This window comes from Chenopodium album, chromosome 9, assembly GCF_948465745.1.
Source record: "Chenopodium album chromosome 9, dcCheAlbu1.1, whole genome shotgun sequence".
NCBI lineage: Eukaryota > Viridiplantae > Streptophyta > Magnoliopsida > Caryophyllales > Amaranthaceae > Chenopodium > Chenopodium album.
The window spans coordinates 69999523-70141307 of record NC_137842.1 but is presented as its reverse complement, the minus strand read 5'-3'; the positions used below and the strand labels follow the sequence as shown (position 1 = coordinate 70141307).

Genomic DNA, 141785 nt, shown 5'->3' with positions numbered 1-141785 from the left:
ATTTTATACGTAATTTTCTTTCATATTTCACTAAACACTTAGGTCAAAAGTATGATATTATATTCGAAGTACATTGAATAATAAAAAAGGTAATGCCTCTTATTAGGCACGAATCTATCAATGGAATATGGCCAATGGTTTGGGAAATTATTAGTATATTTGCAGACGAGGTAACTTACTCTTTGAGTTAACATACTTTAATTTATACTTCACCAAGCTAGCTTGGTTTAGTGGGAAAGATTGCACCTTTCAACTTTGAAATTGGGAGTTCAATCCCACTAGAAACACTTTGAGGATGGGGATCCTTTACCCTCCCCCCTCCCCCTCCCCCCCCCCCCCCCAACTCTCTTAAAGTGTCTGACCCGTAAATATCGGATAAAAAAAAAAACTTAAAGAGTTAAAGTATGGTTAGAGTCCTTCTCCTTACCTATTATTAAAAAAAATAATAATAATAAAATAAAATTGCGTATATAAAAGTTCAAGCTTTATGCTTTTTTTTTTTTAATTGTAGATTTTAATAAAAGACTATATTCGCAAACTCTGAATTAGATTATGTGTTCATGTACAGTATTTGAATTGTATGAGCTTTATGTTAATTATTTATGAATTATCCCCTCAAAAAAAAAAAAAAAATTATTTATGAATTAAATTTCATTATTCTAAACATGTTCATATCATCATATGACACCAATTAAGATGAGCATGCGAGCATCCTGATTTAGAGTACGAGTGCAAGTTACTTTGTACAATTTTCAGTTGGGGTGAGCAAAATTGTATATATATATATTATTAAGTCCTTCATCAAATTGAAATTGTGTTGTGCAATCCATTGCCCTAAGTTGAAATGAATCAAGCCCCAAAATGGTTAGATTCTATTTAATCTTCGAACGTGGATATCGGATATATCAATTTGAACATTAAAATAATTAAATTTTAATGACTTAGGTACTTTAAAGCTTGGGTCAATGACTCAATATAGGTATAAGTCATGCAACGTTTACTCGGAAAACTTTGTAGCTATTAGTATGGCAATAACAATGATTGTAGAATGGATTAAAATTCAATTCTTGAAACTCAAAACTTAAAACTATACATATCTAATAATCGGTCAGATTTAGGTCAAAACCTTAGGGAAATTGAAACAAAGCCAATGTCAATTGATTCCATCAATCTATTGAATAACTTCTAATCAATTCCTTATATTTTATTTGCGGTTTAATTGAAAAGACCAGCGAGTTGGTCTAAACTAGCTTAATTTGGGTTCAAAACCAGATTTCTGTCATAATTATCATCTATCTATACTACGAAATATATACTAAAGTAATCACCGAATGGGACACTTGGCATAAGAATTTAAAGGATAGACATTAATAAATTAAAAAAAATTTAAAAAAATGTTACATAAGTTATTTAAGTTAATTATCTATATATCGATTGACTATTATTATTATTAAATTATACTATATAAATTCGTGTATTGCATGGGACCAAAACTAGTTTTACCATCACATATACTCCGTACAAATAATTATAAGATTTTAGGAATTTAGATTAAACAGAAAAAATCATGTAATATCTCAGTCACATTGAATCCTTAACATGGAATTTTAAAGAAAAAAATACCGTACATAACCTTTTACTATTTGCATTAGCATATGACCAAATTTTCATCTATGTGGAATATATGGTCAAGTTTTAGATGTGTTATGCACTTTACACCATTATGTATACACATAAATGTCAATTATTAACTAATTTAATATAATTTTAAGATTTTTTTCGAATGATTTACCATCTCCAAAATAAACATTAAAATAAAATCTTTACCTTTCACTAAAATTGTCTTCATCATCAAATATGACATTTAATTTTATACCTTTATATCATAAACTACAAATATTTTTTGTTCTTATTTTTAAGGTTTTTTTTATGAGTAGGTGCTAAAGGAGCTAGCGCACGAGATCGGATTAAAATAAAAAACTTTAAGTCGGCAAATGATATCTCTAATCATTAAAGGTTCTTTATTCTTTAAGGTTAATAGTTATTGTTTGTCGTTTCAGTGCGTATTTTTTCTATACTTTTTTCACAGAATTTCCTAGATATAAGAAAGGGTAAAGGAATATATGTATAAAGAATATATGGTAGCAATAATATAATAGCATCTTATCCTTTAAATTGTGTTCTTAAACCATAAAATATCATGCTATCCATTTATTCTTCATTTTTTTTTTTCATTTCTATCAAGATTAATCAACCTTTCAATTTGTAATTTGCTTTGTTTTTTCAAATTTTTTCACCTTCAAGATTAATTTGAGAATTTGTAAGAACAAAGTCTAAGTTAAAAGTTATATAATTTCAATAACTTCGAAGTTATTTTATTGTACTAGTATAATTGTCACTAATAAAAAACGACAAAATTGTTACTCGTACGTAAGACTTCGTAATAGTAAACGTGAAGGAGAACAAAGATTTTGGATTTTGTTCTCAAATGGCCTCACATTACTGGTTGAGTAGGAAAATGACAAGTGGAGCAATTTAAGCCAAGAAGAAGAATGAAAACTTGAGGCTCCAATTTCTCGTTCTCCTCTTTACTTTTCTTCTTCTAATTTTTGGGTGATTTTCTTCTCTGTGGCCAAAATTTAACCAAACTTTTTAAAAAATTGGGTGTATAATAATTATATAACAAATTTTTTTTTTTTTTTTTTTTTTTCTTTTCCAGAGAACAAAGATAAATTAGTGGCTATCAACGAATCGTATAGCAAAAAGGGACAAAAGGTATTAAAGAAAAGAGGATATCATTTTACATTTAATTTTTTTTTTTCTTTTTTCTTTCCTTTTTATTTTTTTTTTTGGAAATTTGGCATGGAAAATATCTTCAAACCTTTTTTTAATTTTGAGGTGAAATATCTACTTGGTTCATCCTTCTATGCCAACTAGATTTCGTAGGTAACTTCAAGTTTTCACTTTCTAAGATTCAATTTTACCGACATTTATCTAAAATGACACCAGGCCAACACCGATGCTAATGTAAGATTCACTCTCAATCTCGCTACACCACCAATTTTTTATATTGAGTATTCATATTTTTGTAGTACGCCTTTTGTATTATTTTTACAACCATTCATAAATTTTCAATAATCATAAGATATAATTTTGTATTATGAAGTATAACTATATGGTGTAATATCCTTTCAGATTTTGTAATAGATATGGGGATTTCATAAAATGTCATCAAGTCCAACCTTATACTTCCAACTAAACTTAAGGAATAGTGTGATCCTAGTATTTGCAAAAAATCCTTCTAGGAATGCTTTATTTGTTTTAAGGAGTGCCATAAATAAACTCATCAAAAGTTAGGTTAACCTGGCCTAGATAGCAAGAAGCAACAAAACGACTTGAATTACGTGTTTATAACAAATATATCCACATGCAAGGTGGAGATCAAGGAAACCAAGAATAATATAAGAATGATGGTGCTAATATGAGAATTTTCTTTTGACTATAAAATTTTAAGATAAGGTGAATGTATCACAAGTTAATGTTTTCATGATTGAAGTTAAACTCACAATTCAGTTAAAATATACTTCGATTTGTATAATAATTCTTTTCTCCATAAGGTCGGCATGCATTCTATTTGTAACACTCAAGTTAGTATCTTGTAATATTTTCCTATATTGCATGGAGATCAGAGAAAGTATAATCATGATAAAAGAGCACTTGTATTAAAGAGGGCTATATATTAATTAAAAGAATAAGGTAACTTTTAATTAAGGCAAAAAAGAAGGATTAAGGTCACTTTATATATTCTAATTCCTCTTGTCATCCTCTAATTTAAAACGACAATCAAAACAAGGGGTTTGCATAGCCCTCCAATTTACCAAACTTATTAGAAAAGTACACAAATTGCTAATTTCAATCAAAAATACTCGACAAGAAGCCAAGCTAGGGAAATTATTGATAGAGTATTAAATATATTTTTGGCCTCAACCATCAGCTTATTAAAGTATAAAACATATTCCTGAGCCTCAACCATCAGCTTAAACTTTTGGTTGAGTTGGTCCTCTAATATGGTATCGGGGCCAGCGTGACACAAAGGTTACTGGTTCGAATCTCATCCGCCCCTCCTTCGAAATGGAATTAATTGTTACATTTGAAGCCTGAATGGTCTTTCATGTGAGGAGAGGCTCTATTTTGAGTAAGTTGTAAAAACAAGGGATTCAAACATTCAACATGTTTTTGGTCAAGTTGGGTCATGCATGCCTCATTGGTTCAATTTACTTGTAAAAATTTGAGTTTTATATTTGTGGACAATCAATATAGGAAGTACTATATATTTAGATAATTTATTAATTAAAGTTATATATAAAAAAAATATTTTGAAAAAATGAATTGAAAATTATGTACCTTTTTATTTTATTTTATATTTCATAAGAATGATCAAACTAAACATATAAATTGTGCAAAAATTGTGCATATAATAAATGATCACAACAATTATTCAATTCATTACACACTTGCCAAATGTAGGACATGCAACAATTCGTATCATCTCCAAACCTACCAATTATTCATCACTAGTATTTATCGTAAACAATATGTCAATTTTGATATTGGTTTTGGCCATTCCCTCCGTACCTTGGTATGTATGAAGGGATACTTAGCTTCTTATTAATTGAGTTTCGAAACTTCATGTATTATCGAGTAATTAGCCAATACCCATGTGATTAAAAAAAACGTTTCATGCTTAAAATCAGTCAATAGCATTAGACAGTGATATAAACATACTTCTAGTTTATTCAATATTAGTCGGCAAAATAATAGCTAATAGATATTAGTTTGTAATTTTAATGTCCAATTAAATCATCATGTTGACTATGAACAAGCTCTAGAACTAAAGTAATTAAGCACTATAGTTTTAATTTAGATACGTTTCTTTAAAGTTTCTTCATTAAATTTTTCCTCTGACATGTTCCTTGAAGTTTCTTTTGCTAAAGCTAAATTTGGAGCAAATAAACTCGGATGCATGTTATATCACTGTCTAAATCTTTTTTAATCTAATTTATTATTCTATATTTAACATATAATATAATTTCATTATTCTTCTCTCTCTAAACTCTATGTATGTATATATAAAAAGCTACTTAGGAACCTCAATTTACTCAAAATCAAACAATTGTTAAGAAATTTAAGTTAGAATACCTCTTGATCAATGGATACTTCCAAAGGGTGAGGTTTTTTTTGTTCTAATTTATTTGTTTTTATTTTGGTATTGTTTGCACCCTTAGGTTGAGACTTCAATTCATTTTGCATATTGCAGGCCTTCAGAAGAAGCTAAGAGTGTTGATGTTTACACAGCCAAAGGTCTCCTTAGTACCGGATATCGGTATCTAGATGTAAGGTATGGTAACAAATTAGGAGTTTTAATCTTGAATTTTCGCGGTTTTAGGATAACAAAAGGCTTGCATCATGATCTGTAGGACAAAGGAGGAATTTGAAAAAGGACATGTTGAAGGTGCTCTTAACATCCCTTACATGTTCATAACTGAAGAAGGTATGTACATATATAAACCTGAAATTAAAACGTGAACACAACTTGCTCAAAATGGTAATGTACTAATGTAGGCACGACAAATTACGAATAGAATGAATATTTGAAACTGTACAACTGATGTGTGCATCGTGATGTATTTTGTACGACAGGGCGAGTGAAGAATCCTAATTTCATTTCACAAGTTCTAGAAGTTTGCAACAAGGATGATCACTTGGTTGCGGTAAGACATTCTATTTGCAACTAGGCCTACAATAGACTGAAAGATACGTTAAGTATACTCCATAACATTGGGAATTTTGTGACAAAAAGTACTCAAGTCAATTTTGGACCATACATTAATTTTATCTCAGTGATTTAGAATATGCCATAGTTTTACAGCTTCGTATTTTAGATCAAAATTAAAGTTTTTTTCTTGAATTATTGTTTAAGTTATAAAATAGTGTGTTAATGATGATCACGGTTTTGGCTCAGGCTTGCAACAGTGGTGGTAGAGGCAAGAAAGCAACAATTGATCTGCAGCATGAAGTACGTAAATTATTCTGGGCATAAAAAGTTTGCACAAGTAATTAATAAGTAGTAGTCTATTAGTTTGTTAATCAGAAAATACTAATTTACTTAAATGATGATTATGTGTAATAGGGATTTGAGCATGTTGCCAATATCGAAGGGGGATACTCAGCCTGGGTAGACGCCGGATTTGCTGGTGATAATGCAGCAAAATTAGCTTGCAAGTACCGTCCTTGAAATTTATTTATTGCTTTATTTTGTATCAAGCCAAGTTTAACTATTGATTCTGCTGTGTACCGCGATTCAATTTATAAATCATTTGTGTATGTATTAACTTAATCTTGATGTAAGTTCCCCTGAACACACTTACCATGTAAGTTTTAACAATTGCTTTTGTATGAGCAAGCATTTTGTGTTCTGCTGTTTACATCCATAGTCAATTGTGGTTTAATTTTACATCATACTCCCACTGTAAGCTGTGTATTTTCCACAGTCACAATCGTAGATGCTCAAGCTATCGATTGTGGAGATGGATAGATAAGACTACTACTTGTTTGATAACGATGCTGTTTCCAGACATCATCCTGTTATAAAAGTCATAAAACCAAATAGAAAGTAATTGTAGCTACAAAAATATATAGGTAACCTTCAATCAATTTAAAACTTACATGGTAGACAGCAAAATATAGAGGCACGAGTGTTGACTTAGTGAGATTTTTATATCATGACTCATCCACTCATTTATGCCAATTTCGATAAATGAATTCAACATGTATCATTTACAAGCCTATATTACAGGGTTCTACAAGCTAACAACATAAATAGAACTAGAATTTGCCTAATGATCAAGAAACTCTTCCGGGATCAGAAGCAGACATGTAAAGCCAACCTAGGTTTCAGCTTGCTTTCCTCTCACCGTGACATGTATGAACAACATACAACATAAGATCTTATGCTTAGCCAACTAATAACTGAACCTTCTACACTAAGGAAATAAGCAAATTCTTAATTAAAGTTTAGACATTTCCTCATCCCATTTGCTCTTGGGTATCTCTCCAGAGTCAGCTATGACCACCTTCTTCCTAGGTTTTCCACTATAAGTTCCAGCTCCTCCTTCAATGGCATATACAGTATCCATGCCTTGTAAAACCTTCCCAAAGACAACATGCTCGCCATCCAACCTGAGCATTTTGAAATAGGCATAAATAACAAAATATTTCAGAAAGTATGGAAGATTCTATTCAGAATCACAATATAGCTCTGTATCCCAAGACTCTTCATGCAAAATCTTAGAGAAATTTGAAAGAGATAACGAAGGCTTTTGGTGTTTCATTTCCAAGTTCCCTATTTGAACCAGCTTTCCTTAAAAAAGGAGCAAAATCTCCATATTCCCCCAGAACGTAAATTGGAAAGAGGGAAGTCCTTTTACAAATTTTGTTCTAGCAGACTGTTGATTGAGAAGTTCACTTGCCACAAATTTGTATATATTTTTTTTAGCAAGGGGAATAAATTAGAAGATCCTCCTCCTAAGTCTATTACCTAAAATGATAGATCTCTAAAACGAATTTCCTTATTTCCTTCACAGCCCTCTAGCAAGATAGTTTGCTACCTTGTTGCAATTACACAAAAAACAGACAGAAATAGAAAAAAAGCAACTACAAACAACTCACACATTCCTAATATAAACAAGATGATACAAGCAAAAATCATTTAAAACTCTATAAAATCATCTCAGTTTAAATTTAATGATAGTATGGTTATGTGTCCTCGATTTTACTAGATAATATGATCTGAAAAATTTGATACTCCTTTTCAGTAATCATAGCTTATGTTTTTTGTTGGGGCCGGGGGTATATTTTTCAGCAAGTAGGGGAGTAGATGTGACATACCAGCTTGCCTTCACTGTGGTAATAAAGAATTGTGAGCCATTGGAATTAGGTCCAGAATTCACCATAGACACAATACCTATTAAAAAAAAGGTAAAAACAGAGGAAAAGATCAGTTGGTAACAAGTATCAGGACAAAAGTTTGAAAATAAGAGTGCAAAGTAATTTAATAATACAACTACAATGAATCAATTAGATCAAGTACCTGCATGCCAATGTTTAAGTTTGAAATTCTCATCAGGGAAGGTACTGCCATAAATTGATTCTCCACCCTTCCCATCACCATGAACAATATCACCACCTTGAATCATAAACCCAGGAATAATACGATGGAATGGTGTTTTCTTATAATGTAGAGGTTTACCACTTGTGCCCATCCCCTTCTCTCCTGCAATCAGAAGCAGAATATTAGACCCCAAAAGGACAAATTAACAATTATTCAAAACCAATAGTTTTAAGGAGAAATCAGTTCAAATTCTCAGAGGTGAGAGAGAAAATTTGTACCAGTGCAAAGAGCTCTGAAATTTTCTGGAATAAAACAACCCAAAAAAATAGAGTAAGATTTGATGCATAGAGTGGTGAAAGGATTCATTTTCAATGAAAAAAGCAATATGGTGAAAACTGGAAATGAATGCAGTAAGTGTAGTCATATGGTGATAGAAGTGAGTTGAGTCATAATAAGACCATAATATTCACTAAAGCAAAAGCAACTGCCTGCCTGAACTTGTGTAGAAAACCAATACAAAAAAAGAGTAGAAAACCATGAAGAAGAAATTACCAACCAGATGTTTTTGGAACAACAGTACCAAATAATCCAATCACGATTCTACCTGTCAAAATTGTGAGTTAATAAGCTTGAGAGACCAAAATAACAAACCCTACGTACTTATTATTTTAAAATATTAGAAATAAATAGACATCTTCCAGTATCAGATATACAAGAAAAGCTTTGAGTTCACCAGGAGTCACGAGATAGCAGTTGACTTGGAAAGAATACATGTAACTGTTAGGAGTGCACTATAAACAAATTTTCAGAGATTAAACCAAGTAATTACACTAACACGAAGCAAGAGACATCAAAGTTGGTGTGGCAAGGGTAAAAAGAAAGTGAAGCACATTTTAAGATATTACTGAAAAGGAGAAGAACATGGGATGCATAAGAATGGCACTAGATAGGAGCAAGAGATTGCTTTGACATGTGGTCAATCCGGGTCATGTTATGTACCAAAATCAAATATGTTACTGCAAAAACTCATAACTCACTCAAAAACCTCAACTAAAGGGCCAGTTGATAAAGGACAGCAATGGGCCTATTTAAGAAGCAAGCTGGAGAAAAAATAGAAATGAAGCAGAAACCCTAAATCATCCATAGAATCTTTGGTACAGTTTATTTGAGTAGCAAAACAGTGAAACACTGTTTTTTGAACATAATAACTACTCTTCGGCAAAGAGGGATAACATACCAGTATAGAAGTGAATTCTCTTCACTTTATGCCAAGTAAACCTAGTGAAGAAGCACCAGAGACATCAAAAGTTCCCCGAATTTTATGAACAATTCCTTAAATGATCAAACACTGGTGCATTCCCTAGCTCATTGCTTCATTTTAAGGATTATGTCGCACATTTGAAATAAAGAAAGTACTGTCTTACCACTTGACAACTACCCACTAACCAATAACCATGACCTACAGCCAAAGAAACCTACATTATGATCCCTCTAGAAGAAGCAATTCAAACCATATTCTTAGCAAGTTCTGACTTCTTTTCTCAAATCTCCACCTTATTTTATTTTACTTTTATTGCAGAATTGCCTTGAATTCATAAAGCCCTCACGAAGCCTTAGATGCACTCAGAAAACAAAGCAATATCCTCTCAAATAAATATCTCCTTCTCTAAAAAGAAATAAGCATTTTTAATGAAACTGACGAATATCGGTCTAGGTACACATTCCACACCCCACCCCACCCCACCCGGCACCCTCCCTCTCTCCAAAACTAAGCAACCCTAAAAAGGAAGTAAAGGAAGAAAACAAAGAAGGGAAATAACAAACTAAATCATCTAGCCATGACCATGGTCAAATTCACAATGATAGTGGTAGTAGTAGTAGTAGTAGTATAGATATGCATTACGGAGTACATACCTAATCGTTGATCATCCATGTCAACATCCAAAAACACTCTGTGAGTAATTTCAAGATCCTCCTCAACTATGCCCTGCACATTAAAAGGACAGGATGATCTTTCTCAATGCAAACAACAAAGTACATCCAGCCTCTAAGATAATAACCCACATTCCTGGACACATTATTTAACGAAGGAAAAAAACGTCTTAACTACTCCATATAAACTTATTGCAACTCAAATTGCGAGAAGACACTAAGCCTCTCTAATTCTCTTTTTTTCTAGCACAGCACAACAGCATATAACAAAGATCTAATTCTGCGTCATTCAGACCACAAATATCATACAGTTAATCAGAGAAAGGTTACAATGTTCAGCACTATCAGGTATCAACAGCAATATGCCAATATTAAGGTAACATCGCCTTCATTAAGGCCGAGAAACAGCGACTTCTTTTCCAAAAGGTTCAACTGACTCAAATCGCCAAACATTTACTTTGCCCCGCCATCCATCACACGAATTAAACCCTTCGTTCCGCATTTTTCAAACTCAATTCTCCCACATCAACACAATTACATTTCATAGACTCCTCATCTGATCACGACTTACAGTCAAGATCCTAAATCACTATCACTAATTTGATTTTTGTGAGCATGAATTTAGGATCGCCCAAATGTTAATCATATTTGCAATTGTAGCCTCAATTTCGCCCAACAATAAACAGTTCCTCAATCGTACCAATCAAACATTCAATCGAAAATTAAAAATAAAAACCCTAACAGATTTACATTACGAAACGCCAATGAAACAAATAACACAGATTCTACATTAAAACACGAAATCAGCAGTCAGTAGCAAATTCATACAAAACAAACTGAAAATCTAAAAACTGCAGATAATATGAACCAATACAAATCGGAAATGAATGCTGAAATAGCACATATAGCAGCAAAAGGAGAGAGAAAAAAACCTGGAAACTGAAGGAAATGGTGAAGACGAGGAGAAAAGCAGCAACGATGCAAATGTAAAGCCATCGATGTTGAGCAAATGCAAAGATCTCTCTTCGCATCATCACTGTATTAATTTCTCTCTAAATAAATCTTGTTGTTAATTTTTGGGGAATTAATGATCAATAATTCATCACAAATTCAGGATATAAAATTCAATCCCTCACTCTCTTTCTCTCTCCTGACGAAAGAATTGATAGAGTGTCAGAGACTGAGAAGTAGTGATTCATCAAATTTCTCTCTGTACTGTTTTTTTCTGGGAAATAACTTACGAAACTTTTTTTTTTTTTTTTTCTTGACAAGTGGGTCTTGGACACATTGGGCCGGCCCAAATGAAAGTTGGCCAAAAATTTGCATTTGTACACTCTCTATTTCTTTTCCTTGTGCAACCTCTTGTCTTGTCCCTCAGCTCGTTAAGTTTATTTTTAACTGTTGGAGTTTTCCTCACTAGTAATGCAAATCGGAGTTTCATCAAGTGAGTGTGCAAACAGTTAGAGAGGGAATGATGGAGAATGCAAGTCTAGGGGATTGATCAAGGCCGAGTTAGCAAGAGAGCTAGAGCTCGGATGCTGGGAATGCCTACGGCATGGTCGAGCTAGAGCTCGTTGCCATCAGTAGTGTCCAGCAGATCCGAGCTATAGCTCTCCTACGCGTGAGCTACTAGCTCTCTTCTTCTTTGGCTAGCTGGAGACCCGAGCTATAGCTCTCCTACGGGAGAGCTACTAGCTCGCCCCCTGTTTTCACTTGCGGCAGTCCGAGCGAGAGCTCCTTGCGAGTGAGCTATAGCTCTCTACTCGCAAGCCCAACCGAGTATATGGGCCTTGCGTGAGGCTCAAGCTGCTTGTCTCTTTTCCTTATTACTCCTATAAATACAACTCATTGGCCTTTATTAAAAAACCAAGTTAATTTCATTATTGAAATAACCTAAACACAAAAAAAAAACCTACCCTATGAGATCTGAACAGTTCTTGAGCAATTCCACTCTTCGAGTTCGGGTGCACGGATTACGGAGAGAGTTGCGTTAAACTTGGGGGGCGTGCGTCACTAGGAAACTTGTACCGGTGGTGGCGTATTTCGTTTCTAAGGCAGTGGATTTTGTTCCACGGCGCGACTGTGAGTTTGAGATCTTTAATCAAGTATTTTCCCTTTCATCTTCTCTATTTTGTTATTGGAATCAACAGGTATTTTACCAACAATAACTCCCTCCGGCTTCCATTGGTTTAATTGGCAAATGAATATACGAGTATGATTCTTGAAAGGTGAGTTGAATGAGGTAAAATATTGTGTAAGGGTTAGTTTATTCCCCGAAGTTCAAATTGTGCTATATTAGATTTTCACTAACATATTTTTGGACTAATATTAAAAAAAATAGATAAAAATTAATCAATAAAAGCTGGACACTTGGCAGGGGTGAGTCTTGAGTTTTTATCTCAATCAAGTGCCAAATAAGAAAGTGATGTACTCCTGTACATAATATTTAAGATAAAATGGCCAATTTAGAAAATTAATGCATTTGGGAGTTGCTTGTTTCATGAGTGATTTTTTTGCTCCTTATAATCTTTTCAAATGAGCAAAATTGTATGTTGACTGATCAATTATTATCATAGAATTATCGTGTCATAGATATTTCCATTTAGTTCAATTGTTCAACCAATATAGTATATCTATTAAAAAAAAACCAATATAGTATATTATTAGTATATATATGCTCATATTTACTACCGAATAGTAGGTAAGATTAGTATAGAACTATAGATGGAAAATTGGGAGGTAGCATGCAAGTAGGTAAGAGTTAAGATGCAAGAGAGGTAGGCACGTACAACCATAAAAAGACAAGAATTCTACATACTTACAAATGAATCAAGTTATAAAAAGCTACATTACATGTTTAATTCACCTTATATTTGCTTTCTAATATGGTTTTTTTTTTTTTTTTTTTTAATTAGAACTTTTTTTTGTCTGAACAAATTTATTTGTCTAATCAATTGACTAAACTTTATTCTATATATATACACTTATCAGTAAAGAAAAGAATATATCAAAAAGGGTTTTATAAGATTTGTATGAATTCAATTTGTAGTTTCCAAATACAAAGTATGTATTTTTCACGGGAGTAATTTTTTTCATTGCCAAATTAAATTATTTAGCAATATATAATAACTCATAGGAAGTACATAAAAAGATAAAATATGATCTAAACTGATCAGTGTATAATGATTTGATTTGAAATAAATAATAAAAAGGTATGGAATACTATATTGAAATGGATAATCTTATCCAAATGAAGGGTTAATACATACTCCAAACTCAAGAGTAAAGAGTAATTAAGAAGATAAAGCATTAGTGTACTTATCAACCTCCGTACGTTATCACTAAGATGATAGCAACATGTTTGAGTATCTTATCAGTTATCACATCTTTCACAAAAGCTTATCAGACTCCGCGTCGGCTTCCTTCAATTCAATTCTTTCACTTCTTTAGTGGTTTAACTACTATTGCACATTACATACATTACTTGAATTGATCATAGATATGGTCCGTCTATTTTGATAACAAGTACTGTATAAGTCTATCAACTTGTTTATTTGTATTATTAAAATGTAACGCAAAAAGGAAGTCAAAAATTGCCAACTTCAGCCAAGAAAATGTAGGTGTATTTGTCTGAATGCATAGAAAATAAAGGGAATGATTCATGATTGATTGAGAAGGATAGTTTGATCAATCTCTTTTACCTTATGGGTGCACCCATGACCCATCACTCATGACCCATGACCCATCCAGTTGTAGTCAGCTTGGTTGTGCGCTTCATAATGATATCATAGACGTAAACTTGTACTGCCCATCTCGTTTAAGCCGTCAATATCTTATCGTCTTTAATTACTCCAATGTGGCCTGGATTAAATTTGGCTACATTGACACTCACTGGAAATTTACTACATGTATATGTACGGAATATAAAGGAAAATGAGTAACCATTCCTTTAATTTGTTATTTTCATATATGCAGGGGCGGAGCCAAGGGGGGCTGGCGGGGGCCTTGGCCTCCCCCTTGGCTCAAGATATTAATTAAATTTGCTCTTAATTGCCATTAATTTTGGTGTAGATGAGTTGGTTTTTCCGGTGTGATAGTATGCAAGTTGTCAAGAGATCAAACCTTGTAGCTAACCATTTTTTTTATATATATTTTATTTTATTATTATTATTATGAAGTACATGTAATACGTAGGTATAATCTTGGCCCCTCACTTAGAAATTCTGGCTCCGCCACTGCATATATATGAATATAAATTTGCTCAATGTTCATCTAGCGTTACTAGATGTAGACGACGTTTCAATCATTCTATATTTTGGATGTTACTTGAAACTTTATTTGAATATATATTACTTGAAACTTATATAAGCTCATTGAGTTAATATTGCTCTCACATAGTCACACTTATATTAATTAAAAGAAAAATTATTATTATTACTTCAGTATGTACTTTGTATAACAAATAAAAATGATGGAGGAAATATGTTGAAAGTTGATCTGAATTGTTTGATTTGAATCATTCATTTGATTTTGGCTCCCCTTTTTTTTTTTTGAACGGGTTGTTTAATTTGATATTGACATATCTTTGCGCGATAAGAGCATCGAAAAAGTGTGATATCAAATGAGTGTACTTTGTATAACAAATAAAAATGATGGAGGAAATACGTGGAAAGTTGAATTGTTTGATTTGAATCATTCATTTGATTTTGGCTCCCCTTTGTTTAATTTGATATTGACATACCTTTGTGTGATAAGAGCATCGAAAAAGTGTGATATCAAATGAGTGTGCTAAAATCATTTTTCTCATAATTATCACAATTATAAACTATGTGTAAATCATAAATCAATGCCATATAGCTATAACTACACTATGTAGATAACAATAATGAAGGGGTAAAATGACAAGGGAAGGGATAAGGTGACCCTCCATTTTCCTGCTTTCAATTAAATGTTGGAGAGATTTGGTTTATTATAAGGGGAATTGAAGGAAATTTATTTGATCGATCATTCCATTCCCTCTAATGATCTTTAATTATAGGGTAATGTTATACATAGTCCTTAGGGCTATCTTAGCATTAAAAACACTCTTGAAAATTTTATAAAATTAGAAATTTACGACAAAAACATGCGTAGATCAGTGTAATTAGTGTGAATTTGTTTGATTTTCCAAATTTAAACCGTTTTCAAGATTATTTTTAATGCTTATATATAGCCCTTAAGGGCTTTGTATAGTATTTTCCTTAATTATATTGTATATTCAAATAAATAAATAAAAAATGCATCCCTTCTTTTCTCTTATCTCCCTTTTCCTTCATTTCTCTCTGTTCAAATTAAACACATAGTGTTGTGTAAACACATGAGTAATATTTCTTTTTTACTTGATCAATAGAGTCAATAGGATTTTAAAAGCATCCAAGAAATCAGCAATACACATGCACCAAATTGTGGGGCAAGTTATTAAATAATTTTACTGATTTGATAATTGATTGTAAGTGAAAGTATTTGATATATAGTTGATAAGTTCTCAAATGACTAGCTATTACAAGTTGCACCACTAGCACCACATAAACTATATGGCTTATCAAATATATATATCAATGATATTTTTAGTACTTTTTGGAGAGATATTTTTTTTTTTGTTGGGATCCAAATTTAAAACCCTGTTTATCCAAGCTTTGTTAGTTGTTGGCTCTATAATAGAAGTTTAGATCTAAGTAATAAACTGAATAAGATATATGATAGGTGGAGAAAATATGATTTGAATCAAAAGAACAAATTAAATGATACATGAAAGTTGCAATATTTATTTTTGAGATTTTTACTAGCTCACTCTTTGCATTCATTCAATTTTTATATAATTATATTCTCATTTACTTCATATCTACGAGTATATGACACCATATTTATCGTTTGTTATCATCTTAAACATAATCTTGCATTAGTTGCATGTGTGATTACAATTTTTTGTTTGGAAGAATATCCTCTTCAACAAGTATCTTAATTTCTCCCTATACTTTGTATATAAAAACAAAGTACTCTGCGTGCAGTCCCTTTATTGAGTTCTCATTTTCCTTTTCAACTAATATTGAGAAGAGAAAATTGTGAAAAAAGACTTTTTAAGTGGTTAACTTTTTGAAAAATGACCTTTTAAGCGAAAAATTATGAAAAAAGACCTGTTAAGTTGCATTTTGTTTGTATGGGGCACTTGGGTGAGCTTGCGTGGTGGTCAACACCGAGCCCCGACGTTGACTATCACATGACTTTTTTTTTTTTTAAAAAAAAAACCCAAATTTCCCTCCAGCTCACTCAAGTATTTCATACAAACAAAAGGCAGCTTAAAAGGTCTTTTTTCACAAGTTTTTCACTTAAATTAAAAGGTCTTTTTAAAAAAAGTCAACTATTTAAAAGGCCCGTTTTTACAATTTTCTCTATTAAGAATGCTCAAATTTTTTCAACTAATTAACCAACCAATTAATTAAAAAAAGCATCGCGACAATAACTTAGGGCTTGTTCTCATCGACTGAACTGAACTGAGCTAAACTGAACTGAATATTTTATAAGAGAAGGAAATTAGGAGTTGAACTGAACTGAACTGAATTTCAACATAAAAGAACAAACCCTTAAAAATAATACTTGTATAAAATATAATTTGTACTCCGTATATTGTTTCTACTTGTACTTTAGTAAATCTTATTAGACTTATACCACGTATGTAGTCAAAAGTCAATGAAAAAACAAGTAGTTGTACACATTCACACACTATATCTCTATATTAACACAGTTACATTACCCCCTATTAAAATAATAGTCTAAAAAATTACTGCGTATCATCTCAAACAAATTATTCCGTAACATAAATTGGAAAATGAATTTGGTTTCGTTTTTGTTTATGGACAAAATTGATGACGCTTGATTGTGTAAGTACCACGGCCTACGTACACCATACGAGTAATAATTATAAACAAAAAAACAAAAAATATAAAGTTTGATAATGATATACCTTTTTATCATTATTATTATTGTTGTTCTTAATAAAGGATCAACAAAAACACCATGAAATGAAACGAAGCGAAAACGAATATGGAAACAATATATATGATTAAAATATGGAGACTTAAAGTAAAGTCACACAAAACAGCTAAGCCAGCTAATAGTGGCGTCTAATTAAAGTATCTTAACCCTATGTTTTTATCTTCCTTAACAGGGTTAACAATATCAAGTTGCAAAATTAGAAAGCTACAACGTGGGAAGCTGCCTCGGCTTGGCTTTGATCGACCGCGTTGGCTCCTTGCTCATTCAATCTACAAGAAAGCTACAATGTGGGAAGCTAGGAAGCTGCCTCGGCTTGGCTTTGATCGATCGATCGCGTTGGCTCCTAGCTTATTTAATCCGTGGCTCGCAGCCGATGCCCTTCAACTTGCTAAAAGTGTTCAATTAAGTATCATGCATCACGCCACCCTACTATATAAAACGTGTGCTAGTTAATTAATTAAATAAATAAAAGAGTGCTCATTGCTTTAAAGTTTTTTGTATTTCTTGCTTGTTGATTTTGTGATGTAACAATAATAAGTCCAAATCTATGTCCCCATCAAAAAATATAAAAATAATAATAATAAAATATAAATCTATGTCCCCATGGTTGATTCAGTACTTTGCAGGCAACATGACAACATCCCTGTGGTGCAAAATTTATTTGTAATCGAGTAATACGGAGTAATTCATATGGAGTAGTTACTATCAATATTTACCAAACAAATTTTAAAATCATTTCAATTTGGTTGATAATTGATCAGAATTCGTATATCACAATATAACAATATGAACGTGTTTGTTCCGTGTCATATTGTTTCTCCAATTAGCACAACTCAATGCAATGTCATATTGTTTTGCCAGAGTTATATACTCCTATTGTTCTTGTTTGAATTATTTGAAAAAGACATGATCTTATTAGTAGAGAGACAATGTAAATTGTTATAGTGACATGCATAAAGTATGTATGTAGTTTATGTGCGAGTAAAAGAGGTTGAATTGATGTCAAAAAATAAACATTGGTTAAAACTTTAACTGTGAGTAGATCGACTAATAAAACACTTAAAAAATCTTAAATCTTATCACTAACATAATGCATTGCATTTGCATATTTCTATCATCACATTAAAACTATAAAATCAGACCTTGACAAAAAAAATTCTTATATTATACAAAATATAGTCATGTAGATAATTTTTGTGTTACAAAAAATACAAGAAAACAAATAAAATTAAAAATACACGCACAAAATTTACAAGGTTTACCAACACTATGTTAACTACATTCACACGGAGCCACCCGCCTTTCTTAATGCAAAGCAATAGCTTATTGATACTGAAGAAAACAAATTACAAAGTACAGAATAAATTAAGAATAATCAACGGAAACATAATTATAATCTTATATCTCTGATCTTAGATTTGTCAAGCAAATGTTCTCTATTTAAGAACTCAAATAGTCTAATAACCTTACACATCTGATATCTCTCTTTTTATGGCGTCTTGGAATAATCCTATAGGATTATACTTCATATATAAACACTCCCAAAAACTAAAACAAAATAATGGAAATCGAAAAGCGACTTATTAGAGACATGTGCTTTTGTTCGCTTAGGTAGATCGGTTGAACTCACCATAATTGGTACTGTAGTGTTTTGGCTACGTACTACGCAATTCAGGATGCTCAGTGCACTTAAGCCATGTTTAAGGGTGTTGCGGCCAATTTTGCCTTTTTATGATTATTGCATAAATGCATTTGAAGGAATATGTATTCATGTGTTTTTGAACCTAAATTAAATAGTCATAAATTGCGGAAGTACATCTTACTATTTCATACACTATATTTTTTTTTTTTTTGAAGGGATTTCATACACTACTTACAATAGTTCTTAATATGTCAAAATTAAAAACTTTCAGATACATTGTACCTATCTACATTGACATTTAACAACAACAAAAGATTGAATACCAATTATACCATTACATAGCTTCATTACTCCATAATCCGTATCCATATTGAATTCATATTGAATTTGACTCTTATATCAACACAATAATACTTCATCCGATTCTTTTCAGTTGATACGTTTTTTTAATCACGTTTGTCAATGCATAATTTCAACTATTTATATCTTTAATTACCGATAAGCAAAAATTATGAAAACTTAATATTTTGAAAATATATATTATGACGAATCTAATAAGATCCCACATGATTATATTTTTCATTATGTATAAAACACAAAATACGGTCGAATAAGTGTGTATAAATAGTGCTAAATTAAAAAGTGTCAATTATAGTATTATAAAATACTCCCTATAAAAAAAAACCCTAGCCTCCTCTCTCTCTTCTCTCTCCTAAACTTTAGTCTCCATTGTCAATTTTGAAGGGGCTTCCATCGGATTTCACCGGTGGAAAGCCCCAAATTTTATTTCCTTTCAAGTTTTTAAATTTGTTCTAGGTTACAATAATGTCTCCCTCGAAAGAAAGGGTTTATCTCCTTCGAAAGACAAGGTTTTTTCGATCTCCTTCGAAAGACAAGGTTTTTCAGACTCCTTCGAAAAACAAGGTTTTAATTGTGTTTAATTTGGTCTCTGGTTGTGCGGGGCTACTATTGATTATGGCTCGGATTCGGGTTACGGATTCAACACAAGAATTTTTTTTCTCACAAAATTGCGAAGCGGCGACGGATCCACTCAAAAAGTTGTATGAGACAACGAAGCGAGAATGTGCCGAATTGTTATATTTATGTATTTGGATTCTTAGCCCTTCCCCGATTAATTCTTATTTGATTTTGCTAAATTCGTTTTCATTATCGTTAATTGTCAATTGTAGATGTCGTATGACTATTATTAATGAAATTTAATGTCCTTTAGGACTTCTTTCAAAAAAAAAAAAAAAAAAAAAAAAAAATTATCAATTATATAAAACAGAGGTAGTATTCAAGTTTTTAATTTTCTCCGTAAAAATTAGAAAGTACAGTACAATTCAAAATTTATAAATCTCTTGTCCTTCAATGTCAAAATCAATTGGACACACTTTTCAAAAAAAAAAAAAAAAAAACTTTTATAAAAAAAAGTTGGGGCCCAACAAATCTCTCTACAATACTTGGTGAGTATTATAAAATGAGACACCAATTGCAAATTTTGCAATAACAAAGCGTCAACCTTACCACTACCGCTTGAGTAAATCACCTCAATCTCTCTCTTCAAATCAAAGTTATAATTTATTATTTTTTATAAATAAAAACTGTGACTTTTATCCTTATTCAACTCCATTAACAATGGGGTTACCTTCTGAACGTCCATCAATGGCGACCGCCTTAAAATGGTTAGGTTTTGTAACGGCCGTTTGGGTGCAAGCCATTTCTGGCAACAATTACACCTTTTCTAACTACTCTGACGCCGTTAAAACTTTGATGAATTTGACCCAACTTCAATTAAACAATTTATCTGTTGCTAAAGATGTTGGTAAAGCTTTTGGGCTTGTTGCTGGGCTTGCCTCTGATACTTTCCCTACTTGGCTTCTTCTTCTCATTGGTTCTCTTGAGGGTGTTCTTGGTTATGGCGCTCAATGGCTTGTTGTTAGCAAGACCATTTCACCCCTTCCTTATTGGGCTGTATGTTCTTCTTCTTGTTTTATTTGAGATTAGTTTTGGATCATGTTGATTTTGGTAATTTTTGTGTCTTTTCTTGTAATGTTATGTAATTTGTCATTGTTTCTTAATTTGTTTGTTTAGTTTTGTAATACTAGTACTTGTTTGTTATTTTTTGGTGATGCATGAGAGTTTAAATACATTGGAGTGTATTGATTTGATGTTGATAGTGTATATAAACCGATCTTGTGCTTAAACCATCAACTTAAGTTTTTGATTGGACGGGTCCTTTTGATAGACGTATTTAACTTATTGTGGAGAGAGTTGTAAAGGGTATAAGGTACTGGTGTAGATGAGATTTGATAGTTATATGTTGTAGTTTTTACTTTTGTAACTTTTTATATACATTGAGATATAATTAGTATCTTTTTACTACCTTGGCTCTTTTTTGGATTGTAGGGAAGGGTTTTGACTCAAATTAACAGAGAAAAAAGATATTTGTGGGATGTGAATTGATTTTGGATTTGGAAATGTATTAATTTTGGTATTATAAAGTTTTTACTAGTGGGATACTTGCAAATTTAGTTGATATTGATGTAGAATTAGTTTTGTGTGGTGTGATGGCTAATGAGATCTAAGTTGATTGATTTTTGAAATGCTGCAGATGTGTATATTTATGTGTATGGGAGGAAACAGCACAACATGGATGAACACAGCCATATTAGTTACATGTATCCGAAATTTCAGGAAAAATAGGGGACCTGTTTCTGGGATCCTAAAGGGTTATGTGGGTTTAAGCACTGCTATATTCACTGATGTCTGTAGTGCACTCTTTGCTGATAGTCCTGCTAAGTTCCTCATGATGCTTACGGTTATTCCTCTTGTGGTTTGTTTAACCGCGATGGTCTTCCTCCGGGAGGTTCCTCCATCGACCACTGAGTCGGACATATCAGAAGAATCTAAGTATTTCAATATGTTCAATATTGTGGCTGTTACTGTTGCAGTTTACCTCTTAGCTCATGATTTTGTTGGTTCACAAGGGCATATTTTCGATGTAACCTTTTCTGTCGTTCTAGTAGCATTGCTTGCTTTTCCGTTGGTAATACCAGCTTATATTGCACTTAAAATCTGGCTGGATTCAAAAGCTAAGGATGATGTTGAGGACCCGAGTACAGAGCCCTTACTAGCCCCGGATGCTGTGCCTGTATCACAGCCAATTCAAGGAGGGGATGTTGTGGCCGAGGAAGTAAATGGGGAGGCTAAGCAATTACAGCCTGTCCTAGGTGAAGAGCACACTATTGTTGAGGCACTGAAGACGGTTGATTTTTGGGTTTTGTTTGTATCCTTCTTGTGTGGAGTTGGACCTGGTATGGCTGTGATGAACAATATGGGCCAAATGGGTTCTTCTCTTGGCTACTCGGATGTGTCAATCTTTGTGTCTCTACTTAGCATTATGGGATTTTTTGGTAGGATCATCTCCGGAACAGTTTCCGAATACTGTATCAAGTAAGTATTCTCCTGTTTTTTTTAACTGTCATTAACTTTTGTTCATAATTACTGTCATTAACATTTGTTCATAATCATAATTATGACTGTGGGTAGGTTAGGTTAGTGGGGAAAGTCGAATAGATCCGCGTTTTTCATGCTTGATTATTATATATAATTAAATATTGATTCTGTTGTCCTGTAAAATCTTTGCTGAATATGCTGTCCTGTTCTTTTAGAAATGTGTAATTTTTTCAAAGAGTTGTATAGCTAGCAATTTGGTTTGAACAGAGTTTTTTAAGTATTGGTGATACAAAGTGCATGATAGTTCTTATTAGAAATGAAAATTTTCTGTAGGTGCAATGAAACTTTTTTTTTTTTAATGAAGTAGACTTGACCTAGAAGAATATCCTTGTAAGTTGCAACTATATTCAATTTGTTTACGGACATGTTGCCTACTAGTCTGCCAAGTTCATCTTGGTTTGTTCAACTAAAAAAGAAAATCTTTTAAAATGCCTGTAGTCGGGGAGGATCAAGTAGCATGGAGTATATAAGTAATAAAACTATAAAATTCAAAGCTCTGTTTGCTGAAAGTACTTTTTATATCGAAATTTACCATGCGAGAACCCGCGTTGTTTTTTATATTAATCTGTCTAGTAGAGGTAGCATTTCTAAGTTCGGTTGCATACTTTTCCCCCGGGTTAGAGTGTTAGACACAGCTGTAAGGGGATATTTATTTATGTCATCGTCAAAGTGGTCTAATTCGACATTATGGACCACATTTAAATACGAATAGTAATTTGCAGTTCCGTAGTCACCGTAGCTGATTTATGACAATGGAGTTTCAGATTTGGTCATGTAGGGTTTTCTTTGGACCATGGCATTAATCTTCAATTAGAAACTTTCGATGGGACAGAATACAGAAATTTCTCACTGTACTCGTTTTTTGTTTTTCTTTTTTATTGGCATGTCTCAATGAAAGTCAAGTTCAAACCATTTTTGATAAGCTCTAATAAGGATGCAAATTTAGTTTTCAATGAAACCAGTATAGTATATAAGTTCCTAGAAGTCCAAATAATGGTTTTTAGCCTAAGAGGTGACATACATTAACTAAGCGAGCTGTACAACTTCAAGAATAAAATTGATCTTATGTATGCAATCATGGCTTTGCAGGAAAGCCGCTACTCCTAGACCGCTTTTCAATGCAGCCTCTCAAATCTTGCTAGCCGTTGGATATGTGATTATGGCAATGGCAGTCCCCGGGAGCCTATACTTTGGAGCAGTCATAGTAGGTTTGTGTTATGGTGTCCGTCTTGCAATCACCGTCCCAACTGCCTCAGAACTATTCGGCCTCAAATACTATGGTCTCATATACAACATTCTTATATTGAACTTGCCACTTGGCTCATTCCTTTTCTCGGGACTTCTTGCTGGTTTGCTCTATGATGCGGAGGCTACCATCACTCCTAGTGGAGGGAACGAGTGCTACGGGGCCCACTGTTATAGACTTTGCTACTTGGTCATGGGTGTTGCTTGCCTTATTGGTTGTGCCTTGGATGTGTTGATGGCTTCTAGAACCAAGGTCCTTTACAAAACGATTGCTGCTAGCAAAAGATCGAAATCTGTGGTGAAAGGAAAATGAGCTGAGCTCTTAATTGTTGGAAGGGCAATGGAACAACATGTGGTTCTGATTCTGGGGTTGTCATCTGTGAAGCGGATGTTCAGTGTTACTTGTCGAAAAATAAATCAGTACATTCTACGTCCCAAAACACAGTTTTGACAACTTCATATTGCGTTAGCAAAGAGGGAATTAAGAGGGTTGGGAACTTGGGATCTGTAACAATTATCTTTTCTCCCATCACCCTCAGAGGAAAAACAAAGGTAGGAGTATTTTAATCTGGTGTATGCTTAGAAGCAGCAGTTTTTCATTCTTGGCTAGTTTGAACCTTAGTTAAGATTATTTTACGTCACGTGTTATATGTTGTAAGTTGGGTGCTTCCTCTACTTGTACAAACCTTATTTATTCTTGTAACACTGAACTCAATTATAATAGCATATAAGAGTTCTTTTGATAATTAAATTCTATGATAGTCTTACTCCATTTGTTCGGAACAGGTCGCCACACTGTAATTCAGATTATGCTACCAAGAGTATGAACGCGAGTACGTGACTATTAACTTCGGATCAAGGGAGTAAGTTTTCGAATTCGAACTCACTTGTTTAGCTGTAAAACTTTACAATTATATGAGGGCCTGAGGGGGTGATCGTTGTGTCTGACTGACCATCAAATGGACTAATGACAAATACACGTATAACTGGTTTTTTCTAATGTGAATTAACAAATAGCGTGGTATGCTTTTGCAGCATGCAAAAACATGCTTGCCGTTGCAGGAAAGATTTGGAAAAAGAGGGCCTGTGGCCTGTCACTGATGGTCTGATAACCGTAGTTTAAAATTTTGTTTTCTAATGGGCCGTTCCTATTGCTATAAGCATATACTGAGTATCTGAACGTGCCCATAAACCTTTCCCAGTCCTATACTAATGAATGATTTAACAAATAATATCAGTGTCACTTTTATGATAATATTTTACTACAGTATTTTTTTTGGTTTTTAGAGAGGCGAGGTTGAGAATCGATTCAGAATCTTCTGAAACCGGGTGAGAAGCTCTAATTACTTTAATTATTCCTCAGTGTCAAGTATACAAATAAACCATGACATCTAATATTGTATTGATAGTATTGGATGATTTTTATATTTATCAGTTAACTTGAAGTGTATAACAATGCAGTCAGCCAGTCAGTAATACTTAAGAATTTTTATGTGATTGCATTGGTGTTTAAAAATTGTCAGAAACCTATATGGCTTTGAAGTTGATTTTTAGAGATGAAACAAACTACGCTAGGCAGTAGGTTCTAAAGGATATAGTGTATGAGTACTCCCGCCCCTCCTTTTTGTTCTTCTCATTTAGAATCTTTGTAGTGTGACAAAAAAAGTGAAAGTAAGAAGAACAATAAAATTGAGGAGATTAGTTTCTATAAATTAAATCATAAAATCAAGTGATTAGATAATACTTCGTATGAATCAGAATGAGTAATACGTATTACTCCGTACGAAGTATATAGGATCAATACAACATTATACTCACGACTCATCATATTGTAATATCTTAATTACGGAGTAATAACTTTTTTTTTTAGTAGCATCTTAATTAATCACTTGAATTGGCACTTGTTTTTGTTTTTATGGGTGCTCTGAGCCTCTGACTGCTCTCTGATTGTCAGTCTCTAAGGCAGTGGCTAGAATTAAGGTTAATATGCACTAAGATCTCTAAGATACTTAACACAATTATTAATTACCAGTATAAATACGTGATAATAATAATAATAACAATAGGTTGACAGGCAGAATCCGCAGAAAGGGTAAAGTTCTTAATTTTTAGAGACAAGTAGTAATTTGTGAGGAGTTATGGGCAAAATATCAATAAATTCTTAATAAGTTAACAATAGACAAAACCAAGATAATGGAATGCATTTGTATTAAATTAGAATTGGCCGTTATTGGTTCATTGGTTTGTAGTAGTTTGTACCAAGTTTCATCAAAGCTGGTTGATGAAGGAAAATAGAAAATACAACAATTTGCATTGGTACTTTAAAGGATCCAACAACTTTCAAACTCTTTCTAGAGACAAACAAATCCATGGGAAAGGAAAAGATAGAAAGGTTTGGGTAATAAGTTCCACTTTCAAGTGTTCACGAACCCCCTCTAAGGCCTCTATTCAACTCCATAATCATATATGTGTCACAAGAATCCAACTCGACCAATTGATCATTTCCTCTAATAAAGATAATCTAGGTCCTGTTTATATTAATACACCATACAAATCATAGAAAACCTCAAAATATGTACCGTGTTAGATTTGTTTTGATACAGAGTATTGTACGAGTACGAGTATATATTTTTGGAAACAGTAAAAGTCAAACGTGACCGTTATTTTGGGACAACAGAAGAAAAAAAGCTAATAAAATTCACTAGCAATTTTTTAAAAAGCCAATGTTGTGAAATGGTCTTGCACTCTTACCTTAATTAAACTAAGTTGTACTCCATCCATACGCTCTAGACATGGGGGGTACTTTACTCACTATATTCACATGTGAATAAGCACACGGGCTTGGTTTACATTATAAAGGACATTGCCTCTCTTTTAACCAATCTCCACTATTCTCTTGTGAACTCCCCCACTCCCTAAACTTTGGCTCCATTATTTTTACTTACAAATAAAGTTTTTTTGAATCAAACATGAAAGAAAGGATGCTGAAGATGCATTTCACCTTGATTTTCCCATGTACTCTAGCCTTATTTTTCTTGGCTAATAGTTATGGTAATCATATTCTATTTACTTGTTGTATAGTTTTTTTAAATTTACATTTTCTTACCATTGAGCTTCTTTTAACATTGTTGATATTTTGTGGCAGATGGGCCTCTTTATGATTCTTCTGCTTATACTGAGGTACATTGCAAATTTCTAGTAGAACTTATGAATCTAAATCACTCATTTATACAACTTCGATCTATACTATGGTAATTGCCACGTATATAGTGTATAATTTGAACTAGCAATATAACTACTAATTCCGGATGAAGGTAGTTTGTGCTTGATATAGTTTTCATATGTTTTTTTCCTTACATGAAGTGCAAAGAACATCCTGAGGACCCACTATACAATGGAGGAAACCTACAAGACTATAGAAATTGCTGCATCAGTGATCCATCAATACCTTCATTCATGATCAACAATCTCTCCACTGCTTTCTACACTTTATCTGGTAAATTTCTCTCCTTCCAATTTGTCATTTTCTAGTTTGTATTTATGAACTATGAACAAGTCCTCATTTTATGAGCATTGAACGTTTTGGGTCATATGACTCATAAATGACATCTTAAGTTTGTATGTCACGTGACGTACTATACTATATTATTTCGTTCTAGTGCCTTTTTCAATATTCGTGAAAAGTCAATTAGGACAAGCACTAAAAAATGAAGATAGTAAATTTGTAGTCGTAATAATTTATGGATCTATGACGGTTTTCTGTCCAACATTCTGAATTTGTTACTATCATAATATTATGACAGCTTGGGTAATGATAGAGGGAGTTGATTCATCTCTAATAAGAGCAAGCTTAAAAACAGAACATGCAACAATTAGTTGTATTGGAACTGTAATAGCTAAGCAAGGATGCTGGTCTTTTCTTAAAGGAGGATTTGTACTGGATTCACCTTCAAAATCTTCAATTCTATATTTTAAGGTATTTGGATGTTACTTAATTCAAATTTAATCATGTAATTGTAAAAAAAATCTTCCTTTAACTTGTGCCTTCTAATTTATGTATTACAGGACAATGGAAAATCCACCAATGTATCAGTTGCTAGTGCATCCTTGCAGCCATTTAGTGAAGAACAGTGGAGATTGAATCAACAAGCCATAATTAACAGAGTAATTTTATTCTGTGCTTATTAATTACCTACTCAAGTTTGATAAAAGTTTTTTTAACATTTTTTTAAACAAGCTGACTAACATGGATCAACAATATTTGCCTTAATAATTGAAGGAACGCAAGCGTTTTGTGACAGTTCATGTGTCGAATTTGCATGGAGAAAGGCTAGTAGGAGCTTCAATAACCATTCAGCAAATCTATAAAGACTTCCCTATTGGATCTGCCATTGCTGCTACCATTATAGGAAATCTTCCCTACCAGGTTATACTCGTACCTTAATTAGGCCCTATTCTCTTCGACTTTTAAAGATTAATTCAAGCTAGTGAAAATTGGTTTCAATCAATCAATAACTATCTGTTCTGTTTCTTGAAATTCAGTTAAAGACGGTAAAGATTATCCCTTGATACTTGATTTATCATATACATTTACTCTAGCAGAGTTGGTTCTTGAAGAGGTTTAATGCAGCAGTGTTCGAAAATGAGCTAAAGTGGTATGCAACAGAACCAGAACCAGGAAAAATCAACTACACCTTAGCTGATCAAATGCTGGAATTTGTCAGAGCAAACCAGATTACTACAAGAGGCCACAACATATTCTGGGAAGATATGGACTACACTCCAGCATGGGTGAAAAAACTCGAGGGGCCGGACCTTCAACAGGCTGTTAATTCTCGAATAACAAGCCTGATGAACAGATTTAGAGAAGAGTTCATTCACTGGGATGTCAGCAATGAGATGCTCCACTTCAATTTCTATGAGCAGCGGCTTGGACCTAATGCCACCTTAGATTTCTTCAAGACGGCTCATCAGGCTGATCCGTTGGCTACCTTGTTCATGAATGAGTTCAATGTGGTTGAGACTTGTAATGATGGTAATTCAACTGTTGATGATTATGTTAGAAGGTTAAGGGAGCTTAAAGCAGGAGGAGTTACAATGGATGGAATTGGCCTAGAAGGGCACTTTAGTGTTCCTAATCCTCCCTTAATTAGAGCTATCCTAGATAAGTTGGGCACCCTTGGACTTCCCATTTGGCTCACTGAAGTTGATATATCTCATACTATTGACAAACAAACACAGGTAAAACCAAGCATTGTTGTTGCATTAAGAAGTGTTCTTAAGGAAGTTAACTGAATGATGCATTTTAAAGTCAATCTTATTCATTTTGCAGGGTGTATACTTGGAGCAAGTATTGCGAGAAGGATACTCACACCAATCCGTAAAAGGTTTAATGCTTTGGACAGCCCTGCATCCTGAGGGAAAATGTTACCAAATGTGCCTCACAGACAACAATTTTCAGAATCTCCCAGCAGGAGAAATCGTCGATAAGCTGTTAAAAGAATGGCAGACCGGAATAGTAGAGGGAGTTACTGATCAACTTGGCTCATTTAACTTTCATGGATTTTTAGGGGAGTATACAATAATAGCTACATATGAAAATAGAACTACAAAATCGTCATTCTCATTAACAGGAGGACACGAAACTAGGTATATAAACGTTCAACTCTAACCATATACTAGCATACATGTAATATTATCATTCTACTTGCTATACCTGCTACATCAGATCAAATCTCATTGTTTTCAAATTGTTAGTTCTAATAAGAATTTATTTTTTCTCCCCTGTAGACAACTATCTGTAAAGTCACGCTACCTTTTAAACCACATAACCGCTCATAAATAGATGCACTTGAACCTTACAAGGCACTGTTAAAATATAACCTCATATAATGGCTGAATAAGTGAGAAACTCTCGCGTAATCATTAGCCACTCACGGTGTTAAAATGTACCTTACAGTAAACCCAAGTGCCATCAACATAGTCAATTATTTTCTGTAGTACATCACTCTGAGTTCATGATGGAAGTAAACTTAAGACATAAGGTAAAATATGCTGCATGCCATAATATTTATTTTCAATCAGAAGCTTTTATTATACGACACTCTTACTCAACATGGTCCAATGGCCTTGTAACATTGCACCTCTTGAGATATAAAGAGGCAACTTTAAAGAGTAGTGATAGACCACTACCAGGTATGGGCTCGTTGGGCCCATACCAGGGGCAAAAATGTAATATTGCGTAAAACTTACCCATGTTGTAAAAATGTAGTCTCTCTCCGCTCAATAACAGTATACAAATTAAGAATAACAGTATACAACCCAAGAATAACAGTACACAAACTAATAATAACAGTACAGAAATCAGTAATAACTGAGCATCGACAAACAGGTACCATCGTCAAATTCGACCGAACTCAACGATTTCCAGCATAGAGCTCATTGATTTTAATGGCTACCATCGTCAATTGCGACAGAACTCAACGATTTTCGGCATAAAACTCACCGATTTTAATGGCTAGAGCTATAAGTTTGTGTCTCTCGTTTTTTGTTTATGTTTTTTTGGGTGATTTCCGTTGATTTTTAACGGAGGTAGTTGCGAGGTAGTAGCTGTTGGAGTGGGTTTCTTGCTGTAGGAGGTGAAGGTGTGATGGGCGGAGGTTTGACCGGTAATGGGAACTATCCATGGAGGTGGGTAAAGGATTTAAGGGAGGAAGAAGATGAAGAAGAAATGGAAAAAAAGAAAAAAAAATAAAATTATATTGTGGTATTGGGTAGTATTACCCATACCTGGTAGTGGGTAATACTTCCTCAACTTTAAAAGTATCACTTTCTGGCTCATGTCACATACTCCCACATGTAAAATTAAGGCATTTCAACAATCGACCTTAATAACTCTGATTGACACGTGATTTTGTTATGCTTTTCAATAAAAAAATACGAGTGCCATTTTAGAAAAAGGAATTTAATACTTATATGTGTCTCTTAGGAAGTATGAAGTATATATCATAACCGATAATAGTATATTTGCACAACTGTACTCACTTTCATATAAACAATGCATGTTCCCTAAGTAACGGCATTTCACCTGAATAATAGTCTAGTACTGCATTGTTTATGGCCAACCTACTAGAGAAATCAAAATCGAGGAACTAAACAAAATCCTTCTGCTATTTTCTCTGACTATTATTTGGCACAAACTTCCCATATTCAAATTCAAATTACAGTGTTACAGCATAATGCAGCTATAAACAACTATATGCCAAAAAAATGGCAAATAAATTATTAGTCGTAAACTCATAATACATGGTTGGGCGTTGTGCATGGCCGGTTGATTAACTGAACATGGTAAAATATTATAGGACTAAAAATCCCAGTTGTTTAAAGAGGACAAAATCTCCATTCACAGAATGCAAGGAGAAAAGGATGATTTCAAGATGTCTTTAAATGATTCAAAATTTATAAGGCAACATAACTTATCTCTTATCTTCATTTCCCTTACCAACTCTCATTTGTTAGTCTCGGGTTGAGACATTGCAAATCATATACTGATATTAGCAGATTTTGGCCTAGGAAAATAGCATGAAAGAATGTCGCTGTATAATTTTGATGCTGTTCTGTTTCCTCCTAGGAGCTGCTGTAATACCAACTTATGGTTTGCTCTCACTAATGTCACAAATTCACTCTTTATTATTCTTGCTTAATTAATTACTTGTGCATTTTGTTGCTGATCATGTTTTTTTTTTTTTTTTCTTTGTTTTCTTGTAATGAATACTTTGTCATAAGGTGGTCTTTGGTATGATCACACGGCTTATTCTGAGGTAATTATCCAGATTTTGATCATGCTCATAACTTGTGTGAGAATATGACTCAAATGTATGTGGCTGAATGATTACGACGTTTTCCCCCTGTAGTGCATAAATATTTCCTGCATCATGTAGACTAATGAATGAATGATTTCAATTTGTGGCTTATTGCAGTGCAAGGAAAACCCTGAGAAAGCTCTGTACAAAGGAGGAATCCTTAAAGATAATGTTCTGCAAGAGGTCCCAAGAGGATCATTTGAGCATTCCCCTGCTTTTCTCCTACATAATCTTCCTGGTGCCACAATCTACTCCTTTTCCAGTTGAGTTTTCATATCTCTACCCTAAAAATATGTAAATTATAATATGATTAATATGATCACCTATGTAAAGTAAATGTACAATCATATCCAAGTGAAAAATGTCATTGTTCAAAGCAATTTAAGGAATGAATTATTTGATGATTTGTATAGTAGATGCTAAACAACAATTTTCAGATGTACGGAGTAACATTTAACATTCGAAGCATTATCTACCTTACATAGTTACATGACATGTTTTGTGATAAAAAACAGTTTGGGTTAAGATAAAGGGAGCAGATTCTACACTTATAAGGGCAAGCTTAACATCGGAAAATGAAAATTACAGCTGCATAGGCAGTGTCATTGCTAGCAGTGGATGCTGGTCATTTTTGAAGGGTGGTTTTACACTACTTTCACCTTCTAAACTGTCAACACTTTATTTTCAGGTATACTTTGTTTCCTTCTCATCCTTCTATTCAATTCTACAACAAACTTTTATATTATACGTGTACAAGTTTTTAATAACTTCGTACGTACACTTTACTATGTTTTCTGCTATAGAATTCAAGAGGAAATGTTGATATTGAACTCTCAAGTGCTTCGCTACAACCATTTACAAATGATGAATGGAAAACAGATCAGCAAAGTAAGATAAAATCTGTAAGGACTTCCTCTGCCATTCCATTCTGCTTTGCTATCCAAAGAGTATGGAGCATCACAAACTTGAAAAGTCTTAGATTACTTAGCAACAAATTACTTAATTCCTAGTCTTCTATTATATGGAGCTACTGTTAGATTATATGAGTATTATTTATCATCTCATGTATTCAGCTTAGAAAACGTGCTGCAACAATCCATGTGTCCGATGAATATGGAAATCGGCTGCAAGGAGCAGAAATTACCTTGCAACAAGTTTCTAAGGACTTTCCCTTGGGTTCAGCTATATCAAAAAACATCCTAGGAAATTTGCCTTACCAGGTACATATCTTATACTGCATACCAAATTTGTGATTGTTGTACTGCACAATTTCTTGTATGTCATTGAGTTGAGGTTAATGAGGAAAATACAATGCAGGAATGGTTTGTAAAGAGATTCAATGCAGCTGTATTTGAGAATGAGCTAAAGTGGAGTGCAACAGAACCTAAACCAGGGCAACTAAACTACACTATCCCAGACAAACTGCTAGATTTTGTTAGGTCCAACAAGCTAATTGCAAGAGGCCACAACATTTTTTGGGAAGCTCCAAGCTACACCCCATCATGGGTACTAAATCTAACAGGCTCAGACCTCGAGCAGGCCGTAAACTCCCGAATAGCAAGCCTGATGGACAAGTACAAGGGAGAGTTCATACACTGGGATGTCAGCAATGAGATGCTCCACTATGGGTTCTATGAAAACAAGCTCGGGCCTAATGCAACATTGAGCTTTTTCGAGACAGCCCATCAGGCTGACCCGTTAGCAACCCTTTTCATGAATGAGTTCAATGTGGTGGAGACTTGTAATGATGTGAATTCAAGTGTTGATTCTTACATTGCAAAGTTGAGAGGGCTCCAACTAGGTGGAATTGTAATGGATGGTATTGGGTTGGAGGGTCATTTCACAGTTCCAAATCCGTCGCTTATCAGGGCTACCTTAGATAAGTTGGCCACACTCGGGCTTCCCATTTGGCTTACTGAGATTGATATTAGCAATACCCTAGACAAACAAACACAGGTATATATACAACTTAACAAAATGCCGATTTTATCTAGCTTAGTTGGTCAAAGTCTTGAGAGAATAATGTAAATTAAACTTGACGTGTTGTTTTTTTTTGCAGGCTACATATTTAGAAGTGGTATTGAGAGAAGGTTTCTCCCATCCATCAGTAAAAGGAATAATTTTGTGGACAGCCTTAAACCCTTATGGATGCTATAGAATGTGCTTGACAGACGACAATTTCCAAAATCTCCCTGCTGGAGATGTCGTGGACCGCCTTCTTAAGGAATGGCAAACAGAGGAAATTCAAGGAGATACTGATAAATATGGCTCCTATAGCTTCTCTGGTTTCTTAGGAGAATACAATGTTCATGTTGTATTTAAAAACAAAACCACAAATTCCACATTCTCACTCAGCCAAAGTGATGAAACCAAGCATATTAACATCAAATTGTGACTTCACCACTAGTTTACTAAGCTAAGTTTTAGCTTTTAAACATACAACAAATTAAAGTTGCAATAAAGTATGCTTCACATTATGTTTGAGTTTACATTAAACATATCATTTTCAATTTTGTACTACTTGTACAAATTTTGCATCTTGTAAATGACAAATTCTAGTATGAGACAGTTTCATGCCGACAAGAGGTCTAGTATTAAACATTGAGTCAATCAAGAATCAAATTACGAAACCACCACACATATATAACGTTCTCAAATTAGAGTATCTTACGATATAATAATATAGTACATACACAAGCTTAAAACAGACAACAACTTTAGAGTATCTCAATTGAACAACAATAATACTAAGAATTAGACATTGTTGTCAATAAGGTCACCATTGAGCAACTCTCTGTAAGCAGCAACAGGCCAACTGAAACCCCTAAAAAGAAGTCTTGAAGCCAAAGGAACATCAATAATAATCTCCTTCTGAGTAGGCTTCTTCTCATCACGAATTGCAATCAAATAACTCCGTCCGACCCACCCGATCCACCCGGCAATATACAAGAACAATATACCGGGAGTAATAAACTCACCCCAATGTCTCTGATCACCACTCACTATCAAATGAGGAAGGCCGTCTGATCCACACAATAATCCGTACTTTCCGTAGTTATCGAACCTTCTCTTGGTCTTCTCCATCGTAGCCTGGATCGCCAAAGCGGGTGCACTATCAGGGGCGTAAAGCTTTAGGGATGATTGAAGCTTCTTTAAGGCTTGCTTCTCACGTTTTGCGAATTGTTTTGATTCTTTGCATGGTGTTAGTCCAGCAATGTCGGCCATTGCGGCATCGGGTGCTACTGTCCATGAGGAGAGTAGCACCGAGGATAGAGCCAACGCTGCGGCTGCGTTGGCTCCAACCTTGGTTAGCTCAAGTTTGTTTGGTTGATGATGATCATTTTCTTGTTGCTGGCATACTATCTTTGATGAGCGAGGTGTGAAAGATGTGGAGAAGTTTCTAGGTTTAGCGGTTGCGAGTGGTTTGTAGAGGTTAGTGGGGATTGTCAAAGACATGGTGGGAGAGTGAGGAGAGAGAAAATGGGGGTGGGAGGAGTTGAGTGATATGGAGGAGGATTGGAAGAATTGAAGAAGAAGAAGAAAGGAGAGGTGGGATTTAGATTTTGTGAGGATAAGATAGGAAATGACAAAGGGAGGTGACTTGTATGGTTTCTATTGGTTTCTTCATATTTTGGGTGTTGGTTTTTTAGATTTGTTTAGCTGTTGTATGTTTGAGGGTGTGATTTGGGTAGATTTGAATGTAGAGGTGGAGTGTGTGGATAACACAAGCTTGTGACTTGGACAAGCTTACCTTGCAGATTGGTGCCATGGTGGCATGATTATTGATGAGTAATGACTTGTTCTATTTTGGATCTTTGGTACCAATATGTGGGTTGGGTTGGTTTGTACTCTGTTTAAATTATTTGAGAGAACAATCCCTATATAAGATTACAAGTAATTCGTGTAATTCTCTACAATATACAGTATTTATTGTATGGAGTACACGATATATTAGGAGTGCGCTCTATTAATTTGATTATCACTCATCTGAACTAATTAGCATTCAAATTTGGAATTTTTAGCCTTTTTTTCACCCGAAAAATAAAATTTGTCGAAATGTTTACCATGTTCCCTAATACCCTCTTGGAGTCCAATTGGGTGGGTGGAACCATCCAATTTACCTTTAAACGACCAATTTACCGGTTTACAACTTGCACCGATTTCATTAATTCAAGTCTACCACGAACATTTATGCCAACAAATAATGATCATATATGGTTCCAAACGACATTATATGACACCGAAATGTATTCCCTAGAATTTCAACACTTTTCGACACCGGGCCCCGAGTACTCCAAAAATTCTTAAAAATCATGGATATTAGCCTTCAATTTTGGAATTTTTTTACTTTTTTTGCCCGAAAATAAAAATTGCCGAAATGTTTACTATGGTCCCTAATACCCTTTATGAGTCCAATTGGGTGGGTGAAACCATTCTGTTTGCCTTTAAACGGCCAATTTATCGGTTTACAACTTGAAGCGATTTAATTAACTCAAGCCTACTACGAACATTTACGACAACATATAAAGATCATATATGGTTCTAAACGGCATTATATGACCCCGAGATACATCCCCTAAAATCTCAAGGATTTTCGACAACGTGCCCCGAAACCTCCAAAATTTATTAAAAAGCATGGATATTAGCCTTCAATTTTGGAATTTTTTGACTTTTTTTTTACCGGAAAATAAAAATTGACAAAATATTTACCATGGTTCCAAAAACCCTCCGTAAGTCCAATTGGATGAGTAGAACCATCCAATTTGCCTTTAAACAACCAATTTACAAGTTTACAACTTGCACGATTTCATTAAATAAAGCCTACCACGAACATTTATGAGAACAAATAATGATAATATATGGTTCCAAACAGCATTATATGACCTCGAGATATATCCCCTATAATTTAAATACTTTTCGATACCGGGCCCCGAAACCTCCAAAATTACTCAAAAAGTGTGGATATTAGCCTTCAATTTTGGAATTTTTTTTACTATTTTCCCCCGAAAATAAAAATTGTCAAAATGTTTACCATGGTTCCTAATACCCTTTGTAAGTCCAATTGGGTGGGTGAAACCATGCAATTTGCCTTTAAACAGCCAATTTAACGATTTACAACTTACATCGGTTTCATTAATTCAAGCCTATCACGAACATTTATGACAACATATAATGATCATTTATGGTTCAAAAAGACATTATATGACCCTGAGATGTGTCCCCTAAAATCTCAAACTTTTTCGACACCGGGCCCCGAAACCTCAAAAATTTCTCAAAATCGTGGATATTAACCTTTAATTTTGAAATTTTTTGACTTTTTTTTTCGCCCGGAAATAAAAATTTCCAAAATATTTAACATGGTCCCTAATACCCTCCGGGAGTCCAATTGGGTGGGTGGAACCATCGAATTTGCCTTTAAACGGCCAATTTATCGGTTTACAACTTGCACCGATTTCATTAACTCAAGTCTACCACAAACAATTATGACATCATATAATGATCATAAATGGTTCTAAACGGAATTATATGCCCCCGAGATGTATCTTCTAAACTTTCAAGGCTTTTCGACACCGGGCCATGAAGACTCCAAAATTTCTCAAAAAGCGTGGATATTAGCTTTCAATTTTTGAATTTTTCGACTTTTTTTCGCCTGGAAATAAAAATTTCCGAAATGTTTACAATGGTTCCTAATGCCCTCCGGGAGTCCAATTGGGTGGGTGGAACTATCCAATTTGCCTTTAAACGGTCAAGTTACCGGTTTACAACTTGCACTGATTTCATTAAATCAAGCCTACCACGAACATATATGACAACATATAATGATCATAAATGGTTATACATGGTATTATATGACCTCGAGTTGTATCCTCTATAATTTCAATACTTTTTGACATCGAGCCCCGAAACCTCCAAAAATTCGCAAAATGTATGGATATTAAACTTTAATTTTGCAATTTTTTGACTTTTTTCGCCCGTAAAAAAAATTGTCGTATTGTTTGCAATGATCTCTAATACCCTCCGGGAGTCCACCTAGATGGGTGCAACCATCTAATTTGCCTTTAAACAACCGATTTACCGGTTTACAACTTGCACCGATTTCATTAACTCAAGCCTACCACGAACATTTATAACACCAAATAATGATCATATTTGGTTCTAAACGACATTATATGACTCTGAAATCTATTCCATAAAAATACAAGACTTTTCGACACCGGGCCCCCGAAACCTCCAAAATTTCTCAAAAAACGTGGATATTATACTTCAATTTTGGAATTTTTTTAAACTTTTTTTCCCCCAGAAATAAAAATTGCCGAAATGTTTACCATGGTCACTAATACCCTCCAGGAGTTCAATTGGGTGGTTGGAAACATCCAATATGCCTTTAAACGACCAATTTACTGATCACAACTTTCACTGATTTCATTAACTCAAGCCTACCATGAACATTTATGACAACATATAATGATCAATTATGGTTCCAAACGGCATTATATGATCCCGAGATATATTACCTAAAATCTCAAGGCTTTTCGACACCGTGACCCAAAACCTCCAAAATCTTTCAAAAAGCGTGGATATAAGCCTTCAATTTTGGATTTTTTTCACTTTTTTCGCCCGAAAATAAAATTGCCGAAATTTTTACCATGGTCACTAACACCCTCCGAGAGTTCAATTAAGTGGGTGGAACCATCCAATTTGCCTTTAAACGACCAATTTACCGATTTACAACTTGCACCGATTTCATTAAATCAAGCCTACCACGAACATTTATGACATCATACAATGATCATAAATGGTTCCAAACGGCATTATATGACCCCGAGATGTATCCCCTAAAATTTCAAGGCTTTTCGACACCAGGCCTCGAAACCTCCAAAATTTCTCAAAAAGCGTGGAACTTAGCCTTTAATTTTGGTATTTTTTGACTTTTTATTGCCCGAAAATAAAAATTGCCGAAATATTTACCATGGTTCCAAAAACCCTCCGGGAGTCCAATTGGGTGGGTGGAACCATCCAATTTTCTTTTAAACGGCCAATTTACCGGTTTACAACTTGCACCGATTTACCGGTTTACAACGGCCAATTTAAGTAACTTGCACCAAACCTGACTTAAACCGAAATTGACCCAAACCCGTTTTAACTCTTCAAAACTCGTATTTAATCCGACTTGTTACTAATCTGACCTGAATTCAACTCGACCCGTTCCCAAGCCGACTCGATTTTAACCCAACCTGTTACAAATCCGACCCGAAATCAACCGGCTTGTTATTGACCTAACCCAAATTAAACTTGACTTTTTATTGACCCGACCTGAATTTTACCAGACCTATTACTTACCCGACCCAAAAATTCAACCTGATATGTTACTAACTCGACTCGCAATTAACACGACTTATTATTGACCTAACCTAAATTCAACCCAAATTATTCCTGACCCGATTTCAAATCACCTTAAATGCAATTTAGACCACCTCATTATTGTTGATCAAAGCATTTTGTCTAGGGAGACCAATTCGGTCCAGGCCAACAAAAGAAAGGAGTATCATCCTCAAATTTAAGAGTTAAATATAGTATATATTTGTTGTATGGTCAAAGGAGATAATTATCTTCCTAAATTATAGACTATACTTCCTTAGTATATTGCCATATATATTATAGTCAAAGGAAATGATTAGCTTGATAAAAATGATAATTATCTATTTATAGTTAGTTGAATCCGAATATGACCCGACTTGGAAATGACCCGACCTGATTGTAACTTGCAAACTATTGACTTGAACATAACTTGACTTGAATCCGAGAAGGATCTGACTTGAAAATGACCCAACCTGATTATAACCCGCAAATTATTGACTTGAATCAAATCCGATTTGAACCCGAGAATGACCCGACTTGAAAATGACCCGACCTGATTATAATCCGCAAATTAATGACTTGAACCGAACCCGACTCAAATCCAAGAATGACCCGACCTGATTCTAACCCGCAAATTATTGACTTGAACTGAACCCGACTCGAACCCGAGAATAACCCTAACCTGTTTTAACGCGTGAAAACGCGAATTAAACACGACCTATTGTTCACCTGATCCGAATGTTACCGACCTGTTATTAACCCGACCCAAACCCGATAAGAAGTATAACTCGACGTGACCCGACTCAAGCATGACCCAACTCAAACCCGACCCGCATAGGTTATGGAATTGATCCGACCCAAACCCGACCCATTTACCGAATTGACAACTCTAGGCCCAAGTGTGACAAAGCTCGTTAATTATAGCCAACCCATTGCTACTAAATTTAAATGAGTATACTATGCGCTATAAACCATGTTATGGTCGCCGGAAACATACACATTAGATAGTTGGTGTGTCCGTGCTTTATAGAAGAATACTACTCCGTGTTAAAATCATGGACCACCATTATAAGCTTATAGCTTATTGGACTATTTACTACGAAGTTCAAAGTATTCAATATTGTTCACATTAAATCATTGCTAACTAGTAACCCTACTGAATAAGGATTAAAAATGATGCCAATCCACTCACAACGATCAAATCTCTTTAATTTTCTTTGTAACCACAAAATATAGGGAAAGTGTACACCTTTATGGAGCACTAGGAGTCGTCTAGGACGAAGCAACTAGCCAGCTATGTGGATGCGGTCCAGTAAATATGCTCATTGTTTGCTCAAGAAAGGCCTAATAATCAGGCAGTTATTGGAAGTTCTATCATTACTGATGAACTAATACTAGTACTATTTAAAATTATCCCAAATGAATGATTACAGTTATTGGTCTTTTTGTTTCTTTTGTAATCTTTGCATATAATCTATAATTTCTTTTTTGACAAACAAGATCCTTTCCTTTCAATTTGGTGTTCATACGTACGACTACTTGTATATTATAATATGAACCTGAATTAAAATGTGATTTATTGGATCCACCAGTAGAGGAACTGCGGTAGGTAGCTACGTAGGAGAAGAATTTGGCGGTCTAAAGTTGCTGTTTTGTTGGCCATTGGCTTAAACGTAAACGCTGTTGGCAAGATCACTGGCTATTATTATGGATATATTGGATAAAATAATGTAGAGATCAGTATATTGATCAAGGATTGAGTGGTTAGGGAGGCTGAGGGTAGTACTTTTTACTACTAAGAGCAAGTTTAGCCCCAAGTCTTAAGACTTGGATGTGACATCATTTTTGGTGGTCACCATTGAAAATGATGTCATCAAATTCTTGTTAAGACTCACTAAGACTTACACAAATTTATCATTTTAGCCCTAAGACTTAAATATTTGACATATTATATGTAGAAAAGTGTAATAAAAAAAAAAGGATAATAAAAATAAAAATGAAGTGGGTGAAGTGGGTCCCAATCTTGAAGAAAAATGGGTGAAGTGCTTGAGATTTTTGAAGAAAAATGGGAAAAGTCTTAAGTATAAATCTTAAGACTCAAAATGATGATGTCACCCCAAGTCTTAAGACTTGAGGCTAAACTTGCTCTAAATAGACTTATTCTCTTAACCTACAATAAAGCGTTTTGATATAATTTGATATGGTTTGAATTTTACTGGTCCGATCTAATATGATTTGATGCAATGATTTGATTGAACTTTTATCTTATAAATTAATGAAAATCTTGTAAGATCGATCCATCAATGAAATAAGTTAAGGTTGTGTTTGGGAAGATAGATTTCATTTCAAATACATCATTTGAATTATTGAATTTGAGTATTTCAAATGACATGGTTTACCTTGTCATTTGAACATGTCATTTGAAATCCTTACCTTCATGGGTTATTACTTGGTAGTTGTATAATTTGGGCAAATTCCTCATTTGAAATTCTTGGACATCCAAACACTATAATTGTCCCAATTCCGGAATTTCAAATGAAATTCTAGAATCCAAACACACCATAAAGGTAATACGTCCTAGCTTAAATCATTCAAATGTTATTGAATATCTATAATGATTAAGTTGTTTCATATTGTAAATAAAATCAAACGCTTAAAATATTACTCTATACTCCGTATGAAAAGTGGATTCATAATTAATCATCGAGGTGTTTTTGATTGTGACAATGTTAGGGCTAGGGTTTAGGATTAAGTAAGGGGTTAACCATACATGTATAATTTAACAAGGAAATTATTTTCACACTTGTAAATATTGTAAGTATTTATATGCGTCGATATGTGCGACAGTATAGTTGTATTGCACTACTGCTTGTACATAAAGTTTGATGCATATGAAGTAAATAAAAATATGTCAAACTGCGTTACCCAAGTCAAAAACAACATAGAGATTCTGCAATTTTTGTTAGTATAGAGAAAACAATGTTACCCCCACACCATGTCGGCAGCAATGTAAAAACTGTATTGGAGGCTTTGGAGCACAATTTTTTTTTTAAAATTAATAATTATTTACTCCATATTTCACACTATAGAGTTTGAGGGCAAAACACAAAAATCGTTTGATACAATGCTAATCACATTTTCAAGACAATAAAGACATCTCATCCACCTAAACGGCTTAATCCGGATTAAAATCAATGCCTAAATGGCGACACAAAATAATTTATGTCAATACTTTGATTGAATACAAAACACAATTCATTAGTTAGACAGCCTCAAATCAAGCCACCAATAAAGACTAATGACACCGAATTAACCCAATACGGAGTAATTATCTTTACAATGATGATTAATATCAACTTTACAAGACCATAAGTCAAAAGAAGTATGACGCACAACTTTTTCCTCTCAAATTCTAAGACAAGATTTATTCAAAAGATCTTTAATAAGATATTCATTCATTATTCAATTCCATGTTCATTTATTTAAAATTACCACACCTTTATTTTTAAGATGACTTCATCATTAGAAATGGTACCAAAATCCATAGATATGAATCATGACATTACTACTAAAACAGATCCATTTGCAGTACTGCTGACACAAAATAACTGCAATCTTGCTACACCCGCAATCCCCTTCTTTTTCTGTACAAGTTCACACTAATACGGAGTAACTCATATTAAAACCCTAATCCCAAATAAATACCAATATTTAAGTATACATCTTTCATAGTTGATTGGGTTGATCTGATGATATATTTGGGCGATCTTCAGCCTTTTTCTTGATGAATTCTGGACAACAAGAACACCCCTTTTTGGCTTTGCCTGTTCGATGAAATGCTAGATTGAATAATACTAATAACATTACACATGAATATATCCCCTATTTTCACTGCAAAGAGAGACATGTGAGGATAAGAGAAAAAAGTGCACAAACAAGGGGTAATAATAATGTGGGTTTTAATAAAGTTGAGTGTCCCATGGCTAAGCCAGCTAACCATGACCCATCTGCTAGCATAGCTGAGGTTGTAGTACCGGTTCCAGTTCCGGGTCCAGTTACCATTCCAGGTACACCACCGGAAGCTGATCCATATGCCATATCTCCTCCTGCGGGTTCAGTTGGTGTTGAGACCATTGGATCCGACCCTGACCCGGTAAAAACTGGAGGTGTCGTCATCATTGGAGTTGGGTTCATTGGAGTAGGAGTAACTGGCGTAGGAGCAGTTTCTCCTGCTGATTTTTGACTGTTGACAAATACAAACATCAATTCAATTACACTTTACACATTACACATTGCATTGATTGAATGTTGTCAGAAATTAAACAAAATTTGTAGTGAAGAGTTTTCTTCATGTCCGTTAGCCTGTTACAAAAAATAGCTAATACGGGTAGAGTATAAATTAATGACCCACATCCGACCCAAACCCAGTACAAATCACTGGAAAGAAACCTGAATCCAGCAAGACCATAATTATTGTTTTGATACGACAACACGACTCAAACCCGAAACACTTAGACTGTATTTAAACACGGATTCAACCCATTTGTCCTATTGTTAATAATTCTACTTCCAACAATTATTGGTGAATGCATCATTTTGTGCCAACTTTAGACTTACAAGCACATATAGTGTAGTCATCTTATAATAGGGAGTAACACTCGACTTTGCAACAACTTGACTACGGAGTATTACACTTTCTATATTAAAAATAAATTTTCATACTCTATACTTCATACTTGTACTTCTTATGAAATATTGTATGATTCGCAATACTCTTATCAATTTTTTTTCACTTCATATTAATACTTCTACTACATACGTGAATAATTGCTTATATTTATAATCAAACTCGTGAATTGGTATACTAATCAAACTATTGCAATTATATTGAAACGTAATGAACATAATAACCAACATAATTGTAACAAAACAGCATTCACATTTTGCACAAAGATAGGTAGTGAGTATCATATCATACCTTGGAGTAGAGGGGCAAAATGTAATGGTATAATCAGCTCCGCTACAAGTGAAAGTACTAGTAGGATCATCATAAGCATAACTATAAGACCTCGGACACGCCAACTTAAACATCTTCGAGTAAACCGTAGGCTTACACGTGGAAGGTGAACCATACGCGCCACTACAACAATACTCGGGACTCTTAAACGCCTCACACGCGCTCTTACACGCGCCGCCATTCCCTGCCTTAAGCTCAGTTGGACAAAATTGGTTCAAATCAACCACGCACCCAGTGTCGGCGCATTGACCCGACCCGCCACTAACCTCAACCAATATGGGTAAATTATACCCGTCAACCAAGCTGACGTCATAGAAATCTTGACTACCTGTTCCTAAGGTGAACTCAGCTAGGGTTGCCGGAGGTTCGGCGCCGGCGCCGTCGCACTCGACGCCACCGGAGCCGCAGTCTCCGGTTTCGCAGTAGCCTAGACCGGAGCCGGCGAAATTACAGCCTGTTCGACCCCAGAACCGACCGGACCAACCGGTTGGAGCTTGGAATGACCGGGAAGTGCCGGTTGGGAGTTCGAAACCGGTTGATTCAAGCTTAGGGGTACCTGCATTGGCTAGGATTCCGGGCCATACTGTGTTTTCACAACTGTTGACGAATGTGAATGTTGCTCCTGAAACTCCTGTCAAATCCAAAGTTTGCAAATCGTTAAAAAGCTGGTAGAATGAGACACTGCAAAATCCGTTATACACCCGGGTGTACCATACTCAATTGAGCTTCGAAAGATAAGTTATAGTATTATAGGTACACTCGAGTGTATAATGGACACTATCGCAATATGTTGAATGGGAAAAAGTTAGCATTTTTAGTTCATTTGAAGATAAACAACTCGAAGTAATAAATCTAAGTGTAGTTAGAACTCTTAGAAGATGAAATAGGGTTAAAGTTGGTGTTTTTAGGAAGTAAATGGAAGAAATTAAAGATGACATTTTTGGTTCACTTAAACTGAGAAAATGAAAATGTACCTGTAAGATAAAGTGGTGAGATAGCAACATTGAGAATGAAGAATAACTTGAAGTATTTTAGTGGATCCATGTGTAAATCTTTGAAATGGCTCTGTTTTCCCCTGTTTTTCCTCTGTTTTTTTCTCTGTTCAAGAAAGAGAAATGGAGGAAGAAATAGAGTGGGAAAGGGGGGAGTGAGGAAGTGGCTAATTGGGCAGAAAAATGGGGTGTTGAACACCCATAAAACAAACAAATTTACACCTCGAGTAGAGAGAGAGAGAGAAAGAGGGAGTGTCAGAGAAGAGAGTAGGGCACACTTGAGAAAATCTTATAAAATTTCATCTGCCTCTCACTCTCTCACTTTATTCCTTTTAATCAGATTTCTAATTTCATATTAATGTTTGTTTATACGAACTCATAATCATGCTACTTTAGTAGTAGAGTATAATTAATTAATAGTTAATACTTGATTTAGTTGCATCTGCCAAGAAGGTAGGGTTATATAGTGGCTTTTTTGCTCTGTCACTGTTCAGATGGGTTGGGTCATTTGTTTATTGGTTTAACCTTAACGCATTATCCCAACCCATATGGGCACCTTGTTTAACTGACTACAAGTCATACTACATAAAGAGTCCATTTGTATTGTGACTTGTAATTTTGTTGTTGGTGACCTAAAATATTTACATGACTCCAAAACATACATCCATACTTTGGGTCTTTGGGATGCATCTTTTTAGGGGGGCAAATTTACTCAAACTTCACAATTTGACCAATGCCTAGATCTAAGCTTGTTTCTTCATGTTTTATAAGCTAATACTCCATAGACCGTAGCAACTTAGAGTTAACTCTTGCTCCTTTTTTGTAACACTTTTTTTGGTGTGCTTGCCTTATATCTTAAGTGAATGAGTGTCACATGTTCAAGGATGTTAATTCCTACATCATTGAGGTGGAAGCCAAAATTTTGTGGATTTTGTAGTTGGTTGTTGTGAGTACATGTACGCGTACAAGGTAAATTCATATGCAGGGTATTTGTAAAACTTTTACGCCACAACGGCACAACTTCATTAATTACAAGCCTGTTTTAACTACTTTATACTCTGTATTAATTGTATCTAATTATCTTCTACTACAATTTCATATAACATGCTCCAACAACTTTAGTAATTTCATAGCTAATTTGGTGTAAGACGCTAGAGGGAGTGGTCCTTGTCGACGAATAAATAAAACAAGAGAAGAGAGAGTCGTATAAATGACCAGATTATTGCACTACTGCAGGCTTTCAGCCTACAACTTGCGAAGAAAAGAGCTAGGGTGAATAAAGGGAGTGGCAATTTGGATCTTAAATCTCTCTATCTCAACAGGAAAAAGGTTGAGCTGTGCAAATTACTTTGATTTCAAATCCAACCAAAAATATACACCATTATTCTAAATCTCAAAGTAATTAATCATACTCAGTAGTATTTAAGGAATCAATAATGTGCTAATCAATGTCTATGACATGTAGTTCTAGATAGTGAGCTAATAATACTGTTAGTTTATGGATTACTCGGGAGTAGGTCACCGTTATAAGTTTTATCTAGTAATATAATGTACTACAAATTGGTGTTTAGTGTATAAAGTTTGATAATTATGAAACTTCCACCCTTCATGATATTGGGAAGTCGTTGCGTTTCATGCAATTATATACATCCACAAGTTATTATTATTAGATCATATGAGATTAAATTAATACAATATAGTTTAATTAAGTGGTGCCAAGATATACATGCATGTGACCTCAACTTCGCATGTATAATACTGTCAATTTCTTATTATTGTTTGTCCTCTCACCTCATTTCACGTGAACGAACAAGCACAGCTAGAACAATTTTTATTTGGAATTGGGGCAACTCCATCACTTCTTCTACGTAGGCTAATTTATGGGTAGATGTAACAATATCCAATTCAACTTAGCAAATGTGCACTGAGTTGAACATTGTTTGAATACTAAAGCCATCATGTTGGCATGATCTCAAATACTCGTAGTACACTACAAGTCTTCAAAATTCCAATCTTTTGTATAAACGTTATTATATTTTATGTCTGAATTCTTATAACAACTCGCATTATAACTCATATGTAATACAATTACATTATTATTTGACTAGCTATCAATTATTAGTTCATTAATTAGTGAGTGTGACATGAGATATAAAATTATGGTTTAAGAAATTGTAGAAAATGAATCCAAGAACTGTTAGGTTTTGTTTAACTAGGTGATCAGGAATACTATGTGCTTAAAAAAGTGAAGAAGAGTAACTTGATTGGATCCGACCGTTGCTATGAGCCCTTTGCTAATAATGTTGTGAATATTTGACCGTTGTCTGACTTTTTTTCACATTTTTGGGGCTTATTATATCAACTCATCAATATAGTGTCAACTCTGTCAAGTATTCGATCAAGTGTCAATTGTTATTCTAGAAAAACGGAATTCTAGCAGTGACAAGATGTATACGAGCACTTCATACATAATTAATGCATAATTGCAAGTATAAACAATTAGTGACTTAGGAAGTATAAATACTTGTATATTTGTTCGAAAGCAATAGGCCAATAGCACATCATCCTTTGTGATGTAAATATTCTTAGGGCCTGTTTTGAATTACAAAACTGAATTGATTGGAGCTGAACTGAACTGAATTAAACTGCATTGAATATTTTATGAGAAAAGAAAATTAAAAACTTAACTGAATTGATTGGGTTGAAATGAAGAGAACAGACCTTTAATAAATACTCATGTATGTAGCTCTATGCGCCATGCAAAGTGGAGTGGTAGTTTTATTAGGCTTGTTCAATGTGATGAAAAGTGGAGTGGTAGTTTTATTAGGCTTGTTCAATGTGATGTGATACCATAATAAGTTTTATCAGGCATTGGATTCTCTGTCTGCTGTATTCCCTTCATTTCCCAAATTTGAAGTGATCTATTTGAGAGATATTGAGCTAGTAAATTAGAAATTCTCAATTAAAAAAAAAATAAATAAATAAAAAAATAATAATAATAATAATAATAAAATAGACTTTGACCTTCTCACTAGTTCATATCTCTGGTCTACAGCTCCTACTGAAACAATTGAAGGCAGGAAAAAAGCTTATTACGGGGTATAATGTGTTATAGAGGAGTAATTTTAAAAAGTTAACCCTAAAAGAAAACGGATTGTTAAGTACTATATAGTGAAGCATCTTAGTCTCAAAATGTTTTCATTTAATGAAGTAAGTTAATTATTGTGACCTTTTCAATCAAAAATCTCCTCAATTTAATCCAAAATTTACACAGGTAGTTCAAATTACAACTTGTATTTTAAAATGCAGGTTGCCTAATATAGTACATACTTCGTATACTACTCCGTATATGATTAATTAGCTACATATGCATGGGAAATGACATGATCATATATTGTAAAAAAAAGCTTTTGCATGTGATAGAATTCCTCAAAATCTATATCTAGAAGAGGAGAAAAAGATCATTAATAATCAACTATAATTTCAAGAATATTTTGATAAACTCATTAGATTAGAATAATTTAATCATATCATAGATTTAATTAGTAAAGTATATATGTAGCTAAATATCTTTCTACACCACTTTAGAAGGAGGACCAAACAAAATTTAATACCAAAACTTTGTTCAACAAAGAAGTTCAGCTTTTCCAGTGATAAAGGAAAGAGATAAAGATGTTAGTACAACACATTGATCGACAGATTCCCTCCCGCATTAAAGCAATGCTAATTTTTGCAATACAAGATGAATGTCAAACATCAATTTAGGAAAAGTATGTTAAATTATTTTGCAACCAACACTTTCGCTAATCTGAGCTAGATAATATTATATGCTTTCCTTCGTAAATTTCATACAACCAATGTAAGATTTTTCTTAATCGATAAAAACGTAATTTCAGCCCGTACAAATTCGACATAACATGTTAGTATCACATTCATTTATTAAGGAGTACATATATGCAAACGTTTAAATGGACTGTTAAAGTTTTTTTTTTTTTTTCCTTTATGCAAAGTTTGTATAAAGTAAAGCTAATAATTAGTTTTTACTGTGTAATTGTATATAGTGTAACATGCATAATGGTAAATTTAAAAGTATAGATTGAGCAATAATAATGGTGAAGCTAGGGTGTCCCATGCAGAATTCCAAATGTGTGGAATGCAGAATGCTTGACGATCAACTCAAGCACACAACCTGTAACGTATTGGACCCATTCACATTATAATGTTACTACGGTGGCTTAACTTTATTTTCATGGATTAAACTCTCATAAACCACATAACAAAAAAAGGAGGAAAGAAAAATTAACTTTAGAAGATCCTTATTCCTTCCCACGTGAACATGCATACATGTTGGATTTAGTTTATGTTTACAGAACACACCACTAGAACCAATAATGATGCAAATAGTTAAGGAATAACTTTCATTTTGATGTCATAAACCAAGTATAGATTTTAGTTTATTTAACTTTCTTGTAATGTGTTCTCAAAAAAAAAAAAAAAAAAAAAAAAAAAAAACTTTCTTGTAATGTCTATGTTAACCTTTTTCTCACTTGCTTTGAAATTATTTGAATTTAGAACAAATAAATTAAGACGGACGAAGTAGTTATACAAAGTGCTCCATAGGTAATAGGTTTAAAATTAGGGATCTCAATTTCATTTTCCTCCATTTGTTTTCAATTTCAAATACTCTATTAACCATTAAAAAAAAATTAGGAAAAATAAAGAGAAGGAAAAAAATTGTCTTGGAGGAAGCGCTCCACTTTGTTGAATTTGCAGTATTGCTTTTGCTACATCTTAAAACCAGCCTTTTACGCAATAAATCATGTTATTTTATGGGCATCTTTTCCTCTAAGGTAGGGTCACATTATCTTTCTTTTCTACATTTGGGTCCAGTTTATTCTTGCTTCTTTTACAAATTGGGGCCATATGTTCTTAAGTTTGTCATCAACTATGTTAAACTACCCCTAAAATGGCTTTGGTTACAACTCTTACAGGTAGCATTTGGGCCATTGGCATCACGCACACTCAATTTGGGCCACGCCGGTTATAAACCGAGAAAAACAGATTATATTTTCATTTTTACAGTTAAGATGCTACCATGAGTATATATATTTTTTTTCCTTAAGTAGGAAGAAGTTGTTTTGGTTGCTTATCAGAAAATTGTCCATAGAAATGGAATTCGCGGTCACAGGCTCATAGCAAATCAACCAAATGGAATCATGTTTTAAGCGTACAACCAACGACAAATCACAGCTCAAGTGTTCGATTTTGAGTCATAACCGAAGCTCCATTGCTAGTTTATCTGGAAGTAAAGCATCAAGTTATCTGGCCAAAATTCAACTTGTAATAAGATTTTAGTACAATCACAAGCTTTGACAGCATTTAAGATCAGCTGGGGAAGAACCCCAACAGTAAAAGTTCTTCGAGGAATGGATATCTTTGCTGACATTGTTGAGCACAACATGGAATTACATTCTGTCAAAAACTAAAATATGCTCCTTAAATGAGCCGCCTATGGCAAGGGGGAAAAATGATATATACAGTTTCATTTGAGCAGTATTTCAGATTATACATGACATTGAATTGTTCATCTTTTCCAAGCATGTTTGAGCCAGGAACTCGGAGAGGAGGGCATTGAAGAGGGATGGTAAAAGGTGAAAGGAAATGGGTAAAACAATGGGGTCGAAAGACGACACCCACTTCTCTTCACTACCGGCCTGGAAAAATCCCATCAGTGTTAGTAAACAAGAATGAGATTCCAGAAAACAAAACGTACAACTACTATCAAGGTGCCAGCAATAAGTAGAGGAATAGTCGGACCTGAGGATACTTTGCTGCCTCTTGAATGCAAGTACATCATTGTTTTGTTCACCAATGGTAGTTCACCTACCATTACTCTTCGTTTACCCAGCAATTTTAAGCTACAAAAATTTGTCACAGTTTTATTGTGAGAAGCAGCCATTACCAAATGCATCAGATCTTCACAGATATATTGTGTTGGGGGGAAAGCACAGTTAGCATGCAATCACAAAATATAGGTGTATTAGTTAAAAAAATTCCGAAGCTGTGCGTAGTTTAACTAATGAACTACCCTAACTGCAGTGTAACAATCTAGATCAATTGGTATGCGCATCATACAATAAATATATTGGAAAGGCAGAAGTAAATTAGTAAAATATTAGGGGAAACAATAATATGTAACATATCAGAGTTGACAAAGATGATCTGTTTCCCAAACAAACAAAGATAATTTAAGAGTGACAATAGGATGCAGATCAAAGTGGTCGTATGCTGCAAGTACTTTAATTTAGACTTCAACAGATTCATTAAGTTGTATAAAGTATAAACAAGTGAAATTCCTAAGGTCTCAAAGGTGGACCAATTAATTAAAAGACTAATCAAGCACTTCACCCAGTAAACTTCAGCATTCTCTGAGCTGTTTAATGCCAAATCAAATCCAAAATTTAACTGATGCAATCTAACATCCAAATTAGATGACACATACTGTTGGCTAAAGCCTTTTCACAAGTCATAATTCGAACACAAAATTTACAGATATCAGCCTATCATATCTTTGAATATTACTCCTCCATCCCATGATATATTTCACAGTTGGAATTAGAATGGAGACTCAGAAAGATTGTCAAGTGTTAAAGCTCCATGGTAAAGTGGCCAAGCTGTCAATGTAACACATTAAATCCTCTGATCAAGAGAGAAAATTTCCACTGATTGCTTGACCATTGGCATATAATGTGTATACCTATCCTAAGAAAAGCTGGTGGCCTAAGAATTAGATTGGATTGTAGCAGAGGTATCTACGCGTATGAGGAGCCCTCTTTCTACTTGAAGAAATGACCTATTACTTCCCATCCTGTTTCTGCTCATATCAGCAACTTAGAATTAGATTAATTTAGTAGCGAAGCAGCAGTTTCATGGCTGATGACTCAGGAAGATATTGCCATCACTCAGATGAATGGGAATATGTGATACAGTTTCTAAGGGTCATAGAATTCTAAAAGATGAGCAATCAAAGGAAATTTTCATATGTTTGCAATTGAAATCAGCTTCTTTTGCTCTAGTGCATGAAGGATTGATATCATATTAATTTCAACTTCACCTTCTCTTCGTGAGTTGCAACAGGAGATGCATATTGCAGGGGTTGGAAAAACACTATCCTAATCAGTTTGTAAGTGTCAAGATAAAGAAAGGGGTTTGAGTGTTTTATTATAATTTCAGACTTTCAGTAAAAGCAAAAAATGTATAGATTCCCCCCCCCCCCCCCCCCTTTTTGGTCGCCTAGGTGAGATCTCGATTTTGTTCTTTCTGCTGCAAGATCAAATATGTTCATCTGCATCCTTTTCAGAAGCTGTTAGTTTTAGCATCCAGATTTTACCTAGGCCCTAAAGTAAGTTGGAGAGACTACTTTAGAGCTTTTTAAGAGCAATAATACTCTATTGAATCCCTCTCACCTGATAAAAAAGAAAAAGACCATATTTGTGGAGATTTTGAATAACATGTGAAGCATAACAGTGATACTATCACTTAAGGAATTTCATGAAGACTATCAAAAGTGGTGAAAATATCTCAGGTTAAACCAATAGGAATAATTACAGAGCACTAAGAATTCAGCCTCAATGACAAGTTTGGCCTTAAAGAAGGCAGTGACAAATACTGAAATACTTGCATATGCTATCTAACGAGATAATTTTAGTGATATGGGGAAGGCTTATACGCTTAGTGCCTAAAAGTGATGATCAAAATAATATTTCAGCAAGGTTTTTTCATTAGTACAGGACTACAGGCTCTATCTGATATCAGCAATCATGCAGCTCTCTGTCGTAACAAAATAACACTGCTAGTGTAAGCAAGCATCCACCGGCCACCCACTATCTGTCTATCTTTACTACCTTTCCTCCTTTAGTTTACCAACCCATTATTCTTATTTCTATCTTCTTTATGAGTCAAAAGCTCATTCATCATTAGACTACAAATACTAATAGCAAATGGAGGCTTCACAAAAAACAACTAAATATTCTAAACTTGATTAGAAAGCAAATGTAATCTAGAAAATTAACATTCATTTTAAGGCAAGAGGACCACTACGGTGATGTAACTGATGATCAGTGGAGTCTTCTTCCTCTACTACTGAGACTGACCGACCTGGTAAGTTTGAACATTCTCTCCTCTTAACGTGTTAATGTTATTACCTTGCCGCCATTACATCATTTTACTTCTTCGTAATATAAGTTACACGGCCTAACTCCGGTTAACATCAAGGATCTACTTGAATTCACCCAGGAGAAGTCTATATTGTTGTCCAAGCGACAGGGGGGTTCGATTCTCATTGGGAAGGTTATGTACTTACAGACAGATTGCATTCTAGGGCGCTGTAGGAAGTCGCTATACACTACACACACATATAAGCCACTTCATACTTGGTACCAACGTCCACATTGATATGCCAACTCACAAATATGGTTCAGCAAACCCAAGTGGACTGCCACCACACTTACTAACTATCCTAAACTGACCCCAACAAGCAACCACATGAATTATTAGCACATTTTCAATCACTAATATCTTTCCCTTCACAAATCATAATTGTCATCATTTTAAATCAATTACAAGCAGCTCACATCAACTTAATAATACACATCAAACCAACTCAACCAACCAATCACAATTATCAACTACGGATTAACTTATTTAGTTGGTTAAAGTTTTGCGACGACTTAACATCAAATAAAGTAAAAAAAACTTAACACCTAAGCAAACCAATAATACATGAACAACAAGAATTTGAAAAGCAAAAGCAAGAAAAGAAAACCTAATTACCTTGTATAAGGAGGCGGGCAAAAGACGATAATATAATCAGCATTTCCGCAAGTGAAAGTACTCGTCTTATCATCATACGCGTAGCTATACGCGCGTGGGCAAGCCTCCTTGAAAAACACCGAGTACACCGACGGCGGACACGTGTCAGGCGTATTATACCCTTCACTACAACAATACCGTGGGTCCCCAAACGCTTCACACGCGCTTTTACACGCGACTGCAGTTTTCGACCTCACTTTCACACTCCCATTTCCACGCGCCGCCGCAACACTGAGCTCTCTAGGACACGCGCGGTTAATATCGACGAGACATCCGGTGGGGCTGCAATCACCTCCGCGGCCGCCACGTGGCACTACGAGTACAGGAAGGTTGTAACCGTCAACGAGGCTGACGTCATAGAAGTCAAGACCACCGGCGCCGTTGAGAGTAAACTCAGCTAAGGTTGCCGGAGGAATAGCGCCGGCGCCGGAGCATTCCAGTTTACCGGAGGCGCAATCTCCGGTTAAACAAACCATTTTTCCGGCGGAGGGATCGCCGGAGCAGAGGGTTCGGGCCCAAAGTCGACCCGACCAGGATCTTGGGAAATGGAAGGTGCGGGATTTTCCGGCAGAGAGAGAGAATCCGGTGGTCGGAAGAGGAGGGGAGTTAGCGCCGGAGAGTAAGCCCGGCCAAACTGTGTGTCTACACTTGTTTACTAGTCGGAATTTGGCAGCAGAAATTGTTTGGGAGGAGAGAGAAAGGAAGAAGATGAAGAAGAAGACGAAGATGTTAGCCATTGAAAGAGGGGGATGAAGTAGTTTGCCGGGAAAAAAAAAGGGGGATTTTGATTTTGTAAAAAAGAATGATGAAGGAATTAAAGCTAGTTTTCCACTTGACTAATGTATATTTCTGGTTTGTTCTTTTGATTAATTGCTTTTGGGTTCTTGAATCTTTTACCTGTTTCTTCTTTCTTTAGCTTTAATTTCCTTTTTTTTTTTTATCATCTTTTCTTTAACCAGGTTTATTTGAGAACTTATTGGTTTGATCTTGATTTAGAAGTCGCTTTAGCGCACGTAAATTCTTTTATTAGACGGTTAAGAATGAAGTTTTAAGATGAATTTTTTTATTGAATGTTGTAGCTTTCACTTGATTCTTTAATTTTGTAGGATTTGGTAATTACACTCGCTTCACTACACTAGTCAACAGAAGTCCAAGCCCTTCCTAAAGCAAGATTCACGCTATGTTATTTATAAATCATATGAATATAATAATATATGATTGATTTTTTACGGTTGAAAAGTCATTTAAGTGGTCCACAATACTAAAGCAAAATTAAGTTTATCTAACTTGATTAGCTTATTATTCTTCTTTTGGATATTCGCTTCAAACATTTTAAATTTTTTAGAAAGGTTGTATTGAGGATTTGAGGGAGATTATAAATTCATACTTGAATACATGCTCACATACGAGTAATTGAGTACTCAATAAATAGAGTGATGGACAATTTAAATATCCAACATTGAGTATAAAATTGTACAATAGGAAAATCATCAAACAACTACACAATAATATAACCAAAATTAATGATTGAAGGTTGGATGTCCATAACATTGAAAGGATTAGTAAGGCAGCTACGAGCCTGTGTCTGATTTTATTGGAGGATATATTTTGGGAAATTATTAGGATATATTTAGTTTCCATATTTTATGCTTAGTATATATTTTATGCCTAGCATAATATCTTTTTGATATCTTTGACTATTTCCTAATTCTATCGGGTTTGGGAACGATGTATTATTTATTGGTCATGGCCATCATGATTGTAATTCAAGTGATTGAGTTTATTCAATTTATCATATTCTCTCTATAATTTAGCATGGTATCAAGAGCAGGTTAAAATTTCTTTTTTTTTTTTTTTTTTTTTTCCAAACTCATAATATGGTCGGGGATGATGAATTATCTCCTATGTCACCCCCTCTCACACGTGTGGTTTCTGGAGTCCAGGGGGGGAAATATTCAGTCCATGGTGTTTCAAATGCAATTACGGAATTGCTTGGTAATGTTAATGTTCCCGATAATCGTTTGAATGGAAAATTTGATGCTACCTCTTGGATTATTGACACAGGGGCAACTCATCATGTAATCGGAGACAAATCTTGGTTGTTTGATACACAGTGTCTAGAGTGTCCTGTTGGTCTTCCCAATGGTGACACCGTATTGGCTTCTTTAATTGGTTATGTTCGTTTGTCGGACAAGTTTATTCTAACCGGGGTTCTTTATGTTCCTAATTTGAGTTGCAATTTGCTTTCTGTGTCACAAATTATCGATGAGCTTAATTGTACTGTCCAATTTAACCCTTATATGTGTGTTGTACAGGATCAAACGAAGGAGCTGATTGGAACGGGAGTTAGGAGTGACGGATTATTCTATTTTAGCAATTCAGATTCGGTGAATCACGTTGATGTGGGTGAAGCAAGGACGACCTTGGAGTTGTGGCATCGTCGAATGGGTCATCCCTCAGAAAAAGTGGTTAAGTTACTTCCTCATGTTAGTGGCAATACATAATCTTTCTAAAGGGTGTGAGGTATGTAAGCGTGCTAAACATCCTAGAGATAAATTTCCTTTGAGTGATAGTAGAGCTTCTAGGGTTTTTGAGAAAATACATTGTGATTTGTGGGGTCCGTATCGACATGTTTCTTCGTGTGGAGCTCGTTATTTTTTAACTATTGTTGATGATTATTCCCGAGCTGTTTGGATTTACTTGTTGGTTGATAAAACTGAGGTTTTTCGAATGTTTTTAGCATTTGTTGCTATGGTTGATAGACAATTTTCTCAAACCATTAAGGTTGTGCCCGCGGCAGCAGGGGCCATCCCGCAGGCAGGCCGCGGAGTCTGCTGCCCAACAGTCTGTCTCCCCGCAGAAAGATGCCGCGGGCGTGGGCTGTGAAGCCGCGGGCGCGGGAGGTGAGGCCGCGGGCGCGGGGTCGGCTTCCCAGCAGCAGCCCGTTAGTTCTGCCTTCCCCGATGGATTTCCATCGGGCGATGGGTCGAGTGATCACCGATCGAGTGTAGAACCCTTAGGTAGGGGGTTCCGTGAAAAAATTCCCAATGTTCGTCATCGTGACTATGTGACTCACTCAGTTTTTGCTAAAAATCCGTCTCCGTCCACTCCGTCTCCAATCCCTCCTTCAGGTACGCCTTACCCTCTAGCACACTATATAAATTGTGACATGTTTTCTGTGAATTATCGCAAATTTCTTGCAGTCGTTGTTTTGGGAAAGGATCCAAAATCCTTTAAAGAAGCAATGAAATCCGAAGGTTGGCGACGTTCTATGAAAGAAGAAATAAGGGCATTGGAAGATAATGGAACTTGGACATTGGAGCATCTTCCTCCCGGCAAGAAAGCACTAGGTTGTCAATGGGTGTATAAGACGAAATTTTTGTCTAATGGTGATATTGAACGTCTCAAGTCACGTTTGGTTGTTTTTGGTAATCATCAAAGAGAAGGTATTGATTATGGTGAGACCTTTGCTCCGGTTGCAAAAGTGACTACTGTTCGCGCTTTTCTTGCTATAGCAGTTTCAAAAAACTAGGAGATTCAACAGATGGATGTTCATAATGCTTTCTTACATGGTGATCTTGAAGAAAAGGTGTACATGAAATTACCTCCAGGTTTTGAGAGCTCGGATTCGAGTTTGGTGTGTCGTTTGAGAAAGTCTTTGTATGGGTTGAAACAAGCTCCGAGATGTTGGTTTGCAAAGCTCACTACAGCTTTGAAAGGGTACGGTTTTATTCAATCTTACTCTGATTATTCTCTTTTCACATACACTAAAGGCAATGTTCAGATTAATGTCTTAGTTTATGTTGATGATCTTATTTTTCTGGGAATGATTCCGCTGCATTAACTGTGTTCAAAGCTTATCTTGGTGACTATTTCAAGATGAAGGACCTTGGTCCTTTGAAATATTTTTTGGGCATTGAAGTTGCTCGTAGTAAATCAGGTTTGTTTTTGTGTCAACGAAAGTACACCTTGGATATTGTTTCTGAAGCAGGGCTCTTGGGTGCGAAACCAAGTGGTTTTCCGATTGAGCAGAACCACAAGCTTAGTCTTGCTAGTGGTGAGTTACTTGCGGATCCTGAGTCTTATCGTAGACTAGTAGGGCGGTTGATTTATCTCTCGGTGACTAGACCAGATTTGGCATATTCGGTTCATATTCTTTCTCAGTTTATGCACGAACCTCGGATTGAGCATTGGGAAGCAGCTCTCAGGGTGGTTCGTTATTTAAAGGGTACTCCAGGACAGGGTATTTTGTTAAGTGCAGATAGTGACCTGACTTTGCAGGGTTGGTGTGATTCAGATTGGGCGGCGTGTCCTCTTACCCGTCGTTCGTTGACTGGTTGGCTAGTTTTTCTCGGTAAATCTCCTATTTCGTGGAAAACCAAGAAGCAACCCACGGTATCTTTCTCTTCTTCTGAGGCTGAGTATCGGTGCATGGCTTCAACCACACATGAGTTGAAATGGTTGAAGGCATTGCTTTTGAGTTTGGGTGTCCAACACCCTAAGGCGATCAAGTTGTTTTGTGATAATCAATCTGCTTTACATATAGCTCGAAATCCAGTTTTTCATGAACGTACAAAACACATTGAGATTGATTGTCACATTGTTCGTGATGCTATTACAGAGGGCTTAATTGCTCCTTCCTATGTCTCCACTAAGGAGCAACTTGCAGATATTTTCACTAAGGCGCTTGGGAAGTCTCAGTTTGATCATCTTCTTTCCAAGTTGGGCATTTACAATCCCCATGCTCCAACTTGAGGGGGGGGGGGGTATTGGAGGATATATTTTGGAGGATATATTTTGGGAAATTATTAGGATATATTTAGTTTCCATATTTTATGCTTAGTATATATTTTATGCCTAGCATAATATCTTTTTGATATCTTTGACTATTTCCTAATTCTATCGGGTTTGGGAACGATGTATTATTTATTGGCCATGGCCATCATGATTGTAATTCAAGTGATTGAGTTTATTCAATTTATCATATTCTCTCTATAATTTAGCAGATTTACTGAATTGAGCTGAACCGAACTGAATTGTTTATGAGATAAGGAAATTAGGAACTAAACTGAACTAAACAGAAATTAAGCTAAAGAGAACGGGTCCTACAAGTCAAATTCATTATTCATTTATCCGATTTGTGCCCCTCTATACAAGATTGGTTTTTATTTTAGTAAGACTCATCATTCTAGAGAACAAAGCCAATATTCCTTAGAACTGTGCTTCATGCATCAAATGCATGTCACTTAGCCCTCCTTATTATAAAACAAAAGAATTTATGTAATCAACTTTGATTACTTCTGCTTATACAAGCTGTTGGGCTAGAAGCTTAGAGGTATGCAAATTGTAAGCAGTAACAGAACAAAAGAATATGCAAATTTGCCACTAACTTTGATCACAAGCTGTTAGGCTAGAAGCCTATAACTCTATAAGTATGCAGTAAGTTTTGATTGGTTGAAAATAAATAGGCCAGTATTTGGATCATAGAACTGGGCCACTGAAGTCCTGTGCTGTCTGAATGTGCAAAATAAGTCAGGCCCATATCAGATCCACCTCCAAAGTCCAAATGGGAGGAGCCAAAATATTAAAGTAGAACTAAAAAAAAGGGGCATTCCGAGAATCGAACTCGGGACCTCTTGCACCCAAAGCAAGAATCATACCACTACACCAAACGCCCATTGATAAATATATTGTAGAAAACAAAATAATTATCAATCATTTCTTTTTTGTTTGATGAAAAATTACATTTCCTTTTCTTTTCTTGGATTCTGCCTATTTTGATGCTACCTTCGTTTCACTTTGTTATTATTTTGGGGGTGAATAATTTTCATAATATGTGAATACTTAATGTAATTGGGTATCTGGGTGTTTAAAGAGTCAAATGATTCTAATTTCTGATTGATTAATATATGTGCTAGTGGATTGCTGACATGGCTAATTTTTCCAATCAATATTTATTATAACTGATTTAATTACAACCAATTCCCGTAAATAGAACAGGAAAAGACAAAACATTACTTACAAAGATGCAATCAAATTCCAAATTACTAGGATTCCTCTTTTTTTTTTTTTAGGTGATAGATTTTAAAGGGGACTGACAATGTGAAACGGATGGAGTATTTATTTTAGTGGAATTTCAATATAATCTTGACTAATACTTTATTTTCCTAATTAAAAAAAAAAAAAAAAAAAAAGGTGCATGTACTAAATTTTTTGCAAATTGTTAAGCTCACATGTAATTATAAGACAGAGGACAAGCATTTGATTGAAATTAAGAGCACAAACATGAAATATGGAAGCCCTTAGAAAAAGGGCAAAGCATGATGGTGTGTTCATAGCCTTAAAATTGACTTTTTATTATCCATACTCAATACATAATAATGCTGCTACCATCAATTGTAAACACAGATAGGTTAATGGAGCTGACCACCAATCAATGCATAAGTAACGAGTGAACGAACAAGCAAAAAGTGTTAACGAATAGATTACAACAATAAAGATTTGGAAAATTGACGACCCACATTTTCAGTAACTTCATCATCATCTTTAAGTCAAATGTTTCCAAAGTCCAAATGTTTCTTCATGTTGTTTGCTCTAAAGCAAAAGTTTATCTTTGATCTCAATCATTATTAGAACAATTATGTTTCACACTATATCTAGAACCAAAACTTTTGATCCTAAAAGGTTGTTTGAACAAGGTGTACTGTGCCAAACAAATCGATGTATATTTGATTTTAAGTCTTATTTGAGTGATGAGTCATTATGTTTAAGACTCAAGACACATTTGGAATGAGAAATTGTCAATCACCTACTTATGATTAGCAAAATGGTCACGTTAATATATTATTGGCATAAGGCATATGATTCAGGTACGTACAACGATAAGCTTTGTTTTTCTTAGCTTAGATGTCATATTCCTGTTAAAATGAAAAAGATATACTTCATATATATAGCATCAAATTCAACCTAGATTAGTAAAAAGATTCCGACCACACCAAACTTAAAATTAAGATAATCCTAGAACACCTTAAATAAGGTAAAGAGAACATAGATATAATAGGTAATGGAGCTTTATTTGGATAGTTTGTGAGGCATAATTGTAACATTTTATCAATACTCAATTAAGTAAATATATATATCGGAGTGGACTATTATTCATCAGTTCATCACACATTCACACCTTCAATCCATCATCATAGCCCATTGATCAAATTATATATCAAAGGCTTATAATTGTTATAGTTGTTACCCTTTATTTATAATGTCCTTGCATGTATGTATGATAGATGTGTTGGTTGCTCATCATGATCAACTTTAGCGTGATACACAACAACATGCTTTTTTTTTTCAAAGATTTGCGAGCAATTTAACTATGGTGTGGGAGCGGCTCCATGGCATGCTTATTTTTCAGAGCAGCAAAACATAATAAACATTGCTTGTCGATTTATTTCATCATATCATATGAACTTTTGTGCATCCAAGGAAATTCAGTGGGTCAGAGTTAAATACCCTCATCATAAATTTACTCCAAATACGTATCAAATAAAGTAACTTAGGCAATCAAGTTATACTGTTAGTGTATAAAATTCAATCATAGATTTTCAACGCACTATCTATAAGATTAACCTTTTAATTGACTTGGTTATCAATTTACAGATATATAATACAAAAAAGAAAACCATGACTGTTAATTCAAAATTATACACTCTGTATGATTAGAGCTCTTAAAAGTTGACCCGACCTGAAATTCCGACTCAAACCCGATTACTAAACGACCCAACTAAACCCTAAAAAATAGTGGCCCAAACCCGACCTGAAACCAACCCATGACCCGAGTATGTAAGACCCGAACCCGAACATGAACTGACCTAGAAATGACCCGACCCGAATGTAACCCGTAAATTATTGAACTGAACCGAACCCGAGTTGAACCGAAATTGACCCAAACCCGTTTTAACTCGACAAAACCCGAATTTTACCCGGCTTGTTGCTAACTTGACCTATATTCAACCCGACCTGTTCCTTACCCGACCCGAATTTAACCCAACCTGTTACAAATCCGACCCGAAATCAACCCGACTTGTTATTGACCTGACCTAAATTCAACCAGACTTGTTTACCATGGTCCCTAACACCCCCCCGGGAGTTCGATTGGGTGGGTGGAACCATCCAATTTGCCTTTAAACGACCAATTTACCGGTTTACAACTTGCACCGATTTCATTAACTCAAGCCTCCTACGAACATTTATGACAACAAATAATGATCGTATATGGTTCCAAACAACATTATATGACCCCGAGATGTATTCCCTAGAATTTCAAGACTTTTATACCCCGGGCCCCGAAGACTCCAAATTTCTCAAAAAGTGTGGATATTCGCCTTCAATTTTTTGAATTTTTTTGACTTTTTTCGCCCATAAATAAAAATTGCCGAAATGTTTACCATGGTCCATAATACCCTCCCTGAGTCCAATTGGGTAGGTGGAAAAATCCAATTTGCCTTTAAATGACCAATTTACCGGTTTACAATTTGCACCAATTTCATTAACTCAAGCCTATCACGAACATTTATAACAACAAATAATGATCATATATGGTTCCAAACGACATTATATGACCCCCGAGATATATCCAATATAATTTCAAGACATTTCGACACCAGGTCCCGAAACCTCCAAAATTTCTCAAAAAGTGTGGATATTAGCCTTCAATTTTGGAATTTTTTTACTTTTTTTTGTCCGAAAATAAAAATTGCTGAAATGTTTACTATGGTCCCTAATATCCTTTGGGATTCTAATTGGATGGGTGGAACCATCCAATTTGCCTTTAAACGACCTATTTACCGGTTTATAATTTGCACCGATTTCATTAACTCAAGTCTACCACGAACATTTATAACAACATATCATGATCATATACGGTACCAAACGGCATTATATGACCCCCGAGATATATCCCTTAGAATTTTAAGACTTTTCAAAACCATCGGGTCCCAAAACCTCTAAAATTTCTCAAAAAGTGTGAATATTAGACATCAATTTTGGAATTTTTTTGACTTTTTTTTTGCCTGGAAATAAAAATTACCGAAATGTTTACCATGGTCCCTAATACCCTCTGGAATTCGAATTAGTTGGGTGGAACAATCCAATTTGCCTTTAAACAACCAATTTACCGATTTACCACATGCATCGATTTCATTAATTCAAGCCTACCACGAACATTTATGACAACATATAATGATCATATATGGTTCCAAACAGCATTATATGATTATGAAATGTATCACCTAAAATCTTAAGCCTTTTCGACACCGGGCCCCGAAACCTCTAAAATTTCTCAAAAACCGTGGATATTAGTCTTTAATTTTGGAAATTTTTTACTTTATTTCGCCCGGAAATAAAAATTGCCGAAATGTTTACCATGGTCCCTAATACCCCCCGAGAGTCCAATTGGGTGGGTGGAACTATCCAATTTGCCTTTAAACAACCAATTTACCGGTTTACAACTTGCACCGATTTCATTAATTCAAGCCTACCACGAACATTTATGACAACATACAATGATCATTTAAGGTTCCAAACGACATTATATGATCCCGAGATGTATCCCCTAAAATCTCATTTCATTTCGACATCGGGCACCAAAACCTACAAAATTTCTAAAAAACCATGGATATTAGACTTCAATTTTTGAATTTTTTTTAACTTTTTTTCGCGCGGAAATAAAAATTTTCGAAATGTTTATTGTGGTCTCTAATACCCCCGGGGGGTCCAATAAGGTGGGTGGAACCATCCAATTTGCCTTAAAACAACCAATTTACCGGTTTACAACTTGCATGGATTTCATTAACTTAAGTCTACCACGAACATTTATGACAACAAATAATGATCATATATGGTTCCAAACAACATTATATGACACTGAGATGTATTCCCTAGAATTTCAAGACCTTTAGACACCGGGCCCAGAAAACTCCAAATTTCTCAAAAAGCATGGATATTCGCCTTCAATTTTTGAATTTTTGACTTTTTTTCGCCTGAAAATAAAAATTGCCGAAATGTTTACTATGGTCCATAATACCCTTCCGGAGTTCAATTGGTTAGGGGGAACCATCAAATTTGCCTTTAAACGACCAATTTACCGATTTACAATTTGCACCGATTTCATTAATTCAAGCCTACCGAGAACATTTACGACAACATATGATGATCATATATGGTTCCAAAAGGCATTATATGACCCCTAGATATTTTCCCTAAAATCTTAAGGCTTTTCGACAACGAGCCCCGAAACCTCCCACGTTTCTCAAAAAGCGTGGATATTAGCCTTTAATTTTGGGATTATTAAACTTTTTTTCGCCTGGAAATAAAAAAATTGCAGAAATGTTTACCATGGTCCATAATACCCCCCCGGAGTTCAATTAGGTTAATGGAACCATCCAATTTTCCTTTAAACGACCAATTTACCGATGTACTACTTGCACCGATTTCATTAATTCAATCCTACCACGAACATTTACGACAACATATAATGATCATGTATGGTTCCAAACGGAACTATATGACCCTGCGATGTATCCCCTAAAATCTTAAAGCTTTTTGACAACAAGCCCCGAAACCTCCATAATTTCTTAAAAAGCGTGAATATTAGCCTTCAATTTTGAAATTTTTTTACTTTTTTCGCCTGGATATAAAATTTGAAGAAATATTTACCATGGTTCCCTAATACCCTCCGGGAGTCTCATTGGGTGGGTGGAACCATCCAATTTGCCTTTAAACGACAAATTTACCGATTTACAACTTTCAACGATTTCCTTAACTAAAGCCTACCACGAACATTTATGACAACATATAATAATCATATATGGTTCCAAACGGCATTATATGGCACCAAGATGTATTCCCTAGAATTTCAATACTTTTCGACACCGAGTCTCGAAACCTTCAAAATTTTGCAAAATGCGTAGATATTAGTCTTCAATTTTGGAATTTTTTGATTTTTTTCGTTCGGAAATAAAAATTGTCAAAATATTTACCATAGTACCCTCCGGGAGTATTGGATGGGTGGAACCATCCAATTTATCTTTAAATGGCCAATTTACCGGTTTACAACTTGCACCGATTTCATTAACTCAAGCTTACCACGAACATTTATGACAACATATAATGATCATATATGGTTCCAAACGACATTATAACATCCCAAGATGTATCCCCTAAAATCTCAAGGATTTTCGATACCGAGCCTCGAAACCTCCAAAATTTCTCAAAAAGCGTGGATATTAGCCTTTAATTTCGAAAGTATTTGACTTTTTCGTTCTGAAATAAAATTGCCGAAATGTTTACCATGGTCTATAATACCCTCCCAGAGTTCAATTGGGTAGGTGGAACCATCCAATTTGCTTTTAAACGACCAATTTAACGGTTTACAACTTGCACCAATTTATCCCCTAAAATCTCAAAGTTTTTCGACACCGGGCCCTGGAACCTAAAAAATTTTTCAAAACGCGTGGATATTAGTCTTCAATTTTTGAATTTTTTAACTTTATTTCGCCCGAAAATAAAAATTGCCAAAATTTTTACGATGATCCCTAATACCTTCCGGTAGTCCAATTGAGTGGGTGGAACATCCAATTTGCTTTAAACAACCAATTTACCGGTTTACAACTCGCACCGATTTCATTAACTCAAGCCTACCACGAACATTTATGACAACATATAATGATTATATATGGTTTCAAACAGCATTATATGACACCGAGATGTATAATCTCAAGGATTTTCGACACTGGGCCTCGAAACCTCCTAAATTTCTCAAAAAGCGTGGATATTAGCCTTAAATTTTGGAATTTTTTTGACTTTTTTTGCCTGTAAATTAAAAATTGCCGAAATTTTTACCATGGTCCCTAATGCCCTCCGAAAGTCCAATTAAGTGGGTGGAATCATCCAATTCGCCTTTAAATGTTGAATTTACCGGTTTACAACTTGCACCGATTTCATTAACTCAAGCCTACCAAGAACATTTATGATAACATATAATGATCATTTATGGTTTAAAACAGTATTATATGACCCCGAGATGAATCCCCTAAAATCTCAAATCTTTTCGACATCGGGCCCTGAAACCTCAAAAATTTCTCAAAAAGCGTGGATATTAGCCTTTAATTTTGGAATTTTTCGACTTTTTTTCGCCCGAAAATAAAAATTGCCGAAATGTTTAACATGGTTCCTAATTTAATACCCTCCGGTAGTCCAATTAGGTAGGTCGAACCATCCAATTTGAATTTAAACGGCCAATTTACCGGTTTACAACTTGCACCGATTTCATTATTTCAAGCCTACCACGAACATTTATGATAACATAAAATGATCATATATGGTTCCAAACGGCATTCTATGACCCCCATATGTATTTCCTAATTCTCAAGACTTTTCGACATCGGCCCGAAACCTTCATAATTTCTCAAAAAAGTGGATATTAGCTTTCAATTTTTGAAATTTTTGACTTTTTTCGCTTGAAAATAAAAATTGCCAAAATGTTTATCATGGTCCCTAACCCTACGGTAGTCCAATTAGGTGGGTGGAATCATCCAATTTGCCTTTAAATGGTCAATTTACCGGTTTACAACTTGCACAGATTTCATTAACTCAAGCCTACCACGAAAATTTATGACAACAAATAGTGATCATATATGGTTCCAAATGACATTATATGACCCCAAGATGTATTCCCTAGAATCTCAAAGCCTTTTGTTACCGGGCCCCGAAACCTCCAAAATTTCTCAAAAAACGTGGATAATTAGCCTTTAATTTTGGAATTTTTAGACTTTTTTTCGACCGAAAATAATAATTGCAGAAATGTTTACCATGGTCTGATGGTCACCTATACCCTTCGTTAGTCCAATTGGGTGGGTGGAACTATCCTATTTGCCTTTAAACGACCTATTTATCGGTTTATAACTTGCACCGATTTCATTAACTTAAGCCTACCACGAACATTTATGACAACAAATTATGATCATATATGGTTCCAAACGGCATTGTATGACCTGAGATGTATCCCATAGAATTTCAAGACTTTTTGACACCGGGCTCCGAAACCTCCAAAATTTCTCAAAAAGAGTGGATATTAGCCTTTAATTTTGGAATTATTTTATTTTTTTTCGCCCGAAAATAAAAATTGACGAAATGTTTACCATGATCCTTAATACCCTCCGGGTGTCCAATTGGGTGTGTGGAACCATTCAATTTGCTTTTAAACGGCCAATTTACCAGCTTACAACTTGTACCGATTTTATTAACTCAAGGCTACCACGAACATTTATGACCACAAATAATGATCATATATGGTTCCAAACAACATTATATGACCCCGAGATGTATCCCATAGAATTTCAAGACTTTTCGACACCGAGCCCCGAAACCTCCAAAATTTCTCAAAAAGCGTGGATATTAGCCTTTAATTTTGGAATTTTTTTACTTTTTCGCTCGAAAATAAAAATTGACGAAATGTTTACCATGGTCCCTAATACCCTTCAGGTGTCCAATTGGGTGTGTGGAACCATTCAATTTGCTTTTAAATGACCAATTTACTGGTTTACAACTTGCACCGATTTACCGGTTTACAACGGCCAATTTAATTAACTTGCACCGAACCCAACTTTACCGAAATTGATCCAAACCCGTTTTAACCCGTCAAAACCCGACTTGTTACTAACCTGACCTGAGTTCAACCCGACTTGTTCTTAACCTGACCCGAATTTAACCCAACCTGTTACAAACCCGACCCGAAATCAACCCGACTTGTTATTGACCTGACCCAAATTCAATCCGACTTGTTATTGATCCGACCCGATTTTTACCATTTACTTACCCAACCCAAAAATTCAACCCGATCTATTACTAACCCGACTCAAAATTAGCACGACTTGTTTTTGACCGGACCTAAATTCAACCCAAATTGTTCCTGACCCGATTTCAAATCACCTTAAATGTAATTTAGACCACCTTATTATTGTTGATCAAAGCATTTTGTCTTGGGAGACTAAGTCGGTCTAGGCCAGCAAAAGAAAGGAGCATCATCCTCAAATTTAAGAGTTAAATATAGCATCATCTAATATGGTCAAAGGAGATAATTATCTTCCTAACTTATAGACTAAAGTTCCCTATTATATTGCCATATATATTATAGTCAAAGGAAATAATTAGCTTGATAAAAATTATAATTATCTATTTATATTTAGTTGACCCCGAATATGACCTGACTTGGAAATGACCCGACCTGATTGTAACCTGCAAATTATTGACTGAAACATAACCCGACTTGAATCCGAGAATGACTCGACTTGGAAATGACCCAACCTTATTATAACCCTCAAATTATTGACTTGAATCGAGCCGACTTGAACCCGAGAATGACCCGACTTGAAAATGACCCGACCTGATTATAATCCGCAAATTATTGACTTGAACCGAACCCGACTCAAACCCGAGAATAACCCATCCTGATTCTAACCTCCAAATTATTGACTTGAACCGAACTCAACTCGAACCCAAGTATTACCCTAACCCGTTTTAACCCGTAAAAACCCAAATTAAACCCGACCTATTGTTCAACTTACCCATATGTAACCCAACCTGTTATTAACCCGACCCAAACCCGATAAGAAGTATGACCCGACTCAAGCCTGACCCAACCCAAACCCGACCCGCATAGATTATGGAATTAATCTGAATTGAGCCGACCCGAGTTGACCTGACCCACTCTTACCTGACCCGTTTACCCGAATTGACAGCTCTAACTATAATTTAAATGTGTGTGCACTTTTACTTCATATAATCTCGACCATTCATATGAGAAAATTAGAAAACTAAACCACTGTTTAATATCATTACCTTGGAAAGCATGTTCAAATAATTTGAATCACTTCTTGTAACATACTCCTTAAGTCCCTAGTCCCTACTCGATTGAGAATTGAGGGCATCACACAATTCGAAGTGTGTGGAAGCCCATATAATCTGATGATATAATCAGCTAGTGTAGCAGGACTGAGCATGCAGTGGGCACTGCTAAGCAAGACATTATAGTCTGAAATATCAGAGAATGTTAAGCTAAAAGTAATGCGTTAAAATCATACAGTATGTGACTAATTTATAACATTGTAACAGAATATAAATGTACAGACCTGTCATACATGCGCATACAATATATATGCACAAATTAACTAGCATTTCATTAGGGTTAGCCCGATATTTCATGAAATGGCAGGTTAAATGATTAATTTTTCTAGTGGGTAATTTCAATCAAGGGTATTTTCTTGAAAATCTGTATCCAGTGGGAATTACTTTTTAAAGTTTCACCGCAATTCAATGAGTCGACTCTTTTAATTATATTAGGCATTTATGTTGCAAACTTGCTAATTATTGTATATGTATAATTGTCATCAGTCAATGTTCATTTACATTAATTGATTTCTTGTCACATAATTCACATTCTATATGTTGCATTGTGAACAAAGAAAAAAATCAACTCTTAACACCATCTTTTGTTGGAACGACGTAGAAGCTACAACCATATATAGAAACTCAATACGTATAACTATATAAGTATATAAGTCCATCTTTTGACATCAAAATAAAAGTTATACCTAAAGCATGTTAAAAACACCTAATATGGTATCCACAAGACCCCAATACAAAAACCAATATTATATGTTGAACTGTTGAAGCATATAACCAAAATACAGTATATAGAATATTAGAATGAATGAAAAGAAACACTAGAACGCCAAATCTTTAGAAAGTAACAACAAAAGCTTAATGAGTGATGCTCTCTTTTACTAATTTTGAAAAGGAAAGAAATAGTGAATGAAACCAGTTAATAATTGATGGAATATCTTATAATAGCAATGAACGAAATTCATTAGAGTTAAATTAGTGATTACATCGTATAGTGCAACCAGTTACATATAGGTTCATAGGGCATTCAATAGGCAAGCCACTAGGCACTTGGAAGGGCATGCATGCCAAGGTTAAACTAATGTGTGTTCATAATGGACCTGTTTCATATGTTAATAGTATGTAGCATAGTTACAACATCAATGCAAAGTAATATCTCGTTCCCTCTCTCATATCACAAGTTTAATGCTCAATAAATAATTATGAATCCGACGACTTCTCTATTTCACAGTTTGTGTGTCACTTCTTTATCTTCCAATTAACTTCTGATTCTTCTAAAACTAATCACTGTGCATTTATATATATATTTGTTGTACTTAACTTTCACAAATGTTATTGTTTGAAAGTATTCTAAGAACATTAAGGATAGATCATTAGATTGTTTTCAAAGGCATTAGACATGTGTAACAGTGTAAGCATATGTGATATGTGAGTGACATAACCTAGCTAGTTCAAAATTGCGGTCAAAGAAATGTCAAGATTCTTATTTGTTTGGATATGAGAAATTGTATTCATGGTCAAATGTAATATGCAAATATGCTTTTAAAGTCTTTATCAAATGAAATCCAGTAGTTGAAGTTGAAGTAATAACCAAACAAAGCTTTGAACAACAATATAAAATGTGAGTAATGTATACACTTTTTTGGACAATTTTTCTCCTTCAAATTCACTACTGTTTTTCTTCCATTACTTTTTTGGGCATTTCTAGTACACACAAAATACATAGTGTTAATTTCTTTTTGTAATTTTGCTGACTGTATTTATTCCTAAATGCACTTTTCTAAAACCATATTTCCAGCTTTTTTTTTTTTTTGTTCATATAAATATTTTTGAAAAAAATAAAATAAATGGTGAAATGAGCTTGTTTTCCTTTGCTGAAAAGCATTCAGAGTTGGGCTCTCTCACCAGTCACCACTCTGAAAGAATGGAATTCTGAATCGAGAGTTGGGACCATGATTTCATCCACTCTGAAAATGCTTTTTGTTTCATTTTTTATTTTTGTTAGGGAATTGTTTCCTCATTTTCCTACAAAGTTTTCAGCTCGCATAAACTAGTTTATCTCCAACCCAATACTAGAGAATCTTCTTGGTCAAAGAAATGAGAAAAATAAAGCTTCTATTTTTAAAAATTGTTTCAATGCACTATATTTACCCATTATGAATTCTAAATACATGTACAATATATCAATATACATATTCAATATTGATACAATAACTAATACAGAGTAACTCCTTACTTATGTGGAAAACCTTATATTAGCTACGATGTATTATAGAGAATTTAGCAACAACAGCCAAAAGGTGAATTGTTTGTTTGATGGACAACATGCAATAGCAAAATCACATCTCATAGTTCAAAGTACTTCACTTCTCAACCTCTAAACCTCGCGTGTTTTTTTATGCACATAAATTTTCAATACTATTCAATACCAACTTTACATTGGCAATGAAAATTGCATAGAGAGCATTGTGATAAGGTTCTTGACAACATATAATCACATCATAAATGATGTTGATAAATTTTCACAGAATCACCTAACAGGTGCATTACAGTTACTATTAGAGGAATTATCACCATTATTTATTAACCTATCAAAGAATTATCAAAATTAAGCATATCCAACCCCACATCATACACCAATCCAAAAATGAAAAAAAAAAAAGGCATGCTTGATTCTTGAAAATTAATAGTAATAATTTGTTATAGTACTCTTTAAAAATAATAGTAATTGAAAAAAGATAATTCCCTTTTGAAGGTAGAAAATGAAGATGATTATGTTATAGGATATTGGGCCGTGATGGGGAAGGCCAAAGTGGGGTTTACAAACCGAGTCCAGAAAGGATGGGGTGAAGGCCAATAGAAAGGGGCATGTGATTAAAGCAACTTTGTTATTCTTATAAAGCGACCACGCTCGTTTTGTTGCAATCATTTGGTCTACTTAACTTAAGAATATGTATTATTTGATCTCTTCCTTATAATCCCTTACCTTTTCTTTTCCCATTTTACCCTTTCTTTATTTTGTCTTCCTTAGTTTTATTTTAATTTAATTACCTTGTTCTTCTAATCCCCTTTTTATTTGTTCCCTTATTGTAATCTTTATAATGGACTTCATGATTATCCTAATTAAGTTTTAGTAATATATATATATATATGGAGTACTCCATTTTGTGTTTTTATGTTTAGCTAATGATGTCATTATTACGTATCATATATATTTGTCTTATGTGGACGTTGGGAAGACAACTTAATCAATTTGGGAATACTTTAATATGATCAACATCACTTAATACTATAAGACACTTTAGTTAGATTTGTTTCAAAGAATATCAAAGTTTAAGGCTTCTTAAATCTTTATCATAGAAATCAAACATATTGATTGATTGTGAACAATGTGTTAAAATTCAAATACAATAACTTCTAGTTCAAATGTACTCACAAGTTCATATAATAGAGTACATAAATCAAAATAAGTTAAAAGACAACGCCTATAATTTATTTTATTGTTTTGTTCATTATTGTGAATTTATAATTATAATGTGTTTAAAACTAAAGATTGATGTTCTCATGGCTTTATCATGGCCATTGGATTTCTACCGTTTATGATTTTGACCTAATTAATTCATAGAAAATTATAGGGTATGTTCTCATTTACTAAACCAAGTTGAGCTGAACTGAACTGAATCGAAGTGAACTAGACTGAGCTGAACTGAATTGTTTATGATAGAAGGAAATTAAGAACTGAAATGAAATGAAATTAAGCTGAAGAGAACAGACCCTATGTGTGATTGTTAAACCTCTTGAATAATGTATATTTTAGCTCGAAGAAGCACAAACATATTAAGTAGTAGCTAAATGCCAAACTTGTTAGAATTTGGTGATTTTTTAGAGTGAAAGTTAATTTTCTTCGTTACATACAAATTATAATTATGAAGTGTAATTTTTTTGTTGAATCCTATTAACTTGAATTGTACGTCATATAACTAAATGATATAATTATCAATTACTGAATTTATTTTTCTATAAGCATAGTTTATTACTTCAATGTACGAAGTATTTTATTTTCTTATACACTTCTTCAACATTGCAGATTATACAAGTATTTATTTTTGGTTAATCAAAGATAATAAGAGATGAGGGTACAATAATAACAGTAATATGCATGTTTAATTTAAGCAAATAAAATGAGAAACATAATGATAGGGCTCGGGAAGCGGGAGACCCGCTCGTGCGGAGAAACCACTCACGCTCACTTAATTATCATCCGAAATTTGGTATTACTCCCTATGATTATGTTTTTAAATTTTATGCAATGAGACAAAATTAATTCTTAAAAATCTCAATTTTATTTTATTTTTATTCCCTAAGTAAACAATCTTCGAACTAAGCTCGAAGACCACAGTATTAGTCAAAACCAACGAAACCTTTACAGGTTTAATACATACAATAATAATTAATAATATCACATCATATAATATATTGAATTTCTTTTATCTTTTTCTTTTAATGAAGATGCCCAAAAATGTTTTAGCAAAGACAAAAACTTTACACCTTTTTAGAAGGGGGATGTCTTGTATAAATACCTTGTATCCTAAGCATAAATTCCTCAACTCCATGCTATTTTCACCTTCCTAAATCCTAACCAAAACCCAACAAATATCTTTTATATTTTCTACAACACCACAAGTTACAAGAACAAAAAGGGGGATTTACAATAAGTTAGAGTAAAAAGAGAGAACAATACACATTTTGAAGGGACACTTTGTTATTAATATCAACATGGCTAATGGTGTAGACAAGGAGAAAGAAGTTGAGACTGTGATTATAGCCAACTACATTGAAATGGAGAAGGATGAAGCTAAGCCTTCGAGCTTCAAAACCGCCCTTTCTAACCTCCTTTGGCACGGTGGCTCCACTTATGACGCTTGGTTTAGTTGTGCCTCTAATCAGGTAAAGTCCCTTTTCAATTCCCAGCATGGATAAGGTTGCGTACATCTGAACCTCTATGATGAAACTTCGATATGTGTTGTTGTTGCAGGTGGCACAAGTGTTGTTGACACTACCATACTCATTTTCACAACTAGGGATGTTATCAGGAATATTATTTCAAGTATTTTATGGTATTTTAGGCAGTTGGACTGCTTATCTTATTAGCATCCTCTATGTTGAGTATAGAACTAGGAAGGAAAGAGAAAAGGTTGATTTTAGAAATCATGTCATTCAGGTATGTATTTAATTAATGTCCATATATTATTCATTTTTAACAAAATTAAATGGTAGATTATATATATTAATAGTAATTAATTTAAATTTAATGAGATTAAATAATTTTGTTAATGCAGTGGTTTGAGGTGCTAGATGGATTACTAGGGAAACATTGGAGGAACGTTGGATTGGCATTTAATTGCACATTTCTTTTGTTTGGATCTGTCATTCAACTTATTGCCTGTGCAAGGTATCTTATTGCTTTAAACTTAGCTTGTATTTTACCTCCCTTTGGTATCTACCTACATAATATAGTACTCTCTTAATTATATACTAATTGATGAGTATAAATTTGTCTGAGCCATGATTTATGGCAATAATTAAGTAGGGTTTGTAATTGATTATTACTAATCTCTTTTGATTTGAATAATATTTGCAGCAACATATACTATATAAATGATAATCTGGACAAGAGAACTTGGACCTACATTTTTGGGGCGTGCTGTGCTACTACCGTCTTTATTCCTTCTTTTCATAACTACAGAATTTGGTCCTTCCTTGGATTAATCATGACCACCTACACTGCTTGGTATCTTACCATTGCATCCATTCTTCATGGCCAGGTACTCCCGTTAAAATTATTTGTCACATTATCAACTTGTTATATACGAAGTATGAACTTATAATTACCAATAAACTATGTATATATACACAAAAATCTCCTTTCCTCGTAGTTAAAGTGTACTTTGAATTCAATTATGTAGTATAAATTATTGTTGTCTAAGGATATGCACCAATAACTTTCAAAATATTGTAAAATACGTACATCTATTACTTTTAGACACTAAAATTATGTTTATAACGCTTTTGTATAGAGTATATAATAAAATTTCCACTTATTGTTTAATAATCCTATATAATACGAGTATATCATTATGCTTTCCCATCCTTGTCTACGATATGGAATCTAGCTAATTGCAACTCATAATCTATGTTACAAGTAAAGTTAATCAATAGTTTACTATGCATTATTTCTTATTATGTGACAAAAGCAACACCTATCCTTGGCCGCCTTAGAAAAAGCTTAAGACAACGTTTCCATGTGATATTTCCATTACTAATCAACATGTTACCCGACCAATCATGTGCTTTGTCTAAAAGCAATCCCATTAATTAGGAGCCTAATTTCTAATTAGTAATTTTATTTTTCTTTTTTACAATGGAACTTATGCATGCTTTTACTTTCCATATGTCCTATTAACTTGTATTTTTCTAATCTAATGGTTAGTTAAACACTTAAACTTCTAATAATAATCTAATCTCCAACAAATGAATAAAGGTTCAACCAAACAATAGTACTTCATATGTTTAATTCTAGAGTTTGTATAAACAATACAATGTTGATTGGTTACATACTTGCATGGGATACCATGCACTAGCCAAAACCCATGTGATCAAATCACGTGCCGCAACCTGCAATCGTTTTTGGATTAATTAGTTTTAACCCCCATGTATATGTCGCGATTAGTCTCTAATCTTGCGTAAAATCCAACCCAATGTAGGCAGTGAACATATATTTTACTACTAAACTATGCAAAATAACCTTGGTAATATAACTCTAATCGTATATTATATGGTGATTAATATGTGATTAAAAATATGATTAGGTGGAAGGTGTGAAGCACTCAGGGCCGACCAAGTTGGTGTTGTATTTTACAGGGGCCACAAACATTCTCTACACGTTTGGAGGACATGCTGTTACTGTGTAAGACAAACTCTCATTCTACCCTATTTTCTTGTCTTTCAAAAATTATAAAAATCCCAATTGTTTGACCCAAGGGCAAATCTGTCTTTTTAGTAGTTTTATATAAGGGGCAAATCTGTCTTGTACATTAAAAAAAATAATGAAAATGACTTTTCACCGTTTTGTATAGACATTTTCTGACTATGTTATCATGTAATGACCAATCCTTATCTTCATTAAAAAAAAAAATACTGGTAATAAAATGTCCATTGCAAAAACATAAGGTAAAAAGTAGGGGTAAAATACGAGGGAAAAAATTTACATGAATATAGTATGGCGTGCTAAGGAAAAAGGGTAGTGCTTTTGTTAAGTTTTTAACCTTTTGCTGAGGACAATTATTTATTTTCTGCAGATTCAATCTTAAATGTACTGTAGAAAGTAAAGGCTCTTTTCCATTCAGGTTTAAAGCTTATTTAGCGGATTAGCTGTTACTTTTATCATGGTTTCAATTTACAGTACCAGTAACTTATAAATATGGGGTCCAACTAAGATTCACCCTTGTTTTCATCCTTTGTTCACTTTTATTTTTACCTTCTGTTTGATAGGGAGTATAGAATATGCTATTGCTGAATCCTGATGACACTCAGATATCATATTATTGAATTCTCTGCTTTTTTTTCAGATACAGCTAGCCAATTTCATATGTTTATGGGCTATTGTTATTTGGTTTTATTTATTGTTAAACTAACATTTTAATACGGGGTTCTATTAGATTCAAGAGAAATACGAAGTGACATTATATTGTGAATATCAAAATAGTATACGTACATAAGTATATGTCTTGATGATGCTGATTTAGTATAAAATGGAATTCTAATAAGTACTCCGTAATATGTAAGGATCGGCGAACTAGTTTGATTGATTAAATTTTGGTTGGTGTAATGTAGGGAGGTAATGCACGCAATGTGGAAGCCACAAAAGTTCAAGGCCATATATTTACTAGCAACTCTATATGTGATGACATTGACTCTGCCCTCAGCATCAGCAGTGTATTGGGCATTTGGAGACATGCTTCTTGATCACTCTAACGCCTTTTCTCTCCTTCCTCGGTCTCCATTCCGTGACATGGCTGTCATCCTCATGCTCATCCATCAGGCATGAACATTTTCCTTGATATACTATCATTGCTTCAAATAATTTAATTGATCTATATATGCCTTAATTAACCGTAAATTGATTTATATTGACAATTCTTAAAACATGTAACAATGCAGTTTATAACCTTTGGGTTTGCATGCACACCCTTGTATTTCGTATGGGAGAAGGCAATAGGATTGCATGATTGTAAGAGCATGTGTAAACGGGCAGCGGCGAGGTTGCCCGTGGTCATCCCAATATGGTTCTTGGCCATCATTTTCCCCTTCTTCGGTCCCATCAATTCCGCCGTTGGATCACTCCTTGTTAGCTTCACCGTCTACATCATCCCTGCCCTTGCTCACATGTTCACCTTCCGTTCTGCTGCTGCCCGAGAGGTATATTTCCATATGTTTTTTAATACCTATATCGAAAGTATATAACTAATACAATGTATAAGTATAGAGAGCGTCAATAATATAATACAGTATCACTTTTAACTATAAAGCATTAGTGACAGAGTAAATCGATATAAAATTATGTAAAACATTACAAGTGTATAGAGAGAGTCAATAATATAATACAGTAACACTTTTAACTATAAAGGACTAGTGATAGAGTGGATCGGTATAAAATAAAGTGAATTGTTACAAGTTTATAATGTTTTATGTTAGCTATGTAAGTATTTATATTATTGTACTAACGGAATGGCAAACAACGATTTATACAGAATGCAGTGGAGCAACCGCCCAAATTTTTAGGAAGATGGACAGGAGCATTTGCCTTTAATATTTTTGTGGTAGGATGGGTGCTTGTGGTAGGGTTTGGGTTTGGTGGATGGGCTAGTATGATCAATTTTGTTCACCAAATTGACACCTTCGGATTGTTTACTAAATGCTACCAATGCCCTTCACCAAAGGTTGCCAATGTCACCGGTCTTCCCCCTTCACCGGCTAACCACACCCACCACCTTGCTCATCGTCTTTGATCGATTTTGCTACGACATGATCAAGTCAATTACGTGCGTGCCTTACGAGTTAGTTCAAGGCCACCCAAAGTGGTATAGTGATTAGAGGCAATATACATGATGTGGAGTCTTTGGTTTGCCATTAGCCTCGAGTCTTCGCCTTATACTCAAAAATGTGCCCAACAATGAGCTACTTGAGTTCTTAGGGTTAAAGGTGTATGGCTTGAGATGTTTGAGAAATGAGTTAGAAAGAGGAAATTTGTAGTTTAGAAATGTTTGTTATGATTTTGATAATCGCTTGTATGAAATTAAATATGAGTATTTAATTTTGCAATGAGTATTGTACTCTAGCTTCTCCATAAATGGATATGCTATCTGATCTTTGCTCTACCTACAATCTTAATTGCTCGAATAAACTACTCCATCTAGCCTCCACTTTTACTCTTATTAAATCATATTTAAATAGTTGATGAGCTAAAGTACTTCATTTAACTTGTATGATACGGGGTATAAGAAGAATTTCGAATGTTGAGTATTAAGACTATTAACGTAAATCCACCAATTTATCATCTTTTATTTCAATAGGATTTTTTTAGTTCTAGTAAAAAAAAAAAAAAAAAAGTTTTTTTTGTAGTTTCCTGTTATTATTTTGCGAATTCATGCCCATACACATGGTTTGAATTCTCGTGAGGGCAACATCATACATCATAAAATTGTGGCTTAATAAAGTAAAGAACATGCATGACCTTTTAGTTACAACGAAAAGTGTTTTCTAGCCATACTGTTATTATTACTGGGTCGAACTAGCTAGCCCATAAAGTTTCATTATTTGCGTTGGTCTCTATTAATGGGCTTCAACTCAACGAAGTAAAAAAAATGGGCTTTCAGTAGAACGCCCAAGGGCTTGATTAATTTTGCAGAAAGGTTTGGTGTATACTGCATACCTTTTTTTTTTTTTTTTTTTTTTTTTTTTTTTTTGAGGGAATGTATACTGTATATTTTAATATAGCTTATTCTCACTTCAAAAAAAATTAACAAAGTATAACTATTTATTTATTCAAATACTCGTTAGATAATAGATACTACTAGGCATGAGGTTAAGGTCGAAACATTCCAAACTCAATGTATAAAGGATTTCCCTAATCCCTAATTCTCCTCTCTTATGAAAAGTCTGGTCCTTACAAAAAAAAAAAAGGACGGAGTAGTAAGTTACCAGTAATAAAAACTGTTACTTGTATGTTGATAGTCAATTAGTTAGTAAAATTGTGAAGCTAACCCTTTCTTGATCTGTTCAACTCTGAACTCTCCAAGAGTCACATACGTTCATGTGTTACATTACAGGGTCCTGCACTCAAGGTTAACCTTGAGAGTTTGATGCTTAGAGCTATTCCACTCAAGGTTAGGCAAGTATCACATTGATCACCAATATATTGGGTATTCACTATTCGATTTACAAGAGTGGTTTAACCTTTAGTGAATGGCTCAGATTGTCATATTTAGCTTAAGTTCAAACAATTTTGATATGTAAAAATATTTTATATTAGTAATAATCAATTTTAATACAAGTAGGATCATTATAAATTACAGTACTACTTATGTAAAACATTAAGCTAGCCCTTGCATCAGCATTTTAAACCCCTTTTATTGTTACAGTACTTATTGTTACATATAATATGAATTGATTAACATGGCAACAGCAAATGATGCTTGGATCAAGACTACTATATCATTGAAAATTTGAAATCCAATCCAACTTGAATCCGAACTAAATTATCTTACTCTTGAAAACATGACAAAAGAGGTTAGAAAACCTAGGTCATTTATTTTTACTTAAAAGGGGAGTTATATCAGGTAGTAACACTTTGGAACTCTTGAATACACGACAGAGAAGATGTGACAAATCAGCTATAAATTGGAAATCCAATTTCATTCCAGAACAGGGTGCTCAATCACACAGTAAGTAAGAAGAGCATCTTATCTGTTTTTGATGCGTGCCACTATTAATGGACTAGACCCATCTATACTTTTATTTGATCCCACAACCATTATATTCACTTAATACTTTTAAAAAATAAAAAAAAATAAAAAAATAGCATCAATTGTAGGAAGAATCAGCATCATTTTTCTAAGCTTGTTTTTTCATTTAAAAAAAAAAAAAAAAACAATATATCGATAAAGAATTGTTACGAAACAATAATTAATCATTAAAACTTCTTATGAATTGGGTATGGTTAGATGTTAGAGTTAGGGCGTTACATTGTTCATTCATTCACTTTACTAAGGAGTGAGGATGATTTAGTAAAAACTTTAATTATTTTACTTTGTATATTTTTTAATCAATTTCTTATTAAATTTGTTTTAATGAATTTTTTTTAATCTTAAAGGTTTGTTCTCATTTATTGAGTTGAACTACTAAAATGAGATTCAGCTAGAGAGGACAAGCCCTAACAAACAAACATCTTATGATTTCTACTCCGTATCAACTATTAATAGTTATATATGTACATTAAAAATCAAAATAAAAATTAAAAGATACTTGGTAATAAAAGAGAGGAGGAAGTATAAAAATTGAAAAGTTGGAACCAATTAGGAGCTGCTACAAATTGAGTGGGCATCCCACAGTTGGTCAGCGGCCCAGTGCCACATACTAAACTATGGGCAAAAGGATTCGAACACTACACTACTACACTACAAACTACAAAATGAGTGGGCATTCTAGCTAAGTTGTTCGGGAGTATTCATCTTTAATGATACCTTGGCCTTTTATAGGAGTAGTGACCTAGCTGATTCTTTTCCCTTATCCATAAACTAATTAAAATAAACAAAAGAAAAATACTGTAAATAAACTTAAAACTTCAATGTTATTTGAGATGTGACACTTGTCAATTGTCATGAGCTCTTCTTGATGACCAATCATCTCATTAGTCATGACATGTTTGACAACCAATTATCCAATAACATCATTTTTTGTCATCATCAAACAAACCCTATGTAATTAACGTCAACCATCATTGATTAAGAGTAGCAATAGCTTTAATACAGTACATGTATAGTTGTATACCTTGTATTTTATCCGTTTTATAAATACTACCTCCGTTATAGATTATGTGCAACGATTTGACATAAAGTAGAGAAGGAAAATGTTTAATTATTGTACATAACCTGTAACGGAGGAGTATATTTTTTCTCATTTTGAATCATTTTTTAAATGTTATATACGCTTTGCTTTATTACAATTTATTATTATGAAGGGTTTGTTCACTTCAACTTAATTTCAGCTTAATTCAGCTCCAGTCAGTTTAGTTTAGCTCCTAATTTTCTTCTCTTATAAAATATTCAATTTAGTTTAGCTCCAATCTGTTCAACTTATCTCAGTTCAATAAATGTGAACAAACCCTAAAAAGTTTTTTAGCCTAATTTACATATGGAGGAAGTGAGTAACTAATTTCTTATCATGCATATACACTCCACGGCTCCACCTCTCGCTCCTTAGATTATTTATCACAATTACGGATTACATGTCAAAATACTCATTTTATACATTTTGCTAAATTAACATATTTCTTTATGTAGGTGATGTGAAAATTTCATCAATGACTTGTGCTTGCAAGTTGCAACAAATGCTAGCATGCTTTCTATTAGGGGATAATGATACAATGCATCAAGAGTAAATTAAAGGTTTCAAGGCTACTTCCATCTATATTCAGGAAAATTTTTAATTATCTCATGCAAGTGAGTTGTAAACTTTTTCTTTTTATAGTTGACTGATGTCTTAGTTACAAAGAATGTTGACCAATGTGATCTATATACCTTGGTGAGTAGTATTAGTAACACAAGAATAGTTAGTGGTTGAAACTAATGAAAAGTATATAGATTCATTAGTATGGAAGACTTTGTAGTAACACAAAAATAGTTAGTGGTTGAAACTATTATTGAAAAGTATATTGAATAATTAATTTAATACATTACATTAGTTTTTTAATTGCTTTTAGTGAATAATATAAAATTTCAGTGATTGATAATATAGTAACAAGGATAACTTTATTTTTATCTATAGTGTTAAGGGGATTTATTTTTTTATTCTTTTAAATCTTTTATATGTTATAGCTAAGCTAGTCAATAACTACTCTATCGAATACTTGTACAACCATGAAACTCATGGATTAATTATCTATCTTTATAACTATATATTTTTTTTTATTGAATAATCCTTTAATCTCAAAAGAAAAAAAGAATAGCTATAGACCTATAGCTAGTATGTTCCTTTAAGCAGCTATGGCTAATGCCATTTTTTTTTTTTCATAACACCGTATAGTAGTAATTAAAAAGTACGTTTAGGTGGAGTATTATAACACCGTATAAATAAATACTTTAGTTTTGATCAATATTAATATAATAAAAATAAAATAGACAAACTATTATGATGGGGTGTTAAATAACACAGAGATTATACACTACTCTGTAATAATTGTTTAGTGGTGTCAAATAATTTGGGTTGATATTATTAACATTGACTATAGTCTATAGTAATTGTCGTAAGTAAAAAGATGGACGAAGACACAGTTTTTGTGTCACACACAAAAATAGGATATGGTCGCACTTTGTTCGCAGCGGTAAAGGCTACACATACAATGGTTGTATGTGATCCCTACATACAATCTTAATTTTTCATGTTTTTATTGGCTAGAATTATGGGTCCAAGTTCCATTTGAATTCAATTTATATTTGACTCCTAGTTTTCTCCCTTTTTTAGTAATGTGTCAAATTTATAATGGTGTTGTATATAGGACCACATACAATGATTGTATGTGTATCAGTTGAGGGGTGGTGGCATACTGACATGCATTCATAGTGCGCATTCATAGCTCCCCCAAATTGATAGGGTATATTTGTCTTCTTCCCTTTGACCAGTCTTTCATATCCATTTTTCCTTGTCCTTTCAAGATTTTCTCCAATCTTCCGTATTTTCTTCTTCCTTTATTACGGAGTACTAGTAGTTTATTTAGTGCATATGCTATCTGTTTTTCAAATAGTGGTTACATTACTTGCATAAGTAAATTTCAGCACAGTTTATTTATCCTTTTCGTTTTCTTACTTTTACGTTTTGACCAGTCACATATTTGTCTTCAAGATACATGATATATACACGACATAAACATGTACCAAGAATTTTTTTCTAATTTTAAACAACCTGTGGCACAATACAGTTAACATCCGAAACACTATGGAAATAGTTTTAATGAAGTTTTTGATGCTTGTAATCAAATATTACTACCTCTGTTACATATTATTTGCAACGATTAGATATTTTTCCTTATCGTTGCAAATAATATGTAACGGAGGTAGTATTACAATGGTAAAACGTGATACAATCCTTATCTCTAGTCTCTCTCATTCCATATTTCCATGATTCTTTACAACACTCCTATGGGACTCATGATTTAGAATGAATGTTTCTTGTTCTCATTTCAATGGTCCTACGAACAAATGGCATGATACTAGTAGTGATAAGATGCCCATTATTTGGAAATTCCCTCTAAATTAGATATTTTTTTCTCTCACTATAAATAATATAAAACGGAGGTAGTATTTGCTGTTATACTCCCTCAGTTTTTAAATACTTACTCCATCTTGGACACGTCAAATGCTAATTTTTGATCAATAATATCTTTAGTTATTAATAAGTATAGATTCTAACAATTGAAAATTAATAATCTATTTATTGATATGATTTTAACAAGTCCCACAAGACTATTTTTTCTTTCTTATAAATCACAAATTTTAGTCAAAGTAACATAAATGAATAGTATAAAAAATAGAAATGGAGCAAGTATTTAAAAACGGAGGTAATAGTAATTATCAAACGCAAATGCTTCCACAGTAGCTCCATGCTTTGCTCGAATGTAACAAACCTTTTCATAGATTGCTAGGACTCGCCTAGGAGGCTAAGAGTCAAAGTGTGTCACTCTTGGAAAAAAGTTTCAACAACAACAACAAACCAATTTCTTCAAAAAAAAAAAAAAAAAAAAAAAAAAAACCAATTTCAAAATCAAAACTAACATCTTTGAAGCAGAAAATTAATTAGAGAAGAATAGAATACTTCCCTAGAAAATGGACTATCTAGTCTTTCCGTTACATCAAGCATTCAAGTTTATTAATACGAAGTATACTCTTCAACATAGGAACCTCAAGGGAAGAGCTATATGCCTATATTGTATGCGGTACAAATTCCAACCTAGACAACACTATTTCAAAATCCAAATTATTTGCTTCTTTCAAGATGAACAATTATTTGATTATGTCAAATTGCCAATTACATAATACAATGTCTTTATTGGCTTACCACTAATTAAGCAAGGTATTTTAGGCAATAAAGTAATTGGAGCTTACAAATAGGAGAGACTAAAGTAAATCAATCAACAATTAACCCTAATTGGCCAAATTAAATTCATACAAATTACAAGTTTTGAGCCATCTGCATATTTTTCTTTGGGTCAAAATTAGTAAAACAAAACCCGTCCCAACTTACGTGGATACTCCATTTCCAACATCAACATTTTTTTAAAGAAACAGTAAAAAGATATTGAGCAAAAAAATGCATTCCATACTATGAATATGGTTCATTAACAAAATCAGAACAAAATCAAGCAATTAATCCAAAACAAAGGAAACAAATAAAATAAACGAGGAATAAAATATTTAAAAAAAAAAAAGGGAAGGAAGTATATTTCATTAATATTGACATTTTTCAACAGAGATTATAACAATCAAAAGGATGACAAAGCACAATCTCATCTAAAATATCTTGTTAAAACACATCTCCATTCTTGATTTTTTTTTCTTCAAAAGTAGATAAAATTAAAAAGACTCCTACTACCCTTCTTATCATACCCTAATTCACCATAGCCGACAAACTAGTTGTAATAATAAAAATTAGAGAGAAAATACATCTTTAACCCCCACAAAATATTTTCTCCCAAACCCCAACTCAACCCACAGACATTTCTCATTAAACCCTATAACAAAAACCAACATACTTAATTAACAACCATAACAATAATAATAATAACCTTAAAACATTTAAATTCATCATCATTCATCAACGAGCAGCAGTACAGTCCCTAGCAAAGTGTCCATCACCTCCACAAGAGTAGCAGTTCCCACCACCACCTCCTCCTCCTCGGCCACCGCCGCCTCCGCCGTACCTTCCTCCACCTCCGCCGCCACCACTAGGACATTCCCTCGCCATGTGTCCTGCCTCACCACAGCTGTAGCAGTTTCCACCACCGCCTCCTCCTCCGCCATACCCACCGCCACCTCCTCCATACCCACCACCGCCATACCCACCGCCTCCTCCGCCGTACCCACCACCTCCATATCCACCACCGCCAGATCTCCTTCCTTCACCACCACCGCCATACCCTCCACCGCCACCACCGCCGCCTCCGCCGCGACGAGTGGATCCTTGGATGGGGCCTTCATTAGGACCAGTGACATCAACAGCCTTAGTACGACCGTCGTCACCAGTTGAGATGATGAACTCAACCTCTTCACCATCTCCGAGGGAACGGAACCCCTCAGATCGGATTGATGACTGGTGAACGAAGAGATCTTCGCCGCCTTCAGAAGGGGTGATGAAGCCGAACCCCTTGGTGTCATTGAACCACTTGACAGTCCCCTTGAGCCTCTCTCCGCCTTGGTCCTCCATTTTTGAGTAGACTGGTTTTCTTTCTTACTTTCTCTCACTAGAATTAAAAAAAAAAAAAGATGAAGAAGATATTTTAGGTGTGAGAAAGAAGGAGGAAGGGGTGTGGGGGAGGTGAGGGCTACTTATATTGGCAAATGTTTGGCGACTGGCTCTATCCTAATGCCACGTATTTTTTAATTTTAATTTTAAAAAATGAGAAGGGGGATGGTCATTTTCCTGGGTGAGTGTTTCTATGTTGTGGGGATCCAACGGTTGGGGATAAGAGGTGGTGATTGAATGTGGGCCGTTGGATTGTGGGTATAGGAGGAGGAGAGAGAAAAGGGGGAAACGGGCAGGAGGGGAAAGGGCAGGGGCAGGTTGGGTAGTTGAAGTGAGTAAATGAGAAATGGGGGGTCACGGTAGTTTTAGTGTGCAGGAGTTATTAGGTGAATAAATTTTGGACTACTTTACGAGGAAAATGTTTTCAAGATAAATTATGTACCAAATTCAAAAGGGAATAGGGGATTGTATAAATAAATGTGATGCGTTAATAATGTGCCTTCTTTATGAGCTTTGTACTTCTAACAAACCAAAGAGGAGAGTACATTTTTTCATTTAATTTGAATTGAATTTTTAAATACCAGTAGAAAAACAATTTAAAAATCAGTGGAGTATACAAAAAAGTATAATCTTATGGTTGTTTAATGATTAATTACATAAAGTTAAACGAGTGGAAGGATCGTCAGTTCTTCGGTCTCCCCTAGAGTAATAAGGGTTCAAAGTTTAATCTTAGGGAATATTCTGATTGGCTAAGCTGAACTGAACTAAACTGAGAGAAGGAAATTAAGAAATGAGTTGAACTGAACTTATTGGAGCTGAAATGAATTGAACTGAAAATAAGATGAAGAGAACAAACCCTTAATCCGCCTTCTCGGGTTCAATAAGGTCTCGTTCGGTTAACATGAAAAATAAGTTCTCGTATGAAGTTATATTTTTTTTTTTTTTTTTGAAGGGGGGAGATTAAAATTCATTAATAATAAGTCATACGGCACTTACATAAAAATTCGTAATCGAACAATACAAAGACAAAAGAACCAATTACAAGTTCGAAATAGAGGAAACTACAATTGCACGCGCAAAATGACTTTATGAAATACCCTTGGCTCATATAACGCTGTCCTATGCAGCCTCTTGCAAGGGGGTCTGGCAATATGTTGTACTTTCTGACGTGAACCTTCATTGACTCATAATCCCGTACTCCTCGACCAGAAATCAAACTTGGTGCCATACACTTCACCATTGACAATACAATCTCTGATTCAAACACGGACCCCAGAATGGAAGCATAACCCTTCAGCCCAAACCAACAGAAGATCAAACCAAAACCCCATAGCCAAAAAACCAGATTCAAAACATGCACCAGAAGATCGGCACACCCCATAGCACACAAACGCACCACACAAGAAGAAAAAATAACAAACCCTAAAGAACAACACACACAACGACTAAAATAAGAAACAGACAGAAAATTAAAAACGAGAACTACAAACGAAACCCTAGCAAACGACCCAGCAACCAATCCGAGAACCACCATCCAAGCACCGAGGTTCACCAACCCAACCCACAAACCACCGTACAGGAAAGCCCGACCCGCAGGAACCCGCCCGAGAAGCCCAAACCCCACACAACCCTGAACCGCGGCAACGACGGCTGGAAACACCAGACTGAGAACGGCCCTACGCAAGGGACTTAGAGGGAGATAACTCTCCCTCCCCATTCTCCTGCAAAACGTCGCGACGAAGTTATATTTCATAGGAAATGAAAAGTAATTTCCCTAATGAAGTTCTTATACTCTGTAAATTATTTGGATATAACAATGAAAAGTTAAAATTCCCATGAATTTTAATTGAAAAAGGGCCCAAGGCAACTCTTGCTAATTTATTTCCTACTCCCTATGTTTTGACGAAGTTGAAATTAATGCCCCCCCTCCCTTTTTTGTGTCAAACAAATAACTATTCAACTTAGCAATTTCTATGATTCTTCACTTCCCCTATTTTATTTTGTTAGCCAAAGCATTAAGATTTTCATTTTGTAGAATACATTACAATAAAAAAAAAAAGGAAATGCACAAGTCACATAAAATACACTTTTGGTCGCTTTAATATTTCTCCTTTTGAATATTATCATCCTTATGTTAAATCAAAATAAAAAATTAATATTAAAAATAAGTAAGATTTATTCAAGTTAACTCGTAAATTTAGTGGCAGGCAGCCAGGCAGCAACCAGCAACAGTGGGCCTGTTGCCAGATAGAGGACCACGTCTAAAAGTGGGCCGGTCCATAATCTCATAATCGATCATGTTCGAAACCAGATCTTGCATGCAATACTGTCTAGTGTCTAGACTGTCTACCATAATATTGTCAACTTTTCCTTTGTTGAATAATGGAGCCACAAAAGTTAACAGGGTTATTTGACCCCAATCCTCATTATCCATGTTTTGAGTATAAGTTATCTTCGTCTAAACTAAGATATTATCATCTTTATTTTATAAATTGTGATTTGGTTAGGCTTAAGTTATTGTAGTTTGGTATGATGTGATACGATCTCATGTATTGAGTTTTGAGTAAACTTTGATATGATATAGATTAACTCGTGTTTTTTAAGAAACGGATCCTGCTAATTTTGAAAGGATAACAAATTTAACCATAAATATATTTAACCATCAGTAATTAAAATTATGTATATTATATAAAAAAATACGATAATTACCAACGTACAAGTATATTGAGATGGATCTAAAATGGTCAAGAACCAAGATAGGCTATGTAAATAGTGACATACTGTTGTTCCAAAAAGAGTGTGTGCACCAAATCACCTAGACGTACACCAAGTAGACAAGTAGCATCTTTTTTTTTTTTTTTTTTGACAGACAAGTAGCATCTTATAAATAGCCAAAATAATCTAAAATCTTGATTAGTCCTACAAACAAAAGCCTAGCTTAGAGAGTTAGAGCACAAAAGTGGGCTTAATAGTATATTGACTAGCCCAAAAGGCCCAAAAACACTTTAGTATTGGTCCAATTCCAACGACATCATAGAGTTATAGACTCATACTGGCATGATGTGAATTGCTTGAATTCCTTCTTCATTTATGTTGTCCAACATAATCATTTAGCCCTGTTCTTAAACATAACATCTTTTTTCCTCAAGTCATCTCAATTTCAAAGTATCCTTACTATGTCTATACATATATTCTGATGAAAGCGTTTTAAAAGTCGCATTTCCAAACTACTAGTTTTGGTTACACGTTGCTTAATTGCATAAACAGCCAGAATAGGAAGAAGGTTTACGTGATTGCATTAGTGCATAGAAAACATTACGTTTATATTCCTAAAAATCAAAGAAAAAGCAAAAAGGTAAAGTTAAAATAAAATGACACATGATAAATTTATTAATCAAATGACAATTATACTCTGTGCTATACATCCCAAAATTCCCAATTTTAATTTTTTTTCTAAAGTTTACTTTTTCAACTTATATATTTACTAGAAGCCACTTAAGAATTCAAGAGGAGATTACTCTAGTTTAAGGTTAAGAATACAAGTAAAACATTGAATGATGAATTAAGGGGTTAATTCATTTAGTAATGCAACTACAAAAATGATTACAAAAGCCAAAATTTAAAGCTAGCCAACCTTTTGTGTATATACACCCCTGCTCTTGCACCATGAAGGTTAAAAAAAAAAATAAAAAAAGACGAAATCTGAAAACCTTGTTAGGAAACAACAAGTTTATCAAAATTGTAAACTAATCACTGCACACAATGTAACCAACAAAAGGTAGATGTTTCTTCGAAAGTCAGTAAAATTAAGCCTCTAGAATCTAGACCCTCTTGATTGGTAAAGTTCAAGCCTACTCTTAGCCTCTGGTAGAAGATCATCAACTTGAGGATCTTGCATAATATGGCCTTGTTTGGTTGCCCATTCTAGTACTATGAGCACCTCCTCTTGTGCTAGCACCTCGCTATCAGGTACATGAAGAGCAATGTAACATAACAATATCAATGCCGGTATTTGAACCACTTGTTCACCAAAATACACCAGCTGTATCAAATGCTTAACACCACTACCTTCTATGATGGACTTACAATGCACAACACGGAGGTAGTTTTCTGAACAAGCGAATTTGAGTAGTGCTATTACCGCCTCTAGCATTATCTCTGTCTCCCTTTCGTCGATGAGCTTGACTAGGGGATCAATGATCCTAGTCTCCGTGGCTCGATATGTCCTTGCTAAATTCCCTATAGACCTGATGCAGGGAACCAAGAGTTCAGAGCTAGCTTCTGTGACAACCTTAAGGAGTTGATCTACTACTGCTTTTGCTGCAGGGGATGTAGGCTTAAAGGCGGTCCTCCTTAAATCTGTATTTTCCTCTGCTACACTTGTGATTTCCATCAATGCCATTGCTGAATTATACTTAACCTCTTCCTGGCCTTTCTCTAGCAATACCGCGAAACACAGCAAGGCCCTTGACTCTGTAATGCTACGGCAGATAGACACGTTCCCTTTGGCCAAATGCCAAAGGGCTCGCGCTGCCATAGCTTTCATCTCGGCCTTAATCTCAGGGTCCTCAAACTCTCTACCCTTAATACTCCCCCCTGCCAATACATGCTGCACATGATTCTGATTCTGATTTTTAGCATTCTTATTACAACCACTACCACTTCCTGCATCCCCCTTAGAAGTCCGCCTCACCATTGTATCATTCACCACATTCGCCATCTGAGTCTCCCCCTGCATCCCCCCTACCGGCTTCATCTGATTCGTCATCTGCTTCTCATCCTCATGATCAGTCTGCAGGCCACCACAACTGCCATTTCTTGGCGAAGTTTCTGACCCCTCTTTACTATCCATAACAACAGAATGAATCGACATTTTCTTACGCTTAGCAATAGCATACTTGCTATGCTCCTCAATAGTCTCAAAAGCCAAATGACTAACAAGCAGCCTAATCACATTATTCTGAGCAAAATGATCCTGACATTTCGGATAATGAGCAGCCAACTCCGATACCGCCCACGCCACCAACGCTTGAACCTTCATCTGTCCATCCTTAAGCATCTTAGCAAAAACCGAACATACACCCGCATTAACAATTTGTTCCACACTTTCTTGATCCCTCCCTAAGAGTCCAATACATCGAGCCGCGTTCTCTTGACCTTCCGGTTTACCCTCCTTAGCCAACTTCAAAAGCGGTCCAACCCCTCCTTCCTCAATAATCAGCTTCCCATATCGTTCATTATCCCTAGCCAATGACACCAATGACGCAGCCGCATCGGACCGGTCATCCAACGACCCCGTCGAAAGATTAGCCACTTGTTCCCAAATCAAACAAAGGATTGGCTCATTCGCCGCAATGGGTGGCAACCCAAGATACCCAATATCATCATCATCATCATTTTTAGGGGCGGATACACGTAGGAGCCATGAAACATCACCTATAGAATTGTCAAGTTGAGCTATCATCTTACGAAATGCTGCATTAGGGATGATAGTAAACACACGCTTAAGAAGCGACCGTGTTCGACATTTGTCCACGAGAGCAAGTGCTTTCTCGAGCACTTGCTCCGTGTCGTCGATGATGCGGCGCGTTGGTCTTTCATAGAGATCATTGGCAGCACGAGCCGCTTGACGGATTAAGTCCGCTAGCTTCTTTGTCTTGCCTTGTAATTCAAGACATTCTGGTCTGAATTGTATTGCTTCATCTGCTCCTTTTGTTATTTGGTCTGCTAATTGCACCGGCCTTGTTAATATTTGCTTCACTATCTCCCCCATTATTATTCCATACAAATATCAAACGTAACAATTTCTTTATTTTCTAATATATGATAAAAATAACAACAAATGCAACTATGGTTCTAATTGATCTCGTGTGTCGTGTGATAGAGAATATACGTAGAATATTAACCCGATTGCACAAAACTAACGAACTAAATGAAATTAAAGCCCCTCCTCCTTCAAATGCTAGGAAGGGCTGATTTTTCTACACCCTTGTTTTGGATGTTAATTTGTTAGAAGGAAGAGAGGAAAATGTCTTGGTTTGTTTTGATTTCAATGCATTTTTGTGGGGTCATGGTAAAATCTAATTACACTTTCTAACATTTTATTTGTTCATCATTTTTTTTTTTTAATGAAAGAAACAAAATTTAATTAAATTAAAATTACCTCAATAATTCAAGAATTGGGTGATAGATTGAAATGGTGGTGGTGGTGAAAGTGGTGGCTATGGTGGACAATCAAGATGGAGGAGAGAGAGAAGAGGTTGAAGGTGAGTTTGTTTGTGAAAAAAATTTGTGGGCCTTTTTATTTTTAAACGGCTAAACGTGATTCTCTCTATCTCTCTCAAACAAATTTGTTACCTAGTATGATTTTTGACTATTTATGCTAAAAACAAAATTGTTTTCTGTATCTTTATTTACATCTAATTATTTGGATTTTTTGAGCTCTATAGTCTTTGATGAATAAAAACGGCTATGTATAGGAAGTTGGAAAGCGAAGAGCTTGGCACATAATCTTGTTTGCATTTAGTGCACATAGAGTGTTATATTTTATTAGTGCTAATTACTGTATTTTTTTTGTTCTAATTATTATACTCGTATAATTTAATCTTAACTACTTTTTTGGTGTTTCACCTGGTCAACCCTTTGGGCTAATCCGGATTCGGGGATCAGTTGTGGGTGTTTACTGTTTAGGTTACAATCCCCTCCCAATTATTGTTGCGAGGGATCGAACACGGGTTCTTCCTACCAAGTCTAGTCCCAAATTCCCAATCAGCACTACACCAACATCCAATTAGTAGCTTTAACTATACATGTTTGCATAAGTATATTATATATTTTTTTGAATAGTAAGTATATTATATATTAGTACTAATAAAAAGTCAAATTGTTACAAGTATTATCTAGAATACAAGAAAAACTAATAAAAAAATTCAAAAGATTCGACTTAATATTTGTCAAATGTGTATTGAAAAAACTGAATATGGTCAGAAATTTCTTATCTTCATCAAAAGATCCAAACTAAACTTAACCGAAACATGGGTGCACAATACAAGACGGATTCAGCAATTGGTTAGTTGCAACCATTCAAAAGGCTGAGGTATTCTTATTCAACTATTCATCAACATAACAATTGAGTCTACTCCTACACGTGTAAACAACGGCCCAACAAATGGTGTTGTATTTTGGGAGTGATATCATCATTGAATGTGCGATGCACGTGAATGATCAACGGTCGTCCGGCGTTACTACAATCTTTCCGGATTCTGGTTCTTTCAGGTTGATTAATGGTGTCACAATTAATGATTTACGGTTGATATTCTTTCGCCAATTACTCATCACAAATAATACTTCGTATATAATAGACACATCAAGAATGTTGCCATCTCCTAGTATTCTATCTAAACCATTTTGGTATTACAACAAAAATATGTAACTCAAGTTCAATAGTAGTAAGCCTATACTATTAGTAGGTGTTTTTTATTAGTTACAGTTCTTATTAGGCTATTAGCAGACAAGTGAGAAGCTAATTTATGGAATTAAAATGGACTGTTGTGCATTATGTGCGAACTTAGCTTATAGAATAATTGTAGGGGTTTAAATCTAAGGCTAGAATTGCAACAAAAAAAAAAAAAAAAATTGTCTCATGGACTAATTGTAACCAATATTAGAGGGTGTGGTAATTAACAACAAAAAGGCACATCACTAGATTAAGACTGGGGTCGTGACTAAGATTAGTCCAAACCAAAATTATTAATGTTAGCTAGATGTTAATTATTTAACAAGCTCTTCTAATTAGTTTGTACAAAGCTTAGGTTACTAATAAATCGTGTGGATACTATATTAAAGAGGATACTAGTATATTATCTTGTGGATACACATTATATCTAAGATTTGATGGGCTTGTTTCTAAGAATCCAAGCTAGGGAAGATAATATAAGATGTTAAATCAAATTTAAACCCACATTGTCCATACTTTTTGAAACGATTAACACAAGACAAATAAAAGAGTATAGAAAAGATGACACGAGAACAAAAGTTATAAAGCACATATGAAGTATAACATACTCGTATAGCTTTCTAACATGTAATTACATTGAGGTGAAACCAAACTTTCCATTCGCTAATTTGCTTCCTTTGGGTGACATTGCATCCAATAATTCAAGCAGAAGAATACACGGGATATAAATGTAGGCGTTGTACACTTATGCTTCCTAAAGGTTACAACGACCAATTTAAGCAAGTTACAATAACATCATTTGATCAAAAAAGGAGGGCATACAGAAGGAATAAATAAATAAATAAACATAAGGCTGTTAAGTACCAAGTGAAAATTACGCATCATACATACTTGTTACTTTGTTAGTTGTTAGTGTACTTAACATTCATCACTGTGTAAGACTGTGAGCACTCTACACTCTTCAGAAATAAATTACAGAAATAATTGTACTAAAGGTTGTAGCTTAAGACAAAAGGGTTTAATTAATTGCAGGGTTGGTTATGATATTTCTTTGGTAACTCATTAATTTTGTGTACTTTTACATCTCTGCTGGTCCCAAGTTGATCTTTTTTCAACTCCAACATGTGTCTCATATTTTTGACTTGGTATTTTTGTTGCCAGCGTATAAGTTTAGGGTATTGATTCAATTCTTATCATCATATATGCATTATTATCGACTAATCAAGTAATCCTATAAAAATAGCACTTATGGCGTGTTTAACAATAGCTTTTAATGTAAGCGTCAATGTTTGACATTATAGTGGTGAATATTCCGCACTCACTAGCTGTTAACTTTTGGTCGGGGTAGTGTTTTACAAATACTAGAGAACCATATAAATGATGTAGACAAGATTTGATCTCAAGTCTCTTGGATACCACCTCTCAAAACTTTAACCAACTAAACTACTTGATTATCCACGGCTTTTTACAAAGTTCAATGTGAATCTTAATGTGCTAGTTTTATTTTATCAACCATTAAAGATACAAATCACTCTCAATGATGAAGGAAACAAACAGTCAACTCATCATTTACGATAGACACCTAGCAAAACAAGAGATAGATAAACGCCTCAAACACAATAAATAAGCAAAGGGAAAGTATTAAGTCCATCATTATTTCCTACTCCAATATTAGTATAGTCCAAGTCTGAAGGCCCCATGAAAAGCCTCTATGCCTGCAATTCCTTTCAAATTCAACTGTTTCAGAGCACTAAAATGACCTTGATGAAAAAAAGCTCACTATGCTTGTAATAATGTAACAGCTAGTACGAGTTTCTCTCATTTATTTACAAGGACGATTGCAAAAGATGTAATAAGTATTGTCTCACGTAGTCACGTTTCTAATGTTTTTGGGGGGAGGGGTTTTACGCTGGTACTTACATCAACCTATCGACTTCCTTAATGTTGCACAAATTAAATTTACGAAGAAATGCTTTGCATTAAGCGTAGTTTTAAATGAACTCGTTAATGCTCTCGAACAATTAGTATATGCATAATGTGTAGTACTTAATCAAGTCATACCAGTCTAGTAAAAATAAGCTTTCTAATCAGGCCAAATAGCAGTTTACTAATATGATATTTGAACTAACTATGTTGTCAGAGTTATTAGTGTTCCACTAAACTATAGAATTTGTTTAGAAAACAAAGTGCTGTCGTAATAAAAAAGCCTCAAATTATGGTGCAGCAAATAAAAAACAGATCCAAACTTCAAAACAGCAGGTTTTACATCTAGCAATTTTAGCTTCAGATTAGTGAAAAAACACATGGAAAGGAATATGATCTTTCAATAGGCATATAAAAAAAACCCACAATAAGTGATGTTGCCTTGCAACTACTCTAACGCAAATGGTCCCAAAACAGTAAAACCTTAATCACAAGGCACTATTTTATCTATCAAATTTAAGTCGAAATGATAAAAATCCAATCGGGGGTCGTTGGCTAGTAATTTAGCCAATTGCCCTACACAAATGGCTCAAAAATGTTAACCACAAAATAATTTCTTCTTTTGCCTAAAAAGACGAAATTATAAAAACCTAATTGGCTAGCAATTATCCACTACAAATACCCTAAAGTTGTATTTGTAACAAGACACTTTTACATTTAATCAAAACAAAGACGAAATGATAAAAGCCCAAAAAATGGCACTGTGTAATAGTCAACCAAGATATCAAATTGGACCTAAAATCTTAGTTACAAAACTTCACATTCCCTATAGGTCAAAAGTCTCACAACAAAGGCGAAATGATAAAAGTCCAAATGGTATCAATGTATCATTGGCTAGTAATTAGCCCATTACCCAACAATGACCCAAAACTTGTAACAAGATAATTTTATCATTTCAACAAGATAACGCGAATTGAATGGTGCTTACATAGACACATAGTTGCACCAAATACCCCATACACGTTATGCATTGCACCTATGAGATAGTTGAACAAAAGCGATGCAAAAATGCTGTAAGATTACCCACATCTCAATCAGATTATATCAACATATTTTTCTGTCAAAGGTAATTCACAAAGAACTAGGGCACAGAGAATTAAAGAAAGTAAGAGAATATAACACTTACAAAGACTTGAACACCTTCAACTTCTGCCTCCTGCATTATTTACTTACTACTGCATCGTCTGAATTAGGGTTTACAAAACTGACAAGAATTCCAAGCAGCACAATTTAAATACATCCAACATATATATAGCTTTATCCTTCTCTCCATGACTTACAGTATACATAAATCTGCTTTCATATACTCCATAGCTCGCGCTTTATTGCAAATTTGCAATACACTTCATAAATTTTCACTTTGTACAGGAGGGCTGCATTCAAATTAATAAGAACATAAGCCCCAAGTAAGTGATGAAAACGTACACAAGAGAGCCTTATGAAACGGATGAAAACAGAAAGTATGAAGATTTTTAAGAAACAGAGGGAATAGATTAGCATATGAAGTAGAGAACACCAGTAACACACTCACCCCAATGTAAGAAAAGTATTTGAAATTGAGTTATTATCTTTTTTTGGCAGCCATTGAATTGGAGCTGATGAGGGTACGCTGGTATCTGATTCCGCAGCCAAATGCAGCAGAGAAAAATGTTCTTTTGACACATCTTTCATCTGTAGTATTGACCAAGACAACTATTTTACTTTGTAATCGAGAAACTTTCTTTGGAACAGAAGACGTAAAATAAATTTCGAGGTCACTTCCACCTGTTCTTTCAACATTTGATTTTCCTTTGCCGTTTCAATCTCCTACTTGTCCCAGTTGTGCCATCACATTTCAATGTACCAGCAACATCAAAGAAAATAAGTGCAAATAAGTGAAAATCTATGTTGCTTGAACTCATTTACGAGTAAGTGACTATAAAAACATAGTTATGTGACACGAGTACTTGAAGTGAGGTGAGGTGAGATGAAGTGTCCAAATTACGTAACAGATAATGCAATATGAGTAAGAAAGAGTACCTTTCCCTTGAGGGTGACAATCTCTTTCCGAAGTTTTTCACCCTGAACACGATCACCAAGTTCAAGCAATTAAAATTTTAGGACTTAATGTAATAATAAATACATGATTTATGTAATTTTGTTTCAAGTAAAGAACACAACCTTGGCTCGGCGAATTTTGGTTTGACCCCTTTCAACTTGTCTTTCTAGTTTCATTAGCTCATCGAGGCTCAATGCATCAAGGTCTTCTCCATTTATACGACTATCACAGGATCATAACTTAGATGTAAACACGGATCCTAAAGCATAGCACACAAAGCTTACTGGAGAGCGGTTACTATGAAGTTTACCTTATGTCTCGAGTCTTGTCCTCAAGTTCTTTGCTTAGCATAGCACACAAACTATCCTCAGCCTACAAACACAAGAAAAGTAGCATCAAATCAATGTATCACCTAATGGATTTAAGTACTGAAAAGTGATTTTACTACAAATTTTGAAAGATGTAGAGTTTCATTGTCTGAGCTGGGTTTCTTGTTTAGTAGAAGTAATAATAATCAAGTTATGCATATGATCCTTTACCTTGATTCTGTTTTATCTTAATGAATCATTAAAGGGGACTTAATTCTCCCGACTTTATATCAATTTGAACATATGAAAGTCTGCATAACCTACTTTTTGCTAGGAAAATGTTTGCAACTATACGCGATAGAAAAGTAAAATCTTCACATAAAGGACTAAATCAACAAAACACACTAATATATGATTTTGAAGAAGTGGAGAATTTGATAACTCCAGGATAGTTGAAACAAGAGACGGTTAGAAGACAGCTCTACCAATTATCCTAGGCCACTTGCATTTGGGACAAAGGAAATCAGACACTGTTAGTCTATTAGCTAGGGTAGGAATTGAATTGAATATATATTATGTAAATTACACTAGTAATTTACATAAAGGCTATATAAATGCCTCCAATTTACCTAGAATTCACTCCATCTTCACGACTTAGCAAATGACAGTGATTCCAACAGCAAAGCCCATATGATTAAATGAGAACAGTAGAAGTGTAGAACCCTAACTTCATTCTGTCTCCTTGAAGAATCTAATGTAGCATTGACATCCATTTTATGTCCTATTTCCAAACCATGACTTACAAAAAAGAAAGCACAAATTTGTTCTTTCTAGTAAAAATCTTATGAACAAGGTGTTTGTGCCTGCTTTTAGCAAATTTTCTAACAAAAATACCTCAAAATGTAGTTAACACAGTTGCTTTAGATATAGCTTACCTCTAGCTGTAGTGATGATTCCTCTAGCCTGTTGATGTTGTCTGCATGTAGCATATGCCGTTGAAGCACTTGTGTCATCCTTGATAGACCAATTAAAAACAAATTCAAGTTATGATACATTTACAATATTATAGAATAGTATGGCAAGAGCCAGTTTACAAATACCTTGGGGAAACCTTTGGCAATCATCATAGAGCCAATGAATTGAAACACACAATTCCAAGGCAAAAGTTTTGATGATCTTAGGTACATAAAAGATTGTTGTGAGCATTTGTCCATCAGGAACATTGACCATAAAAAAAAAGTCATTCTTCTTCAATATCACTTTTACTTAGAAAGGTGAAGCAATTTAAAAGTTGAAAATATGATCCTACTATCATAACTTCGCAAGTATCTTGTTGTCAGTCATGTGTATGTGGTCAAATAGTATAAGGTCAGACTTATAAGAGAGCAGAAAACAAGTGTAAGCAACATGAAAATGGTTAACAGCTTAACACTTAAGGAGGCGAGATATGGGTTAAGCAAAGCTCTTAGAGATTGATATAATGAAATTAGTAAATTTGGATAAGTTAATAAGTTACGAAGATAAGTTAATCCCACAATTCTATTTCTAAGAAAGTAAAACTTCAAGTAATCCACAAGAAACTGCCTCTACCACATCATGCAAACTTTAATCTTTACATCATTTCACATTAAAAAAAAAAAAAAAAAAAAAAAAAAAAAAAAAAAAGTAGTAAGAAACAACACCCTTCAAACTTTAATATTCACAGCATTTCACATGGAAAAATAAAACGGTAATAAGCAACAACACTCACCTAATATAAAAAGAAAACAAACAGAAAAGAACTCACAGAATTCATCTAGTTGGTGCATTGTACAAGGGGTTAGCTTGTGTGGTATAAGAAATTTTCTGAGGACTGTTCATTGTGAGAAGATTATGTTATTGAAATCATCCATGAGTTGAACCCTAAACAGAACAATCTGTTCCTAGTTCTTCTAAGTCAGCAAACCATGATCCCACAATTGGGATAGCAAAATGGTAGCCTATTAGGCCTAGGGCAAAACTCACTCCGCCCACTGATTATTTAACTAGGATAATTGAAACAATACTCTCTCCTTTTATTAGTCCACAAAATTAGGGTTTAAAGGTCAAGATTGGCCAAATTTCTGGAAAATAATGTCATTATTTTCAAAAAAAATTATTTTTAAAGATTTTTGTGGAATAAAAAAAAGATAACTCTTTAATTACATCATACTTCCTCCGTTTTCTTTTACTTGCAACACTTCCCTAAAAAAGAAATGTCACAATACTTGCAACACACTATAAAAGGAAAGTTACTGTAGGGAAAAACTATACTATATCCCTTATTTAAAGCACATGGCCCACTAAATTACACTCCTAACAACCACTCATCCTATTTTAAAGTTTATTATATCATATGTAAACCCCACCTTTCTTAACTACCGCGCTAAATGATGTGTTGCATTTAAAAGAAAACAGAGGAAGTATAAATTAGAATGAAATCATCTTCAAGTAGCAAAAAATTGATAGATCCGTTGATGAAGAATATGTAATTTACAGAGACATGAAAACTCTCTTATAGATGTCATATCAAAACCATCTTGTTATACTACAACAACAAAGCCTTAGTCTAATAGTCTCAAAATGAATGCTCAACAACGATCAAAACTCTCTTATAGATGTCATATCAAAAACATCTTGTTATACTACAACAAAGCCTTAGTCTCAAAATGATTTAGAATCGGCTAACATAAATCGTCATAAGAAATTGTACGACAAAAAAAAATAAATTAAAAAAAAAATCATTTAAAAGAATTTGAAAAAATGTGAGTAAATGAAAGAGCATTTAAAAAAAAAACAAGAGAGTTTTAAAGGGTACCCAAATTCCCAATGAAATTCAAGAAAGTTTAAAAAGATAAATTAAAACGTCAGAAGTAGAAAAAGGTTTAAGAAATTAAAACGTCGAAGTAGAAAATATAAAGGTTTAAGAAAACTATAGTTTTGAGAATTAAACATTAGTAATGAAGAATTCTAGGTAAAAGTGTATATTCATAGGGAATTTTAAGTTTTGTTAAAGTTTGGTGAATTATACATTAACGAGGAATTCTAGATAAAGTGTATAGTCATGGGGAATTTAAATTTTTGTAATTTTGGTGGTTAAGTAAAATGGATAGAAGAAGGGAATATTCCTAGTTGTATTTTTTTTCAGTAAAATTTTCCTGACGAGGTATATAATTTCTCTAGTTTTGGCCTCGTACAATGCATGAATTCATAATAATAAAATTTATTATTAATAATAATAGTCAATTGAAATGGAGTTAATTGAAATTAAATGACTTATGTACCACCATTTTAATTTTTTTATTTTGAAGTATGAATTTATTTAATATATGCCCTTAAAATTTTTATATGTTGCATATATATAAAAAAAATTATTAAAAGAATTTAATTTTTTTAAAAAAATAATAAGTAGCACTTTGGAGGAATCTGGAGATCACTTTAGTATATGTATAGATTTTAACTAGCTTTTTGGCCCGTTCAATGCACGGGTTATTACTTGGGGTTAATTATACGAAATAATTGCTTTATTTCTAAAACTTAAAGGAAAAAAAGACCGAGGATGGTAAAACTGTGAAAGAAGATGAAGAAATTTATTTAGATATATGTACATGAAGATTGTGAAATATGAAAAGATATATTAGTTTAAATTATATTTAAAGTCTAGGAGATGAAAAGATTATATTTATTATAATTCATATGTTTATGTAATAAGTACTAATTAATTGAACTTTATTTTATTATGGTGGAAATGGAACACTTCATTTTCATACTTGAATATAAATATTAAGGGAGGTGACATGTGTTATATGGGGTATTGAGTGACTTATGATGCCATGTGTCATATAAAAAAATTGTGGTTTATGTTTTTAAATACTAAGTATAGATTTTAGTATATGTATAGATTTTAATATGACATAAGGCAAGGGAAGGGAAAGATAATGGAGGAGAGGGATCCATATTCCTTCTCATTAAATTGTTGGAGAGATTTAAAGGGAAAATGGAAGGTCAACTCTCTCCCTTACCTTACTTCCGTTTCTCTTCCCTCTTTATCATTCCCTTCCCATTTCCGTAACTATTGTTATCCAAACAAATTGTAGAAGTTGTAAAACAATTGTGGAAAGCAAAAGAAATTAATATTTTATACCAACAATATTAGTGTGTTTGGATGCTAAAAAGGAAGAAAAAGGAGGGGGGGGGGGGGAGGGGGAGGGGGAGGGGAAGGGATGAAATAATGATGAATTTCGAATCTCCCTTTCAATTGCCTTCTTTCCTCATTTGTTATCCAAATGAAAAATACCTCATCCCATCATTTCCCTTCCCTTCCCTTCGAAGGGCACAACAACCCAAATGAAAAGCGGAAATTAAGGTTCATTTGGCATCGCCGTGGTTTTCTATTTTTTTGGTTTTTGATTTTTCAAAATCATATGATATATATCATATAATGAATAAAAAATTAGTCAAATTTGTTAAAATCATGATAATTTTGAAAAATAACAATAGAATAGTGAAAACACTTTTTTTTATTTCCTGTTTTGTTTTTTGTTTTCAAAAACACAGAAAACCGAAAATCAAAAACCAAATACCAAAAACAGTGTCAAACAAGTCCTTAAAGAATTAGTTTGTATTGTCTCTCGTTGAAAAAATATTGTTTGTGAATTCTTTAATTGCATTTATTTTCTCTTTTTTTTTTTTTAATTTTGTAAATGGTAGTAGCTTGCCATTGTAAATGTTGTGGCTTAAATTATGTTATTTGACATGCTAAACCAAAGCTATAAAGGATGCAGCTATCCATTATGGATAGTCTTAGGATAGAAAACTTAAATGAATCATTAAAAATAAAACATGAACTTCTCATGGAAAAAAAAAATGGGTCTGTTCACATTTATTGAATTAAGTGAGCTGAACTAAACTGATTGGAGTTTAGCTGAAGTGAGCTAAAATGAATATTTTATGAGAGAAGGAAATTAAGAGCTGAATTAAAGTGAACTGAACTGAAATTAAGCTGAAGTGAACAGGCCCAAAATCAAAGCCCGCAACATTTCACCACAATCATCGACGTTGCTATTAGAAATTGTGCCTTGTTCCCACCCAATTTGAAAACTTTTCAAGTGATTTTGGATGTTAACATATTCTCAAATTTAGGAATATAACCTAATATTGAGATTTATTTTGCATCAAATTAAACTTCTCTAACAATTTATCATAAAAATAAAAATCGGGCAAAATAAGGGGGTTTATATTTTTTGTAAAATCTTTGAATTCCCTAAGAAAGCCAACAATTAACTTCTTCTTGTTTCAATTTAAACAATGAGCAAGCGATCTTCAATTAAAACTAGGCATAAAATAAAATTATTCATTGCTTGTGAATCAGGGAAAATAATTAAGGGTTTAATACAGTTTTAGTAAAACTATAAATGATGACGACATTATCTTCAAACAAAAATCGCCGAGAAAAAAGATAAAGGCAATAAAAGTCTGTAATCATATTGTGGTTTAAAAAGTAGCAATTTCAAGATAATTTTAATAAGAAAACGGAAATAAGAAGAATTGGTTTGGAGTATTGCATATTTACTAGCTCATATACAGATGCCATTAAGACTTGGTACTCATAATAAGTTTTTAAAATAAGATGAAGACAACATAACCTACCTGCATACATCAACAATTTTAAGCCTAAGGGAAAACTCAAGTGAGGGAAAATCCATTAAAACTTAATACTCATAAAAAGTTGGAAAATTTCACAAGAATACTCCAACCTTTGCCCCGTTCTCCTAGAATAATCCAACCTTTCAATTAACCTTGAATAATCCTAAATTTACTATATATTTTCTTCTGCCAATCCTATTTGACTAGTTACTTGAACTTCGGGTATTTTTTTTTCCCCTTAATTTTTTCCCTCCCTTCTTCCTTCTCCTCTCTTCACCCCCATTTCAAGCTTTTAGCCTTTAAAAATGGCTCCCTCACCTTACTGCACCTTCCCGCCACCACACCTCACATCACACCCCGTCAAGGCATCTCCATCAAACAACCCAACACGTGCTACCCTCTTTGCAGCCACCATAACCCCATTAAATCCAGACCCGAAACCTTTCCTCCACTCCTACCAATATACTCGAACCACCAACCTCACCTAGCTGAAACCATTAAACCCTGTCCCACCCAAAACCCGAAACCCCAACCCCACCTACCTAGAAACCGAAACCCCAACCCGCACCATTGTCCTTCTCTTCTCTCTCTTTCTCAATTTAATTTGGGGTTGAATTGGTTGTGGTCGTACATTGTTGATGTTGTGGGTGGTCGTTGATGTTATGGGTGTTGTTTGTAGTTGAATTGTGGGTTGGTAGTGGATGGATGTTGTGTTGAGTGGTGATATTGGTGGTGTTGAGGCGGTTGTAGTTAGTGGTACAGTAGATGGTGGTGAGTGGTTAAGGTGGTGATAATGGACGAAGGGAGAGGAGATAGAAATGGGTAAGAAGGGGAAAGGAGAAACATTTTTTGTTTGTTTTTTTTAATTATTATTTTTATTTTCAACTCCGCCAGTGGGTTTCCCGCTGCCAGTCCCAAGCCTGGATAAAGGAGGAGGGTTACGGTAGGCCAGTGACAGCCAGTATAAAACTTCGTCACATCCCATGACATGAGCCAAACAGATATTTTCGTGGGGGCGTTCCCTACTCAGCGACGCGCTGCACTTCCTAGACCCGGGTGTAGTGATAAGTATGCAAGGGTTGCTAGGTCGTCGCCCAGAAGCGACGCGCCACATTGCCCGAGTGTGGTGTCAAATGAGCAAGGGCGTGCCATTGGGGCGTTCCCTACTGAGCGACGCGCTGCACTTCCGAGACCCGGGTGCAGTGATAAGTATGTAAGGGTTGCTAGGTCGTCGCCCAGAAGCGACGCGCCATATTGCCCAATTGTGGTGTCAAATAATCAAGGACTTGGAGTTGGGATCAGGAGGGAGCGTGGGAGAAAAGAATTTAGTTTGCGGATTGGTTCTTGGAATGTGGGGTCTCTTACGGGAAAATCAGCAGAATTGGTAGAAGTAATGAAAAGACGACGCGTGAACATCATGTGCCTCCAAGAGACAAGATGGACAGGAGAAGGAGCTCGAGGCTTGGTTTTGGGGTATAAGGTATGGTATGTTGGGCAAGAAACGAGCCACAGAACAAGGAATGGTGGAGCTAGGAACGGAGTTGGTGTGGTTCTCGATGAGAGGTTGGCAAAAGAGGTGATCGAGGTCTATCGGAAGAACGATAGGTTGATAAGGCTGAAGTTGCTATGTGGCAAGGAGATTGTGAATGTTATCAGTGCTTATGCTCCCCAAGTGGGTTTAGATGCAGAAGAGAAACGACAATTTTGGGAGGACCTAGACGAGGTGGTGCAGGGTGTCCACCACTCAGAGAAGTTATATATTGGAGGGGATCTAAATGGGCACGTTGGGGCGAGCCGAGATGGCTATGAGAGTGTCCATGGAGGCTTTGGGTATGGGCAGAGGGACGCCGGTGGTGAAGCTATTATGGATTTTGCCCAATCATATGATTTAATTTTGGCTAATACTTGGTTTAAGAAGAGGGATTCACACTTGATAACTTTTCGGAATGGAGCAAATGCAACTCAAATAGACTTCCTGCTCACAAGGAGCATAGATAGACAAAGTTGCATAAACTGTAAGGTTATCCCAGGGGAGAGTGTGGTCACCCAACACCGGCTATTGGTAATGACTATTCGTCTGAAAGAGAAGGCGAAGAAAAAAGTTAGACAAGAAGAACCAAGGATAAGATGGTGGACCCTAAGGGATGCAAAAGCTAAGGTTTTTACAGAAAAGGTAATTGAAGAAGCGGATTGGGATGGAGAGGTGGATCCGGACATGACCTGGTTACGAATGAAGAACTGTTTCCTAAGAGTGGCCAAAGAGGTCTTAGGGGAAGTAAGGGGAAGAACTTCGGTACAGAGAGATACTTCGTGGTGGAATGAAGAGGTGAAAGCAGTAATTAAGCAAAAAAGGGAATGCTATCAAGCCTTAGGAAAATGTAGGAGTGATGAAACCTTTGCAGCGTATAAGGAGGCTAAGAGTAAGGCAAAGGCAGCTGTTCGCCAAGCAAAAGAAAAGGCATATCAGGAGGTTTATGAAAAGCTTGATTCCAAGGAGGGAGAAAGGATCATTTATAAGATGGCAAAGAGAAGACAAGAGGCAAGGAAGGATATTGGCATGGTGAAGTGTGTCAAAGATAAGAACCAAATGGTCCTAGTGCAAGAGGAGGGCATCAAGGACAGGTGGAAGGGGTACTTCGATGAATTATTTAATGGAAGTAATGGAGTTGTGATAGGAGATACCTCTATGAGTGATGAAGAAATCAACATGGAGTATGTGCGAAGGATTAGGAGAGTAGAGGTGGAGATTGCACTGAGGAAGATGAAACCTAAGAAGGCGGTTGGCCCTGATGGGGTACCGATAGAGGTGTGGAGGTGTTTGGGTAAGATTGGTATTGATTGGTTAACAAACCTTTTCAACAAGATATGGACGGCTACAAGGATCCCACAAGATTGGAGGAAGAGCACCTTGGTCCCGGTTTATAAAAACAAAGGAGACGCTCAAGATTGTTCTAACTATCGAGGAATTAAGCTTATGAGCCATACTATGAAGTTGTGGGAAAGGGTGATTGAACAAAGGTTGAGGGCATGCACAAGCATTTCAGATAACCAATTTGGTTTTATGCCTGGGAGATCTACTATGGAGGCAATCCATTTGATAAGACAAATGATGGAGTTTTATAGGGTAAAGAAGAAAGATCTTCATATGGTCTTTATTGATTTAGAGAAGGCATATGACAAGGTGCCAAGAGAGATACTTTGGTGGGCAATGTTGAAGAAAGGTATCCCACGAAGGTATGTAGACCTAGTTAAGGATATGTATCGGGATGTGTCAACAAATGTGAGGACATGCGGAGGGTTGACAAAAGATTTCCCTATTACAATCGGATTGCATCAAGGGTCTGCATTAAGCCCTTTTCTTTTTGCAACGGTTCTAGACGAATTAACTAGACCAATTCAAGATGAGGTTCCATGGTGTATGCTGTTCGCAGATGATATCGTTTTGGTGGATGAGACTAAGGATGGGGTTAATGTCAAGTTGGAGCAATGGAGGCAAAGGTTGGAATCTAGAGGGTTTAAGCTAAGTCGGAGTAAGACTGAATATTTGGTATGTCGTTTTGGCACTCAGAGGGGGACAAGCAATGAAGTGGTGAGTTTGGATGGAAAGGATTTGACCATGAGTGAATGTTTTAAGTACCTAGGGTCGATCATCCAGAAGAATGGTGACATTGATCAAGACGTGACCCACAGGATTAAGTCAGGGTGGCTTAAATGGAGAGCGGCCACGGGAGTGCTATGCGACCGCAGCATTCCCTTAAAGTTGAAGGGAAAATTCTACAGGACTGCCATAAGACCAGTGTTGCTCTATGGTACAGAATGTTGGGCTTCTAAGAAAGAGCATATTAAAAAGATGGAGGTTACGGAAATGCGCATGTTAAGGTGGATGTGTGGAAACACTTTAAGAGATAGAATCAGAAATGAGGTTATTCGCAAGAAAGTAGGTGTGGCGGGCATTGTAGATAAATTAAGGGAAAATCGTCTGCGTTGGTTTGGACATGTAAGACGGAGACCCGAGGGTGCACCGGTGCGAAGAGTGGAAGAGTGGGACCATGGAGGGATTAAACGAGGAAGAGGGAGACCAAAGATGACTTGGTTGGAAGGAGTGAGGAAGGATATGAAGTGCATGGATTTACGTGAGGATGAAGTTTTGGATCGTAAGGGATGGAGGAGAAAGATTTATGTTGATGACTACACGGAATAATCAAATTTGGTTCATGTTAGCCGACCCCACTTTTGGGATTAAGGCTTTGATTGATTGATTGATTGATTGATTATTTTTATTTTCAATTAAAAATATTTTTTTAAATTAAAAAAAAATAACCAATTAAGAAGTGCCACGTGGATGGTAACCGGCTATAAAGGGTAAGGTGACTTGCTAGGGTTGCTGGAAGAAAATAATTGTAAACTTAGGATTATTCAAGGTTAATCAAAAAGTTGGATTATTTTGGGAGAATGAGTGAAAGGTTGGATTATTGGTGTAAAATTTTCCTAAAAAGTTTTTAAAATAAGTAGTGTTTTTATCAATTAAACTTTTCAAACTTTGACCATAATTTTACTAATAGTTATAATTATTACTCCTTTAGTTTCATGATCAATAACAATCATTTGACTTTTACATTTGCTAATACTAAGTTAACCATTATATATGTAATGCTTAGTAATTAATTTGTACAAATTATTAAAAAAAAAAAACCCACTTATATAAATATACTTTAAAGATTACATAATCACCTTTTTGTACATGTGGGAGTGAGAGAAAACCCTAGTGGTTTGAGCCCCAATCCCAATTTCAAGTGATTTGGGATTAATTCTCATCGCTTGACGCTCGCCCTTATGGCTCTATAAATACTAAAAATCCTTTGTGTATATATGAAAAGGTAATTATGGTTATAGTTACTGTATAGATAGTGTAAAAGTCAAAAATATTGCAAGTATTTTAAAATGAATTATATTATTTTTTTTTTTACCATTTGAAATCTAGTTATATTTGTTTTAAAGTTTATTTATTTTGGCAACGTAGTATTAGCATTTCTTAATTTAACCACCAATGCCCCCACTCGGGACGAATTCAACCACCAACATATAAATGTTGAAATATGTGTTCTGAAAACCATGAACAACAAATATTTCTTAGTTATTTTTAACCGCAACGTTAGGGACTTCATGCCTGCCGATGCATATTTCATCATAATTTAAATATCATAAGTTGTGTTATAGTAAACATATAAAAAAAATTGACATTATAAAAGTGTATTGATGAAGATCTTACATGGCTATCTTTTTTTCTAACTTATAAATCACATAAAACACTCAAAGAACAATGTGTAGATAGCCTGAAATTTCAATGTTAAAAATACGAAGGAAGTACCAATGTTATGGCATTATTTGAAAACAAACGAAATATATAATAGTTAAATCAAATCATATAAAAGTCAAATGTACAAATTATATACTTTGATGAATTTGAGACAACTTTTCACACGATTGCAATAACTATTTTTGACATTTTACCCATTGTGTACCCGATATACTAAACTTGCATAATGGTGCCTAATGGCAACAACTTGAATAATTTTTCTTAACCTTTAGAGTGATTGGATTGAAAGAAATTGAAGGAAAGGAAGGGAAAGAAAATTGAGAAATAGAGTATTTTTCATTTGGATACCAAATGAATAATGAAGGGAATTAAAAGGAGAAAAATAAAAGGATTGCATTATAAAAAATTGATCTCTCTAACAATGGAGAGATTTGAAAAGAAAACTCATTATTATTCCCTCCCCTCCCTTCCCCTCCTTTTTCTGTTTCTTCTCTTCCCCTTCCTCCCCTTCTTTACATTCCTTCTTTATGCCCAAAAAAGTGTCATTGTCTACTACCCTCTATGAAACTTAAACCAAACCCCTTTCAAGCTTTCAAGATAGTTAAACTTGAGATTATATCCCCAAAGCGCACGGATGCTTGAAAACCTCTAAAGCAAAATTTCTCATCTGAAGTAGAAGCCCTTATAAAAAATTTGGTGATCATAGTTCTAGAGGTAACACTATAGATTGAAAATGAAAAGGTGGCTCATCTGATCCCTATGTGTTATAAAAAATCCAATCACTATGTGTTATCCTTTGCCTTAGTGGCTCTTTCTAATCGCAAAATTTTGGATTTGTCAAGGAGAGTCTTGTTTTTTTCAACAAATACAAACTTCAAGAAGACCAAACCCCCCCTTCCAATGGCCAATACCATATTCTCCTTATGACTCATAAATCATTATTCAATTCAATGCTTAGAGGTTCTGTTAGAGATATCGGAAAATATATGTGTGATATATTTTCCGTATATATCATTTAAGAGAATAATATATTTAGGATATTTATGTTAAGATATTATTTATGAGCGTAGCTTTGTATAGATACTCAACCTATTGATGAATAATAATCAAGCAATACAAAAGCTATTCTATTCTATTTCTCTCTAATTTGTCATGATAAATTATTTATGAGAAAGAATAGCTTGAATTGTATTGATGATCTTGGCTAATATTTATAACCTACATGAGATAACCTACACAATATAACCTCTATCATATAAACTTCCATAAATCTATCTTAGAATATCACTAAGATATATTATTATCCTAAATATAATATCATAAGATATATATGGAAAATATATCACAATAATATATTTTCCTGTATTCCTAACACCCTCCCGCAATCGTAACGGCAGTAACACGAACGTTATGATTGGAAATTCGCACTTTGTTGAAGTCGATCAAGTTGCACCTCTCTATTGATGTCACCTTCAATTTTTTTTTTTATTTAAAAAAAAAACGAACTTTTGCTACCACGGCCCTTTGCTGGTGTCCATGGTCTTTTGTCACGGCCCTTTGCTGTGTCCGTGGTCTTTTGTCACGGCCCTTTGCTGGTGTCCGTGGTCTTCTTTGCCACGGCCCTTTGCTGGTGTCCGTAAGAATAGAATAGTTTTTGTATTGCTTGATTATTATTCATCAATAGGTTGAGTATCTATACAAAGCTACGCTCATAAATAATATCTTAACATAAATATCCTAAATATATTATTCTCTTAAATGATATATACGGAAAATATATCACACATATATTTTCCGATATCTCTAACATAGCTGCTGCCTAGTGCCTACTGGAGCCTTTCATTGGGGACTTTTAAAGCATTGATTTCAATCTAGTAATCATCATTTCTGGTCAAGGTGACAATCCCGACCCCTGGGATAACATGTAACCTAATCATACTCCGTTGAAAATAATTCAGAAACCAAATAGGACTCGCATCTAATCATCACAAGAGATATAAACTAACAGAACTTACATCAATCAAATAGTTAGAAAATAAAAAGGCAGCCAATGTAAACTTACAAAAAAGCAAGGTAGGACAAAATTCACTAAGCACTTTGTTTTGCTTAGCAAAAGGAAGAGTATTGATTCATAGTGTCTAAGTAAAGTATTAGAGACATTGCATTACACTGCTACACTCACCACCCTCCAAGACCGTCTCTGACTCTAGTTGCTATTACCTTTTTCAAGCTCTTGCATGCTCATACCGTCATACGTGACTGGACAGAATGAACAAGCATAGCTCATACTGATCAGAATAAATTAATCACACATAGCCTGTACTGATCATGTGTGTGAAATACTGAATTTTTCATGCAAGGAGATCCCAACCAAGATATTGGGAAATATGATGCGATTTCAGTAAATAGGGTATGTTATCCCAAAGATTGAAGACAATGAATAACTTGTTTCACAAAGGTTCAAGTAAGGACTAAAATGGAAAAGGACATTCTCATCCATTTTTGCACTATAAAATGTTCAAAAGAAGATAGGTGTGAGCATCAAAGAAGAATTCACATCAGTATAACAACTTATGAGACAACTCTTTGGTCTAGTAATTTTAAACCAAGGCACTGTTCAGTGTTCACTTTACCATATTTAAAGAACATTCATTAAAATGATTTTAGTTTAGTAAAAATCATTTCATTTCAGCAAAAATAAGTTTAAGTTAATAAAAATAAGTCAAAGAGCATACATAATAAAGAACTAGTCCTCTATTTTTCTAAATGTCAAGTATCCACATTAGAAATTTGAAGAATATAGTCCTCACTTCTATATTCTCCCAATTGTTTAGGGAGGCACAATTTTCTTCCTAGGGCAAAATTTCTTGTCTCCATTTTGTTCTTTTTTTAAAAAAATATATATATATTCTTCCTCCATAGGTTGAGCATGGATTCACCTTTTAAGAACACCAGCTGGAATTTTAGTTTACACATGACAACCTGGGGTCTTCGACCCCCCACTTCTTAGTCTTCCTTCAAAGGGTATCCCAAGTAGCTATCAAAGAACATGAGGGTTGTCTTTAGACAAGCAAGGCAGTGGACCAACAACGTGTGCTAGGAAGGTCCGTTTTACCACTTCGATTGAGATAGAGGCATACTCATTAGATTCACTATCTAGTGGCTGGTGGTATGACATGCTATTATGCCATGGTCAGCAGATTAAAGCACCAATTAAAAATCTGCTTGTTTTAGAAAGATTCTTAATCTATTATCTTATAGTCCTTTTGATCTGACTTCTAGTACAGTTTTGTGGAAAAGAAACAAGCTCTATCCTACTTTGTGGACAAAAAGGACGATTTAGATGTTATGTGGGCTTGTAAGACGAAAAATTATATGCCAAGGGATTCCCTTTCAGTACATTCTTCAATGCACCTTGTGAACTTTGTTCATCAGAATCTACTCTTCCTCACTTATCACTTCCAAGAAATATCCTTTTACATTTCTCACCTAGGAACACTGTAAAAAAAAGGAATTTATTTATCCTTTAACAAATAAATTCAGGATAGTACCTTTAGAGCATGGAAATTCATAATCCCCTAGAGATCAGCAGCTAATCTTTCATATCTACCTCGCTAACACCACCACAAACATATATATCTCATTTCTTCTTATAACTCTAAGTACATCCTAAAAACAATAGTCTTTTATACTACAATAGTACCATAAACACGGTCATTTGCTAGGCTGATGCTAACATAAAGGTAGCAATAGTAGCAAGTCTAGCAACTAGCAACTAACAACAGGTTAAACACAATAACCAAATGATATGAGATGTTTTCTTCACCTAATGTTGCAACAATGTAATTTGGAGTAGTCTGTCTACTTGTGAGTTGTGATAATGTGGATGTAATATTATCACCTTGTAAGAATTTTTGTATGTAATGGGAGTAAACACTTACTACAGTGAAAATTCCACTGCAAATATTGCTGTCATGCTATATCTTATGTATGTAAAACTTTTTAACAATGAAATTTGTTCAAACTAGTAAACTTTTGATTCATAGGGTAAATAAGTGTTGCATAGACTTTTTGAACTTGAGAAAAAAAATGATAAATCACTTCATTTGCAATTTTGCTCTCTTTTTAACCTTATGTTGCAATCAGAAACATAAATTTTTCGAAAATCCACACTTAAATAATACTTTGCAATATCAAAGAACTTTAGTAGGGGCTGTTTTGTAGGAAATAAAAAAAAAAATCAAATGGACTAGTTCTCTTAGATTTTGAGTAGAAGGCATTCCGAATAGAAAGAAAGATGGGATTTAAGAGCTATGGTATCATTCAAATAATACTTGAAGGGTCGGAGCTTCTTAGAATGTACTTCGTATATTGTATGATATATATGGCGTACATGTTATTAGAAACATTTGCCGGTGCCTATAAATTTGCTTCAGTTTTGTGATCATTTTGGTTTAATAAATTTAAATATTGTTGCATAAACTACTCCCAAGTCTCAGAAAAATGACAACTGTGTTTTATGGAAATTGATTGTGAACAAAAATTCCAAATTACTAATTTAAGCAAAAACAAGCTAATCAAATTAGTAAATTGATTAACAAAAAAAGAAGAAAGAGACCGGAAAATAAAAATAAAAAATAAAAAAGGACCAACCCTAGAAGGAAAGAAAGAGGGAATATCAAAATTAGTGAGAAAAATAAAAATTAAGAGAGAGAAAAAAAAAAAGAGGTTTACCGATTGGAGACTGAGACTGAATGAGTAGGATCCCCACTATCCTAACTCCTAAGTGGGCGCCATAAGAGAAAAGCTTGGTTTTTTTTTTTTTTTTTTTTTGAGGAGGAGGAAAATAGAGGAAAATAATGTGGAATAATGTGATGGTATTAGAAATCACAAACACCATAGACAAAGCCTCCAATGGTAGGAAGAGAGAGAAGCAATGAAATTTAACAATAAGGAAAAAGGGTGGGTGCCCACTTTGAGATAAATGAGATTCCAAATATAGCCCAATCCAACCCAACTTGCTCTAACTCTGGTTGTTTTTCGAGTTATTGTATTAACCAAAGTGGAAACTAATTTTTTTCTAGTAACTTTATTATTTTGGTATTTTAGGTGTCTACTTGTACTTTATTTTGTATCATTTGATTTAATACGGATTACTATTTTTAAATGTACTTTATGTCGTACGAGTATAATTTTAAATGTACTTGTTTAATAAAAATACTGTATTTTAATGTATCATTCCCCCCCCCCCCCCCACTCTAAACTCTAAAGTGCTTAATTCATTAACCTGATCAGGAGGGCCTGTGAAAGGTTACGGTCTGATAGGACTCTTTTCCTTACCAACAAAAAACAAATACCTAACAAGCTAAAATGTTGTGAAATATTACAAGGAGAAGGTCTAACCAAATCAGAATCTTAAACAAATTAACTTGGTCCAAGTAATTTCAATAGAGCATAGTAGCATACATGACCATAATCCCTCTGTTTCAAAATAAGTACCTCGCTTTTACTTTTATATATACTCCGTAATATTCAAATGCACCACTTTAATCTTTGTTGATTAAACATAAACTTAGAAAAATAGAGAGAATTTGTACAAAATAATACTCCTTGCATTTCATATTATAGTTTTTATTTATGTTTTTTCACGGTATTTAAAAAATTGAAGGAAAAAGTGGACAATTGTAGACAAAAGTTACAGAAAGTGGAAAAAAGACAAAAGTTAGATAAAGAAAGTGGAAAGAAAAAAAATAAGTACATAACTTGTGGAAAATTTATGGATGATTTAGAAAATACAATGAATAAAGTCCTAAAAATAAGGATATAATGATATTTACTAGGGGTGAGCAAAAAATCAGGGTACCCTGAATCGGAACCGGAACCTGTTAGGAACCGTAGGTTCCGGAACCAGAACCTGTACAAGAGGTTCCGGTTCCGGGTAGCAAACTGGAGAACCTGTTGTAATAGGTTCCGGTTCAGGTTCTCAATTTTTTGGAACCGGAACCTGTAGGGTACCCTGTACCCAATAAAAGTATCACTTAATTTCAAATTATACACTAATTCTTACTCAATTTTTAAATAATAAATATCAAAATTACAATTATAAAAATATATAAATTAAATTTGTTAGACAACTACTATTAGTTTGTCTTATTTGCAAGTTGAAAACATTATAAATTAATGACCAACCAGTTATTTATTAAAAATTCCGCGAAAAAGTTAGTGAGTATATTATAATACAGGGTACCCTGAATCGGAACCGGAACCTGTAGGTTCCGGTTCCGGTTCCCAATTTCCAGGAACCTGTTCAACAGGTTCTGGTTCTGGTTCTCATTTTGAGGAACCTCTTGCAACAGGTTCCGATTCCGGTTCCTGGAATTTTTACAGGGTACCCTGTTATGCTCACCCCTAATATTTACTACGTACATACTATTCTAAAATAGAAATAGGAACAATATTTTTAAAAAGCACGAAATATCTCATGGGCCGGACAGAGTATATGAGAGTAAACAAGATACATACGCAGAACCCAAAATTGATCACCCAAATTTTGGCGCACGATAGGGTGCAAGGGTGCAACCTCCCTAGATTTCAAGAAATATATAAATACAGTAAATACACAGTTAAGAGTTTAAGACTAAAGAGTGTCCACTTCCCTAAAAACGAGTAATGGTATTATAAAAGTAAAAAAAATGGTACAAAATTGAGCAGACAAGTTATGGCGTGAGGGGTCCTTGTAGTAATGTAAAAGTGTACCCTCGTACCCGTCAATCGTCATGTCATTTCTTTCTCTGCCACTTTACTACGCCTTTTTCTTTCCATTTTTATACTGTAATTAGTCTGTTACTAATACAGTCTTAACCAGAAACTTAGGTGTATCATCATCTCCTTCTCTTGACTCGTCTCTCTCTATTGTACTATATTCATTTTATCCACATTTCTTGTTCCTTTTTGGTACCTTGTTATTAAAGATATTTCAAATAAAGAAGATTTGAATTCAGAATAATATTTTGCTAGTACATGAAATCTAAGCAATAGTAATTTTAAATATGTATAGTTTTTTAAATAGTCATTTACATAGGCTAAGGTTACCGTGTATTGTAAGGGTTTGGCTCTCTAGATAAGGATAACGTGGCATTTTTTCGCCCGTTAGTGCTTTGTTAGAATAAAACAAAGATGAATTATTGTATGTGGTCTTCTTTCTACATATGAGTTTTTTTCTAATATTTTTCATTGTGTTGTCCTTTCAGAGAGGTCGCATTTTATAAAAAAATCAAATGGGTATATATTCTTGAATGATGTCAATGTACGAATTATATAATTTGGGTTATTCAAAGCCAATTATGTCATCATCTTAATAATAAAAATTATGAAAATTATAATCAATTTTGTCCTCGACTTAATAATAAAAATTAAGAAGACAATTTTAGAGTATATCTAGTGGTGACCTCTATACAAGTTTTATTTTCAAAATCTTTAAATGCTCATGTTTTACATAAGTCGAAAGTACTCTCTTTTTTGTACATATTACTTGTATTTCTTAACAAAGTTTGAGCTTACCATTAAAAGACAACTAAAAGGTGGGCATAAGGGCATTAATTCCTAATATTACCAACATGAACAAATGTAAACCACAAGTATAATCTGCACGAGGAGAAAAAAGGATTGGTGCAATAAAGTTGACATACTGATATAATTTCTATATTTATTATGCACCTGGTATTTTGAGGATTATTTACATTTGTGCATTTATAATACCCCATTAAGAGATGAGTGGATCCAAAAATGTTGTTTGCAAGTCAGACAAATCCCTTCTACCAGACAATATGTTAAGCTTCTCCAATTTCACACTGACCGTTTAAGGATCTATGACATTAAACTATGGGATGTGGAAAAGAGGAACATATTGACGATTAATAAGGTATTTTTTTTATAAAAAAAAAAAGTTAAAGACTTTGGTCCACTACTTTGTAGTCAGAAGAATCTCAAATTTGAATACTAGCCATATCAATTTGAAGGTGTGCTTGTTTTAACTTATTTTAAATTACTAGTCTCTCTGTACCTTAATTGAGTTCTTATTTTTAGTATTTAGGGTCTGTTCTGTTCCGTTGAAATTCAGTTCACTTCAGTTCAGTTTAATTCAGTTCAGCTCAGCTCTTAATTTATGTCTAATGATATTGCTATTGATATAAAGCCAAATTTCATTCTTTTAAGCTCTTATTACAACGACAACAACAACAAAAATAATAATAATAATAATAATAATAATTAATAATAATAATAATATTAACAATAATAATAACAATAATAATAATAATAATAATAACAATAATAATTGAAATAATAATAATAAGAGTGGGTTAGGGTGTTGGGCCGTAGCAAATTTTAGCTTTTCTTGTTGGTTTATATATATATATATATATATATATATATATATATATATATATATATATATATATATATATATATATATATTATTTTACTTAAAATTTGTTTAAATGGGTTAGATACATAAGTGTTTTGTGTTCTTTTGTCCTAATACTATTTTATTTTTAAATTAAATAGTATATGTGTTTAAAATGTTTAGAGGTTTTAAGTTTTTAATATATTTTCCATACATTTTATAATTATAATTATATAGTATATTTTTCGTAAATATTTTAATATGTACATTTGTATATACACATATGTATAGTAATAAATAATCAATAAATAATCAAAGATCACTAATCCGTAGTTAACAATCACTAATTAATAAGTTCAGTTCAGTTCAGTTCAGTTCAGTTCAGCTCGGTTCAGTTCAGTTCAGTTCAGCTGAGTTCAGTCAATCGAAACAGGCCCTTATTCCTCACGTGATAAAAAAAAAATAGGAATCTAATTAGGGGTGGAAGGAGTAGTATTTTGCTCCATACTGTATCTCATTATTATTCTAGCAAATATAAACACGAAATCACAAGTAATGTTAAGTGTTTATAACTTGTACCGTTCAATTAAATGGGTCAATATAGTATGAAATATAAATAAAACATGTTGGATTAGTATTGAAAATATTATAAATTATAATCAATACATATTTCAAAATACAGGAGTAGTTCTTAAGTATAGTATTTGAACTATGTGGCTACTTGGTTATATCCTAGGATATATGAACGCTTCATCCAACTGTTGTGTCCGTATCGGATACCGACATTTATGGGACACACAACGATATGTCTCGGACTGTATCCTACTATGACATGGAATGTTCAACTCTTTTTTAATGAGGAAATTTAAGTAAAGTAAGATAAATAAGGTAATCGTTAAATAATATGGGTGTCTTAATTCATTGTTAATATGATACAATATGATCTAATAAGAGGACCTAATGACCAATATATGGTCAAATTCTATATTTTTAAATATATTATAAAAATTTTAACATTCCTTATCCGTGTCCTTTTTGAGATAGACTTTTTTCTCGTATCCGTATTTGTGTCAGTATCCGTTCTTGCAACATAGGTTATATCTTGTCAATGGCACCACAACATTAAGGACTAGGACCCATTCTAAGCAGGCCAGCACAAGTTGCTAGCTCATGGAGTCATGGGCCCTTATATTCCCCCCCCCCCCCCCCTAGAAAACATTACTATGACCCATTACTTGCTTAGCACATGTTTTTTTTTTTTTTTAATATAAACTCTATTTATAATTTCGCATAATCATCCTGTGAGTATATTTTCACAACTCAAGTGCAACCAAAAAGAAAAAAATCTTAATAATGTACTAATTCTTAAAAATATGAATTAAAGGATATGGCCGTTATGAGGCAATAATGTAATATGATACTTAGGAGTTAGGAAGTACTTGCCTTTCATATTAAAACAATAGGACAAATAAAAATTAGAGTCCTATCGAATACTACTCCACCTAATCATATTTCTAGCTATTTATGATCGACGGAGAAATGAATGCAAGTTTTATTCTCTGTATAACCTAAAAAAACAAACATCTGTTATATACATTCTCTCATAGTACAAGGATGGTAAGCTAGTAACAATATTGTGAAAAAGGAAGTATAAGTGACATTAGAGGATAAAATTATTTGAGGATAAATTAGGGATACAAATATAGCAAAAGTGACAAATTTTAAGTCGGATCATCGCTCTTTAAAAAAACCTTTTAAGAAAATTAAGAACATCAATTTGAACACAATAACAATACTTGTATTACTTGGTACATGCTTATGTCGTTGGTGCCCTTGGGCCTTGGTGGATTAGAATTGGATCAAAATGATCTTTCTATCATTGGAAAACACAAGGAATTACTAATTAGGATGCTTTTAAACCAAACAAGGTTGACATTGACGAATTTTCGTTAATTATACAATTCTCAATTTTTGTTAACCATAATCACATCAAATCCTCAAATCTCAATATCACTCACTAATCCTCTCCGTTTATGTTACATGAAATTCACTAGTACAAAACTATAAACTTTTGAATTCCTTGTGTTTGGGTACTAAAATGGTCATACCCATTTTAGTCTAGGGTAATTCTATCCTTATAAGCTCAAAGGGCGTAAAAAGGCCTTAGAGGCTCTAATTCAGCCAAATGCACTAATATGGCCCATAACTACATATACCCCTCAAGTGGCCAAAGGTAAAGAGGTCACTCTTATCATCTAAGATGACCATACTCCTCCACTCTCTCTCCTAAACTCCTCTCAAGCATTGTTTGGCTACTAACTTGGGTGTCAGAGGCTCCGCCTCGGGGCTCGGGGTTTATATTGCAGGTCCATTCAAGGCCCAAATCCGAGGTTCTCAGGCACCCCTTCTAGGCCCAATTAGCTCATATTTTACCGAAACACCTTGTAAGCTGTAAAATTAAAATTTTCTTGTCACATGAAACTCACGATAAATATGTGGGTGAATTACAAGTTAAATCAAAATACACTCTCATGTTTCAAGCTTCACACTAGTTAAGTAGTTATGTTCCATACTCTATATATTCCTTATTTGTTGAAGCTACCATAAAAGTGTTTTTTTTTTTATTGATTTATTTTTAACGATAACAAAAAAATACAAATTCTTATATGTGACTGGCCACACTGTGTAGCTGAACTGTTGAAGTTACTTTGTTACTAGTGTTTTAGGGCCTGTTCACATTTACTTAATTTCAGTTTATTTCAGCTTCAATTAGTTCAGTTCAGCTCTAATCAGTTCAGTTCAGCTCCTAATTTTCCTCTCTTATAAAATATTCATTTCAGCTCAGTTCAGTTCAGTTCAGCTCCAATTAGTTCAGTTTGGTTCATCCCCAATTAGTTCAATTTAGTTCAGCCCCAATCAGTTCAGCTCAATTCAATAAATGTGAACAGACCCTTAGGGCTACCCAATCAGTATTTAGGGGTCACTTTTTTTTTTTTAATTTTTTAACAAACACTTTGTTAATAGTAGTAGTATATTATAGTATTACTTTATTGATAGTATAGGAGCTATTTAATAATAAATGTTATACGTGATTTAAGGATTAATTTGTTGTTGTACGTGTAATCGGTCGCATTGTTGCACACAAGACGCACCACCGTAACAAACATATCATTAGAACAGAGAATGAGAGAATAAGGGAAAATAAAAAGGAGGGGAAGAGTGCAGGCAGCAGAAAGAAATGGGGAGCAAGAAGAGGAAACGCGGCGGCGGCAGCAGCGGCAGCGGCGGCGGTGGTGGTGGCGAGAGGCGAAGCATTCATCCTCGTAACAGATACGCTGATAATCCTCCTGATTTCTCTCTCCTCGCTTCTCTTTATCCCTCGTTTTCTTCCTTCGTTTTCTACTCTCGTGACGGTCGACCCAGAATTGATTGGACTGATTTCAATGCAACTCGTGAACTCACCCGCGTCCTCCTTCTCCATGACCACTCTCTCAATTGGTACTTTCTTTATTTCATCTCCTTATTCTTCATTATGTAGACTTTCATATATGTAATTTGTTTCTGGGTTTTTCTTCAAGTGCTTGAATTTTATTACCTTGCCTTGTGAATTTCGTTTCTGGGTTGTTGTGATTATCTTACAAATTGCTTAAATTTGTCATGTTTGATTGAATTACTGTGTGCCTTGATTTGATTTGGGATAAATGATGGTATTTTAGGTGGATTCCTGATGGGCAGTTGTGCCCAACTGTTCCCAATAGGTCAAATTACATACATTGGATTGAGGATCTTTTAGCATCTGATGTTATTGAGAAAAACAATGTTGATGGAGCTAAAGTAAGAGGCTTTGATATTGGAACTGGGGCAAATTGTATTTACCCTCTTCTTGGTGCATCTCTTTTAGGTTGGAGTTTCGTTGGCTCAGGTAGTCTTTTTAGTATCCAGCAATCAACCTGTTTAAGTCTTTTCTTGTTGAAATATTAGTATGCATTTGTCTAATTTGAACTTTACTGTATTCGAGTGTAGATGTAACTGATGTAGCCTTAGAGTGGGCGGAGAAAAATGTTAAAAGTAATCCACATATATCGGAACTGATTGAAATTAGAAGGGTTGAGGTTGCTGGACGTGCCAATGATTGTGAAACCTTACATTTAGATGGTAATAAGACAAGTGGTGATTGCCAAGAGAAGGAAGATGTTGATGATTTGACCAAACATGAAACGAGAGATCTTGATGAACCTGCTGTTACTGATCCTGAGGGAGAATTGGATATCGTGCACTCAGTAAATGGCGAAGAAGTGGAAGGTTTGGATGAAAGGAGGGATGATGAAGCTCAGGCTCAGTCCTTGAGTCCTCCTGATGAACCCAAAATAGACAAAGGTTATCATGGGCCACCTATCCTTCTTGGTGTAGTTAAAGAAGGAGAAAAAATTGATTTCTGTATGTGCAATCCTCCATTCTTTGAAAGCATGGAGGAAGCAGGACTGAATCCAAAAACTTCGTGTGGTGGGACGCCAAAAGAGATGGTCTGCCCTGGCGGAGAGGGGGCTTTTATCAGTCGCATTATTGAAGATAGTGTCGCGCTAAAGCAGTCATTTCGGTACAGAAATTTTTCCATGGGTCATGATTAATGTTTTCAGGTGGTGATTTTGTGAATGTTGTCTGATCCACATTTGCTTGCAGGTGGTACACTTCAATGCTTGGGAAAAAGTCAAACCTTAAGTTTCTGATGTCAAAGCTCCGGGAAGTAGGAGTCACCATTGTGAAAACTACTGAATTTGTCCAGGGTCAGACTTCTCGATGGGGACTTGCTTGGTCTTTCATGCCTCCAGCCAAAATTTTGGTTTCCTCTCATGTGAGGGGTAATAGTAGTCCATCCTTCATGCTCGAGGTATGCCTCATGACTCTGTTGTTTGGTCTTTGAAAGTTTTTGAGTAATAAGTATAGGAGTTGTACATTTTTACCCATTAAAATCATTCTATTTTTTATTAAATTGCTAGCAGATATTGGAAGGTCATTTTCTACATGACCTTACTTAAGGAAGCAAACAAATACTCCCTTTCATTATTCAATGATTCTTATTAGCTTCGGTATCAAGATGTCTGGTTGGTTTGGGTGATTAGAATATCTAAGCTACTTATGAAACCCAAGATTTATGGATTGTTTACATCTTTCTAAGGGATCATTGTTTATTTATTTATTTACCTAACCTACTCTGTTTAAATAGGAATATTGTTAATGCTGTTCTTCCTATTCAATGGTTATGGTTTGCACATGTCTATTATCATCTTCGGAAGTTCAGATGTACTCTTTCACCATGTCTGAATCTTCTCTTCTTTACTTCCAATTTTCCAAACACTATTTATTTTGGTTAAGTACTATGGTAAATGAATTCTTTCTTACTGGAACTCAAATGAGTGTTAAACTTCAGATAAAAGGATTTTTAATCAGGAATGCATCTCAGTAGCTTACAATTTACATTATATCTGCTTATGTTTTATGGTTGCCATATGGAAATACACTATAATCTCAGATTATTTATTTATTTTTGGGTGGTGTGATGTTAGGCTATTCTATTATCTAATTTATTTTAAGCAGTGTATTCTATATTCTTTGGACATTGGTAGGAAATTAGGAAGTAACTTTTTTTTGGTGTCACACCCATTTTCCCCCCAGGAAGCTGGTTGTTCCCTTTTTATAAGGTGTTTTGGTACTGCCAGTCTACACATCTGATTTAGAGTTTTCTGGAATTTTCAGGGTCTCCAGCATCAAACCAGTGCCTTTGATGTTTTGCAGTCTGTGGAATCCTTTTTCAGCTACTTTGGTGTATCCTGCAAATGCAATGATTCATCATTTACTGTTGAAGTGAGTTTATGCATTACCTTTGTGTCTATTTACTTTGTTCCATTGTGTCAATGTCAAACTGCACTTTAATGTTGACACTTCTCTATGCTTAGGTAAGTGCAACAAATGATCATTGTGACACTATATTGAAGACTGATGTCAAAAATCTTGACGAGGCTTCTACTTGCTTGCGTGTGGCTGAAATATCGAGGAGTGCAAATTGTTCAAATAGTCCAGTAAACTTATCTTTTCGCGTCTTGGTATGACTTGAACTTCAGAAATGCTTATGGATTTCTCAGAACTGACACTTATAATATACAAGTAATTTATTTTATTGTCACAAGGTCTTCCAGCAGATCCCTGGTACACTCCTGGTGAAAGCATCATTAAAGCCGGGAGATAATACACTCGCAGGTAGTAGCTTCCTTGTTCATCTTTTTTAGATCATTCCCTATTAAAATTCTTCCTTGAGAACTTGCTTTTCAGTTTTTTTGTAAATTTTTTGTTTTTCTATGTTTTGCTTATTAAGCAACTTTCCTCATTTTAGGTCTTTCATTTTCAAAGATTTCTATCTTAATTTTGAAACTGTACATATGAGTTTTGTGATGTGATCAATCGTTGATAATGGCTCTCTCACCACTTGTACTGTTGTACATATGTTGTGAGTCTTGTGACCCTTAACACTTTTCTTCTCATTCTACCTTGAGAGTAAAATTTTCAAAATTCCATTTATTTATAAAGAATGGTGCATATTTTATCATTTTGTACAGAAACTGGTGTTCCCTCTGAATTCCTCTAACGTGTATTGTCAAGTAATGAAGAGTTCAGAGACTGGATGATGTTACACGTGTGACTCATTTCATACAAAGTCATAAATTGAGGGAATACCAATGATTTATGTATACCTTTATATGAATGTACAATTGTACATTAACATGTTCATGGCATAGCATCCCCGATCACCACTAGCAACAAGAAAGCTTGAGCCTTTTGTGTGTAACCTATTCCTGTGTCGGTAACAAGTTTTGAGGATTCGTGAAGAAATTACATACATGCTTGTGAATATAAATTTGTGGGAAGTAATGAAGTATAGATATTCACTTGGGACATTCTTTGTGAGATTGCACTTAGATATGCCTACTCATGCTTTTGCTTCATATTGTTTTTGTTGCAGGAATATTTACATCTGTGTTTCAACAATTGGAAGAATTTTTGAAACACAAATTTTGCAGGAAGAAGGCTCGTGTCTAACCCTTTGCATTGAGGATGATGTCAGTTATGGCCTATGGTTAGTGTTAAAACATACATGGAAGTGCAAAGCCATGCTCTTTTATTTTGTTGCCTATTAGGTAATGTATTATTCTACGTAAATGATTGGCCATTGTGTAGTTATATTTTTTTCTCCCTTTTCTAGTATGTTGCAGTTGACTGGTTATAAATAAACCTTTACAGAGCATCAGGGAGGTATATTATGTCCATGTTCGAACATATGCTCAAACCTCGAGCCGGTGGCGACCTTCGGAAATTGGAACAGCTTATGAAGCTATGACCCTAATTACGTTACTTGGGCTATGAAGAGTTTCCTTTGCTCTGTGGTAATTGTTGTTTTCTGCTTGATGGAATATGGTTGTTATTTTTAGATTCATAGGAGAGGTGAAAAAAGAGATTAGAAAGTTCTATTCTACGTACATGATTCCTGTTTTATTTTCAATTTGGGTAAATTATTTCCCCTTTGTTGTAAGCTTGTAACCTTGTATGTTACTGGAATTTAGTGGATTTTGGTCCATACCTTGGAATTTAGGGACTCTATCTCTACCCTTTTAAAAACCAAAAGTTGTGTTACTATTTGAAATCTATAGTGTTCTTCTGTTTATACCCTCAAGCTATTTTTTATTTTCGAAATTGCCCTCCATGCTTGATTTCAGCACTTTGTCTTCTTGGTTTCATTTAGTCCTGCTTTTTCCCCTTTTCATGCTCCACCATTAAATTCTTTCATCTACTTTCTCTCTCCTTTGAACCAGTCTTTCTCACTATCACTCCATCTCTCCTTTCTCACTTTATTTTCTCTCTCTTCACTCGCCATTCTGCACCCATCTCTCCTCCCTCCATTTTTTTCAGAATCTGTAGAGACTCTAAATTTCTAATATTATGAAATCTTTCATCATATTAGGGTAGTTTCTTCCTAAATTCCTACTTGCATTACTTCCTAAATTCCTAAATTAAGTTTAACAATGTAAGAATTGAAAGAGTGTGATGAAGAGGCTATTGGAATTTGGGAAGAAAGCAATGTTCTATGTTAGGATTCTTTCTGGTTACGAAGAGCGTCGGATTTGATCTTACATATTGCAGCTTGAGCAGCGTCTTCGATCTGTACTTTCTCTCCTCCCCTTTTTATTTTTCTTCGTCAATTTCAATTGTTGATTCTAATTTAGGGTTTTTGTTGACATTTGGTATGATTTCTATATTAGAGTATTTTGGTTTCGCAATTTTTATGAAAGAGTTTAATTGGGTGTTGTAATGTGAAATTCAGGAGCTATATATCTAAATTAGACAATTAATGATGATGTTTGTTACCCTATTTTGGGTTCTTTGTGAATCATTTGGGAAATTCTTTGTTGTGCCCGAATGAATGTATTGTGTTAGAAGGTTTTGTTGGGGGGATTAGGATTGTGGGATACTAATATGCCAAATTCAATGGTGTTCCTGTAGGAATGACAACCATTATGCTGTAATAATTTGTCAATCGTCCGAATGTTGAGAGCACTAGATATACTCTACCTCAGGTCCTCAGCTGTAATGTGTTGGAATTAGTCGAATTGTCTTTATGATAAGTTCTTTTGGAGTTGTGAATTTAAACATCATGTGACCTGTGTATAGCTTTTGCTGTTATGATAATTTATGGAATCACTCTGCTTCGAAATGTATACATTTGGTGTAGTTTGGTGAATGTTTTCCATCTGCCCTGAAGTTAGTTGCCTAATGCTTACACGCTTTTAGCGTTCATGTACTATTTTTGCATGCTTGATGTGAGGCTGAGTGAAAGGGTACCTTGAATTCGTTTATCAAGGGAGCATAAGATAAGATTTTGATGTTATCATTTTTTTGATTTATGAGTTTGGAAATTGAATTATCCTAAGGAAAAGTTTTATACGTCATAGAATAATCAAGTGATGAGGGTGAAGAAAACAAGTGTTGAGATGTGAGGATGTGTCACATTGGCTGTGTGTGAGAGTAAAAGAAGCCATCCATGGCATATGATATAGATGACTGTTTAAGACCCTAGATACACATAGAAGAACATGTGGGGAATGGAGCCACGGGGTTGGGCTGTTGGGGTCTAGGGAAGGAGTGTTCACATTCTTTCACAGTGAGAGCTCTTCAGTTTAGCTTTACGTAGAATAGATGATGGGGCAGATACTTAGAGAATATTGTAATGTCACAATTCCCATGTTTGAATGAAGAACACAAACTCTTAGCCCATTTTCCTACCCAGCCTTTCTGTTGTACTGCTGCATTTGCGAATTAATATTGCTTTAAGTTAGAACCCAAGGCTGTTTTTCTCACCGATCAAATGTTATATTATTTGTTTCTTTTCATTTGGAGACGACTGATTACATCAGTAAGGATGATATGGATGTTATACCAAATTGATTGATTTTAAGGAATATGTCAGGAGAAATGAGTTGGGGCCTACATTTAATCTTTCTGATCTTTATATTGATTAGTGAAATTGACATTTTCTTCCATGTGTGTTCTCTATTCAGGCACAAGAAAAAAAAAAAGAGGCCTCAAGAAAGATCCCTGAACAAATTATGCTGTCTGAAATTCGAAAAATGGTGGAAGAAATGCAAAATGTAAATAAGAGGTTGGAAGAGATGGTGAGTTTGTTTACTGGTTAATTATGCAAGTAACTCTTATGATTGGACTGCAAGGGATCTTTTACTTGTTGCACGTAATTATGTTGATGTCTTGTTGACAGTAGAAAGTTATGTTTTGACTCTCTCTTTAAGTACTGAAATTTGCATCTTGCAAGTTGTACAGTGTTGAGACGAAAATTCTACAGGGTACCTTTGTCTGAATTCTAAATTTCTTTGAAATTGACGCTCACATTTATCTTCTTGAGATTTTCAGAAAAATTGTCTCATTTATACAAAGTACTCTATATGTGCTTATGCTTAAGCATTTACCCAATTTGAAGAAAGGCTATCTTATTAAAATCATTGTGAATCCCTAACTATAGTGGGGTTTGCACAATGTGACTATTAATCTTGGTTCAGTTATTTATAAATTTATATAACATTTATGTTGCTGGCATGACATCATAAATTTGCAGGTTATGCTTAATTTGACTACAAGGGAATCATATCTGTATACCTTGTACTATTGTTGTTAATTTTGCACTTTGCATTCGGGTTTGACCTTTAGTGAATTCAGGGCTTTTGACAACTTCATTAGTTTTTATGTGCAGAAAGGTGATATTAACGAGTATTTCAAGCCAGTTGACAAGGAAGTGGGAGTTCTTATGGATATGCAGATGGAGAAAGACAAAGAAAAGATGGAAATGATGGGTTCCATGTATAAACAAGCTCTGATTGAGAAAGCTGAAACACAGGCAGCTGGAGATGTAAACAGTGCTAACCAAGCGAATATGGAAACAATGAGTGCCATGTTCAAACAGGCTCTGCTTGAGAAAGCTGAAGCAGAGGTGGCCGCTGAAATGAAGAAGTCACAAAAAGAACAAAATCTTCCTCTCTCTAAACAAGGTTAGACTAGATAATTATAAGAATTTTAGACAAAACATTCTATGCGATGAATAATTATGAAATGCTATGCTTGTCATCTGTATTACTAGGGACAGGTATAAATGTACTTTCGTATCTTTCAAATTATGTAATAGCCTGTTAATTTTCAACCTTATATCTCAATAAAGTCGATTAGAGTGACTGATATTCATCCCTTATAATTTGGTTTCTCCATTGTAGACATTGCTTTGTGGACTGATTGGACTCCCTCCATCAAACGGCGTCCTTCCACAATCGCCAATGCATACCAAGAGCCTTGCTACTCTCAAGAAGCATGTAAGTGTGTTCCTGTGGAAATGAATTTGTTAATTAGTTAATTCGTTGACCAGTTAATTCGCTGACCTTAAATAATATCCACTGTTTACAGTTGATTGGGAAGAAGATGGTAGAGTCTGCAAAACAAAATATAAAGAATAATGCTAGCAGTACTGAAATATATGGCCAGATGCAAGATATTTTCATTGAAATGGATCAAAGTGCTGATGTAAGTTTTCAAGATAGATACTAGAGATAATTTATCTTTAAAATATTGGATAATGTTGGATGATAATTTTTTTATTTATTTTTCAGCCTCATCAAGTTGCCAAAGAGCTTAGTGAGCTGAAACAGGCAGTCATGAAGGGAGACAAAAAAGAAGGCAAGGACAACAGTACAGCCAGTACTTTTAGACTTGATCAAATCGATGCTTATTTGCCAGTTAGAGTCAACGAGCAGAGAGTTAGTAACCTCTTACAGTCGGTCCTTGTAGCAGGATCTGTATTTGCTATGCCCGTGATCAAGTTGATACCTACCTCGGTTCTTTGATATTCAAAACCTGAAATACATTCAAGTGGTCTAATTCAATTGATGGTTTTATATTGTATTTACAGTATAAATATGTTTATTAGGCTTTTAGATTTTGTTTTTTGGGTGTTTGAATTCTGTGCTTGGTAAGGGAATAATATAGTGATAGGACTGCACATATTTAATTAATCATATTTTTAGTATTTCAGCTCTATAAGAGCATTACCCCCTTAGTCTCTAGCTGAAAAAGTATTTTTATAATTATCTTAGTTTAATTTGTCCCAATTAAAGTAAGCTTTATTAATTGACATCTTGTTGGGTTTAGCTTAATGGTTGTGCATAAGCTGTCGGAATCAAGAAGGGAGTTATGGACAAATTAGTTAATTAGTTGAGTGTAATATGCATTAGTAGTTGTTTTAGGCATTGTCATGATAGCTATGGCCAATTAAAAGGGTCTTGCCACACTAATTGACTACTTAGTAAATTTTTTGAAAAAATGGAAATCTAAACATAAAACAGACGATTTCTATGGTGCTCTCTCTTCTATGCATATCTAATCCAATTAGAGCTAATGTCATGGAAACCTTGACCTGTCCTCTTATTTTTCTTATTACTTGGCTTAGTGTTTCCTTTGGGAGGCTTGTCAAGATTTGACTTTAATTATATTGATGGTAGCTGCTGTGGAATCTTCGACACTCGGTATTACATCAGAGGTGAGCCTGAGGCCTTTACATTTTGTCAGTTTATTGTTAATCAATTAGAGTTTAGGAAAAGGAGTATTAATCTATATGGTATTATATTTTTCCACACCTTGACTACAAATGCTTTAAGGTAATATTGGGGTTATGAACCCCAAAAGCTATATTTTTTAAATTAGCGTGCCTATTTTTTTTAAAATTTATTTTCCATTTAGGCTTCCTGCAGTGTTTCTTTTAAGTGATCAGGCTAAACTTTGTAATCGACAATTTTTTTAAAATTTTTTTTTTGACAATTTTAAAATTTTTTTTTTTACATGATATCAAAGAAGCCCTAAATCGGCTTCGTGGTGAGATTGTTGACGCTTAGCGTCTTTTGCCTGCTATGGACCTTTTTATGAAGCACGAGTACCTTCCTGAAGATCTTCAGGTTCTCTTTATCTTGCTTGTTTAATAATCTGGTTTGTATTAATTTTCTTCTTTTTTTTTTCTCTCATTTCCTGATAATTTATCTGGGTTTTCTTAATTTTTCCATCAATTTTCGAGGTTTTCTTAATTTTCTTAATTTACCAAGGTTTCCTTAATTTTCCATCAAATTTCTGTTGGTGTTGGTATGATAGGTATGAATGTTTTGGGTTTTGTCAATTTCTCATTACTATATTTGTGGTTTAATTCATCGTCTTCCCTTTAAATTGGTTGATTTTTGTGTTTTCTTTTTGCTTGAAATGCAGTTTTTTTCCCCTTAAAATATGGTGGATAATGCATGTACTGAGCACCCATTATTTGGTGGGGCAATATCAATGACCTTTCCTGATAGATTCCAGGTTTTACATGCCAAATTTCCCAATTTCTTGCTTTTTATTTGTGGGAAATTAACATTATTTTGGATTTTTGTTTTATGTGCAATTTTGAATTATATTTATAGGATCTGAGCAATGTACGGGAAGTGCAGCTTAATTTTAATATTCTTTACTGAGACTTTGTGATTTACATTTGCAGGCAGAGCAAATGGATGTTCTCATATCCGACTTGGCTAGAGTACATAGTGGAGAAGTCACACTTGTTCAAGAGTGTGGTGATTTATTGTCTAGGACACATTTGTCACAGGTAATTTTACAGTACTGCTATTTCAATTACCAAATACTTAATCTGTCCTGAATCTCCTGATATATCTGTGGTTTGTTTACTCAGTTCTGTGAAAATATAACCTCTTTACAAATGTGGCCTATCGTTTTAAGGTCATAGGTTATTGTCTGTCCTATTTTTCGTTAGTTTATAGATTAACTAAGATAGATGGTGCTACAACTTAGACCTGACGATATGCTCCTGTTATTCACATAACTTTCAGATAGAAGAGTGCAGTTTAAGAGGACAACTTATTCAATTCCAGAAATGCAATCTAACAGGATCCAAAGAAAATCAAATTCTAACAGGATCGTGTTAGTTCACACACCATACTTAATTGTCAATTTGAACAGTTGATCGTCTGATGGTGATAAGCACGTAACTCAAGTTCAAGAGGTCAACAGTTCAGACTCACCCACCTTCTGTATGTAATCATTCATCCTCATTCTTTTGCTACGTCCAGCCAACAGAGAATTTTTTGGAAGGTCTGTTGATATAGAGAGAAATCGAGTAACTTGGTACACATAATTTGGCAAATTTTAAGGTTGTTTTAGCTGTATTAGATTGATTTGTGGACAACATAAAGCTAAATTCAGCATAGAGATAAAACTAATAGTTGCTCATTTTTTGTCTAAGCACCTGAAATCATATTTCTTCTCAGAGTTTATATGTTTTGTAGCTTTTTTTATGTTTTGAAGCTATACAATTAGTTGCTCATTTTTTGTCTAAGCATAAATTCTATAGATCATTGTTGCTGTCCTGGTTATATAAAAGGCTGAAGTAGTTGGCTTGCCACACTCCTCATTTAACAATCATAACTTTCAGCTCTAGGGAATTAGTGCATGGATTGTTCATATATGACCAGAACTTTAATTAGGTTCTTCATGCAGTGAACCTAAAGCATAATTGTTAGACCACTATTATAGGTGCTCTCTGTGTGGATCATTCTTTTTTCCTAAATAGTATCTCCTTTAGTGCTATTCCTTAGCTCAGCACCTTTAACTCAACATATCTCCTTTAGTGCTATTCCTAAAATAGGTGTAAGACGAAAATATCGGCAACAACTCCGCCGTTAAACCAGACCTGAATCCAGGTATATTTTCTTCTTTTTTCGAACTTTTTAAATGTGGGTTTGGAGTTTGATTTGGTGAATTCTGGTTACAATCAGTTCGATCTGAGGCAAGGGAGGGAGAGAGAGAGAGATGGGGGACAGGGAGAGAGGGAGGGAGGGAGAAAACAAGATAGGGAGGGAGGGAGGGAGGAAGGCAGGGAGAGAACGAGCGAGAGGGAGGGAGGAAGGGATTGAGAGTTCAAACCCTTTTTAATCAGAAAATGTATGTTCAGTTTCAGTAAACCCCACTCCTCATTGTTAATGAGATCAATAACCATCACAGGCATATAATCAGTTTGTTGAACGGATGATTTGATGTGATACCCTGGTAGCATTGAATACCACGGGTCTTTTGCTCACATCAATGTAATGACCCTTACCCACTTAATTATGGCTTTGTTAATTGTGTCAGAGCACTAAAATTAATAATTGTGGTTTAATTTTTTAACTGCCATTTTTTTAGTGAAGAACTGAAGGTTACCATCTTTTTTTTTTTCCCCTTTTTGTTACAATATATAACTAAGATATGTCAAGAAAAATTAAGGTGAAAAGATCGAATCTTTAATCTTTCCTTTATGATTTGGTGCAAACAATATTTTATTACTTTCACACCTGTCAATGTTTGGAAATATGCTAATTCTATTTATTCACAACAATTGACCATGCAGCACAGCCAGCTCTAGACCGGGGTATCAGAAAACGAATTGCAGTAGGGGCAGTTATGGGACTATTGTACCTTTATGAGTAATGTGATTCTGAGATGATACACAGGGATGTTAAGGCAGCTAAAATCCTGCTACACGATTGTTGTGAGGCCATTGTTAGATATTTTGGTTTGGCAAAGCTATTGGATCACCAGGTTTCACACGTCACTACAGCTGTTCAGGGCACCATGGGTCATATAGCTCCAGAATACCTCTCTATTGGAAATTTTTCAGGAAAAAAAAATGTCTTTAGATTCGGAATTCTGGTCCTAGAGTTTATAGCTGGTTAGAGGGCACTATATTTTGGAAAAGCAGCAAACCAGAAAAGAGTTATGTTAGAATGAAAGAAAATTTAACACGAAAAATAGTATAGTATGTTTTTTCAAAATTGATTTTCCTCTAAATTTTGGTTGTATTTGTAGGTGAAGCAGATTCACCAAGAAAAGAAGCTAGAGATTATGGCAGACAAGGACTTGATGAATGAGTATGACATGATTGAGCTTGACGAAATAGTCCAAGTAGCTCTTCTATGTACTCAATTCCTCCATAATCAGAGACCAAAGATGTCAAAAGTGGTAAGGATACTTGTGGGAGACGGTCTTGCAGAGAAATGGGAAGATTCTTAAAGAGTTGATTCCACAAGGAGCAGAGGCAATGAGTTCTCATCAGAACAATACTCTGACCTAGATGATAGTCCTTTTCCAATCAGAGAACTACTATATACAGAGTATTTCACGTAGTGTTAGATATCGGGTTAGTTTAACATAATCATGGAATCAATCAATCTGGTTTTCTTGAGCATCATTGTAATGCATATTAGAATAAATAGAATAAGAAGAAATTAGTTGCATATAATTGATAATTGTAGGATGTGGATTAGAAACCTTTTTTGATACTTTTTAGTGCGTGTTTGGAGTTAATCTTACGAATTCATAGATCATACCTTTCAATGAACTTGAATTTCATACTTGTTCTTGCTGAAGGCATATGCTAACTCTATTACTTTTGTGATTTTAGGCTCTGCCAGAAGTGACATCGGGTCAGACATTGGTCTGATGTCTCTTCCTAACAAAGAATCATTCAGATATGGAACAAGAAAGTGTACTAGAGGTGGCTAAACCAAAGAACTGTACTGCATATTTGTGAAAGAAAGGTGATGGAAATTTTTGAGGTATGAATTTAGAGGAAATGTGAAGATATTTAATTTTGGTTTGTGAGATGAATTATACTCAGATGTTTTTTTTTTTTTTTTTTTTTTGACAAGAACTCGGATGTTAAACTATAATTTATGGATTTTACATGATCTAAATAGAAAAAAGATAGTTTCTAAGCATTTTACACCTTGGGAATTGTAAACACATTTTACTTTATTAATGGAGAACAAAGTGCTTTTAATTGCTTTACTTAATAAATAAGTTTCTGTCCCATTGCTTGACATGAGCCACAATGATTGAGAGTAGTACTAGGATGGTTGACTTTCTAGGAAGTCTTCAGGTTGGTTCATGTAGTTGACCTTACTTATGGGATTAAGGCGTTAAAGTATAAGAAGAAGAATGGAGAGCAAATTGCTTAATTGTGTTGATTAGTTATTGTTTCTCGAACAGTGACCACTCCTGCAGCTTGCTATATATGTAGTTTAAAGACTGGTACGGTCTTATGAGTCAAAAACTTAAATTATAAGTGATGGGGAAGAAATTATTAAAGACAAAGGAACTGTTCCTCGAGCATAAAAGAAAGGTTAGAAATCTATGTAAAAGAAAAGGTATGAAATTAATTAGCCAAGAATACTATTCCTTCGTTTCAATTTTCTTCTTGTTTTGATATGTTTACAAAAGTACAATATCACTGTGTCTGACAAAGGTTATATATGCAGAAAAAATGGGTAGATAACAAGGATGGAAGCTGTGGTTTCATGTTATACGCACGATTGGGTAGATAACAAGGATGGAAGCTGTGGTTTCATGTTATACGCACGATTCCTGTTTATAACTTGGGGACAATCTTGTTATTGGTCTTGGAATAGCTTCAAAGATACTGAGTAAGTTATCTTTGATCTCTCTTGCATACTTTTGTGTTTAAGGCTCAAATTATAACTGTATTATTTAGAGAAGCTATACTATGTTAAATTACTTAGACTCGGGCTACTTTGTGAAAAAATTTCATGATTTTTAACCAAAAGTGAAGTGTCCAAGTGTCAAAACCATGTATAAGGCTCTGACACTGGATAATGTATAGGCTAGCATTATGAGATTTAAGACTATTTACATTTGTGATTTTGTTGGCTAATCGACAGTGATGATAATATTGAAGTCGCGAAGCTGAACGCTGTGTGCTGGCTAGATGTGTGAGGTAAATTGGCTATGTCGGAGCTCTCACCAGGAGTAACTTATGAGGTTGTATACGCTGTTAAGCTGACAAAATCAGCATCTGGGTGGGAGCTTCTACTTATGCTGAGATTAATTGCACCAGGTAATGAAGTTAAGTTAAGGCAAGTCAGCTTGTTGATGAAACCAAAAGGAGAATGGTTTGAGCTGAATTTGGGCAGTTTTCAAGCAAAAGCTGATGAAACTGAAGAGGTGTGTTTTGATATCTTTGAACGTGGCGCGGTCACTGGAAGACCGGGCTCATCATCAAAGCTGCCATCATTCGATCCAAACGCTAGCTTGTTTGCTTTTGTGTGTGTGTTGTTTGGTTGTTTAGCTCCGCTACTCTCTTTATGGTGTATATTATGTTTCTATAAGGAAATTCTCATCTACATCATGTCTGGCCAATTCCAGTTTAATGTTGTTTTCAATATCAAAAGTTATAAAAGCTTTAAGTGTTAAAAGCCAAATTTTTATAAATTCTACGGCCTACCATTGAATGCCTAACTACATCTAAATCCGTTTTTAACACATAACTATATTAGATTTATACAGTACATATATTTAATGGTACCATTAACTTCACTCATTCCGTGTTTATTGGGCTATCGCGCGCGATGGCTCAACTGGTGGTTTACAAAAATAGATGAGTATACACTTAAAAGATGTGGACACAGTTAGCTCGTAGTGAACGGTGCTCGGCCATGGGCAGCTCTGGGCATCCAACGATGCATGCTCAACATATCGACTTTTAAAGTCGAAAGTTAATTAAAAAAAGTTGCTAAACTGTTATGTAATAATTGAGAGAGAAACATAAGCGCTTGATTTGGAAGCTAATTGTGAGTTTAAGTATACAGTGCTTTTTGATCGTGCTCAATTAACAATTTTTTTTTACTGGAAATTAACAAATATCTTAAATAAGGGGAATGAATGATTCCTTGAGCATAATTTTGTTGGAGTGGTTGCTCAATCAACATCTACCATGTTCGATCGATGGTCCTACTACACTTACAATTTAAAGTTCCTTAACTCCTTAGATTTGGAAGAAAAAAAAGTTGATGATGTCAAAATTACAAATGCAGATTTTTAGAAGTTGTACATAACTTTAATCTAAAATTTAAAGGAAATTTTGTTAAGAATAAGCTAACCTTTAGGTGATTAGCTAAAAAAAGCCAACTTTTCAATTAATTCAAAATAAGTTAGATCTTTTAAAGGTATTTTGTTTTAAGGGATTTCTAAATGGTGCCCTAATTTTATCTGGTAACGTCCGCATTTAAATATGAATAGACAAACATATGCTCGCGTGTATTACATGTTTTTCTTCTTTGGCCTCTAATTCAATCTAACATTCTCTCCTCCCAACAAACCACCACCGGCCGAGAGCAACGTCATCGGACACATTATCGGAATAATTTTTTTTTCTTTTTTTTTTGGGATGGGGAAAACGCCTAATTTTTCAAAACTCTAGGGGAGAAACGCCTAGAATTTTCAAAGTCCCCGGGAATTAAAATTTTCGAATCTCCTGGGGACTTTTGAAAATTCTAGGCATTTCCACCCGTAGAATTTTCCAGTTTTTTTGCGTTTTTTTTTATCATAACTTTTGATCTACGCGTCAAAAAAAAAAACTTTTGATCCAAAAATCGGATTAAGACAAATAATATATCGTTGGAAAGCTCTACAAGTCTACTTTTTAACCCAATTGAAAGCAGATCAATGTCATTTTGTGGGTTTTAAACATCAATGCATAATTTATCACGGAGTAATTACTAGTTATAACCTTTATAGGATTGTTACAAATTACAATCAACTGTTTTATTTTATGAAATGTTAGAAAAGAAAAAGTCTAAGGCTTCAAAAAGAGCCACATATGAACAAGTGGAGCTATGAGGCTAGCTGGAAATTCTAACTTCCAATAAATCAGAAATACCAGAAAATAAAAGCACCTGTACTACCACAATTAAGTTACATTGATGAAGAAAAGAACAACATTTCAGGGAATATATACTCCAAAAAACTCTCCCAAATAACTATTCCCACATAAAATAACAAATTCTATATCCAAATAATCATATCACCCCACAATTTACAGATAAAGGACAGACAATAATATCTGACAGAAAGCAATGGTATAAAATTGAATGTCTTTAAAATCTATGCCGTGCCTTCAATCCTTGCATGAGTAAGTGCAACACAAGCATCCACAAAATCAGCATCAATAAAATCAGTTGAGAAAAACTGCAACCGATCAGCTATATTTCTTTCAAAGCATTGCTTTATGAACAGCCTTGCATACCCATGAATCCTATCAGTTACAGGTTTCACACACAAAATCGGGTTATCGGCCTGAGGTGTTACAGTATTCTCCCTCCTGTAGAAATACTTCCTAGATGACACTGGATGTTGATCAGCCAAATGCTTTAAATTGCTCTCGAATTTCGTGGATGGTAAGTCTGTATCAATCCAATTATCCTTCAGATATCCTGAACTCCAAAGCGGATCGCCTTTCTTTGGAGCAGGGGATTTCCTTGGTTTCCACACACAGATGACTCGTTTAGGCAGCACTTCAGAAACAGTCTTACCAAAGTTTATCTAATCCTGGTGGATTAGATAATCTCCAAGTTTCTCCACGAGAAACTTGTCGAATTCAGGGGGATCATCATGTCCGAATTCTGTCCTGATCTCAAGGATGATAATCTCAGATTGAGTCTCTGATAAGAACTTGTTGACCTCATCTAAGAAAACATCAACACTGTATGTCTTGAGGATGCCATGACAAACTCTACGATCTTCCTGAACTCGGATGTCAAGGAGACGAGTGCCTTTCACGAGCTGCTCGTAGATAGACAAGGATTGGAATTGAGCAAAGGGGCGAGAGATGAAGGGTATACCTATCTTGTTGGTGGCAGAGTCATGATTACCAGGCCATACGATCTTGTTGATCGTAAGCTTTTCGAGATCGAGGCCTGCCATCCAGTTTTTCCTATCAGAAGGAAGGTAGTCACATCCTGGATAATCACAACCACAACTTTCATTCAATTCAACTAATGTTTTCTTCTTTGTTGATAATGATTTCCGCTTCTCAATCTTCCTTGAGATATGACCACCCATTTGTTAATGATCAAAGAGTAGATCGGCGAACCTGTGAAGGATGATTTCTGACCTTCTTCCTCACCCTCTGTCTCTCCCCTTTTTATGAATCTTAGAAAGTTCTTGTCCCTCTTCTTCTGTCTGTGTTTGTCGTAATATATATATGTAAGTTTGTTAGTTCGGAATTAGTTTTTCCCAGTACTGCAAGGATTAAAAAAGGAGTCTGAAAGCTGAGTTAATTTGGGAATGAGTCTTGTTCATTATTTTGATCAACTGATTGGAACGTGTTATTTAATACTATTAAATGCTTGAAAAAGAGGACTTATAAGCTGTAATTATGTATTATTGGTGGAGTAATATGATCCAAGGATATTTCCTAGTGTTGATCCACCAGTCTTTTTGTTGTGTTAGTTGGGTTTCTTCTTTGTTGTTTGACGCTTTTATGGATTAGCCCTTCCTAAATAATCAGTAAACCAAATCAAATCAAAAGATCTTATTTATTACTCCGTAGTTTTTTCAAGAATTTTTGACATTTACTCATCAAATAATTCTGAACAGATTCAAAATATACATTAAATCAGTGTTAAGCTAACAATCCATATATAATCCATATTAGTTTTCGACCTTTTCGTTACAATATGACCAAACCACCTAAATTTCAATCTAACCATACTCCCTCTCCTTCCCAGGATAAAATTTGATCCTATAATCGGGGATTTGGAAGGCCCGTGCAGTGTTACTACCAACTGAGTTGAGGCCACAGATAAAGATTCATAAGAACCCTTGTCTAAATGTGACACTAGGATATTTGGATACGTGAATAGCATTATGTATTTATGTCTATCATACCACGAATACTAGTATGCTACGTAGTCATCAATCATAGTCTTGATTGTTGAACAACCCCTTGAATGAAATAAAGCTAGTAAGATGGCATCAATCACGGTATTATATATATATGTGGCTACGGTGTCTCCTACCGACTTAACTCTTGTCTAACTAATCTGAATCCAATCAATCTCTGTTTCTACTGTATTAATTTGTATTTCAGAATATCCATTATTCTTTGATGATACAGCAAAGTATCATGAGCTTATCTAATCACTTGGACATATTAAATGTGAATTACTAAAATTGAGTAATTATAGGCTTCTAGTTATTAATTTGATTTGATTCAAATATAGGCATAAGTTTCTTTATCATACTTTCATACCATTATTTATGACTATCTTTGTCTTTCCCTGCTCTAGTTGGTGCACCAACTGTGATTAGATCCAAAAGTTTTGACTAGCAGTTGGATGTGGTCGGACATTAGGACTTAAATCATGTTCAATTAAATATCACAGATGATATCAGTCAGCTCAAGAATTCAATGAAGAACAAATTTATCCATTAGAATTGTAACAAATCGGGTTAATCTGGATCATATGCAACCCTGATTAGTGATTACAGTGAAACACAAGTATTTAAGATATACGCAAGCTGTATTCGTCGTTGTCAAAAATAAATAAAAAATATAAAAACGCAAGCTGTATTCTAAAATACAAGTATAGTTCCACTATACCTTATCTTGCAACAGATGAAAATTATAGCTGAAGCCAAAATTGGTTCTATTATGGAACTATAAACTATCGTGCACTAAGAGGATGAACCTTGTTGTTAGTTTCAACCCAACTACTAGCTTGCTCTTTTTTGGCACATCTTTGATCCATGAGCTGCCTCGTCCATTCCACCCTCTCCCACTCCCCAGATGCAGCATGTATGCTTGAAAGAAATAAATATGGGGCATAAGAATGTGGGTCTTGTTTGATAAGGTGTTCTGCTGCTCGCTTTCCTAGCTCAACATTCTCCTGAATTTGACAGACACCAATCAGGGAATTCCATATCCTATCATCATCTTTACATGGCATCTTTTCCAATTGTTTCACCAGCTCATCAAAGCGTCCAGCTCTACCCAAAAGGTCAACTAGGCATGCATAATGCTCTGCGTCAGGAGAAATTTCATGATCATCAGTCATGGACTCGAAGATAGCAAGCCCCTGATCTACAAGACCCGAATGACTACATGCAGTGAGAATGACTACAATAGTTACTCTATTTGGTCTTACGCCATAAAGAATCATCTCATCAAACGCTTTGATTTCCTCCTCGCCATAACCATGTTGTGCCAGAGCACCTATCATGGGGTTCCATGACATAACATCTTCCTTAATACCCATCAGGCGAAAAACCTGCTGGCTAAGCTTTAGACTTCCACATTTAGAATACATATCAATGATAGAGCTGACAACCACGGTATTAGGTCTAAAACAAGTTCGTATCATATAAGCATGGATTTGCTTACCGTGCTTCAATGAAGCAAGGATAGCACAAGCATTAAGCGCGCTACTGAAAGTGAACTGATCAGGTCTAATGCGAGAGATCATCATTTTGTGAAACAACATCAGAGCAGCATGTCCAAAGTTATTCCGAGCATAGCCAGAAACCATAGCAGTCCACGAAACAGGATTCTTTGCAGGTATCGCATTAAACAATTTTCGGGCTGATTTCATATCACCCCACTTACAATACCCTGAAATCAATACAGTCCAAGCTGGAATATCCCTAACCTTCATCTCATCAAACAATCTCCCTGCATCACTCATCAATCCACATTTAGTATAAGCATCTACAATCGAGCTCGAAAGAACTAAATTAGGAAGAAACCCAACAACCAAAACTTGACAATGTGCTTGCCTGGTTAACACCACATCCTTCAACTTGATCCCAATGGTCAAAACACCAGCAAAACTAAACTCATTATACCCAATACACTCCCTTCTAAACTCCTTATAAAACCTCATAGCCTCACCATATTTCCCTTGTTGCGCATACCCAACCACCATCGTATTCCACGACACGACATCCCTTTCAGTCATCTTATTAAAAATCCTCCTAGCAGCATCTAACATACGTAACTTAGCATACCCAGAAAGGGCATTATTCCAACTGTAAACATTTCTCACAAGCATTTTATCAAACACCTTGCGTCCTTCAATGTGATCACCACATTTAAAGTACATGCGCATCAGATAATTCGATACTATAGTACTAGGACGTTTCATACCAGTAGCCATCATATGGACATGCACCCATCTTCCTTCTTTGCGCGACCTAGTTTTTACGCACTGTCCTAAAATCAATATTAAAGTTTCTGAGTCTAATCGTATGCCTTTTCTGGATAAAATGCTGAGTGAATTAACGGCTTCTTTGAGTTTCCCTTGGTAACAGAAATCAATCAATGGCTGAACAATACATGGAATATTTTTGGGTTTCTGTTGAAATTGAGAAAAATGGAGCATTGCAGATTCAACACCATTTCAAATTGGTGCTTCTTTCGAAATAATGGTGATTTCAGATAGATTAAAGATTCAACAATATACCGGAAAATTATCTCCGGCGAAGATGGTGGCGGCTGGCTAAAATTTCCGTCGCCGGCGAAGAGATTCCGAAATCTAGGTCAAAGTGATACTTTTGGAGGGACTTTTAATTTTGTGTCCATGTTCTAGAGCTTGGACTGTTTTGACTCAAAGGTATGGGCTAATGTTTCATTATTTTGGATTCATATCTTAAGGCCCAAAATATGAATTTTAGTAATATTTTACAAGTAAATAAGGCTGGCCCAACCCACATGTAGATGGTTTAATTTAGAAACCACAACCATTGGCCAATTGGGTTAGACTTTTTCATTGTTAATTTTTTTTTTAATAAACCTTTTCGTCGTTAATTTAAAAAAGGGTTTTACTAATGAACGGCTCCGAGTGTCAAATAAGAAATTAATTTATTTTTTCTCAAAAAAAAAAAAAAAAAAAAAAAACTACAGTGACATTTAACATAGGGATGCATGTCAAAATCAGGCGTTGATTTGTGTAACTAATGTTTATTTTGATTTAATATTTTTGGTTTTTGTTATTTTATTATCCAACACCCTCACAACCTTTTACCATAAAATTATAATGGTGTTGAAGTAGGGATCACTTGAACCGGAAGGAAAGCTTTAATCACTTGAGCTAATCCTCGCTCTCTAATACTCTGCGTATGTCTTTGTATGATAATTGGCTACCTTACAATATACCTAGACCTTAGGAATACTTGGTGAATGATAAGTCTATTTTATATATATTTTTATTCCCCGTCCCATGGTCATAATTGTGCTTATTTGAGTTCTACGAAGCTATTTTTACTACTAATATACGTTTTCTAGTGTTTTTGTAGAGTTGGTATTATTTTGTAGGAATTTGCATATTTATGTCAATTCCCGAGATTATTGAGCCACTATGAAAATATTAGAGATGATCGTACGTAATGAAGAGTATTTTAAGCCCAAAGCCGAGTTAGGAAAATTTAATTTGGTGATTAAGCGCTCAGTTTGGTGAAGGATTAATTTACAAGCTAAAGATCAATTGCATAAAAGACAAGATTAAAGATCCGAAGACAAAGAGTCCAATCGGACGAAGCACATCAGTGTAGGGGCGTGATGTTTAAGCGGTCCAGTTTCTTATGGGTTTGGCTTGATTGTTTAAGTCGGTCTACAATTCTACAAATGTTGGCAGAATGATGAGATAATAGGAGCAAAAATTATCTTCTTGTATTAGCTTTTAAGATAGGTTTTGTCAGCTTACGATTGTTTGGATAATACTTTTAGTTTGAGTGGGATTAGGAGGCTTTGACT

General features: G+C 34.5%; 16 protein-coding genes, 1 non-coding gene and 2 pseudogenes across 22 annotated transcripts; 9 read left to right on the top strand and 10 right to left on the bottom strand.

Annotated features, from left to right (window-relative positions):
• The first annotated feature begins 5171 nt into the window (after positions 1-5171).
• Positions 5172-6508, top strand: LOC145560411 (protein HIGH ARSENIC CONTENT 1, mitochondrial-like). The gene is made up of 6 exons (XM_081621662.1): positions 5172-5226; positions 5318-5398; positions 5478-5551; positions 5701-5771; positions 6023-6076; positions 6191-6508. The coding sequence occupies exons 1-6, from the start codon at positions 5210-5212 to the stop codon at positions 6293-6295; spliced, it is 402 nt and encodes a 133-aa protein (XP_081477788.1). The 5' UTR covers positions 5172-5209; the 3' UTR covers positions 6296-6508.
• A 221-nt stretch (positions 6509-6729) lies between these two features.
• Positions 6730-11296, bottom strand: LOC145560410 (peptidyl-prolyl cis-trans isomerase CYP21-1-like). The gene is made up of 7 exons (XM_081621661.1): positions 11035-11296; positions 10085-10157; positions 8727-8774; positions 8449-8472; positions 8150-8332; positions 7948-8023; positions 6730-7239 (listed from the first exon to the last, which is right to left on the bottom strand). The coding sequence occupies exons 1-7, from the start codon at positions 11134-11136 to the stop codon at positions 7068-7070; spliced, it is 678 nt and encodes a 225-aa protein (XP_081477787.1). The 5' UTR covers positions 11137-11296; the 3' UTR covers positions 6730-7067.
• An 8990-nt stretch (positions 11297-20286) lies between these two features.
• LOC145559072 (protein NUCLEAR FUSION DEFECTIVE 4-like) lies at positions 20287-24312 on the top strand. The gene is made up of 3 exons (XM_081620476.1): positions 20287-20750; positions 21391-22232; positions 23385-24312. The coding sequence occupies exons 1-3, from the start codon at positions 20415-20417 to the stop codon at positions 23851-23853; spliced, it is 1647 nt and encodes a 548-aa protein (XP_081476602.1). The 5' UTR covers positions 20287-20414; the 3' UTR covers positions 23854-24312.
• A 2011-nt stretch (positions 24313-26323) lies between these two features.
• LOC145559073 (endo-1,4-beta-xylanase 5-like) lies at positions 26324-29314 on the top strand. Its single transcript, XM_081620477.1, has 8 exons — positions 26324-26591; positions 26686-26720; positions 26904-27036; positions 27344-27516; positions 27606-27704; positions 27820-27966; positions 28143-28781; positions 28873-29314. Exons 1-8 carry the CDS (start codon positions 26510-26512, stop codon positions 29209-29211), a joined length of 1647 nt encoding a protein of 548 aa, XP_081476603.1. The 5' UTR covers positions 26324-26509; the 3' UTR covers positions 29212-29314.
• Positions 29315-32218: 2904 nt separating this feature from the next.
• Positions 32219-33848, top strand: LOC145558096 (endo-1,4-beta-xylanase 1-like). The gene is made up of 4 exons (XM_081619243.1): positions 32219-32290; positions 32476-32622; positions 32720-33358; positions 33462-33848. Exons 1-4 carry the CDS (start codon positions 32219-32221, stop codon positions 33795-33797), a joined length of 1194 nt encoding a protein of 397 aa, XP_081475369.1. The 3' UTR covers positions 33798-33848.
• A 198-nt stretch (positions 33849-34046) lies between these two features.
• Positions 34047-34932, bottom strand: LOC145559071 (photosystem I reaction center subunit III, chloroplastic). The gene has a single exon (XM_081620475.1). It carries the CDS (start codon positions 34856-34858, stop codon positions 34157-34159), a length of 702 nt encoding a protein of 233 aa, XP_081476601.1. The 5' UTR covers positions 34859-34932; the 3' UTR covers positions 34047-34156.
• A 7234-nt stretch (positions 34933-42166) lies between these two features.
• On the bottom strand, positions 42167-45059 carry LOC145560409 (thaumatin-like protein 1). The gene is made up of 3 exons (XM_081621660.1): positions 44753-45059; positions 43740-44409; positions 42167-43004 (listed from the first exon to the last, which is right to left on the bottom strand). The coding sequence occupies exons 1-3, from the start codon at positions 44820-44822 to the stop codon at positions 42650-42652; spliced, it is 1095 nt and encodes a 364-aa protein (XP_081477786.1). The 5' UTR covers positions 44823-45059; the 3' UTR covers positions 42167-42649.
• Positions 45060-50148: 5089 nt separating this feature from the next.
• LOC145560408 (thaumatin-like protein 1b) lies at positions 50149-54508 on the bottom strand. The gene is made up of 3 exons (XM_081621659.1): positions 53603-54508; positions 50588-50688; positions 50149-50484 (listed from the first exon to the last, which is right to left on the bottom strand). The coding sequence occupies exons 1-3, from the start codon at positions 54376-54378 to the stop codon at positions 50477-50479; spliced, it is 885 nt and encodes a 294-aa protein (XP_081477785.1). The 5' UTR covers positions 54379-54508; the 3' UTR covers positions 50149-50476.
• A 1010-nt stretch (positions 54509-55518) lies between these two features.
• Positions 55519-58271, top strand: LOC145558095 (uncharacterized). The gene is made up of 5 exons (XM_081619242.1): positions 55519-56134; positions 56404-56772; positions 56845-57030; positions 57633-58108; positions 58263-58271. The coding sequence occupies exons 1-5, from the start codon at positions 55519-55521 to the stop codon at positions 58269-58271; spliced, it is 1656 nt and encodes a 551-aa protein (XP_081475368.1).
• Positions 58272-59246: 975 nt separating this feature from the next.
• On the bottom strand, positions 59247-59318 carry TRNAP-UGG (transfer RNA proline (anticodon UGG)). Its single transcript has one exon. It is a non-coding gene; the product is annotated as a tRNA-Pro (tRNA).
• Positions 59319-73221: 13903 nt separating this feature from the next.
• On the top strand, positions 73222-78036 carry LOC145559069 (auxin transporter-like protein 2). The gene is made up of 8 exons (XM_081620473.1): positions 73222-73546; positions 73635-73820; positions 73939-74051; positions 74241-74424; positions 75469-75566; positions 76493-76700; positions 76820-77077; positions 77410-78036. The coding sequence occupies exons 1-8, from the start codon at positions 73376-73378 to the stop codon at positions 77665-77667; spliced, it is 1476 nt and encodes a 491-aa protein (XP_081476599.1). The 5' UTR covers positions 73222-73375; the 3' UTR covers positions 77668-78036.
• Positions 78037-84360: 6324 nt separating this feature from the next.
• On the bottom strand, positions 84361-85461 carry LOC145559070 (cold shock domain-containing protein 4-like). Its single transcript, XM_081620474.1, has one exon. The coding sequence runs from the start codon at positions 85352-85354 to the stop codon at positions 84746-84748; it is 609 nt and encodes a 202-aa protein (XP_081476600.1). The 5' UTR covers positions 85355-85461; the 3' UTR covers positions 84361-84745.
• A 3423-nt stretch (positions 85462-88884) lies between these two features.
• LOC145560407 (uncharacterized) lies at positions 88885-91166 on the bottom strand. The gene has a single exon (XM_081621657.1). It carries the CDS (start codon positions 91164-91166, stop codon positions 89208-89210), a length of 1959 nt encoding a protein of 652 aa, XP_081477783.1. The 3' UTR covers positions 88885-89207.
• A 4762-nt stretch (positions 91167-95928) lies between these two features.
• LOC145560406 (MADS-box protein AGL24-like) lies at positions 95929-113129 on the bottom strand. Its single transcript, XM_081621656.1, has 8 exons — positions 112894-113129; positions 98114-98192; positions 97181-97242; positions 96993-97092; positions 96852-96893; positions 96597-96638; positions 96364-96503; positions 95929-96205 (listed from the first exon to the last, which is right to left on the bottom strand). The coding sequence occupies exons 2-8, from the start codon at positions 98189-98191 to the stop codon at positions 96178-96180; spliced, it is 492 nt and encodes a 163-aa protein (XP_081477782.1). The 5' UTR covers position 98192; positions 112894-113129; the 3' UTR covers positions 95929-96177.
• A 6611-nt stretch (positions 113130-119740) lies between these two features.
• LOC145559066 (uncharacterized) lies at positions 119741-126891 on the top strand. 4 transcript variants are annotated; one of them, XR_014092661.1, is made up of 10 exons: positions 119741-120061; positions 120280-120485; positions 120587-121160; positions 121244-121451; positions 122318-122425; positions 122518-122664; positions 122749-122818; positions 123579-123692; positions 126169-126282; positions 126873-126891. XR_014092661.1 is itself a non-coding variant. In XM_081620467.1 (9 exons), exons 1-8 carry the CDS (start codon positions 119802-119804, stop codon positions 123653-123655), a joined length of 1650 nt encoding a protein of 549 aa, XP_081476593.1. In that variant the 5' UTR covers positions 119741-119801; the 3' UTR covers positions 123656-123692; positions 123857-124000. The 4 variants fall into 4 exon arrangements, 2 of the variants coding, with proteins under 2 accessions (XP_081476593.1, XP_081476594.1); XR_014092660.1 differs by lacking the exons at positions 126169-126282; positions 126873-126891 and adding an exon at positions 123857-124000 and having other exon boundaries at positions 123579-123753; XM_081620467.1 differs by lacking the exons at positions 126169-126282; positions 126873-126891 and adding an exon at positions 123857-124000.
• A 136-nt stretch (positions 126892-127027) lies between these two features.
• LOC145559067 (boron transporter 4-like) lies at positions 127028-132795 on the top strand. 3 transcript variants are annotated; one of them, XM_081620472.1, is made up of 10 exons: positions 127028-127167; positions 127387-127482; positions 127574-127690; positions 127777-127923; positions 128665-128702; positions 129014-129114; positions 129684-129791; positions 130033-130233; positions 131589-132377; positions 132642-132795. In XM_081620472.1, the coding sequence occupies exons 2-6, from the start codon at positions 127447-127449 to the stop codon at positions 129036-129038; spliced, it is 363 nt and encodes a 120-aa protein (XP_081476598.1). In that variant the 5' UTR covers positions 127028-127167; positions 127387-127446; the 3' UTR covers positions 129039-129114; positions 129684-129791; positions 130033-130233; positions 131589-132377; positions 132642-132795. The 3 variants fall into 3 exon arrangements, with proteins under 3 accessions (XP_081476598.1, XP_081476596.1, XP_081476597.1); XM_081620470.1 differs by lacking the exon at positions 129014-129114; XM_081620471.1 differs by having other exon boundaries at positions 127777-128702.
• On the top strand, positions 131681-132250 carry LOC145558094 (protein CLAVATA3 INSENSITIVE RECEPTOR KINASE 5 pseudogene; annotated as a pseudogene).
• Positions 132796-135738: 2943 nt separating the features above from the next.
• On the bottom strand, positions 135739-137387 carry LOC145560405 (uncharacterized). Its single transcript, XM_081621655.1, has one exon. It carries the CDS (start codon positions 137093-137095, stop codon positions 136577-136579), a length of 519 nt encoding a protein of 172 aa, XP_081477781.1. The 5' UTR covers positions 137096-137387; the 3' UTR covers positions 135739-136576.
• Positions 137388-138309: 922 nt separating this feature from the next.
• LOC145560403 (pentatricopeptide repeat-containing protein At2g21090 pseudogene) lies at positions 138310-140630 on the bottom strand (annotated as a pseudogene).
• Positions 140631-141785: the final 1155 nt, after the last annotated feature.

What these genes read in the sequence shown, in the direction of transcription:
- LOC145558096 (XM_081619243.1), top strand. Translation starts at nt 32,219, where the DNA reads ATGTTGATATTGAACTCTCAAGTGCTTCGCTACAACCATTTACAAATG. An exon ending in ATGGAAAACAGATCAGCAAA is followed by an intron (nt 32,291 to 32,475) that starts GTAAGATAAAAT and finishes TCATGTATTCAG; the next exon opens with CTTAGAAAACGTGCTGCAAC. An exon ending in CCCTAGACAAACAAACACAG is followed by an intron (nt 33,359 to 33,461) that starts GTATATATACAA and finishes TTTTTTTTGCAG; the next exon opens with GCTACATATTTAGAAGTGGT.
- LOC145559069 (XM_081620473.1), top strand. Translation starts at nt 73,376, where the DNA reads ATGGCTAATGGTGTAGACAAGGAGAAAGAAGTTGAGACTGTGATTATA. An exon ending in GGAGGACATGCTGTTACTGT is followed by an intron (nt 75,567 to 76,492) that starts GTAAGACAAACT and finishes GGTGTAATGTAG; the next exon opens with GGAGGTAATGCACGCAATGT. An exon ending in GTTCTGCTGCTGCCCGAGAG is followed by an intron (nt 77,078 to 77,409) that starts GTATATTTCCAT and finishes CGATTTATACAG; the next exon opens with AATGCAGTGGAGCAACCGCC.
- LOC145559067 (XM_081620470.1), top strand. Translation starts at nt 127,447, where the DNA reads ATGCATACCAAGAGCCTTGCTACTCTCAAGAAGCAT. An exon ending in AAATGGATCAAAGTGCTGAT is followed by an intron (nt 127,691 to 127,776) that starts GTAAGTTTTCAA and finishes TTTATTTTTCAG; the next exon opens with CCTCATCAAGTTGCCAAAGA. An exon ending in CACTCGGTATTACATCAGAG is followed by an intron (nt 128,703 to 129,683) that starts GTGAGCCTGAGG and finishes TTACATTTGCAG; the next exon opens with GCAGAGCAAATGGATGTTCT.
- LOC145559073 (XM_081620477.1), top strand. Translation starts at nt 26,510, where the DNA reads ATGAAAGAAAGGATGCTGAAGATGCATTTCACCTTGATTTTCCCATGT. An exon ending in TTTCTTGGCTAATAGTTATG is followed by an intron (nt 26,592 to 26,685) that starts GTAATCATATTC and finishes ATTTTGTGGCAG; the next exon opens with ATGGGCCTCTTTATGATTCT. An exon ending in ATTCTTCTGCTTATACTGAG is followed by an intron (nt 26,721 to 26,903) that starts GTACATTGCAAA and finishes CCTTACATGAAG; the next exon opens with TGCAAAGAACATCCTGAGGA.
- LOC145560409 (XM_081621660.1), bottom strand. Translation starts at nt 44,822, where the DNA reads ATGGATCCACTAAAATACTTCAAGTTATTCTTCATTCTCAATGTTGCT. An exon ending in CTCACCACTTTATCTTACAG is followed by an intron (nt 44,410 to 44,752) that starts GTACATTTTCAT and finishes TGGATTTGACAG; the next exon opens with GAGTTTCAGGAGCAACATTC. An exon ending in TTTTGCCCCTCTACTCCAAG is followed by an intron (nt 43,005 to 43,739) that starts GTATGATATGAT and finishes ATTTGTCAACAG; the next exon opens with TCAAAAATCAGCAGGAGAAA.
- LOC145559072 (XM_081620476.1), top strand. Translation starts at nt 20,415, where the DNA reads ATGGGGTTACCTTCTGAACGTCCATCAATGGCGACCGCCTTAAAATGG. An exon ending in CACCCCTTCCTTATTGGGCT is followed by an intron (nt 20,751 to 21,390) that starts GTATGTTCTTCT and finishes GAAATGCTGCAG; the next exon opens with ATGTGTATATTTATGTGTAT. An exon ending in GTTTCCGAATACTGTATCAA is followed by an intron (nt 22,233 to 23,384) that starts GTAAGTATTCTC and finishes ATGGCTTTGCAG; the next exon opens with GAAAGCCGCTACTCCTAGAC.
- LOC145560405 (XM_081621655.1), bottom strand. Translation starts at nt 137,095, where the DNA reads ATGGGTGGTCATATCTCAAGGAAGATTGAGAAGCGGAAATCATTATCA.
- LOC145559066 (XM_081620467.1), top strand. Translation starts at nt 119,802, where the DNA reads ATGGGGAGCAAGAAGAGGAAACGCGGCGGCGGCAGCAGCGGCAGCGGC. An exon ending in CATGACCACTCTCTCAATTG is followed by an intron (nt 120,062 to 120,279) that starts GTACTTTCTTTA and finishes ATGGTATTTTAG; the next exon opens with GTGGATTCCTGATGGGCAGT. An exon ending in ATTCATCATTTACTGTTGAA is followed by an intron (nt 122,426 to 122,517) that starts GTGAGTTTATGC and finishes CTCTATGCTTAG; the next exon opens with GTAAGTGCAACAAATGATCA.
- LOC145560408 (XM_081621659.1), bottom strand. Translation starts at nt 54,378, where the DNA reads ATGGCTAACATCTTCGTCTTCTTCTTCATCTTCTTCCTTTCTCTCTCC. An exon ending in TGCCCGCCTCCTTATACAAG is followed by an intron (nt 50,689 to 53,602) that starts GTAATTAGGTTT and finishes AAATTTTTGTAG; the next exon opens with CTTAAAATTGCTGGGTAAAC.
- LOC145559070 (XM_081620474.1), bottom strand. Translation starts at nt 85,354, where the DNA reads ATGGAGGACCAAGGCGGAGAGAGGCTCAAGGGGACTGTCAAGTGGTTC.
- LOC145560410 (XM_081621661.1), bottom strand. Translation starts at nt 11,136, where the DNA reads ATGATGCGAAGAGAGATCTTTGCATTTGCTCAACATCGATGGCTTTAC. An exon ending in ACTTAAACATTGGCATGCAG is followed by an intron (nt 8,024 to 8,149) that starts GTACTTGATCTA and finishes TTTTTTTAATAG; the next exon opens with GTATTGTGTCTATGGTGAAT. An exon ending in ACCACAGTGAAGGCAAGCTG is followed by an intron (nt 7,240 to 7,947) that starts GTATGTCACATC and finishes CAAAATGCTCAG; the next exon opens with GTTGGATGGCGAGCATGTTG.
- LOC145560411 (XM_081621662.1), top strand. An exon ending in CATGTTCATAACTGAAGAAG is followed by an intron (nt 5,552 to 5,700) that starts GTATGTACATAT and finishes TTTGTACGACAG; the next exon opens with GGCGAGTGAAGAATCCTAAT. An exon ending in AGGATGATCACTTGGTTGCG is followed by an intron (nt 5,772 to 6,022) that starts GTAAGACATTCT and finishes GTTTTGGCTCAG; the next exon opens with GCTTGCAACAGTGGTGGTAG.
- LOC145560407 (XM_081621657.1), bottom strand. Translation starts at nt 91,166, where the DNA reads ATGGGGGAGATAGTGAAGCAAATATTAACAAGGCCGGTGCAATTAGCA.
- LOC145558095 (XM_081619242.1), top strand. Translation starts at nt 55,519, where the DNA reads ATGGTCGGGGATGATGAATTATCTCCTATGTCACCCCCTCTCACACGT. An exon ending in GTTACTTCCTCATGTTAGTG is followed by an intron (nt 56,135 to 56,403) that starts GCAATACATAAT and finishes TATGGTTGATAG; the next exon opens with ACAATTTTCTCAAACCATTA. An exon ending in GACGAAATTTTTGTCTAATG is followed by an intron (nt 57,031 to 57,632) that starts GTGATATTGAAC and finishes TTTCTGAAGCAG; the next exon opens with GGCTCTTGGGTGCGAAACCA.
- LOC145560406 (XM_081621656.1), bottom strand. Translation starts at nt 98,191, where the DNA reads ATGACACAAGTGCTTCAACGGCATATGCTACATGCAGACAACATCAAC. An exon ending in TTGTCACCCTCAAGGGAAAG is followed by an intron (nt 96,639 to 96,851) that starts GTACTCTTTCTT and finishes TGGGACAAGTAG; the next exon opens with GAGATTGAAACGGCAAAGGA. An exon ending in ATCAAATGTTGAAAGAACAG is followed by an intron (nt 96,504 to 96,596) that starts GTGGAAGTGACC and finishes TCAATACTACAG; the next exon opens with ATGAAAGATGTGTCAAAAGA.
- LOC145559071 (XM_081620475.1), bottom strand. Translation starts at nt 34,858, where the DNA reads ATGTCTTTGACAATCCCCACTAACCTCTACAAACCACTCGCAACCGCT.